The 143,468-nt window shown below is 45.3% G+C and overlaps 3 protein-coding genes, 1 long non-coding RNA gene and 1 pseudogene across 12 annotated transcripts in view; 1 reads left to right on the forward strand and 4 right to left on the reverse strand.

Moving 5' to 3' along the window:
• The first annotated feature begins 1,676 nt into the window (after window positions 1–1,676).
• Window positions 1,677–32,759, forward strand: ZBTB5 (zinc finger and BTB domain containing 5). Of its 3 annotated transcripts, none has more exons than XM_063650450.1 (2): window positions 1,677–2,197; window positions 28,318–32,759. In XM_063650450.1, exon 2 carries the CDS (start codon window positions 28,322–28,324, stop codon window positions 30,353–30,355), a length of 2,034 nt encoding a protein of 677 aa, XP_063506520.1. In that variant the 5' UTR covers window positions 1,677–2,197; window positions 28,318–28,321; the 3' UTR covers window positions 30,356–32,759. The 3 variants fall into 3 exon arrangements, with proteins under 3 accessions (XP_063506520.1, XP_054356234.1, XP_054356235.1); XM_054500259.2 differs by lacking the exon at window positions 1,677–2,197 and adding an exon at window positions 5,380–5,615; XM_054500260.2 differs by lacking the exon at window positions 1,677–2,197 and adding an exon at window positions 5,420–6,884.
• A 1,054-nt stretch (window positions 32,760–33,813) lies between these two features.
• GRHPR (glyoxylate and hydroxypyruvate reductase) lies at window positions 33,814–48,095 on the reverse strand. The gene is made up of 9 exons (XM_054500277.2): window positions 47,902–48,095; window positions 45,768–45,898; window positions 44,750–44,822; window positions 44,083–44,199; window positions 42,188–42,276; window positions 40,938–41,042; window positions 40,127–40,262; window positions 38,659–38,789; window positions 33,814–34,143 (listed from the first exon to the last, which is right to left on the reverse strand). Exons 1-9 carry the CDS (start codon window positions 47,982–47,984, stop codon window positions 34,022–34,024), a joined length of 987 nt encoding a protein of 328 aa, XP_054356252.1. The 5' UTR covers window positions 47,985–48,095; the 3' UTR covers window positions 33,814–34,021.
• LOC129043593 (mitochondrial intermembrane space import and assembly protein 40-like) lies at window positions 34,077–36,626 on the reverse strand (annotated as a pseudogene).
• A 14,797-nt stretch (window positions 48,096–62,892) lies between the features above and the next one.
• Window positions 62,893–76,352, reverse strand: LOC134737946 (uncharacterized). The gene is made up of 2 exons (XR_010123408.1): window positions 76,233–76,352; window positions 62,893–63,754 (listed from the first exon to the last, which is right to left on the reverse strand). It is a non-coding gene; the product is annotated as an uncharacterized LOC134737946 (long non-coding RNA).
• A 36,133-nt stretch (window positions 76,353–112,485) lies between these two features.
• ZCCHC7 (zinc finger CCHC-type containing 7) overlaps window positions 112,486–143,468 on the reverse strand; it is a 240,024-nt gene continuing 209,041 nt past the window's right edge. For all 7 annotated transcript variants that reach the window (XM_054500263.2, XM_054500262.2, XM_054500271.2 and 4 more), the window contains 3 exons: window positions 121,205–121,300; window positions 115,830–115,944; window positions 112,486–113,818 (listed from right to left, as the gene is read on the reverse strand). In XM_054500263.2, coding sequence (XP_054356238.1) covers window positions 113,385–113,818; window positions 115,830–115,944; window positions 121,205–121,300 — 645 coding nt within the window. In that variant the 3' untranslated portion in view covers window positions 112,486–113,384. The remainder of the gene's footprint in view (window positions 113,819–115,829; window positions 115,945–121,204; window positions 121,301–143,468) is intronic.

Raw genomic sequence — 143,468 nt, forward strand, 5'->3', positions numbered from 1 at the left:
GAGGCTGAGGCAGGAGGACTGCTTGAGGCCAGGAATTTGAGACCATCCTGGGCAACACAGTGAGACCCCATCTCTACAAAAAATAAAAACTTGCCAGGCATGATGGCACATGCCTGTAATCCCAACTACTAGGGAGGCTGAGGCAGGAGGATTGCTTGAGCCCAGAAGGTTCAGGCTGTAGTGAGTTGATCATGCCACTGTACTCCAGCTTGGGTGACAGAGTGAGACTCTATCCCTAAAAAATTTTTTTAAAAATCTATGTTATGTGTTGCAAATAGTTTTCTCTATTCTTTGTCTTTCAATTATGGAATTTTTTGCACAGTAGAAAAATGTAAATTATTGTTTAGCTTCATTTATCAGACTTACTCTCTAAAAAGGTCTACTTTACTTCAAGATTATAAAATATATTGTTTGGCCAGGTGCAGTGGCTCACGCCTGTAATCCCAACTCTTTGGGAGGCCAAGGTGGGCAGATCACCTGAGGTCAGGAGTTCAAGACTAGCCTGGTCAAAATAGCAAAACCCCATCTCTATGAAAAAACACAAAAATTATCTGGACATGGTGATGTGAGCCTGTAGTTCCAGCTCCTTGGGAGGTTGAGGCAGGAAAATTCCTTGAACCTGGGAGGTGGAGGTTGCAGTGAGCTGAGATCGTGCCACTGCCCTAGCCTGGGCGACAGAGCAAGACTCTATCTTAAAAAAAAAAAAAAAAAAAAAAAAAAATCGTTCCAGGGTTTCTTCTTTTGCTATTATAGTTTGGTTTAAAAATATTATATTTGATTAAATTGATATTAAATTTGTTGTAAAAAGTCAGGTATTACCACTTGAAGGTCCATGTTCTCTAGCATTTTGAAGAACTGGACAAAACGCACAAACAAAGCAAGGAAGTGAAAGCAGAAATTTATTTATTTATCTATTTATCGAGACGGAGTTTTGCTCTTGTTGCCCAGCCTGTAGCGCCATGGCGCGATCTCGGCTCACCGCAGCCTCCGCCTCCTGGGTTCAAGCGATTCTCCTGCCTCAGCCTCCCGAGTAGCTGGCATCACAGGTGTGTGCCACCACGCCTGGCTAATTTTTTTTTTTTTCTTTTGAAACAGAGTCTCGCACTGTCACCTAGGCTGGAGTGCAGTGGCTCGATCTCGGCTCACTGCAAGCTCCGGCTCCCAGGTTCACGCCATTCTCCTGCCTCAGCTTCCCGAGTAGGTGGGACTACAGGCGCCCGACACCACGCCCGGCTAATTTTTTTGTATTTTTAGCAGAGACGGGGTTTCACCGTGTTAGCCAGGATGGTCTCGATCTCCTGACCTCGTGATCTGCCCGCCTCGGCCTCCCAAAGTGCTGGGATTACAGGCGTGAGCCACAGCGCCCAGCTGCAGAAATTTATTTTAAACAAAAGTACACGCCACAGGGTGGAAGCAGGGTTGAACAAGCCTCAAAAGCGTGGGATACAGAATTTTCTGGAGTTTAAATACCTCTAGAGGTTTCCCATTGGCCCACCATTAGTCTGATTGGTTGCGGGAGGGGACCAGTCAGAATGAAGAGTAGGCCAGTAACCAGTCTGATTGGTTGCAGGAAGGGACCAATCAGCATGAAGAGTGGGCCCATGATAAGTCTGATTGTTTGCAGGAGAGGAGCTATCAGAGGCCCTGCCCTGCCCTGCCCTTGTCGCCCTGCCCTGCCCTGCCCTTGTCGCCCAGTCTGGAGTGCAGTGCCCTGCCCTGCTCTTGTCGCCCAGTCTGGAGTGCAGTGGCCTGCCCTGCTCTTGTCGCCCAGTCTGGAGTGCAGTGGCGTGCGATCTCGGCTCACTGCAACCTCCGCCTCCCAGGTTGAAGCTATTCTCCTGCCTCAGCCTCCTGAGTAGCTGGGATTACAGGCGCCCACCACCTCGCCCGGCTAATTTTTGTCCTTTTAGTAGAGACGGGGTTTCGCCATGTTGGCCAGGTTGCTCTCGAACTCCTGATCTCAGGGATCCGCCTGCCTCGGCCTCCCAAAGTGCTGGGATTACAGGCGTGAGCCACTATGCCCGGCCGGTATTTTCATTTTTCAACTGCCAGACAGAAAAAGGAGGGCTTGCAACTGCCACGGAGCAACTGCCACGCAGAAAAAGGCGTGGGTGAAAAGAGATTGGCCTCTGATATCCAGTCAGCAGGAGTCGGCCTGATGGTCCCCGCCTCCAGACCCTGTTATCCTGCCTCACAGGTAGATATCCAACTTATTTTTTCCATGACTGTCTTGCCTATTCTTTCAATATTATCTCCCCTTATGAATCTTAGAACTTATTTGTCTAATTTCAGGAAGTATCTTATTGATACATTTTTGGGGAAATGTATAGGTTACTTTAGGAATAATTTTGTCAGTGATTAGAAAATCTAAGCAACCTGAAATTCCAGGTTTTCCTAAATACTATTAAAGTAACAACACCTGTCTGTAAAACTAAAAATTAAGGAGACCCTCTCTTTCTTTTTTTTTTTTTTTTTTTTTTTTTTGAAACGGAGTCTCTCGCTGTCATCCAGCCTGGAGTGAAGTCGCGCAATCTCGGCTCACTGCAACCTCCGCCTCCCGGGTTCAAGCTATTCTCCTGCCTCAACCTCCTGAGAAGCTGGGATTACAGGCATGCGCCACCAAGCCCGGCTAATTTTTTGTATTTTTAGTAGAGACGGAGTTTCGCCATATTGGTCAGGCTGGTCTCGAACTCCTGACCTTTGGCAATCCACCGGCCTCGACCTCCCAAAATGCTGGAATTACAGGCGTGAGCCACCGCGCCCGGCCTAATGACACCCCCCACTCTCCTTCCCTGAATGACATTATGAATATTTGATAGTAACCTTTCACACTCAGTCATACATTCACAAACTTTTACGTGTACCTCCGCATGTAGGTATGTATGTGTATGTACGTATTTATTTATTTTTCTGAGACGGAGTCTTGCTCTGTCGCCCAGGCTGGAGTGCAATGGCGAGATCTCGGCTCACTGCAACCTCTTTCTCCCGAGTTCAAGCGATTCTCCTGCCTCAGCCTCCCGAGTAGCTGGGGTTACAGGCACCCGCCACTATGCCCAGCTAATTTTTGTACTTTTTAAATATAGATGGGGTTTCGCCATGTTGGACAGGCTGGCCTCGAACTCCTGACCTCGTGATCCACTCTCCTCGGCCTCCGAAAGTGTTGGGATTACAGGCGTGAGCCACCGCGCCTGGCCGCAGGGTTTTATTACTTTCGTTTCCTATCTATAGGAGCCTTAGTCATGAAGGAGCCATGATACATATTTATCAAATTTTTGTAATCTTCTTTGGTTACACATTTAGGTTTGTTGTCCACTCACCCCCCCTCCCCCCGCCCCTTGTACTAACAAAGGTGTGGTAAACAGCCTTGGGTTTATTATTCCACATCTTTGTATTTCGGTAGCATATATTTCTAGAAAGGAATTGCCAGCTAGAAGGGAACAAATGCATATTTTAAATTTTGATAGATACTATGAAGTGATCGTCAAACAGGGCATCAGTGACACTCCCGTCCACAATATAGCGGGTGTCCACTTCCACACACTCCTAAATTCTGAATATACAATTTTTAAAACTTTTGCCAGCCTGTAAATCTGAGGCAATCTAGGTCATGGCATTTACCGTTGAGAGACAGATACGCAAAAGAATCTCTCCTATTGCCTGGCTTACTGTCATCATTCCATATTTTCCTTATTTTACCGATCAATCTGGCAGTAAAATATGTGTGATGGCTATACTGTCAGCGAATCTTAAGGAAAAGAATTAAACATCAGACTCCACCGAGCCCTTAAAGAAATCCACGCAAACAGGTTGCTTTTTGAAATCAACACTTCCGACTAGTAACTGAAGGGATGGAATCTGCTGTAGGGGTATTCGGTGTGTTCCATTCTTAAAGCGGGGAGTTCCTTTTTTTTCCCCCAGACGAAATCTCACTCTGTTGCCTAGGCTGGAGTGCAGCGGCACGATCTCGGCTCACTGCAACCTCCGCCTCCCGGGTTCAAGCGATTCTCCTGCCTCAGCCTCCCGAGTAGTTGCCTGGGATTACAGGCGCCCGCCACCAGGCCCGGCTAATTTTTGTATTTTTAGTAGAGACAGGGTTTCACCATGTTGGCCAGGCTGGTCTTGAACTCCTGATCTCGGGCGATCTGCCGCCTCAGCCTTCCCAATTGCTGCGATTATAGGCGTGAGCCATCGCGCCCGGCTGGGAGTTCCATTTTTATGGGAACTCCTCCAAGACCCTTACCCCCACCCCCAGAAGAACCCAGCTGAGTTCGCGGGCCTGCCTTTGTCTCCAGAGCCACGCAGCGCTCCCAGAAAAGCTGCGCCGGAGAAGGCAGCTTTCTTCTGCCGTCCTCACCCGAGGAAAGGGGGCTGCTTCTCTGGCCTCAGTGTCCGATGTTCAGGGATCGGGTTCTCCCTCCGAGGGTGCACCTGGAAACCCGAGCGTCGCCCCGGGGCTCGCTCTTTTCAGACGGCGTCCCATACAAGTCCGAGACCCTTCCACGTTTGGGACATGAGTGGGAGAGCTTAGCGCTTCCTATTTTGTTTTTTGGGGGTGCAGGTGATTATAAACCTGGGCATCGAGACTACAGGCTTATTTGACCAGCAGCCGAGTGCGGGGCCAAGCGCCGGGCTCCTGGTGCGTCACCCTTTCCAGACGCGCAGCCACCCGGACTGGACGAGGGGTGGGGTCCGACCTAACTGCCATCCGATGGACAGCGTTTTTATTCGCGGTTTTTACCCTGGACTTTGGCTTAGTTCAACTGAAAGAGCTTCTTGGAATCTTATCTTTCCCAACGTCTATGAAATGGGAACTCAATCTCCAACCCCCTACGTGTGTGTGTTCAGCTAAAGGAATTCACCCCGGAGAAGAGCCCTGGGACACTAAAGGGCCGGGCACCACGAGGGTGGAAAAATCCTTCAGCACCAGCCAATGGCGGTACGGCCTGCCCTGAGGGCCCGCCTCTCGGGCGCCCTCAGACCTCACGCAGTCGTTGTTGTGATTGGCGGATTTAGGCGGAAAGCCCGCTTGCCTGAACCACAGAGGGTTTTGATTGGTTGCACCGAACAGCTGCATTTGTATAGTCCAAACCTGGAGCAGTTTAGTGATAAATCCCGCCCTAAAAGGCATTCGATAACCGTTTTACTTGTTGTAAGGCAAAGGGTGATTGGTCAGAGAGCTCACGGATTCAGTCGGTAGTAAACACAACCAGACTCCAGGGACCGTGGATTGGTCAGTTTTTCCGGGGGCTAAGTAAATTCCTCCAGGTTCCGCGCGCCGGCTGGCTGCACTCCTACCCCGGCCCCGCCCTCCCCATTGCTGATTGGTTGCAGCCCAACTGGGGGAGGAGGAATGGGGCGGAGTAGGCGCTCTTGCATTACGTCACTTCCGTTTATCCTCGGGTGCCGCCGCGGTGTTCTCAGAGTGCCGCGGCGAACTGGCTGGAGGAGCTAGGAGACTAGAGGCGGGGTGGGAGGGGGGCGGGTGGAACGGGGAGGAAGTCCCATAACGGAGACGTTGGTCTGGACGTTCCCACCTCCTCTGACACTGCCGAGTCCGATCGGAGAGGGGTCACCGCCTCCTTCAGCGAGGAGGAGGGGGGCGGAGCCCGACTCAGGTGAGGAGACCCGGTCAGCGAGTATCTGGATGGCGGGCGCGCTCACGTGGGGAAGGTTGAGCACCAGGGGCGCGCCAAGGCGTCGGGGAGCGCGCAGACGTGTACTGGTGCCCCCAGCCTACCTTGGCTGTCTTTCTGAGGGAGCATTGTTACCGTCGGAGCGAAGGGGCCAGGCGGGTTCTTCTGCGCAGGCGTCCCCGGTGTCCCGACGCAGGGCTGGTACCCCTGCGGATCCCCGGCTGGCGACGTAGGTTCCCGAATGGGGTGGGAAAAGCCTCAGGCCCAGCGGCCTGGCGGGATGAAGAGAGGATCTGCTGCCCTGCGGGATGTGGTCGGACGGCTCCCTTGCCCCCATCCTGGGTCTTCTTGAGCGACGAGGTTTCATTTCACCAGAGCAAGGCCATAGGCAGACTGCCATCGGGAGCCAGCGGCCGACCCTGGAGGGGTGGAGCCGGTGTTTTGGAATGCCCCAACTTGTTATGAGAAGACTGAAGTGTTTAATAGGCATTTATTGAATGCCCACTACTCCCAGGCTTCGTGCGAGGAGCTGTGGGGGATGCGGTGGTAAGACACTGCCGTCCCGTCTTCTCCTGTTTGGAGGACAGATTTGTATGTAAATAATAAAAGGCAGTGAATTAAGGGGAGTTGAAGGTTAGTGTTTTCCTTTCATAATGGTCATTTTTTTAAGTCAGTCAGCATTCTGACATAGTGAAGGATATTGTGGAAACTAATTTTCTGAACAGAAGGCAAATCCTAAATAATTTGGAGGAAAAATTTTAGGTGAAAGCACAGTAAAGTTGATTACTAAGTAGTATCTTCTGACTCTAGTTAACTTGAATTAATAGAAGAAACTCTTCACCTTCAAAAATTGAAGCAAAAATATTCCAAAATATGTTCTCATATTTTTCACTTGTATTAAATAGAAGACATTACGGGCTTTTCTTTAGAGGTTGAAGAGAATGCTGTGCCTTAGTCATTAAGTCATTGGTAATTTGTTGTCCTAGTATGGGCTGTTGTGCCTTAGATGTAAAAGGGTGGACAGAACTTGCTTTTCATTTGCCTAAACTCTTGTGATTTCTGTGGGGACGGTGGTTGGCAGTAAGCTAATAGTTCAGAGGGAAAAGACCAGATGGGAAGAAGACAAGGAATTTTAGAGAAAAGCCCCTAAGCCAAAGGAAACCGTTCACTCTTCCTTTTAACCCTTCTGGAAATCTCATCAAATTTGGGAAGATTGACCTGGCCACCACAGCCAGCTTGGTGACCTTACAGGTAAGACTGCTTGGGTGGGGACCTGTTCTGGGCCCTTGGGTTTTGCTGAATAAACAGACTCTTTTTTTGAAGAGTCCTGAAGTCAACCCATTTACTAGAGATTTGCCCCTTTTCCCTAAAAGTTGTGTCAAAACATAACTTTTAGTTAGCTGAGGATGCTGGCAAGCTGGATTTTGGTTAATCGATATGTCTCTAGCAGAATTCTGAAAATGGTAAGATTTGGAGGAAAGGCATCTTACAAACTTAGGAGTGAACGCTCTCAAAAGAGACTCACAAGACTGACCCCAAAGTGGAAGTAATAAAAAATCACTGGGATATCAAATAGTACTTAAAGAACTCACCATGAATTATATCGAATTGGAGACTTTAAAATATCTTGTGTTCAGTGAAATTGACAAAACCTGGTGTAGTGCTGTCAGAGAATCTTGAATCTGGCTCACATTCGTTTTGGAAATGGAAAAAAGAACCCAAGGTATTGATTCTATGTTAGCTTTCAACTTTTTTTTTAATGTAAATTAATTTTAAATACTTTCCCCCTCTGTCAGTTTTAAGCATGTGATTTTTCTTTTACTGTACGTAATATTTCTCAAATATGGATGTTGTCTAGTAGAGCCAGTTTTGTTAGTGTAGCAGGTGGGATGGAATGTAGCACTACACTATGCCTTTTGTCTAAGTGTGAAGTAAACTTCTCATCTCCTAAAAGACCAGCTGTTTCTGAGTGAACTATTGCTCTTTACGTATGTTCTCATCATTTTCACCACTAAATAGTAGCTTTTAATTTTCAAGATCCAGTTTTGGAGGTGCCTTTCATTTTATTAGTTATACATGTATTTCCTAAAAGCTTTGATTTATCTTGGCATCCCAAACAGATTAGGTTACTCTGACAATGCGAAGGGTGAGGAGAGCAGAGAAGAATTTTATTGAGTGATGGAACAGCTCTCAGAGAAGAGGGCATGCAGGGGGTGGCCCCCCACCCCGGCAGTTGGGTGGTTTCTTTCCCAGTGTGGCTGGTTCCGGGGCTTCTTAGAGACTCAGAATGGGGAGTGTGTGCTGATTGGTTTCTGAGTATGCAAAAAGTTTAAAGGCAAGGCGGGGTGTGGTGGCTCACACCTGTAATTACTGCAATTGGGGAGGCTGAGGCAGGCAGATTGCCTGAGCTCAGGAGTTCGAGACCAATCTGGCCAACATGGTGAAACCCTGTCTCTACTAAAAATACAAAAATTAACCCGGCATGGTGATGTGCGCCTGTAATCGCAGCTACTCAGGAGGCTGAGGCGGAAGAATCGCTTGAGCCTGGGAGGCAGAGGTTGTGTTGAGCTGACAGCGTGCCACTGCACGCTTGGAGTCTTGGAGTCAGAGTGAGACCCTGTCTCAAAAAAAAAAAAAAAAAAAGGTTAAAGCAAAGACACCACTCAAAGGTGGGCACAACAGTGTAGAAAACCAATTAGGAAAGGGGTAGATATATGTAAAATAGGTGAAGGGTGGGGATCAATCAGAGGAAAGCATGCCAAACGGGAACACAGGTTCTCAATCTGGTCCGTGGATTTGACTTGTAGCTTGGCTTTCAGGCTTTTAAACTGTCTTCGGCTTGGAGGTGAGGTTTCACTGGGGATGTGCCCCTGTCTGCCTAGGCATTTATCTGTCTGCTGCCTCTATCATTAGTAGTCATTGGCAGACAGTTTTCCTTCTTCTTTGAAGACAGGATACCATAAGTAAGCATTATGCCATAGCTTAATTGGCAGTTTTTTTCCTAGTGTTAAACATGAAATAATGCATTTTATAATCACAGACATCTTAGATTTAATGAAATTTGGTAAAATTAATAGACTTTTAGCTCAGGTGGCACACACCTGTAGTCCCAACTACTTGGGAGTCTGAGGCAGGAGGATCACTTGAGTTCAAACCGGCCCAGGCAACATAGTAAAATCCTTTATGGGGGCTGCCTACCCCCCATAAAGAGACTTTTGTACCCAACTAATTCATTGTAATTGTAACCAGTGAATTTTCCTAATTCGTTTTCCCGCTCTGGAAAATGTTTGTTACTGAAAAGAAGCCTATTGAGCGTGATATTTTTCCTTATATAAATGGAAATTAACAAATAAAATGTTCATTTTACAAATTTTAAAGGATGATTAAGTGATAGGTCTACTTTTTGGAAATTATACTTGGTAATCTGTTACTTTGTATGGTAACAGGTTTACAAATGCCTTTATTCCTAATTTACTTTTTTTTTTGAGACAGGGTCTCACTCTGTCACCCAGGCTTGAGTGCAATGGCGCAATCTGATCTCGGGTCACTGCAACCTCCGCCTCCTGAGTTCAAATGATTCTTGTGTCTCAGCCTCCTGAGTAGTTGGGACTACAGCTCGTGCCACCATGCCCGACTAATTTTTGTATTTTTTGGTAGAGACAGGGTTTTGCCATGTTGGCCAGGCTGGTCTTGAACTCCTGACCTCAGGTGATCCACCTGCCTTGGCCTCCCAAAGTGCATGATTACAGGCATGAGAGCCACTGCACCTGGCTGATTGCCAATTTCTTAAGTTTAAAATGTTTAGGGAGAGTTGCTCCCCTTTTTTTTCTATGCATGATATTGTTGACATGGTATAATTAATTTTTCAGCACATCTTTATTAGTCAATTATAATTTAAAATCCACTCAACCATCTTCCTCTAAAAATACAAGGCTTTCACCTTTATAGTCCTTATGGTTTAGTCTTTTTTGCAAAGAGGATTTGAGGAAGGAAGACCGGGAAAACAAAATCCAGTGTTTGGGCATTCGGTTGTGGGAGGAGCCCAGAAATGCTACAAAAATCTAAACACATTTAAGTTACTTACATTGTACTTATTTTGAATAGATGATCAGAAGCAACTCTGCGGGTCAAGTGAAGGTCACTTGCTGAGCATTATTGATTTGATAAATGATTGAGAAGTGAAGGCATATACTGCTTTGAAAGTAAACTAGGTGTAAGAAATGGATTAAGTCCATTTTCATCTTCTCTGTTGGAAAGGCACCATAATAATAGTGTCTCCAAAGCTTTGTCATAGTTTTCATCTTGATAAAAGTTTAGTTTTTTTTTTCTTTCTACTTTGTTCTGTTTTGCTTTTGAGATAGGGTCTTGCTCTGTCACCTGGGCTGGAGTGTAGTGGGATGGTCATAACTCCCTGCAGCCCCAATCTCCTGGGCTCAAGCAACCCTCCCCAACCCAGCCTCCCAAGTAGCTGGGACTACAGGCATGCACCACCATGCCCAGCTAATTTTTGTATTTTTTGTGGAGGTGGGGTTCTCCCTATGTTTCCCAGGCTGATATTAGACTCCTGGACTCAAGCATTTCTCCCACCTTGGCCTCCCAACATGTTGGGATTAGGCGTGAGCCACCATGCCCAGCACCCAGCTAATTAAAAAAAAATTTTTTTTGTAGAGAAAAGGTTTTGCTGTGTTAACCAAGCAGGTCTCAAATGAGCCTCCCGCTTCAGCCTCCCAAAGTACTGGGATTACAGGTGTGAGCCCCTGCGTCTGGCCTGATTTTTTGTGGGGGGAGTGTTCACTCCTATTGCCCAGGCTGGATCCAGTGCAATGGCGCAATCTTGGCTCACTGCAACTTCCACCTCCCGAGTTCAAGCGATTCTCCTGCCTCAGCCCCCGAGTAGCTGGGATTACAGGCATGCACCACCGTGCCCGGCTAATTTTTTATTTTTAGCAGAGACAGGGTTTCTCTATGTTGGTCAGGCTGGTTTCGAACTTCCGACCTCAGGTGATCTGCCCGCCTCAGCCTCCCAAAGTGCTGGGATTACAGGCGTGAGCCACCGTGCCTAGCTGGACTAATTTTTTTCATTAAGAAAGAAGTTTCTTGGTCAGGCCCAGCATTTTGGGAGGCCAGGGTAGGCAGATCACAAGGTCAGTAGCTTGAGACTAGCCTGGCCAATATGGTGAAACCTGGTCTCTACTAAAAATTTAAAAAAATGGTCTGGCGCAGTGGCTCACGCCTGTAATCCCAGCACTTTGGGAGGCCAAGACGGGCAGATCACGAGGTCAGGAGATCGAGACCATCCTGACTAACAAGGTGAAACCCCGCCTCTACTAAAAATACAAAAAATTAGCCAGGCGTGGTGGCGGGCGCCTGTAGTCCCAGCTACTTGGGAGGCTAAGGCAGGAGAATGAATGGCGTGAGCCTGGGAGGCAGAGCTTGCAGTTAGCCGAGATCGCACCACTGCACTCCAGCCTGGGCAACAGAGCAAGACTCATCTCAAAAAAAAAAAAAAAATTAGCTGGGCATGGTGGTACACGTCTGTAATCCCAGCTATTCGGGAGGCTGAGGCAGGAGGATTGCTTGAACTGGTGGTTGCAGTGAGCTGAGATTGTGCAACTGCACTCCAGCCTGGGTGACAGAGTGAGACTCTGCCTGAAAAAAAAAAAAAAAAAGTTTCTTGATATGTCAGGGGTAAAAGGCAATGAAAGACATGTTTAAAAGTTGTTTATGCTACACATCAGTTGGGATTGGAAAGAAAAGAAAACTTTTTTTTTTTTTTTTTGAGATGGAGTTTTGCTCTTGTTGCCCAGGCTGGAGTACAATGGTGCGATCTTGGCTCACTGCAACCTCTGCCTCCCAGGTTCAAGCGATTCTCCTGCCTCGGCCTCCCGAGTAGCTGGGATTACAGCATGCGCCACCACGCCCCACAAATTTTTTGTATTTTTAGTAGAGACGGGTTTTCTCCATGTTGGTCAGGCTGGTCTCAAACTCCTGACCTCAGGTGATCCACCTGCCTCGGCCTCCCAAAGTGCTGAGATTACAGGCTGAGAAGCAGGGGCCGGCATGCCCATGCCCTGTTTTACATTTTTTGTAAATCTCTTTATATGTAGTTTAATAGAAGACAGCTGGATTCTGTTAAATGCTTCTGCGTTCATTTTGCCGTGATACACTATTTTGATTAAAATATACCAAAAAACTCCAGCATCACACAAATATGTAGTTGGAAAGGGAGGATTATTTCAGTAGATTTTTCAGACAATTTTGGATATTCTTACTCTGATACTGTACCAAAACTCCACAAGTGGTATTTTCTTAAGTGATTAGTGCACTGTGGAATCTGAAATTATGTCAATGAACTTTTCATATTCTGTTGCATTAAAATACATTAGCTTATGTTTTGTATCTTGAATGAATTTTTACCCATACCTTGTTTTATAGCATTATTGTTACATGGCTACATGGTCATTTGGAAAATACTGATTTCAGAGTTATGCAGATCTTCCAAATGTTGACACATTTATTATACAATGTAAAAAAATCACATTTCATTAATATCACCAGTGATCTGTCAGAAGAATTTGAGCATGTGGGAAGCTGTCAGGCTCACAGTGACAGATACAAGTTTTCCAAAATACTAATTTTCACTTGAATTCTCAAACTTTTTTATTGGCAATAAGTACTAAGTTATTTTATTTAAAATAACAGGCTTGTTTCATTTTTTCATTCATTTTTAAGAAAATGGCAAATACTTCTAAATAACCATAGTTTGTCATTTGTTCTTTCAAGTAAAAATAGTGTCCCATGAGAAAAGCAATTAGTTGAGCCACCTCAAAAACTGCACAAGTGCTTTTTCTTGAGGCAACTTGTATTTCAGAATGCAGGAGGAAAACTTCAGGTATACTTCCCATTTTATCACACATATTGAAAACAGGTACTCAAGAGTCGAGACTTAATAACAAATGTAGGGAAGGGGAGGTTGGGTCGCCATTGGAGTGAGCATTTGGTTAGTAGTAGCTGTGTTCAGCACAAATGTTTGGCATTCTGACCTGATTTTTCCTGCTGCCTAGCTTAATTTCTTCCCAGCTCAATCTCACGTATCCAGCCTTCCCATCAATTCCATGATCAAACTAATAGCCTTTCAGTAAATTACTTTTATGTTTAGGATCAATTTTTGTTGCTGCAACCAATGACTCTGGCTGATGCGCTGCTTAAACTTAAGAAAAAAACCCTAAAATACTTTTTAAGAAAGTAATCTCAAAAGTGATGATAGCCTTTAGTTCAAAAGTATGTGCGTCATGGTTAACCTTTCTGATGACTTGTAATTATTAACATCAGTTATGAGCAGTCACTATCCAATACCTACCTTTCTAGCCATACTATTTTCCAGCCAAATCGAATACATTGCTTTACCCACCTCAACCCCTTCTCCACCTTTACCTCTGTCTAGGGGTTTGTCCAAATCCAACCAAGACCTAGCTGTGTTGTCAACGCCACCATGAAGCTAGAAATACCCTTTGCCTTCTCCAAACCGTTGAGAGGTTCTTTCACCTCTTAGGTGGCACTTAGTGCTTTGTACTTTGTAATATCGTTATTCATGTATATCTTATTTCCACTAAACACCTGTGACAGTTAGTACTGTCCCATACAAATCTATGCTCCACAGCGCTTAACCTTGAACAAGTAAGCACTTTAAAACATGAGATGATGCTGGCATGGTGGCTCACACTTGTAATCTCAGCACTTTGGGAGGCCAAGGTAGGAGGAATACCTGAGCCCAGGAGTTCGAGACCAGCCAGAGCAACATAGTGAGACCCGTCTCTACAAAGAATAAAAAATTAGCTGGGCATGGTGACATGTGCCTGTAGTACCAGTATTTGGGAGGCTGTGGTGGGAGAGTCACTTGAGCTAGGGAAGTGGAGGCTACAGTGAGCTGTGATTGCACTACCACACTCCAGCCTGGGTGGCAAAGCAAGACTCTGTCTCAAAAACAAAACAAAACAAAAAACATATTACATGAATGAACTTGTATACAAAAAATACACAAGTACCTTTATGGGCTGTTGAGGTCCCTTGGGCTGTATACTACCTAGCTCCAAGCTGCTGGGCCTCTTTTCCCCCTTAGTGGGTCAGCTGTCTCTTTCTGCAGCTGTCAACTTAACCTCATTTAAGCAGCCACTCCTTGCTCTCATTCTGGAGTTGCTGCTTCAGTTAGTTAGGGAACTAGAAAAACTTGAATTTTGTTTCAAACAAAAGACTGTGTGAGGGCTTGAGGGACTTTGCTATGAGAAAATCTTTCATCCATAGTCTTTGATCTTTATTTTGCATATTCTGAGACTTTTTCTTCTGGTTTTTGGCTGATTTTAGAGATAGTTATGATTCTCAGAAAAGTGATTGTTGGGTAATATACTTCATCTGTATATAGCAAAAGTTTATTCAGCAAATAATTTACTGAGTATTTTATGTCAGGCACTTTGAGCGAGAGAAAATACAGTTCCTGCCCTCAATAAGCTGTTTTAGTAGAAAAAGCATTTGAGTTTGTACTAGGAATGTAAGTAGGGCACTAATACCTTTTCTTATTCAAACTGAGTTATAGAGCTCTAGGTCAGTTCATCCCTAGGGATTTTGACCTGGAAAACAAGGTGGCAATGTGGGGAGAATTGGAGAGTTAGGTGAGATGGTCAGGGCATCCAGCTCGCCTTCCTCAGTCATGCTCATCTTTAGTCACTAGTGGAATTTTCCTGTTTTATAGAACTAATCTGTTCAGTTTCTGAGCCAACCCTGACAGAGCAGAACCAGAGATATTATGACATTAGTCATGCTGACAGGTCTGGTTTCTTGGGGTTAACCCAGGCATCATTGTGCCCACCTAGTTCCAGCCTTCCCCTGCTCCCACTTTGCTGGTCAAATTAGAACAATGGATGGATGTTCCAGTACTCCGCTCTGTCTGACTTGGAGCCCTGTCAAAATTCCTAGCCTGGGCCAGGTGGGTGGGTGGCTCACGGCTGTAATCCCAGCACTTTGGGAGGCTGAGGCAGGTGGATTGCTTGAGCCCAGGAGTTTGAAACCAGCCTGGGCAACATGGCAAAACCCCATATCTACAAAAAATACAAAAATTAGCCAGGCATGGTGACACGCACCTGTAGTCCCAGCTACCCAGGAGGCTGAGGTAGGAGGATCACCTTGAGCCTGGGAGGTCAAGGCTGCAGTGAACTGTGATCAGGCCACTGTACTCCAGCCTGGGTGAGAGAGTGCAATCCTGTCTCAAAAAAAAAAATCCTAGCCTGCACTTCCAGAGCCTGTGGTAGGAGGATTGCGTGAGCCCTGGAGTTCAAAAGCAGCCTGGGCATATTGAGACCCCATCTGTATTTAAAAAAAAAAATCCTAGCCTACTTGAGTGGGTCCTTGCTTTGTTCTGCTCTCTGACACTTGTTTTCATCTATATCGTCTCTACAAGTGGAGGAAATGTTCTGTCTAGTTATTTTTCTGCTGATGAAATGGGAGAGTTCTCTGACCCCCCTCGCAGGACGCATGACAATGATGTGGCTCATCTGTTTGGCTGCCACTACTGCTAAAACCCCTTACAGGAGGAGGAGCACAGAGACAGGCAGGGGCAGGAGCTGGGGCAAGCTCTTTTAGGCTCTGGCCCCACGGCGGCATCTAGGGGTGGGTGCCTGCAGCTCCCGAAGCCCCATTAGGCATGCTACAGTGCTCTTTTAACTTTGCCATCTGCAGATGGGTTAAGTGTTAACCAGCTCAGTGGCTTCTTGGTATTTGGGTTCTTGTCCAGCATCCAGGAAGAATCGGGTCACACATGGACTTGAAGGATGGTGTATGTTGGGATTTTATTGGATGATGGAAGTGGCTCTCAGTGGGATGGATGGGGAGCTGGAAAGGGGATGGAGTGGGAAGATGATCTTCCCCTGGAGTTTGGCTGTCCTGTGGCTGATCTCGTCTCTGACCATCCCCTGCTGAATGGCTCTTGACATTCAGATGCTCCTTCTCTTCTCTCCTTTGCCACGCTGCTCTTATGCTCCTCTGCACATTCTGTTTGTCTGCTCATCTGCCTGTGGAACCTGGGGTTTGGGGTTTATATGTGTACAGGATAGATAGCATGGCGTAGCAGGCCAAAAGGCAACATTTGGGCGCAAAAACAGGAATGCCTGTTCCCATTTAGGGCCACAGGTTTCCAGGCTTGAGGGTGGGGCCTTAGCTGGGGTACTGCCTTCTTCTACCCAGCATTTCCCTGTCTCCTGTCCATATCACTAGGGTTTTTGTTTTTGCTCAGCCCACACAGAAGTAGGATCTGCTAGGGTTTTATCTAGATTGGGCTACTGAATGTTAAGGATTCCTTAGAATGTTAATTTGCTTTCTGCAGGTGACAACTGTGTGGATCCTGCCTGGCAGACAAGCAGCAAATTACTTGATATGGTAGTAGATGATGTTTGAGTATGGGTGCAGTTTTTGTTATGAATGAAGTATATTATTGAGAAGCATGTGGGTATATCAGTATATAAATTAAATAGTTTAAAATGTGCTGGCTTGTTCTCCGAAGACACAAAGGAACTTTATTAGCCTAAGTAAAGCATTATTAGAAAAGTAAATCTATTGAGAAAAGTCATCTTTTGATTATTCATGTTAATGTAATGGACAGTAATATGAGTGTATTTTCTTAATTATATTTAGTTTTGAAATTCCTAAATATTTGTTCCTGCAGATAACAAATACTGAACTTTACACTTGCTTTGGGTCAGACACAGTTATGCATCAGTAGATTGCTTGCCACACTCTCCTCCAGCTATATTGACTCATATTGTCACATTTTGGAGCCTTTTAAAGAGACCTGAAGCCTTTTTCCTTGGTTAGAAGGCTTCAGACAGGCAGCTTTGGGTAAAACTCTTATTTACTCAGCCTGAGCTCTGTTAAGGCTTTTAGACTGGCCCTCTGACTTTGCTAGAATTACTTGAGAGTTCTGAGTAAGAATGATCTTGATTCATGATTGCCTTCCATCAGAGCAGATAATAGCAAATTTTATATCCCCCAAACGACCTGAATTTTTAAAATATTCCCTCTAGATCCAAAAAAGTTCTAAAGGTTTTGAGATAGCTGTATTATATAGGTTTTCCTGGGAGATGTAATTTGAACTTCATGTTTGACTGTGTGGCAGAGATCCAACACAAACCAGGTTAAGGTAAAAGGGGAGTTCACTGGCTCATGAAACAAGTCCTAGGGTGGTGCCAACTTTAGTCATGCCTGGATTCCAGAGTCTTGATACCTTCTGGACACTGTTTTTGCTATCACTTTCTTCTGTGTTGGCTTCATTCTCAAACAGGCAAAAATGGTCACTCTCAGTGCTGGATTTATAGCTCCCTCACAGTTTGTAATCTGGGTGAAAATAGTCTCTTTCTTGATAGTACCAGCAAAAGCCCACAGGCAGACTCCATTGGCAGAACTTGGGTCACATACCCATGTCTGAAACAATCACTGTAATCAAGGAGAGTGGGTACCAAGTTGACTGGGTCTCCCTGGATCCTCCATCTCCTGGTGAACTCAGGTGTTTGGGGCAGCTCGATTTGTACTGCATGGACTCATGGACTAAGAATGGGTGGGAAGTGATTTTCTCCAAAGACATAGATGGACCCCCTCTCCCCGAAAAGGTGGAGATAGTATTTGAATGTTGATTTGTGGGGAAATGGTAAAAAGTTTCACACTGTTCCAGTTACTTAGTGCTGTGTAACAGATCTGAAAACTTCATGGTGCTTACACCTGTAATCCCAACACTTTGGAAGGCTGAGGCAGGAGGATCCCTTGAGCACAGGAGTTCAAGACCATCCTAGCCAACATAGGGAGACCCCGTCTCTACAAAAAAAAAAAAGCTGCTTGTGGTGGTCTGTGCCTGTAGTCCCAGCTAATGGGAGGCTGAGGTGGGAGGATTGCTTGAGCTCAGGAGTTCAAGGCTGTAGTGAGCTATAACTGTGCCAGCACTCCAGCCTGGATGACAGAGCAAGACCCTGTCACTATTTAAAGAGAGAGACAGACAGACAGACATGTGGCATCTTAGAATCCAATGAAGGAATAGAGATTTCTTGTTCACCTAATGGTTATGGGACAGGGGTAGGGGATTGAGAGTGCAACATATATGATGTAAATATACAAGAATATTCCTAATAGACAGTAGCATCTGTTTATCCATATGGTTACATGTTACTTTATTCTTTAGTATCACCGGGTGTGTGTAGCAGGTACTGTGTAGCTCTGACCAGATCCCCTTGATCCCTATTACCGGTTCTGTGCACCCATCCTATAGCTACTGTGTGCTTAACAGCTTGCATCTGTGACTCTTGAGGACTACCTTTGGGTGACTGGCATCACTTTGTGCCTGGGCCCAGAGAACCAGAAGTGCCTGGCAGTTTACATTGCCCTAGGGAGGCTTTTAGTCATTGACTGAGTGACTGCAGGGCTATGAAAGACCAGCACCTTTGCCTTGAGGTGGCTCAAACTCAGAGGCATTGTTTATACTCCAGAGCACCCCTGCTAGAACACACTAAGGCTGGGATTTTGCCCCATATTATACCTTTACTTGGCTGCTGCTTCCTTCTCCTGCTCCTTACTCCCATTTTCTCCTGGGAACTTCTTGATAAATCACTTGCACTTGAATCTTTCTCTTATGATTTGCCTCTGGGGAACCCTCATTAAAACAGTATGAATTTAAGCCTCCTTTGTATTCATAGTCTTTGGAATCACTTTTGAGCTTCATATTAATGTGATATACACTGCTGTTTCCAACTAATTCTTGGGATATTGACTTTTGGGTTTTGGGGATGGCCAAAACATATATCAAAAATGATGCTAGTATTTGGTTTAACTCATGCTGCATTTGGTTTAACTCATGACCCCATTTTTACTGTGAGTTATGCTTCTGTTACTAGATATTTTAAATAGCTTATCTTAAAATTCAATCAGTGCAATTGAAACTGCCTTTGCAAAATCACAACTGAGAAAATTAATGACAGCTAAAGATATCAGACCTAACCGACCCCATCTTGCTTCTAACCTCTAAACTGTTCTTGTTCATTCCTGTGCGTAGGCCAAACTAGCCTTGGGAAGGAATTTTGTTTACAGTTTGAAGCTAAACTGTTCTTGTAAAACAAATGAAAGCCACCAGCCACTAAGTTAAAATGAGAGGGGTTGGAATTCTAAATATTACCAGCCATCATTAGGTAGGTCATAAGAGTTGCAACTTCCCCAATTACTCTTGAAGATAACATCACTATTGTGAACCTCAGATCGGCCTTTTGAGATGTCTTTTCAGGCTTTTGCATTTCTGACAACTGGATGGCCCCACCTGGACCTGCCAACCAGTTCTGTATCCCCCACCCAGGAACTGACTCAGCATAAGAGGACAGCTTCGACTCCCTAGATTTCATCCCTAAGCCAACCGATCAGCACTCCTAACTCACTGGCCCCCTACCCACCAAATTATCCTTAAAAACTCTTTTAAGGATAAAAAGCTTTTTAGGGGGTGATAATGACAGTTTTTTCTAATTGTATGTGTGTGGTTATAGTCTATTCAGGCTTTCTTTATAAATTTATCATCTTACCAAAAGTATATGTAAATTTGCTAAGTGCACGTCTGTCTTTTTTTTTTTTTTTTTTTTTTGAGACAGTCTCACTCTGTCGCCCACGCTGGAGTGCAGTGGCACTACCTTGGCTCAGTGCAATCTCCATCTCCCAGGTTCAAGCGATTGTTGTGCCTCAGCCTCCCAAATAACAGGGATTACAGGCCTGCGCCACCACACCCAGCTAATTTTTGTATTTTTGTAGAGACAGGGTTTCACCATGTTGGTCAGGCTGGTCTCAAACTCCTGGCCTCAAGTGATCCACCCACCTCGGACTCCCAAAATGCTGGGATTGTAGTCGTGAGCCACCGTGCCTAGCCAGTGAACATCATTTAATGAATCAGTAGTTCTACAAGATTTAAGACAAACACCAGGCCTTACCTTCCCTGCTTTCCATTTTCTTTTCTTTTTAAATTTTTTTTTAGAGATAGGGTCTCACTCTGTCAACCAAGCTGGAGTGTAGTGGTATGATCTCAGCTCACTGCAACCTCCACCCCTGCGGGCTCAAGCTGTCCTCCCACCTCAATCTCCTGAGTAGCTGGGACTATAGGTGTGCATCACCACACCCGGCTATTTTTTTGTATTTTTGGTAAGAGACGGGGGTCTCACCATGTTGCCCAGGTTCCTGTTTTCCATTTTCTCTTCTCCAAGACTACCATTTTCAACTCTTAGCTAATTCTTTTGGTAATTACATGTATATATTAAATACTATGTTTGGAGCTAATTTTTTTTTTTTTTTTTTTTGAGATGGAGTTTTGCTCTGTTGCCCAGGCTGGGGTGCAATGGTGCGATCTCGGCTCACTGCAACCTCCGTCTCCCAGGTTCAAGCGATTCTCCTGCCTCAGCCTCCTGAGTAGCTGGGATTACAGGTGCGTGCCACCATGCCCGGCTAATTTTTGTATTTTTAGTAGAGACGGGGTTTCACCATGCTGGCCAGGCTGGTCTTGAACTCTTGACCTCAGGTGATCTGCCGTCTTGAACTCTTGACCTCAGGTGATCTCCCAAAGTGCTGGGATTATAAGTGTGAGCCACCGCGCCTGGCAGGTGCTAATTCTTAATTTCAGTTTAGGCATTATCTATTGACATCTCCTTGGTTAAAGGTAATACTGTTCTTTATGAATTTGTTAATTTCTTCTTGTAATTCTGCCAGTTTTGCTCAATGCATATTACTCATTCTTCTATCTTCCAAATATAATTAAAATTTTTGTTAGATCAGCAATTCGCAAAGTATAGTCCAGTGACCTATATGGGCCCCCCAGACTTTTTCAAGGGGTCTGTGAGGTCAGAACTTTTTATAATGATACAAAGATTTACTTGCTTTTTTTTTTTTTTGAAGCAGCTTCGTTGTCTGGGGTAAATACCTGGGGTTTGTTGTCTCAGGCCAAGAAAATTTGGGACACAGACACATTCGAGTTTAGGAGTGGAGGTTTCATAGGCCAAAGAAAGAAACAGAGAAAGGAAAACAGCTCTCTCTCTAGTGAGACAGAGGAGCTTCTGAAAGGAAACAGCCAGCCGGTGGCAGAATTTGCCAGATTTTATAGGCAGGCTTGAAGGAGGTAGTGTCTGATTTATGTAGGGCCCACAGATTGGTTTGATCATGTGTGACGTTTATATAGCACATGGGGAAGGCTGGCCATTCCACCCTAATCTTATTATGCAAATGGGCTTTCCCCTTGGCCTGCCCCATTGTCTGCTGCTTACTGTACACATTGCTGAAAAAGAGAAGGGAAGATGAAGCCACCATTTTGAACATGATTGGCACCACTGCTGGCATCTATGTCTGCAGCTCGATTTTATAGGCTGCTCTTTGTTAGAAAAATCACTTGGGGCTGCTTTTCATTAAAAGGAAAACCTTACTGAGGGCTTCTTACCCTCACTATCTGCTTAATTTCTCTTTAATTCCCGTATCATTTTTACTCATTCTTTTTTTTTTTTGAGAGTCTCATACTATCACCCAGACTAGAGTGCAGTGGTACAGTCTTGGCTCACTGCAACCTCCACCTCCTGGGTTCAAGCAATTCTCATGTGCCTCGCCTCCCGAGTAGCTGAGACTACAGGCATGCGCCACCACGCCTGACTAATTTTTGCATTTTTAGTAGAGGTAGGGTTTCACCATGTTGGCCAAGCTGGTCGCAAACTCCTGGCCTCAAGTGATCTGCCCACCTGGACCTCCAAAAGTGCTGGGATTACAGGCGTGAGCTACTGCACCGGGCCTTTTTTTACTCATTCTTTCATGAATGTAGAGTGGAGTTTTCCAGAGGCCATGCAATGTGTGATATTACAAGCCTGAATGCAGAAGCAAATATGAGAATCCAGTTGTCTTCTCTTAATGCCAAAATATAAAACAATACACCTCTTATGTTTTTGGAAAATATTTATTTTTTAAATAACTTTTTTCTTTTTGTTATAGAGATAGAATCTCACTATGTTGCCCAGGCTGGTCTTGAACTCCTGGGCTCAACTGATCCTCCCTAGGCCTCCCAAGGTGCAAGTTTTACAGGTGTAAGCCACCGTGCCTGGCCCAGTTATTTATTAAAATGTTATGTTAACATGTAATTGTTTATTATTTATTTATTTTGAAACGGAGTCTCGCTCTGTCACCAGGCTGGAGTACAGTGGTGTGATCTTGGCTCACTGCACTCTCCGCCTTCTGGGTTCAAGCGATTCTCCTGCCTCAGCCTCCTGAGTAGCTGGGACTACAGGCACACGCCACCACGCCCAGCTAATTTTTGTATTTTTAGTAGAGTTGGGGTTTCACCATGTTGGCCAGGATGGTCTCGCTCTCTTGACCTTGTAATTTGCCTGCCTCGGCCTTCCAAAGTGCTGGGATTACAGGCGTGAGCCACCATGCCCGGCTGTAATCGTTTATTACTATTTTTAAATAAGTTGACAAATAGTTTTAAATTTTCTGTTTTAATTTCTTTAGAGTTCTTTTTTTAAGAAAATTTACCCTACTTCCTTAGCTGTCCATGGCAGAGTAATCAGGACTTAATAAATTGCTAGTTGAAGATGTTACAGTGTAACACCAACTCATCTGTCCTTCTGTTGTTTTTTTTCTTTCATTTCCAGGAAGATCACCTCTTACTCAGTAAAACTATGCATTTCCAAAGTCACATGGATTAATATGTAGAGGGGGCCCTGCTTGTCAGAGGGATGCTATGGTGGACATCTGTCATTTGCAGCTCCCCAGAATCTTTTGAGCACCCCTTCCCCCCTTCACATTTGGATAGCCTGCAAATTGTGAGTCCCACTTTCCCAAGGTGGAATCATAGTTATGATGCAGACATTAGCCTCTGTATTGCCTGAAGATGGTCTGCCAACAAGGTATAACAGGAAGTTCCAAGCATCCCTAAAGTGTTTTGAGAGGAGTGTGGAGAACTTGAGTTGGTCTCAAGGCCTATGATGGGGGATCTAGTGTAGAGCCGAGGATCTCTAGGCTGATGGGAAGTTAAAAGATTGTAGGTACTGTTTGCCTGTCTTCCAATATTACTTAAACCTTTTATTTTTGTTGGGGTTGTGTTTAGCTACCTCAGTAGCCTCTTTTCAGAGATCCCCTGGCTCTTGGAAAATTTCCTCAAAATGGTGTTTCTGGGACCACAATTTTAAAAAATTGTTTTTTTAGAGATGAGGGCTTGCCATATTGCCTAGGCTGGTCTCGAACTCCTAGGCTAAGGTAATCTTCCCATCTTGGCCTTCCAAAGTACTGGGAATTACAGATGTGAGCCACCATGCCCAGCCCCGTAATTTTTAAGTAAGCTAGTTTTCTCATATAAGTTCTGTTGCTTATTTAAAAAAAAAAAAAAAAAAAAAAAAAAAAAGAAGCATTGAGCAGAGTATTATTGTCCTTTTAAATCAGTATGCCTAGTTGAAATACTATTTATTTGTGAAGTCAGTCTTTTATGGCCCCCCTCATCTATTAAGTCAGGAAAATAATTCCCACCTGCCACTGTTGTTTTGAAGATTAGAAATAATGTAAATTAAAAGTACTTAGTATAATGACTGTCAGGTTCTCAGTAATTACTGTTATTATACCTGTAATCCCAGGCTGGCAGGAGGATTGCTTGAAGCCAGGAGTTCAAGGCTGCAGTGAGCTATGATCATGCCACTGTACTCTAGCCTGGGCAACAGGGTGAAACCCTGTCTCAAAAAAAAAAAAGCACAGTAAAAAATATATATTTTATTACCACTGCCATTACCTCTGTTACTATCACCAGTGAGACTGTTACTACAATGCTGGGTGGCACGGCTTGGCTCTGTCCCAACCCAAATCTCATCTCAAATTGAATCCCCACATGGAGGGAAAGAGGTGATTGGATCCTGGGGGTGGTTTCCCCCATGCTGTTCTCCTGAGAGTGAGTTCTCACAACATCTGGTGGTTTTATAAGTGACAGTTTCTCCTTCACACACTCACACTCTTCTGCCACCATGTGAAGAAGGTCCTTGCTTTCCCTTTGCCTTCCACCATGATTGTAAGTTTCCTGAGGCCACCTCAGCCATGCAGAACTGTGAGTCAATTAAACCTCTTTCCTTTATAAATCACCCAGTCTTGAGTATTTCTTTATAGCAGTTGAAAACAGACTAATACACTGGGTCTATTCCCCACTGTAGGAGAGAAAGCAATAACGCTGAGTGTCTGGTGTTCCTTGTTTTTGCCTGTTGGGCCCAAGCTTCCATGGTCGCTTAGAAGAGCAACTCTGAGGCTTGTACAACTTCCCACCACAATTCCCTGTTTATTTTATTCCTCGAACCAGAATGTTTCTTCCCTGTTACTGCTACAAAATAATCACCCCTCTGGAACTTGGCACTTATTCGTATATGAGTATACTTTCTAAGGCAGGGCTATAGACTTAATGAGCAGTAATTGCATTTCGTTTAATCTCCCCAAAGCCTTAAGCTCTGTGGGCCCTGAATGAGTTGGGTGGGGACCCGGGATGTGTGTGCTGCTGCCTGCCACTGCTGGCTCTCTGCTTTCTGCAGGAAAGCTTGGTAAAGCAAGAAGGGATGTGGCAGTGGCTGCATCTTTGGAGATCTGATCTCTCATACATGATAGCAAAGAGCAGACACCTCAGTGGGAAAGTATGTGTTCAGTGATCTATTTTGTTGAAAATTCATCAGAGCTCAACAAACATAGGCAAAACAATATGGCCAACACGTGTCTGCTGCTTTGAGGCATTTGCTTTTCCGATAGTTAACTTTCCAAGTATAGCTGAATAGCATAATAGTCTCAGTTGCCACAGTAGACCCTTGAGTTTTGTGGACTTAGTTTGCCATTTCAGTTATTTCCCAGGATCCTGACCAACTTTGGCCTGTAAGGCTGTACGGCTGGGACATCAGAGCAAGTGGTTGGGCCTGGGGAGCCACTTGGCACCCATGCTGCCTTCTTATGAAATGCCATGATGGGATTTGTGAATTTTGGAGATTTGCAAAGATCTCAGGTGTATCCCTGTAGAATATCACAGATCTACCTTTTTTAAATTTAATTTTATAAATATATGTGTATACATTTTTATGTATTTATTTATTTGAGACAGAGACTTGCTCTGTCGCCCAGATTGCAGTGCAGTGCATCAATCTTCGCTCTCTATAACCTCTGCCCCCTGGGCTGAAGCAATCCTCCCACCTTAGCCTCCCAAGTACACTGGGACTACATGGCGGGCACTCGCCACCATGGCTGGCTACTTTTTGTATTTTTAGTTGAGATGGGGTTTTGCCATGTTGCCTAAGGTGGTCTCGAACTCCTGAGCTCAAGCAGTCTGCCCGCCTCAGTCTCCCAAAGGGTTAGGATTACAGCCATGAGCTACCACACCCAGCCTATAGTTCCATAAGGCTTATAGGTAAAAAGAAACAAAAATAAGAACAAAACAGCAGTCCCCTGTCCCATCCTTTTCCCCATCAATTACCCACTCCTCAGAGGCAGCCACTTTCAGTTATTTCAGCTATTCCACTATTGACTTCCATATTTCTTTTTTTTTCTTTTTTTTTGACAGGGTCTCACTCTGTCTCCCAGATTAGAGTGTAGTGATGTGATCTCTGCTCACTGCAACTTCCGACTCCGGGCTCAAGTGATCTCCCTCAGCCTCCCAAGTAGCTGGGACTGCAGGCACATACCACCATGCCTGGCTAATTGTTTTTGTATTTTTAGTAAGAGATGGGGTTTTGCGCCATGTTGCCCAGGCTGGTCTTGAACTCCTGGGGGCTCAAGGGACCCACCTACCTCGGTCTCCCAAAGCGCTGGGATTACAGGCGTGAGCCACCATGCTCAACCAACTTCTGTACTTCTAAATAACGTGCCAAATTACTATTTTTTGAGATAACCTATTTCAGACTGTATTTCTAGATTAATAAGGAAAGTGAAGATTTAACTTTATTATACCTCATCTCCTCTACCCTCTCCCCCCATGCAAAGTTGCTTTCTCTCATCCTCCCAATATCTCACATTCGGTTTAGTGTACATATTTTATGACTGTGTAAATATTGTCACAAATGAACTACATATTGTGTCCTATAAGTAAACAACCTTTTTTTTTTCCTGGAGTTAATCATTGATCCATTTAAAAACTTGTTTTTTTTTTAATGACCTATTTTCACACTTGGATAGAACTGGTAAATTCTAAGCACTCCCAATCACATCAGGTTATCTATCCAGATGTTCCTTTTTTTCCACCCCCCTTGGAGACCCACTCCTTGGAGTCCTTCCTGCTCCAGTCTAACTGCTTTTGCTCTCCAGGCCTGCTGCCTAGTTGTCATCTGGAGCTTCATCATCATCCTTGGGATTCCCTTTGCCTGTCTTCTCTGGTGGGTCTCCTGTTTCCTACAATCTTAGTCGCCTCCTGAGAAAGGATAGACCTTTGGGTTCTTATCTGAAAATGCCTTAGTTTATCCTAATTGATTAATAGTTTAGCTGGGTGTGGAATTCTAAGTTGGAAATTATTTTCTTGGATAATTTTGAAGGAACTGTCATCTTCTAGCTTTTAGTGCTGCTGTGGCAAAGACGAATGCCAATTTTATTCCTGATATCAGCCTAGTGTGGGGATTTGTATCTTCATATTTTGAGTACTTGTTGGGCCTTGTTAGTCTTAATAAGCAAATTTCTTCAGTTCTCAAAATTTAAAAAATACCGTTTCTTGGCCGGGCGCAGTGGCTCATGCTTGTAATCCCAGCACTTTGGGAGGCCAGGGCGGGCAGATCACCTGAGGTCAGAAGTTCGCAACCAGCCTGACCAACATGGTAAAACCCCCGTCTCTACTAAAAATACAAAAATTAGCCGGGTGTGGTGGCGTGCACCTATAATCCCAGCTAGTCGGGAGGCTGAGGCAGGAGACTCACTTGAACCCGGGAGGCGGAGGTTGCAGTGAGCCGACATTGCGCCAGCCTGGGGGAACAGAGCGAAACTCTGTCTCAAAAACAAAACAAAACACCATTTCTTACATCATTTTCACCCTCTGTATTCTTCCTTTTCTCTTTCTGTAGTCAAGATATCGGACCTGATTAATTCCTTCTCTTATTCATTCACTTATTTTTATTTTATTTTCTGAGATAGAGCCTTGCTGTGTTGCTTAGGCTGGAGTGCAGTGGCCCAGTGACAGTTCACAGAAGGCTTGACTTCCCAGGCTCAAGTGATCCTCCCATCTTAGCCTCCCAAGTAGCTGGGACCACAGGTGCATGCCACCATGCTCGGCTAATTTTTTTTTGAGACAGGTTTCACTCTGTTACCCAGGTTGGAGCGCAGCAGTGCGATCTCTGCTCACTGCAACCTCTGCCTCCCAGGCTCAAGTGATCCTCCCCCTTCACCCTCCTGAGTAGCTGAGACCAGAGGCACATACCAGCACGCCTCAGCTAATTTTTTGTATTTTTGGTAGAGACAGGGTTTCACGTTGTTGCCCAGGCTTGTCTCAAACTCCTAAGCTCAGGCAATCCTCCCACCTCAGCCTCCAAAAGTGCTATAGGATTACAGGCATGAGCCACCACATCCTGGTGGTTTTTTTTGTTTGTTTTGTTTTGTTTTTAATTGGATAGATTTTCAGCCAGGCCTCCTGCCTTAGCCACACCTTCATTCCATTTCCCCTGGCAAGGGCAACCAGTTCCATGGCCTTTGGGAATGAGATTTATATATGTTAGGTTGTTTTATCTGCTGCCCAGTTTAGGATTTTTGCTTTTGGGGTGTGCTGAGTCAGTTAGCACTCATTTACCTCTCCCCAGCTTCCAAAATGCTATTGAAGGCCTTCTCATTCTCTTTTTCCTTGTGGGTTTACACCTTTTAAAGTTTAAACAAAAACTTTAGTGTTTTTTTTTTTTTTTTTTCTTTGAGATGAAGTCTCGCTCTGTCACCCAGGCTGGGAGTGCAGTGGCGCGATCTCAGCTCACTGCAACCTCCCCTTCCTCAGCCTCCCGAGTACCTGGGATTACAAGCATGTACCACCATGCCTGGCTAATTTTTTGTATTTTTAGTAGAGATGGTTTCACCATGTTGGTCAGGCTCGTCTTGAACTCCTGACCTCAGGTGATCTGTCCGTCTCAGCCTCCCAAAGTACTGGGATTACAGGCATGAGCCTCCATGCCTGGCTTCATGTCATTTTAGTGGGGTTTCAGGAAAGAGTAGGGGGCAAATGCGTGTGTGCAATCTGCTACCATCTATAACCGGAAATCTTCCACACTAATATTGATTTGCCCTTTTCACTTATTTAGGGTTCCTAAGACTTTGGAATTTCTTGGTATTCATTCATCATCCTTAGGGAATGCAGAACTCTAACAGACTTCTATGGGATAGATATGCCATCACTCACACACTGGTCTTTACTAACTTAGACCCTTAGTGTTATACATGGCTCATATGAAGAGTAAAGGGGAGCCTGTTGGTAGCTAGGCCCACATGTGTGCATGCCTCCTGGGCTGATGGCCGAATTGGCATTTGCTTCTTATATGACAAGCTGTTAGTGTGTGTGCCCATTATCAGAGATATCACAGGCTTCAAAGGTCCAAGCTTGGCCATCCATTCCACTCTTTTCATCATACCCTTTGTGTTCTGACTTTGAAGCTTTTCTAGGTCTTAACATTTCTTTGTTTTCCTGTAGGATCATGGATTTTCCTGGTCACTTTGAACAAATCTTCCAGCAGCTGAACTACCAGAGACTTCATGGTCAGCTCTGTGATTGTGTCATTGTAGTGGGGAATAGACACTTTAAAGCCCACCGCTCCGTGCTGGCAGCATGCAGCACGCATTTCCGAGCCCTGTTCTCAGTGGCAGAAGGAGATCAGACCATGAACATGATCCAGCTGGATAGCGAGGTGGTGACAGCAGAGGCCTTTGCTGCACTGATTGACATGATGTATACTTCCACCCTCATGCTGGGGGAGAGCAATGTTATGGATGTCTTATTGGCAGCCTCTCACCTGCATTTGAACTCTGTTGTTAAGGCATGTAAACATTACTTAACGACAAGGACGCTGCCCATGTCTCCCCCCAGTGAGCGCGTTCAGGAGCAGAGCGCCCGCATGCAGCGCTCCTTTATGCTACAGCAGCTGGGACTAAGCATCGTGAGCTCAGCCCTCAATTCCAGCCAGAATGGCGAGGAGCAGCCAGCCCCCATGAGCTCTTCCATGCGCAGTAACCTGGATCAGCGCACGCCCTTCCCCATGAGACGCCTTCATAAGCGCAAGCAGTCTGCAGAGGAGCGGGCCAGGCAGCGCCTCCGACCCTCCATGGATGAGTCTGCCATTTCAGATGTTACACCAGAGAATGGGCCTTCAGGGGTTCATTCTCGGGAGGAGTTCTTTTCACCAGATTCTCTGAAAATTGTGGATAATCCTAAAGCTGATGGAATGACTGATAACCAGGAAGACAGTGCGATCATGTTTGATCAGTCTTTTGGCACTCAAGAAGATGCCCAGGTGCCCAGCCAGTCTGATAACAGTGCTGGCAACATGGCACAGTTGTCCATGGCCTCTCGTGCAACTCAGGTTGAGACTAGTTTTGATCAGGAAGCTGCAACTGAGAAAAGTAGTTTTCAGTGTGAAAATCCTGAGGTTGGCCTTGGTGAGAAGGAGCACATGAGAGTGGTGGTTAAATCTGAACCCCTGAGCTCACCTGAGCCTCAGGATGAAGTGAGCGATGTGACCTCACAAGCAGAAGGCAGCGAGTCTGTGGAAGTGGAAGGAGTTGTGGTCAGTGCCGAGAAGATAGACCTCAGCCCTGAAAGCAGTGATCGGAGTTTTTCAGATCCCCAGTCTAGCACAGACAGGGTAGGTGATATCCATATTTTGGAAGTCACAAATAACCTAGAGCATAAGTCCACTTTTAGTATTTCGAATTTTCTTAACAAGAGCAGAGGAAATAACTTTACTGCAAATCAGAACAATGATGATAATATTCCAAACACCACTAGTGACTGCAGGCTGGAGAGTGAGGCCCCCTATCTGTTGAGTCCAGAGGCTGGGCCTGCAGGTGGGCCCTCCTCTGCCCCTGGCTCCCATGTAGAGAACCCATTTAGTGAACCTGCAGACTCCCACTTCGTCAGGCCTATGCAGGAGGTGATGGGCCTGCCGTGTGTGCAGACTTCAGGCTACCAAGGAGGAGAACAGTTTGGGATGGACTTTTCCAGGTCTGGTTTGGGCCTCCACTCCTCCTTCTCCAGGGTAATGATAGGTTCCCCAAGGGGAGGAGCCAGTAACTTTCCTTACTACCGCCGCATAGCTCCCAAAATGCCAGTTGTAACTTCCGTCAGGAGCTCACAGATCCCAGAAAACTCTACCAGTTCCCAGCTAATGATGAATGGAGCTACGTCCTCATTTGAAAATGGCCATCCTTCCCAGCCTGGCGCTCCACAGTTGACCAGGGCATCTGCAGATGTTCTGTCAAAGTGCAAGAAGGCCTTATCAGAGCACAATGTTTTGGTTGTAGAGGGAGCTCGCAAGTATGCCTGCAAAATCTGCTGCAAAACTTTTCTGACTTTGACAGATTGCAAGAAGCACATCCGTGTTCACACAGGTGAAAAGCCTTACGCCTGCCTGAAGTGTGGCAAGAGGTTTAGTCAGTCCAGCCACCTGTATAAGCACTCAAAGACTACCTGCCTGCGCTGGCAGAGCAGCAATCTTCCCAGCACTTTGCTCTAGCTGTTTGTCCTTACAAGACAACGCTGAGGCCAGTTGTCGGACTGAATTTCTTTTGGTAAGCAGTTAATGACTTTGGGTTCGAGGCTTCCAGCTGCCCAGTGGCTCTTAAACAGTTTAGCAACTAATAACCGGAGAACTAACATGTAGTATTTGTGCTGCTGCATTTCTGAGTGAAGTGCACGTCTTGGGAAAGGGATGCAATCCCTGAAACCAGGTGCTTCCTTAGGGTTGAGTAATGCAGTCAGAAAGTAGTTTGTAATTGATGTTAAAAGTGGCACATTTAAAAATTTAAAAATTGAAGTGCAAAAAAAATTTTTTAGCAATTTTTGTAAAACTGTGTAGCATTTAAATTTCCTATACCTTCTGATGGGAATATTATATCCCTGTATAGTGATGCAAAATGCACTTATGTGTAACCAGTGGTGATTTGGTGCCTGTCTTAAAGGAAAGCCTTTGAGGACACACCTGTCTGCCACAAATGCTTTAAAGTGTATCATGAGCTAGTCCTAGGCCTCAGAAAGTACTGTATTTTTTATTTTTACCTGATTTGCAGTCATAAACACTGCACTTTGGTGCTGACACTGGGTCCAGAGTGAGCATTCTCTTGGACTATTAGATAGATGTATATACTTTTGAATACATCACTGTTGGATAGATGTTTTAACAGTTTTTTCTGGTTTAAAAACCAAATTGTAAATGGAGTATGTACTTGTAGAGAGTGACAAGGTATTGTTTCCCTATGTGCTGTTTGAGCAGTATTTTAACCAACTTGTATTACAGATGTTACAGTTCCATGTTAGGAAGTCAGAAAAGAGCTTGTGTTTGTCTTTGTTCTGATGATGTGGAGTCATGTTTTGTGGGGTCTTCCATGGCACATTTACCTGTTGCTCCGTCCAGATGTTGAGGGCCAGTCTAGGCTGACACATCCTACCCGAGGACAAGCCTGTTCTCCATTTCTTCACTCTCCCTTCCCCATATAGCAGCTCTCCCAGGTTTAGATTACCGTTTTCGATGACAGATTAACCAAAAATGTCCCACACGGGTTTTATTACTGTTATATACTATACTTTAACAGTACAGACCCTAAATTTTATTTGTTGTTCCCCCAATCTGATACCAAATGTTTAAAATTGTTTGAAATCCAAACGTGGTAGTGTTCATGGGTAAATATTTTCTAGGCTATGTAAGAGTTAGCAGCCCATAGCATAGAAGTAATCAAGTAGCATCTGAGACTGTTGGAGGTACTCGGGTCACTGCCCAGGGCCTCTCTGGGCCCTACAGCCTCACTTCCCCAGCCTCACCTTGCTGTCCTCTGACACTGTGCCATCGGGGCTGTTAGTGGCACCTGTATGAGGCCAAGTGTGCGTCCAGGGGAACGGCACAGGTTAATGCGTCTCCCTAGAACTCATGAAGTCAGTTTAATTCATGCATGAACATGAGTTCATTTTATGTTTTATATAGCTTTCTTAGACATACCAAACCATCATGCATAAATCAGATAAATTACTCGGTTTTTGTGTTTAGAAAGCTAAGTACGTGTAGCTGGAAACAAAAATGAGCATTTTCTTTCCTGTTAATCTAGAGTGTGCAGTTACACATGTGTGGATAATTTCATGTTCCAGGGGGGCCTGGCATCTCCCATGGACTGATTCCCAGGAAGGAAAGCCCAAAGGGAAACCCACGATTCCTTTCGAGTAGATGTGGGAAAGAGCCCATTGGAGGATATGAGGTCCTGTGAAATTCAGTTGTGTGTGTGGCTCCTTGTTAGCAGTCATGTTGACATGGTGTTAGGAGGCTCCCCATCCACCCTTTACATGATGTAGGGACCAGTGTCTTGTGAGATTAACCTTGGGACACAGTGGGTTAGCCTGGAGAAAACGAGAGGCCCCGCCTGGACCCAGGGAGAGGAGCCAGGGCACAGGCAGAGCGGTGCAGCCCTCCTTCCCTTCCATTTGGAGGAGGTGGTGCCAGGAGCCTGCCCGCTTACCTCTGCTGAAGCATAAGTGGACTTTGCTTTTGGGGCTTATCTCTGATACATGCTGGAGTCCTGCCTCTCCACTGCTAGATGGAACCTGGAATCTCTCATCTACCTCTTAGTCGGTCAGTTTCTACATGTGAGAAGCAAGCTTGTGGGCCAGTGTCTTTGTACATGCTGTAGCACTTAAAAAATAATTCCAGGGTTCCCTGGAAAACCAGTCCCAGGGTTCCTATGATCTGTAGTTTCTACCTGGATTATAACTGGTTTTGGGTACCTGAATTTTGATTGGTTAGCCTTAATTATAGTCTGGCGTGATCATGTAGAATCTTTTCTGGTGAACAGATGATAAAGTTCTATCAAGGCATCCATGTCAGTGGTGCTATGCTGGTTACAACTTGAGATTTTTGAAATAAAAAATTTGTCATATTCATGCCTCTAAATATGTGTTCTTTTTCTTTACGTTATTAAGGCTGAAACCAAAGAGCGTAATATCTCTTTGCCAGCCCTTCTTTGACTAGTACTTTGTTTTAAACCAAACCTTCTATTAACAGTTAATTGGTCGTTCCCCTCAAATCATTCCCTTCTGCCTTCCCCCGCCTTCCTTTTCTGTCTTTGAGCTACGCACATGCATGAGATTTTGCTTTTCAGTCTACCCAGTTGCTCTTTGAGGGCCTGCGTAATCTTGTGCTGCTCCCTGGACCTGCCTCCCAAGTTGGAAACTCCATCTGCCAGTTTGGCTTGGCTGCTGGGAAGAGCTGGAAGCTGATTCCTTGAGCACAGAGCAAGGCATTGGCAATGGCAGTGCTGTGGCCTGACCTTGGAGAGAAGTGGGTAAGGTGGTTTAAAAAAATCCACCTGGGGGCAGGGAGGGGCTGGGGGGACAGAATGGGCAAAGGGAACAATATGTGTAGGTGCTGAAACTAATTTTAAAATTAAACCCACCTACCTCTAATCGTTCTGACCAAAATACGAGTGTTAACGTCCTTACCTAGTTCTCATTTCTTCCAGTTAACTCCTTTTCTGGAAGTGCTCTTTAATTTTCCTGATGGTCTAGGTATCAAGATTCAAGTGCCATGGTCACAACTGGGTTCTGCTTGTCCCATCCTTGGTGAGGGACAAGTGAAGGAATCTGGGCAGAGAAGATGAGGAGTAAGGTGGTTTAGACATGTTCCAATAAGGAAAATGCCCAGGGCTGAGGGCTGGGGTGGGAAGCAGAGCCAGGCCGATCATTGGATGCTGTGACTTTGAAACATGCTCTTTGTATTTTTTAAGTTAAGTTTTTTTTGAAACGGTGTCTTGCTACATTGCCCAGGTTAAGCGTAGTGGCGATTTAAACAGTGATCATAGCACACTGCAGCCTTGAACTGGCCTCAAAGGAACCTTCCCGCTCAGCCTCCTGAGTTGCTGGGACTACAGGGGTACGTCACCGCACCCAGCCATATCCACTTGTTAGCTTCCCCATTTACAGGCCAAGACGGTCTCTCAGAGAATTATTTAATAATAGAATTACCATACGTTTGGCTCAAGTGTGTCCAACACCAATGTGACAAGTACATATATCAGAATCACTGTTTCCTCACAGAATCACACTTTCCCTTGGCTCTGCCTGTGGATCCAAATCAAGCCTGGGTGCGTCTGACAATACCAGGGCACGGTTTGCTTCCTGGCCCTCCATCTCTACTGTTTGGCTACAGCTTGAGTTCACTAGGCATCGGCTCCCCTCTCAGGCCAGCCAGCAAGTTGTTAGCTGCCAATAAGGACATGGTGTTGCGGGTTCTGTGGGTGGCACTGCCAATGTGGGGCAGGATCACTGGAAAGGAGAGAGAGAGAAAGAGGGAGATAAGAAGGGTGGTTCAGCAGCCTTCAACTGGGCTGTTTTCATGGCTTGGGTTTGCCCGTAACAAGAATAAAGAGAGACTACCTCATGGTTCCATGCTTTGCCTTCTTTCCCACCGTCACTAAGCTTGACACTCCCCCAGAGCTGAGGTTCAGATAACAGAGTGAAGGGCCTCCAGGTTACTAAAACCCAGTCACAATGTGATGAAAGATTTGTATTCTAGGGCTGGGCGCAGTGGCTCACGCCTGTAAATCCCAGCACTTTGGGAGGCCAAGGCAGGCAGATCACTTGAGCTCAGGAGCTTGAGACCAGCCTGGGCAACATGGCAAAACCCCATCTCTACAAAAAATAAAAAAATTTAGCCAGGCGTAGTGGCCCACACCTATAGTCCCCGCTACTTGGGAGGTTGAGGCAGGAGGATTGTTTGGGCCTGGGAGGCAGAGGTTGCAATAAGCTGAGATTGCACCATTGCACTCTAGCCTGGATGACAGAGGAAGACTGTCTCAAACAAAAAAATGGTGAACGCATAGGAGTTTAGCACTGGCCACCTGTACCATGTGCCCTTGAAAATGATGCTACATGACCACAAGGTTTCTGATCTACAGAAATAACTCCAAAATGAAATGCTGAACAGCACAGTTATCTCTGATCCCACCCCAGAGCAAGTGAACTTACTTGCCTCCAAAGAACTGTCAGCTGGGTGCAGTGGCATATTCCTGTAGTCCCAGCTACTCCGGAGGCTGAGATGCAAGGGTAGCTTGAGCCCAAGAGTTCGAGGCCAGCCTGGACCACATAGTGAGACATCATCTTTACCAAATAAACCCCATAAAACTGCTTTTGGGTTTTTTCCAGGTAGAAATCATGTTTCCTTTTAATTGAGTACATTTTATTCTTTAAATTTTATCATTATTGTAATAGGGTCTTTGTTGCCCAGGCTGGTCTTGAACTCCTGGCCTCAAGTGATTCTCCTGTCTTGGCCTCCCAAAGGGCTGCGATTACAGGTGTGAGCCACTGCCCCCAGCCATAATTCAGTACTTAATTCACAGAGTTTCTTCTCCTCTCTGGTAACGATTAGGTCCCCTCCTCTCAAGAACACTGCATCTGATCAAACTGAGAGCCAGAATGAACATGGACCCCAAACCAGAGCTTTCAGAATAACAATGAACAGCAAAAACCAGCCTTTCCCTACACTTAGGAAGGGACTGTGACTGGCAGGGTCCAAATTTTCACCATCCAAATAGAAAACCCAGAGCTGAATGCCAACATGGAAACCAAAATATGTCAGGAATGAAGTACAGTACCCCTTTACATACTCAAGGTCAGGATGGGTTTGGAGAAATTTGCATCTGACTATTTGGCCTCTTCTAGTAGAGAAGAGTTTTTGAGACAGGGTCTTGCTTTGTTGCCCAGGCTGGAGTGCCATGGCACAATCAGCTTACTACAGCCTCAACCTCCTAGGCTCAAGCGATCCTCCCACCTCAGCCTCCTGAGCAGCTAGGACTAGAGGTGCATACCACTACACATGGCTAATTTTTTATTTTTTATAGGGATGGGGTTTCACTATGTTGCCCAGGCTAGATTCGAACTCTTGATCTCAGGTGATCCTCCCACCTTCGCCTCCTGAAGTGCTGGGATTACAGGCGTGAGCCACCCTAATCAGCCCCACCCCAACATTTCAGACATATAATGAATCAGAATAAATCCGTTCACTCACAAGAAACATTCCTGGATAATGGTTTTTGGTTGCTGAGATTGAATAGCACATTATTTCAAAGTGGCAAAATTCAGGGCCATCTAGGAGAATTCAAAAGTGGTGGCTACATTTGCCGACAGGTTTACACAGGACACATATAAACAACCCCCATTTTTTTCAGCCTATATGTCAAGAGGCCAAGACCCCTGATCATCAAAATATGTTATTTTGTACATTACAGTTTACAGGACAACAGAGGGAAAGATACTTTGTTGGAGGGTGACTAAATGGCATTTTGCAAAAGGTCCCTGTCACTCTGAAGGGGTGGAAGGACTGGAGTCCTCTGGCCTTCATTAACTTGACCCCTCCCCCTCTTTGGTTGCAGTGGCCTCAGTGGGAGCTGCCACTTCTACATGTTCTGCGGGCTTTTCCTCTACCTCTTCCTCACCTTCTTGGGGACAAAGATCCGGGTATTTCTGCATGCATTCCTGCATGGCCCCAATTGGTCTACACAGTCTGATCCCTTGACATTCTCCATACTATAGTGGAAGCAGGAAAAGTCCAGCTTGAATTGTTTCCCACAGGGGCCGCTGGCCATTCCCCCAAGGCACAGGCAGTTCCAGTTAATGTCTCCATTTGGCAGCCTCAATCCATGCTCCCCCCATAGGGATCACTGGGGTCATCAGCTGTGTTGCTTGGAGCTGCATGGTCTTTTTTCATCACAAGTGATTGGATCCTTCCCTTCCTGCCGGTACTAGGACATGGCTGCAGCCCAGTGCTTAGATTTTATAGAAGCAGCAGTGGCGACTGCAGCTTCATGCCCTGACTGCCCTCTCCTCAGACCAAGAACTGCCTTTTGAAGCAGTCCGGGGACCCTGAGCTGAATTCCAGGACCTGGGGTGGGCGAGAGCCCTGACATCACACCCAGTGCTCCTTGCAGGCTGGGGTGGGGGGAGGGACGGGAGAGTTTCCAAGGGCTGCAATAATGGGAGCATTCACGGGAAGGCAGCTAAAGACCTTTTGTTTAGGTTTCCATTCCAGAATCCAAATTAAGGGCAGAGACTGGCCCAGACAACCTAAGGCCCTGATCACTCTGTCAGTCTGGAGGTATAAACTCCACCAGCTACCTGAACAGATCTTAATATAAAGAATCATTAACTACGCATCAAGTTGTTAACTCACTGAGCAGGTGACAAAAACCCAAACAAACCACAAAGTGTGGTCCCAGGACCAGCAGCATCAGTGGCATCTGGGAGCCGTGAGGAGCACACTCTCTCAGACCCCACCCCAGACCTGATGAAATAGAAACTCTCGGGATGGGGCTAGCAACCTGTGTTTGATCAATCACTCCTCCAGGTGATTCTGACGAACACAAAAGTATGAGAATTGGCCGGACACTCATGCCTGTAATCCCAGCACTTTGGGAGGCTGAGGCAGTTGGATCATCTGAGGTCAGGAATTCGAGACCAGCCTGGCCAACATGGACAAACCCCATCTCTACTAAAAATACAAAAATTGGTTGGGCCTGGTGGTGCACGCCTGTAATCCCAGCTACTCGGGAAGCTGAGGCAGGAGAATCGCTTGAACCCAGGAGGCAGGGGTTGCAGTGAGTTCAGATTGCACCACTGCACCCCAGCCTGGGTGACAGAGCGAGACTCTGTCTCAAAAAAAAAAAAAAAAAAAATTATGAGAACCACTGCACTATGGTAGCACAGAGGTAGCAACTGCCAGAGGCACTTCTGGTGCTGCAACTCAGACTTCTGTGGCATGGGCACTGACTGGCTGTTGCTCTTGTCTCTGAGCAGGGCTCAATGGGGCTGGTTCACCAAGTGTTGGAAAAACTGCAAACTGGATTCCGCAGCCACTATGGGAAGGAACTGTTGCTGCTAGATGAAGAAGTGCTGCTGCCATTCCCCCAAAGACAGGAAGGGAGGGCAGGAGGGAGCAGGCCCTTCCACACCCACACTGACAGGGCCTGCCAGTGCAGCTGGTACAGCAGAAATGGGGTGTGCAGAGGCCTGGCCCCAGCCCCACAAAGCAGAAGAGAGAAGGGGGCTTTGTTGTGAAACAACAGCTTGAAAAACTGGCACGAGTTATAAATATTGGCATTGTCATTACACTTTTAATTTTTCACACCTAAACTGGTAATAGCAATTTATAGTAACAGGTTTTACACATGAGTCACTGTGGTATAACACATGTAGACATGTAGTCAGCCCACTTTGTTGTTGTTGTTGTTGTTGTTTTTGAGATGGAGTCTCACTCTGCCGCCCAGGCTGAAGTGCAGTGGCACAATCTCGGCTCACTGCAACCTGTGCCTCCTGGGTTCAAGCGATTCTTCTGCCTCAGCCTCCCAAACAGCTGGGACTATAGGCATGCACCACCATACCCAGCTAATTTTTGTATTTTTAGTAGAGATGGGGTTTCACCATATTGGCCAGGTTGGTCTCGAACTCCTGACCTCGTGATCCACCCACCTCAGCCTCCCAAAGTGCTGGGATTACAGGCATGAGCCACCACGCCCGGCCCACTCTTTTTTTTTCTTTTTTTTAAACAAATCCACTCACCTACATTCTGTTCCTTTAGGGACAGAGACCCAGCAGAGCATGCGCAAGAGGACTGCTCCTGTCATACACCCATGTCACTAACAACATAAAACATTTATGGTCCCTGGTGTGTCCCTTTGGGTTCAGCACCTGCTCACACTAGCTCCACACCCGGCCCCTCGGGACCCCCTCAAAAACACTGGTCCTGCAGGGCAGCAGGGAGTTTGCATCAGAAAGTGCAGTTCTTACCACAGTTCTTCAGGGTCAGGAGAGGGTGGTTTGTAGGCAGTGGTTCTGGGCTCGTCACATCCAGTCCAGCAGCTGCAATCTTACCACTGGCCAAGGCCTGGTACAGGTCGTCCTGGTTTACGACGTCGCCCCTGGGAATGACAGTGGTGACATGGGTACCCCGAAGATCCCTCCTCCCAGGCCACCTTTGAGGCAGAACCACCTACAGAATGAATTTTTCCACTCAACTGGAACTTGGCACTGACTTTTAAAGCAGTTAAGTCTTAGGTATACTTACAGTATGTCTGTAAGTCTTATATACTCAGAGAACTCCAGCCCTGCCTCCTTCTAGCTGTGTGACCTTGGGCAAGTGTCTCAAATTATCTACTCTGTGAGATAAGGAGAATACCCCCTAACTCCCAGGCATGTTGGGAGGATTAAAGCTTTCTTACATGCTCTACTGCATGAACAGGGCCCAGAAGGGCATCTGTGTTAGGCCCCATCCAAGTGTTTCTGATCTGGTTGACCCCCAGACCCCCACTGAGAAGCACCACAGTGTGCTATCAGGTACCTGTCTAAACCAGGGCAGAGGAATGAGCACACCCCTAACCACATCCATCAAAGGGAGCGACGACTGAAGGCAAGAAGTCATCTTCTAGAGACTGTATATTGTGCACTAAGTAATACTTGTGCACTAATGAGTAATACAGGGTCCTGGGCTGTCCTGGGTACACGCAGGCACCCAGTACACGGCAGCTGTGACTGCTGCCAGCCAGCAGTGCGAGCCCTGTGGTCCTGCATGTTTCACTCTTCCATTCCCAGGTCACCTGTTTTGTAGCTAAACGTTGGTAATTACAGGTACTTTTGGGGTGGATGAGTCCTCGGGATGACCTCACCCAATCCCCCTTCCCCTAAACTGATGTAAACTGGCTTAAGGGGCACCAGCTAGGAAGGGCTTGGAGTGGCAGAGAAGGAAGGTCTGACCCCCATACATGCCCAGTGGCCTGAAGGCACCCCTAGGGACAGTGTGAGGAGCTACAACCACGTGAGTTTTAGGGTCTGTCTGCCCAGGAGCATAATGTTCAAAGTATCACTGAACCACAGCCAGCCAAAGCCAGGCTCAGCAGTGTGGGAGGCGGCCTCCAGAGGGCCCTTCAGATCCCGAAGTCCAGCCCTTTGTGGTGGAGGACAATGGGCCTGCCGAGGCTCCCTGGGAACACTCCCTGAAGCCACACTGCTGTGTGCCAGGCCCTGCCGGGCGGGGGCCACTGCTGAGAAGCAGACAGGCCAGGCCCACTCCAATGGCTCTTCTTCCCTGTGCGAAGCTCTCGTGTATTCCCACGAATTTCTGAGTTGGTTGTCTGGTTTATGGAAACCAGCAAGCTCAGCCTGGGGTCTCATCAACAACCCACAGGGAAGAAAATCTCCAGATGGCAGCAGTGGGGACGGCTCCTCTCCAGGCTTGCTGGGTAAGGTGGCCCTAGGATACCTGCTGATGTTGATGAACACAGCTGTTTCCTTCATCTTCTGGAAGAAGTCCTTGTTGCAGAGTCCCTCAGTTGCAGGCGTTAAGGAGCAGGCCACGACGATGAAATCAGACTGGGCAGCCAGCTCAGGGGTAGACACTGAGGGAGGGCAGGACTCCATCAGGCACTGAGTCCCAGGCTAGGGACAACCAGATGGTGGGAGATCAGCCCCTTGCTCCCGACTCCCTAACAGAAACTCCCAAGATGCTTCCTGAAGGCCGAGTCTCTACCTGGACAACTCTCATGGGTGCACAAAGTCAAATCACACACAGTGGGATCTGGACCACTCTGGCTTTAACTACCTTCAGGGCCCAAAGTGCCCAGGGGCGTGGGGAATGCTTGAGATCCAGCCTGCCTTCTGCTCACCAGGCTGTGGACCCGCCAGGGGCTGCATCTGCCTGGACTAAGGGGCGCACACAAAGGCTAGGGTAGTGCTTGCCAGTTTATGAAGGAAAAGACAGTGAAAGTGCCCAGCCCTTCCTCACACCCACCACCATCCCCACTGCTCGGCCCACAATGGGGAATGGTAACAAAGGACTCTGAAAGACGGAGCCCTGGACTGCTCTGCTGGCACGGAGAGGACCTGGGTAAGTCCCTGTGCCCCCTGAGTGGGCCTGTGTCCAGGGGCAGGTAGATTAAACATCTACCAGACACAGCAGCCCCTGGACATGCCTGGAGCTCCTGCCCTCTGCCTGAAAATGCCACCACTGAGAGAAAATGCAGCCTCTCAACTGGGCACAGATAAGCTCCTGTGGAAATCAAGGCTTCACTTACCAAACTCTGCCTGGAATTCCGCTGCTTCCTCAGGCCTGGGCTGGCGCCCTGTGTACAGAAATCTCTGGACACCAAATGGTTTCAGACGCCGAGCAATGGCCTGGCCTAAAGCAAGGAGAGTTCATGTCTCGTCCCCAGTCCTGCAAAGGGTAGGGGCACCACCCAGCATCTCCGGAACAGCGGCCCTCAGGGTAGATCCTTTTCATCAGCACAGCCCGAGTTGCCTGCTCCTGTCTCCTCCAAAGTGGGTGGGGGGCTGGCTGCCCCACTGTAACTAGCCCCCAGCCAGCCCACACTGCCCCAGGGATCTGGAGACAGCACCTCAGCTCCCCTGAGGCTGTCACTGGCTGATGCTGTCCTCACATGGTCCAAGCCATCTGGAAAGCCATTCAGGTTTTTCCTAACCTCTGAGAACTGGAGAGAGTTTTCACAAAGGAGACGCCTGGTCAAGCAGTCCCCTCTGCTTCTGTGAATGCAGTCTCAGACCCCATTTGACTTTTTGGTGGCACTGCCAAACTGCCAGCTTCACCCCAAACTTACAATTTTCATGTAAGCTGCTGCTGAGACAGATTTGTACAGTTGGATTTTCAGGCTCAGAACATGCCCCAAAGCTGCTGGTTCCTCCAAGCAACTCTCTAGTGAAAGGCCGGGCTGTTTGTTGGCTAGACAGGTTCTCCACACTCTCTACCCTCACCCGCACCCCCGCACCAGGCAGGATGACAGAGAACCACCAACAGATACCTGCTTGGCTAGGCCCAAGCCCTTCTGCCAGGCTTCTCCAAATAAGGGCCACTGGAAGAAAAGTGGCTCTGCCTCATCTGCAGAACTGCAGATCAACTCTGCCCACTGAGCCCTCTGGCCCCTGAGTTAGGGCTTCGTGAGTCACATACCTTCCAGAACGCAAGCCGGAGGTGTTGGGGGAATGGGCTCTCTCACGGCAACCACTCCTAACGGCCCCAACACAACATTTGTAGTCTTCATCTGTTCTTTATGGAGCTGGAATCATGAAGCCCCCTGACCCTTAGGCAACTTGCTTTTATCACCTGGTGAGTTCTTAAGGAATCCTGCTTTGGTTTATTTATGTATTTGCCTGTGTTTTACAAAGCTGTATCCCTCACTAGAGATATGTCTGCTGCAAGCAAAGTGCCCTGACAGCATGTGGGTCTTCTCAGCCTTCAGACACGTGATGCCAGGGATGCAAACCAAGCTGTGAGAGCTGGGGCGGGCAAGCGGGCAGGTGGGAGCCTCACCTATGCGCCCCAGCCCGATGATGCCGACAGTGCTCTGCGTGAGTCCATAGCCACACAGCCAGAGGGGCTTCCACGAGGTCCAGCCACCACTGGGGGAGAGAGAGGAGCCGCTGAGAACCCAGCACCTCTGACTGTGGTCCAAGGTATAAACCCACCCTCCGGGTCAGGGACTGAGAGTGGGATGAGGCACCGCCACTCAGCACTGCAGATGAGCAGCAGAAATGACTCCACCTTTAAAGCTACCAGGGACACAGAACTTGAGGGTGGGAAGGGGCCTTACTGGCTCTCATCCTATTTTGCAGATGGGAAAACAAACCGGAAAGGGTGACCTGCCTGAGGTCACACAACCAGGGGAGAGTTGAGAGCAACAGGCTGCAAACTCAGGATTTACGATTCCAAAACAAGTTCTCTTGGCACTTTAGGGCAGCAACAAAGAGTACAGCCACAGGGCCCACCCTGCTGCCCTGGGCAAGAGACGGAGCCTGCCCTGAGCCACCTCCAGTAGATGTGCTGACTCCCCAGACAGGACGGTGAGCAGGACTCAGCACTGTCTACTCTGCTCCATGCCCCGTGCCGGGGCCCACGCTGCTGACCACGCACTGTGAGAGCCTGCGTTTGCACGCCTCCCAGCTGGACTCAGGCCAGTCCCTCCATCTGCAAGTGGAATGCTTCCCCCAACTTTTTTTTTTTTTTTTTTTTTTTTTTTGAGACAGGGTCTTGCTCTGTCACCCAGATTGGAGCACAGTGACATGATCTCGGTTCACTGCAGCCTCTGCCTCCCAGGTTGAAGCAATCCTCCCACCTCAGCCTCCCGAGTAGTTGGGACTACAGGCATGTAACACCACGCCTGCCTAATTTTTGTATTTTTTGTAGAGACAGACTTTTGCCATGTTGCCCAAGCTATTCTCCAACTCCTGAGGCTCAAACAATCTGCCTGTCTCGGCCTCCCAAAGTGCTGGGATTACAGGTGTGAGCCCCCGCGCCCGGCCAACTCTAACTCTTGATATACAGGTCGAAATCCCTCATCTGAAACCTTCAGGCTAGATTTTAAAATTGTTTGGCCTTTAGAAAGGCAGCATGGTGCATGTGGTAGATTCCACACATCACCCTCTGCAGTGTCTGGGCAGCACCCTGTTTTAAAAGTGTTACATCTGCAGCAAAACTTAGGAAAGTCACATTAAATGGGAGAAATAAAAGCCTTAAACAGTCTCCTGTTAGTATGAAAGAACTTTCAGCTGTCTGAGCTTTTTAGATTTTGGGATCTGAGGGATGGTGGACCTGCAGCTTTCAGGACTCAAGCGGACGCCCACCTGCTACTTATTCTGTGAAGCCCTCCCTGATCCACACTCTCTCTGCCAGCCCTCACCCACCAGCAGAACTTGTTTGTCCTCCCTCATCCTCTTCTCTCACCACTTCCCTTTCTGCCTTTATTGCAGCTCTGCTTTGTGCTTTATTTTAGCTGAGTCCTTACTCAATGGGGCACACCTGGGGTCAGGGACTATGCATGGGCTGGACTGGCACAGTGATCAGGATCCAGTGCTGAGCAGAGCCAACGTTCCTGCCAGGCGTTCACTTATGTTTTTTTTTTTTTTTTTTTGAGACGGGGTCTCACACCATCACCTGGGCTGGAGTGCAATGGTGTGATCTCAGCTCACTGCAACCTCTGTCTCCTGGGTTCACATGATTCTCCTGCCTCAGCCTCCCAAGTAGTTGGGATTACAGGGACCCCCCACCACACCCGGCTAATTTTTTTTTTGTATTTTTACTAGAGACGGGGTTTCACTATGTTGGCCAGACTGGTCTTGAACTCCTAACCTCATGATCCGCTCACCTTGGCCTCCCAAAGTGCTGGGATTACAGGCGTGAGCCACCGCGCCTGGTCTGCGTTCACTTACTTCTTCACTTCCTCGATGGCCTCTGGCAACCGACGGCAGGTGGTAAGTAGCAGGGAGACTGCGAGTTCGGCGGTGGTATCTGTCAGGACATCTGGGGTGTAGCCAACTCGGATCCCACTACGAATCAAACATCTGGTGGTAACATCAGCCTCAACCACATTTACCAATGTCTCCTGCTGGGACATTTCTTTTCCATGGAGTTACTTTGCTCCCTCTTTGATCTGCCTGCCAGGAAGCTCAGAACTATACATGAGCACTCAAAACGGGCAGTCCTCATTCCTATTTAGATTATCTCCCACTTTGGAAGGATATGAAGATGGAAGATCAGGGTTCAGGGACTGAACAAGTAACTTAACCTTTCTGAATTTCCTCATCTGAAACGGAAAGAATAATACCTGCCTTTGCTACTTCAAGGTATTGCTGTGGGGATCAAAAAAGATAATGAATGTGAAAGGTGCCACCTACACAGAAGTTACCCACTGTTTCTGCCCGCTGGGGTTTATTGTAACTGACCTGTGCACATGTGGACAGATTCTATCATCAGCCACCTCACATTCTCCCCGAATGGCTGAGGGATATGAAGTAAAAACAAACCAACAGCTCTTCTTTCTTTCTCTTATAGCCACCCCTCTCTCTAGGCCCCCTCCAGATCCCAAGCTGCAGTTACCGCTTCTTGATTTCATCCAAAGCCAAGTGGTCGAAGCCCGCAGACATGGTGCTGATGACTTTGAGATTGGCCCCTGTTGTGTAGAAAGTGCATTGTTAGTATCTTTCCTCGAGGAACTCAAAGCCACAGCACTGGGGACTATCATGGGGACACCGCTTATTATTGTTTTCTTAGAATAAGAGGCTGACATCTCTGTTCTTCAGTTAAAACTCTGAATAATTCCCTTTGACAGCCTCAGACACTGCAGCTCAGGGAGGTTAAGTGGCCTGGCTCAGTCACAGGCAGAGCCGGGTTCACCTCAGGGCCTCTGCCACCAAGGCCCCGCTCTTACCCACTGGACTGTCCACCCAGCGAGGCCTCGGGTCTTCTTCAGCCACGCTGGGGCCTCCCCCATGGACACCTCCAAGAGTGCCAAGAAGGTGGCTGGGACGTGACCCTCTCTACCCTCTCCTGCAAGCAGGACACCAGAAAGCTTCCGGGCCAAGGCCAGGGCATGGGGTGGCTCAGCACTGACTCACAAGGGTCCTTCCCATCTGGCAGCCTCTGCGTCTGAACCTTTTCTCAAAACTGTCACAACAGCCTCACAGGGGGAGGTTTACCCTTCCACGGGCTGAGACCCGTGGCTGCAGTTGCGGAAAGACATCCTGCTGGGGCTTGGCACTGAGCTAGGTCCTCCCTCATACTATGCACACGCCCAGAAGGGGCAGGGTCTTGCTGGAGGTCACAGAGCAAGGCTGTGGCAGGGCTGGAGAACCCAGGGCCTTGGATGCACTTCCCCACACCCGCAGTCTCCATACCGCGGTCTTTGCCTTCCCAGGGCCCGCCGCCAAGGGGTTCACAGCAGGAGGGAGGGGCAGTGCCTGTGCCAGAGCAAGCTATCTGCCCGCTCGGGCCTGGTATTGCAGGAAACGCCCTCAGAACCCAGACAGCACTGCAGAGCAGCCCAGGAGCCAGCAGCACAGGCTGGGGGCCCACAGGGCCAAGCCACCCTCGAGTCCGCCGCCCACCCAGTGTGCACCTGCGGCATCCAGGATCCTCTTGTCCACGCAGTCGGAGAGGAGGCAGAGCAGGCCGTGGGCCCCCGCCACACCTCGCTCTAGCTCCTTGGCGGGGATGGGCTCATCCGAGTCCCACTGCTCCACCTCACAGCTGCGGGGAAAGGGAGGCCCTCAGAAGAAGCAGGAGCTGCACACCTGTCCCCGCCCCTTCCAGCTGGGAATCCTGGCCTCTGATGACCCTGGCCTCAGGCTGCTCCGGGCTGAGGGGAGGCAGGGTCAGGCAGGTGTGGTCTCAGAACTGTCCCGAGACAGCAGGTGACAGGTGAAGGGCTGAGGGGCCCCCGAGCAGAGCCTAAGCTGCAAGTGGGGAGGCATGGGGACGGCTCTCAGGTCAGCACAGAGAAGAGATTTCCCACATTCACAGGGGCTGGGTGGCCAACTGCAGGGAAGGCCTGTGGGGGGGCAGGGTGTGCCTCAGGTGCGGGGCCTGGACTCCATGCCCTGTTGCATCTCTTCCTGTCCGTGGAGTCCATGAAATAGAAAACTCTCATAGTTGGACTGGGCCAGGAAAGATAAGGTCAAGGACACCCAACGCTTCCACGGCAGCTCACAGGAACCGGATATTTGTCCCAGTGATGCACGGTGCCTCCTGGCCCTTGCCACGGAATTCAGTACAGCCAGCACGTGTGGAGCCTCTATGTGGCAGGACACAGGAGCTACTCGCACCTCCTGACCGAGCCTGGGGCACTGACCACCTTTCATCCACCTCCCCATGAGCAGGGCACAGTGTGAGCTACTGTTACCATGGGCGCGGTTGCTGCCTTCCACCTTCTCCTGCTCAGTACAATTGGGTCCTTGGCAAAGGTTTTGTTGCAGTGAACAAAATTTGAAAATCTCATATGCCCCTAGAACTGGCTGCTGAGGCTGGGTTGCATCCTCTTCCTATCTTAACATTGGAAACGCAAACCTGATCAAATGCAGTGATCAGATAGCAGTCAGACACTTCTGAGTACAAGCCCCAGCTCCTCCACCTGGGAGCTGCGTGGCTTTGGGAAGAAACTTAACCCTAAATCCAGCCTCCAGTTTTTAATCTGTGCAATGGGAATTATAATACTGACTTCACAGTGCTGCCAGGATTAAAAGTTTATGTATATTAAGCACCTGGCAAGGTTGGCCCACAAAAAGGGTTCCATTTAGCAAGGGTGGGCCAGGTGCAGTGGTTCATGCCTGTAATCCCAGCACTTTGGGAGGCTGAGGTGGGAGGATCCCTTCGTACAGGAGTTCAAGACCAGCCTGGGCAACACAGTGAGACCCTCATCTCTGCAAAAAATAAAAAATTAGCCAGGCATGGTGGTGCATGCCTGTAGTAGTCCCAGCTACTTGGGAGGCTGAGGTGGAAGTATCTCTTGAGTCCAGGAGGTTGAGGCTGCAGTGAGGTATAATTGTGCCACTGCACTCCAGCCTGGGTGAGAGTGAGACCCTGTCTTAACAATTAATTTAAAGGGTCCTCAGGCCGGTCATGGTGACTCGCACCTGTAATCCCAACACTTTGGGAGGCTGAGGCAGGAGGATCTCTTGAGCCCAGGAATTTGAGACCAGCCCGAGCAACAACAGAGTGAGACCCCCGTCTCTACAAAAAAAAAAAAAGATCAGAAAATTAGCCGGTGGTGACTGTTTGCGCCTGTAGTCCCAGCTACTCGGGAAGCTCAGGTGGGAGAACTGATTGGGCCCAAGAAGTCGAGGCTGCAGTGAGCCACAATCGATCGAGCCACTGCACTCCAGCCTGTGCAGCAGACTGAGACTGTCTCAAAAAAAAATAAAGATAAGTAAATATAAAGAAAAAGAGTCATCAAAGGCCCCTGCCAAACGTCCAAGGGGCCTGGTCAGTGACCGCCATGTCCCTGACCCCACGTGCCCTGTGGGAGCGTGGAGAATTAGCCTGGACCTTGCCTCGGGGGCAATCTCCCCTCTCCAAAGCCGGAACTGCAGGTCCCAGCGTCGTCTTAAGAGGAGAACTGGGCCCCAGAGAACTTTCTCCGAGCCTCCTCAAAACTCCAAGCCTGCCCCAGCCGGCCACAAGGCCCAAACGCCCCGCCCGGCTCTCCGGTCCCTGGGACCGCCCTGCCCCTCCCCCAAGGGGCGCGAGGCTCTTACTCTGCCGCCCGGGCGAGCGCGACCCTGCCCTCGGCGGGTATCCTGCGGGTGACGAACACCTTCATGAGTCGCACCGGTCTCATCCGCCGTGCAGCCGCCGACCCGGACCTGGCAGGACAGAAGCTGACCCGCGAATGTAGCTGGGCCGGGGCGGGACCACGCTGGAGTGGGCGGGACAGACGTCGCGCGCGGCGTGCGCGGGGGGTGTGGCTTCGCGTGAGGGAGGGCGGGGTTGCGGCTGGGCGGTGACAGTGCGTGCTCGGGGAGTGACAGTGACCCTACACAGTGTCCTTGTGTGTGGGGGGGGTGTGCGCCTCGTGCCACTGGGGAATCAGGGCCCCGGGAGAGAGGGGGCAGTATCCTGTCCAAGGCCTCATGGGAGCCCTGCTTTCTGTACACGCTCAGGGTCCTGTTTCCACAGGCTCAGGCCTTAAGAGACTGAAAGCCCCCACTTTCTGTCTCTTGGGTTGGCCCAGGGTAGAAACCCAGGTTCCAGGCTGTGAGGAAGTCCAGGACACACAGAGAGGTCATGTGTAGGTGTTCAGGCCAACAGCACAGCCGGGGGTCCAGCTGACAGCCAGCGTCAATGACCAGAGGTATGAGTGAGGAAGCCTTCGGGTGACTCCAGGCCAGCTCCCACCTGACTACAGCTACAACCGCACGAAAGAGCCTTTAGGAGAATCACTGGCTGAGCCCAGTCAACCCCAGAACCATAAGAGATGATAATGCACTGACTGCTGTTGCTCTAAGCCGTTCAATTTTGGAGTAATTCTTTATGTAGCAATAAATAAGTGATACGCTATGTGTGCGAAAGCCAGAAGCCATAAGAGTACAACTAATTCTCTATTAAAAAATTAACCGTACCATCCTGAATGCATCTGATCTTGGAAACTAAGCCGGGTTAGGGCTTGCACGGGAGACTGCCTGGAAATACCAGGTGCCTGGAAATACCAGGCTTATGTTTATCCAAAAAATAAAAAATTAAAAAAAAAATTAACAAAATCATAAGACAACAAACCGGGAAAAATAACATATACTTGCAACTCATTTTATAGATAAGGGGTTAATTTCCTTATTGCACAAATAGTTCCTAAGACAAAGATGCCCAGCTTATCTGAATAAGCAAAGGATATCAATGGACAGTTTATAGAAAAGGAAATGGCTTTTAAATGTATGGCTGGGCGCGGTGGCTCATGCCTGTAATCCCAGCACTTTGGGAGGCCGAGGCAGGCGGATCACTTGAGGTCAGGAGTTTGAGACCAGCCTGGACAACATGGTGAAACTCTGTCTCTACTGAAAATACAAACATTAGGTGGGCGTGGTAGCACATGCCTGTAATTCCAGCTACTCAGGAGGCTGAGGCAGGAGAATTGCTCGTGAGTCCAGGAGATGGAGGTTGCAGTGAGCTGAGATCCCATCACTACACTCCAGCCTGGGTGACAGAGTGAGACGCTGTCTAAAACAAACAAACAAAAAAAAGATGAAAAGTGCTCAACTTGACTCACAAAAGAACTGCATATTAAAATTACAGCAAGATACCAATGTAAAAAATAATACATTGGGTAAACAGGTGCTTTCATATGTTGCTGGTAGGAGTGTAAATCAGCAACTTCAATAAAAAAGTTTGGCAGTAGCTATCAAAATTTAGACTGCACATCTTTTTTGACCCAGAAATTTTGCTTTTAGGAATTTACCTTACAGACATATTCACACATGTGCAAAATGCCATCTGCCAAAGGCTCTTCATTTTGGCATTGTTGAAATAGTAAAATATGGGAAACAACCTAAAGGTCCATCCATAGGGGACTGTTCATTATGTATGCTTCATTCCTACAGTGAAATACCCTGCATCAATCAAAAGAGTGAGGCAGCCCTGTGCGTACCAATGTGGAATGATCTCCAAGGTGTACTGTCCAGTGAGAAAACAGGGTGATGCAAAGTGCATATGTTACCATTTATAGGAGAAAGTATATGCCCATTCTTTTTTTTTTTTTTTTTTTTTTTTTTGAGACAGGATCTCAGTCTGTTATCTAGGCTGGAGTGCAATGGTGCGATCTTGGCTCACTGCAACCTCCACCTTCTGTGCTCCAATGATCCTCCCACCTCAGCCTCCTGGCAGCTGGAACCACGGGCTCTTGCCACCACAGCCAGCTAATTTTTTGTATTTTTTGTAGAGACAAGGTTTCACTATGTTGACTGGGCTTGTCTCGAACTCCTGGGCTCAAAGCAATCCACTTCCAAAGTTCTGGGATTACAGGCGTGAGCCACGACACCTGGCCACCTATTTCTGTGTGTTAAATATCCCTGGAAAGATGTACAAGAAACACCTTTCTTGTTTCTTTGGGAACAGGCCGGGTGCAGTGGCGCATGGTTTGTAATTCCAGCACTTTGGGAGGCTGAGTCAGGAGCATTGCTTGAGCCCAGGAGTTTGAGACAAGCCTGGGCAACATAGCGAGACCCTGTCTCTACATTAAAAAAAAATTTTTTTTAATTACCCAGGCATAGTGGTGTGCACCTGTAGTCCCAGTTACTTGGGAAACTGAAGTAGGAAGATTGCTTGAGCCTGGGAGGTTGGGGCTGCAGTGAACTGTGATTGTGCCATGGCACTCCAGCCTGGGCAACAGAGTGAGACCCTGTCTCTAACAAAAAAAAAAAAAAAAAGAAAAAAGAAGAAACTGGGGACAGTGGCTGCCTCTGGGGAGAAGACCTGGTGAAGTGGGACAGAGTAAGAGAGACACAATTTTCACCCTTTGGGAATTTGCATCTTGTGCATTTATTATCTACTCTCAAAATAAAGAAAACATTCATTTAAAAATAGCACTTGGCCAGGCGCAGTGGCTCATGCCTGTAATCCCAGTACTTTGGGAGGCTGAGGCAGGTGGATCACCTGAGCTTAGGCGTTCCAGACCAGCCTGGCCAACATGGTGAAGCCCCATCTCTACTAAAAATACAAAAAAATTGGCCAGGCTTGGTGGCAGGTGCCCATAATCCAAACTACTCAGGAGGCTGAGGCAGGATAATTGCTTGAACCCAGGGGACGGAGGTTGCAGTGAGCCAAGATCACATCACTTTACTCCAGCCTGGGCTACAGAGTGAGACTCTGTCTCAAAAGAAAACAAAAAATAAACAAACAAAAAAACTCTGTCTCAAAAATAAATAAATAAAATAAAATAAATAAAAATAGCATTTGGCCAGGTTTGGTGGCTGATTCCTGTAATCCCAGCACTTTGGGAGGCTAAAGCAGGATGACTGCTTGAGGTCAGGAGTTCAGGCTCCCCCGCCCCATCTTTACAGAAAAATTTAAAAATTAGCTGGTTGTGGTGGCTGAGTCCCAGAAGGCTGAGGCAGGAGGACTACTTCAGCCCAGGAGTTCAAGGTTACAGTAAGCTATGATTGCACCACTGCACTCCAGCCTGGGCAACAGAGTGAGACTCTGTCTCAATAATAATAATAATAGTCTCCAAAACACTTCTTTTCTTGCTGTCATTTTGAGTCCTTGCACACTAAATATCAATTCCCCTGCCTTAGCTCTGGCCTTGCCCGTTCACGGCTCAGGTGTCTCCCAGGCTGCGCTTCTACGCTGATGACTCGAGTGAGCAGCTCCAGCCCCCATCACCCAGCTTCAGAGCCATAGCCGCCTCTCTCCTGCCTCCTCCACCTGAGCATCCTCAGGTATCTGGAACTCAACACCTGCCAAACCCAATTCATCCACCTTCTCCCCAATACCTCACCTGACACCTGCACCTCTCCCACATATCCATCAAAGGGACAGCCACCCCAAGCCAATACCTAGAAGTCACCCCTCACTCATATATTTCACCCCTCCCACTCCCACAGGCTTGTACTGTGGTTGAGAGCTTGGGTCTGGAGCCAGGGTGCTGGGTGTGAATCCAAGCTCGGCCTCTTGGTAATGGTGTGACTTAAGCAAATGACTTCATCGTTCTTGCCTTCAGCTTCCTGTCTGTAGACTGGGGAGAGCAACACATGCACCCCACACATGGTGAAACATGGAAGCCTTAGTGAGTGACCATGTCCAGTGCTCAGGGCAGTGTCTGGAACTTACTAAGAGCTCCCGAAATGCCAGCTACTTATTATGATGACTGGTTTTACCCAGTGAAGCCCAGGTCAGGCCTCCTCTGCTTAGCAGATCCCTCTTCCTGTGCCCTCAGCTGGCTCTGTTCCTACCACCCAGTAGCACTTATTGAGCCCCAGCTGTGTGCATTGCTTTGGGGGAGGGGACCCATTAACCTTCCGTGTCCCCTCCTGGCCCCGGTGGACAGGTTTCTCCCATACCCAGTGCCCTTGTTTGTACTTGCGTGTGGGAGGAGCTGGGCTCAGGATTAACAGAGAACACTCACTGGTTAACAGAGGCCGAAGGGCCTGGCCTGGGGACAGGAAAACACCTCCTTTTATCAATGTTTGATGTGTTTCAGAAATGTTCCCTGGCCTGGGAACACAGATAATGGTCTGAGGGTAAGACACTTATTCATGTGTTACTTAAGAGAGGGAAGTAGCAGGGTGGAGCTGTGGCCGGGATCCAGGTGGCCCAGGGACTTGCTGTGTGATCTTCAGCAGGTGATGTCACCTCTCTGTGAATATCATACCAGTTCCCTCATTTGGGCCCTCATGGGGCAGAATGTATTCAGATCAAATCAGGGGAGAAGAGCTCACTCTGTTGTCCACTGGGCCTCCCAGGCCTAGGAGCAGGTAACTGAACAGCCCTGGAACAGAAGTGAGGCCAGCGGAACCGAGGGGCAGGCCTGGGCCCCTCCGCTTGTCCTAAGCTGGCTTCGGCTTCTGTGTCTCTGACCAACGGCCAAACCAGGGTTGGTTTCCTTGAATGGATTCGTATTTGTGAAGTACCCATATATGTGTGTTGTGCTGTTGTAAGCACTATATATATCCTCTCAACAAGCCAGGAGGCAGGTGCTATTATTATCCCCATGTTACAGATGAGGAAACTGAGGCACACAGAAGTTTTTAATAATGTCTTGTTAGTGGCAGAGTAGAGTTTAAACCCACTGGCTCCAGAGCCTGGGCCCCTCACTTCTCTCCCCCATAGCTTCAGTGCCTGAGGAATGTCTAGCGTGGCCCAGGGCCCATGCAAATGCTGCCTTGTGTGACAATCGCAGTAACCCTCAAGGGTAAGTGTTACACCCATTGTGTGGCTGAAGAAACTGAAGCTTAGGAAGATGATCTAACCTCACCAAGGTCAAACAGCTTATAAGCAGGGGGGAGCCAGGATGCAGACGCAGGTCGCTCTGACCGCAAACCCTGGGGCTGCCGTGACCTCACATGGTCCCATGCGCTTCCTCCAGCCAGTCAGCAGATGACCCAGGCCCGGGTGCCTCATAATATTGGGCGTTTCATATAGGGAACTGCACCAAGTATTGAAGAGGTCATTTCTGGATTGAGACTGCCCCTGTCCAGGCTCCTGAGAGTACACACATCAGACCAGTCTCAGACACCAGTCTGTGTGACCAAAGGCGCTTGCCTGGAACAGTGTGGCCAGCGTGGAACAGACCTAGCATGGATGGTCAGGACACCCAGGCCCTGGGAATGGGAGTGGTCCCTGACTGCATCCCCCAGCCCATTCTGACAGCCCGTCCACACGGACACAGACACCTTAACACACTCAAAAAGGACTCTCCTCGGGATGACCTTCACTCCCACCCCCAAATCCTAAGATACACCTGCCAGTCCCCCAGCCTCTGGGGCAGTGGGTGTCATCCTTGGCCGCATCACCCTCCAAACAAGTCTCAGGGCTGGATGGCATTATCGTCTCTTCTGGTTCCAGGGTTGACTGGGCTCAGCCAGTGGTTCTCGTTCAGGCTCTTTTGTGCGGTTGTAGCTGTAGTCAGATAGGAGTTGGCCTGGAGTCATCCGAAGACCTCCTCACCCATACATCTGGTCATTGATGCTGGCTGTCAGCTGAGCCCCTGGCCGTGCTGTTGGCCTGAACACCTACACATGACCTCTCAGTGTGTCCTGGACTTCCTCACAGCCTGGAACCTGGGTTTCAATCCTGGGCCAACGCAAGAGACAGAAAAAGTGGGGGCTTTCAGTCTCTTAAGGCCTGAGCCTGTGGAAACAGGACCCTGAGCATGTAGAGAAAGCAGGGCTCCCATGATGCCTTGAACGAGATACTGCCCCTCTCCCCCAGGGCCCTGATTCTTCATTCATAAAGTGTGAGGAAGATGTACTAGAGCAGGGACTAGCCAACTTTTTCTTCAAAGGGCCAGGGTGTCAATATTTTAACCTTGTGGCCCATACTGTCTTTGTTGCTGCTCCTTAATGTCACCATTCTGGCACAAGAGTAGCCACGGACAATACATAAACAAAGGGTGCAGCCGGGTTCCAATAAAACTTTATGTATGGCCATTAAAATTTGAATTCGCATGGCTTTTATTTATCACAAAATATTCTTTGGGTTTTTTTTTTTTTTTTTTTTCTGAGCAAGACCCATTCTTAGCATGGGATTCATACGAAAATAGGTGGCCAGATTTGGCTTGTGGGTGTCATTTGTCCCTAAGCCTCTGGACTTGGGCAGAGCTTCTCACTTTAACTTGAAAAGGAATTACTTGGGGATCTTGTTAAAATGCAGATTCTGATTCAGTGCATTCGGCAGAGGCCAGAGAACCTGCATTTCCTTTGAGTTCCCGGGTGATGCTGCTGCTGCTGCTGGTCTGCAGACCACACTTTGAGAATCATCCAGCTCAGCCAGTCTCTCAGGTTCAAAGTGTGGCTCTGCACTGAAAGAATGCTCAGTCAGAAGCCTGGACACACTCAGGGGCCTGAAATTTTTTTTTTCCCTTCCCTTCCCTTCCCTTCCCTTTCCTTTCTTTTTTCTTTTTTTTTTCTTTCGACAGGGGTGTCACTCTGTCACCCAGGCAGGAGTGCTGTGGTGAAATCTCAGCTCACTGCAACCTCTGCCGCCCAGTCTCAAGGGATCCTCCCACCTCAGCCTCCCAAATAGCTGGGATTACCAGCGCACACCACCACACCTGGCTAATTTTTGTATTTTTTGTAGAGATGGGGTTTCACCATGTTGGCCAGGCTAGTCTCGAACTCCTGGCCTCAAGAGATTCCGGGCCAGCATTTTCTGTGTAACCTTCATCTCTGTCCCATGTTTTTCCTGCTTTATTTATTTCCTTGTTTTTTGTGTCTCCCGCCAGTCCAGCCTCCCCCAGCTAGAACACAAGCTCCTTGAGAGTCGGGCCTTGTTGCTGGGTTGCCTCACAGTCTGGCACCATGCAGGTGCTCAGTCAATATTCGTTAAATAAACGAATGAGTGAGGCAGGGGGTGCCTGGTTGGCCTCCCTTATCGCCCATCCCCACGGGGACTTCGTCATTCTATCACCACCTAGTGGGCACTTTTGTGTACTGCGAGGTGGGGGAGAAAAATGCCCATGTTTGAGTCTGATCCAGGCCGAAAGTAGAGAGATGTGGGCAGAGAGATGCCCCCTCTGGTGCCCCTGTATCCGTGTTTTTGTCTGCTTGCACAGAGCTCCTCGGAGAGCCTTCCTGGAGAAGGCAGCATTTGAGCTGAGCAATGAAGACAATATGCTTTGGAATGGTAGAAATGCGAGAGGGAGAAAAGGCATTTCTGGCAGAACAAACGGTGAGCAAAGGCCTGGAGGCTGGAGCGCGTCGGCATCGCCAAAGGGAGGAGAAGCAGCAGCAGCTGAGATGGGCAGTGGAAGGTGAGGTCAGATCAGGGCGTAAGGAGGCGGAGAGCCGCCCCAAGGGAAGGGAACTTGCGCCGAGAGTGAGTGATCCGTGCCAGGCACTCCACACACGAGTTCGTTTAATCCCCACAAAGGCCAGTGAAGTTGATTTTAGGACCCCCAATTTACAGACGAAGAAACTGAGGCTCAGGTCAGTGGAGGGACTTGCCCACGGTCACACAGCCGGTAAGGAGCAGAACTGGGTTTGAATAGAGATCATCTGACCGACTCTCTCCTCTCTGAGGGGGCCCTGCCTCTGGTCTGTGCTTGGTGAGGGGTGGCGCAGGGCACATGCTGGAAGCCCGTTATACAGATACGGAAACTGAAGCCCAGACAGGGAGAACATTTTCTGATGACGCACAGCAAGCAAGGCCCAGTGTGGCTTTCACCCCGGCCCTGCCTGGGCTTTTGTCTGATGGCTGGAAGCTGATGCTCCCATACAAGGGACATGAGCAGCTGGCCACAGAGGGTAGCAGAGAGCCCAGTCGGGACCCCTTGGCCAGCCCAGACCCCTGGGAAATGTGCTCAGGCTTCGGCTCCCAGTGAGGTGTGGCCCTGGGGGCAGGGTAAGTGTGCAGAGCTGCAGGCTGGGGGGGCCAGGCCTCCCTGAGGAAGGAAGGGAGGCATAGCAGGACCTGCCCCCAGGCTGTCCAGAGGCCCGCCTCCCCAGGGCAGTGGGGGTGGGGAAGAAGGCCACCCAGTTCTCCCAGCTCATCAGCAGACCTGGGTTGCCCCCAGACTCAGCCTGCTGCAGCCTTGTACCCCACACACGAAGCCACTTGCCCCTTTCTCAGCCCCTCAGTCTGCTCTTCTGGGGAGCAGAGGGCCCCAGCCTGGAAGATTCAGAGGGGCGACGGAGCCATCCCTACTCAGACAGGATCAGGCTTCAAACTATGTGATGTTCACCCCACAACAAGCCTTCAAGTGGGCACTGTTAGGATTCTCACTTTCAAGTCAAGACAACTGCGGTTCAGAGAGCCTCAAGTCCTTCTGCCTGAAGGACCTGCCCAAGGTCACCACGCTTGAGCTGGACTCAAATCCAGGTGAAGGTAACTGCTGTGGTTTGAACGTCCTCTCCAAAACTCATGTTGAAATTTAATTGCGGCTGGGCATGGTGGCACATGCCTGTAATCTCAGCTACTCAGGAGGCCGAGGCAGGAGAATCGCTTGAACCCAGGAGGCAGAGGTTGCAGTGAGCCAAAATGGTGCCACTGCACTCCAGGCTGGGTGATAAGAATGAAAGTCCATCTCAAAAAATAAAAATAAAATAAAATAAAATTTAATTGCTATTGTGACAGTGTTGAGAAATGGGTCCTTTGGGGTGATTGGGTCATGAGGTGCTCTGCCCTCATGAAGAGATTAATGCAGTTATTGTAGGAGTGGGTTACTTATGGCAAGAGTGAGCTTCTGATAAAAGGATAAGTTTGGCCCCATTTCCCTCTCTGTCTTGTGTGCATGCTGGCCATATGATGCCTTTTGCCGCAGGTTGACTGTCTCCAGATGCTGGCACTATTTTTCTAGACTTCCCATCCTCCAGAACCATGAGCCAAATACAGTTATTTTCTGTATAAGTTACCCAGTCTGCGGTATTCTGTGATAGCAGGGAAAATAGATTAAGATTAAGACAGTAACACTGAAGCATGTGACCACAATCCTGATGGCTGCCCTGTCCTGACGTGCCCGCCAACCCCAGTGGCTCCTTCAGCTACATCTGCTTATTCATCCATAGCCTCAAGGCATCACGATTGCAGGCCTCTGGCTTTGTGCTAATGTGGCGCCCACATACATACCCCACTTCTCCCTCGGACCCTCTCCTTTTACCTTCCCAGCTTCAAGCCTGGGAGTGACACAGGGCAAGGACAGGGTAGGGTCTAAGCCTTTTCATGGTTCCAGTGCCCAGCTTGGGTCCCCACAGGGTGAACACTCTATAGACATATTCTGTGTAAGTGAGTACATCCCTGTAAATGGGGATACCATTCCCAGTTTTTAAGTGGGAAAGCTGAGGGTTAACAGGGGACAGTGTCCTGCCCGGGTCGCCACCAAGTTCAAGGCAGAGCAGCGCCCTGTCCAGGCTTCTTGGCATCCAGCCTCAGGTTTCCTCTCTGGGGTGATGCAGCCTAACAAAGCTCCCTCAGCAGCTGGCACTACCTGAAGTCCTGCACGTGAATCAGAAAGCTAGCACCTTGGGCCGCTTTTCTGCCAGGCATTGGCCGATCGCGCAGATGCCCAGCTGGCCCCTCTGGCACGCAAACACCTGGAATGTGCATTGGTTGGAGACCGCCAGGAAAAGATTACCGTGGTCAGATTTCTAGGGCTCCCTGGGAAGGAGTGCATTCTTTCTGTTGGGGATTTTTTTACCAGAGCAGTTTCCTTAATCCTTCTCAGGGCATAGCTGGGATTTAGTAATGAGTTGTAACAGCCAGAATGGTTGATTCTCTGAGCCGGGACCCAGCTGTTCGTTCTTGAACAAGCTGGGCTCCTCTTTTCCAGAGGTCCTGGCTCAGCTACCGCAGGGTGAGGTTGGGAGCAGGAATCCAGAACCAGCGTCACACCACCGCTCACAGGGGCAGAGCCTGTGCCCTCATTGTACAGATGGAGCCACGGAGGCCCAGAGAGGCTGTGAGGTGGGGTGGAGTCAAGAGACAAGGTGGGCGGAACAACTTTGTGTGCTAAGACTCAACTGTGGGTGGAGCCAAGGGGAGGGGCTACCTCCCAGGACCGAGGATACCAGGAACAGCGCCTGCCAGGTGTCTTGCGACCTCAGGGCAGGACTGGTCTCACTGGGAAGCTTCCCCCCAGGAGACGAGCTCTGCGTTGCATTCTGTTTTATAGGGGTACAGTCAAGGAGGATCCGTCCAAGCTGAGAAACAGCAGGAGTGACCCCTGGAAGCTGTGTCTTGGGTCGGGTCCCCAGAAGCAGGCTCTCTGCTGAGGATTTGTGAGCGAGTGATTGATTGAGGAAGTGCCCCCAGAATAAACCAGGAAAGGAATAGGAAGCAGGAGAGAGGAGGGAAGGAAGACCAACAGTGCCATGTCTGGCCAAGTCCAGCAGGCAGTTGCTTCATTGCGATCCCAAGGGCTGCTCTGGAATGTAAGTTACATCTCAGGGTTATTGAAACCCCAGGCAAGGAAGCTGGGCTTCCATACTCCCCACACCCCATGAATTAGCATCATCCAAGGAGATCTGGGCAGAGTGCAGCTTCCTGGAGGAGGAGGCATGGGCCTTGCTGTGTGACGACCCAGCGGGGTGTGCAGGTTCTGAGGAAAAAGGGTTTGAGCAGAACCTGAGGGAGGAGCTCAGGCATGCTGCTTGAAGGCCAAGGTTGTCCTGGATAAGAACCAAGGTCCCAGCCCTGATTTAGGACAGGCCAAGGAGGAGCAAGGGGATGGAGGCAGGGGATGGCTCCCTGCAGGCCCAGGTGAAGTTCGTGCTACCATTTCAGCAAAAGTCACATAAACCACCTCAGGAAATCCCTCTGTCATCTGCCGCTGTTTGGGGCCAAAAGTGAATTTTGTGAAAGGGAGAACTGCCTCATTCTGCCAAAGCCGTTCAGAAGTGAGTCACTAGCCCAGAACAGGCCCCATATAGCTGCGCCAGCTCAGACCCCATCTAGCTGCACCTGCAGGAGCTCAGGCCCGAGGTGGACATCGGGCCTGGGCCCCAGGGCAGAGCCATGACCAACAAGGGGCAGACCAGGGAGCTACCCCCACCCTTCAGTGGGCCCCACTTCCCTTCCCTCCTCCCCTCCCTGAAGGCCCCACCCAGACCTCTTGGCCTCCGGCCTTGCCTCCTCCAACCTGATCTCCTGGGGTTGCTCAAGGGTCTCCTCTAAAAAGCAAATCTGGTCTTGTCTTTCCCCTGCCTGCCACATTCCGTGGCTCCTCATTGCTCTCAGGAGAAAGACCAAAGTCCCTGTGTGCTCCCAAGCCCTCTCCTGATGATGCAGAGGCATAGCTCATAGCGACTGAGAGCTGCTCACTTCAGGCAGAAGCCAGGCATCCTGGTAGCCCCTGAGAGCCGCCCAGCTGGCCAGGAGGAGCTGCCCCAGACCTGCTCCCAGGCCTCCCTTTCCCTGTAATTCATATATAGAAAGCATCTAAATCAGGAGCCAACCCTCCACCAGAGGGAGCGGCGCCCTGGAGGTGGAAGTGCAGCTTTTCTTAGTCATTACATTTGGTTTTGTTTTGGGGGAAAAAACCAAAATGAAACATTTAAGGTCTTATTTTCACAATCACCTGTGGAATGAGGAGGCTTCCAGATGGTATTTGGTGACAGCACCAGGAACCTTGTGGTCCTGTGAGGGCATTCAGGGGTAGGGAGTCTAACTCATCACCAAATCCTCATGGCTCCAACTTTAAACACACCCAGAAGCCGATCTCGTCCCCCAGCCCAGCTCTGCCAACTGCACCTGGTCCAAGCTGAGGCCCCTCTGCCCCACCCTCCTGGTGCCCCACTGTTTCCGCCCTGGGCCTGCTCCAGTCTCTTCTCGCGGGCAGCCAGAGCCAAGCCTCTGCTCCAGTAAGGGATCTCTCCAAAGGCTCATGTCTCCCTCCGGGTAAGGCCAGGGTCCTAATCACGGCCCACAGAGGCCAACACCACCGCCTCTGACCTCCCTCCCTCTGTCTCCAGCTTTCCTGGGATCCCCTCTGCCTAGCACTCAGACCTCCTGCATCAGCTGTTCCCCCTGCCTGGAACATTCTCCACTCCCCCCAGGTCCACAGGGTCTGAGCTTCATGTCCTACAGATCTCGCTCAAAAGGTGGCCCTTCACTGGCTTCCCTGATGGCACCACTTCCTGCCCACCGGTCCTTCTCTCCCTCCCTCACTCTGCCTCATCTAGCCCTGGACACTCCACCAATCTGATACATCTTTATTTCTCTGTTTATTGTCTAGTTTCCCTCGATGCCCGCCAGGATGTAAGCTCTGAGATCAGGGACTTTGTTTCATTCACTGCCATAATTCCAGTACCAAGAACAATGCCTGGCACCTCCTAGTAGGTGCTCAATAAATATTTATTGAATGAATGAATGATTGAATTATGTCTGTCATTAACAGAGGGAAGTCTGGGCAACATAGTGAGAACCCATCTCTACCAAAACTAAATAATTAGCCAGGTGTGGTGGTGCACGCCTGTAATCCCAGCTACTCCAGAGGCTGATACAGGAGGATTGCTTGGTCCCAGGAGGTAGAGGCCGCAGTGAGCCATGATCACACCGCTGCACTCCAGGCTAGGCAACAGAGAGAGATATAGTCTCAAAAAAAAAAAAAAAAAAGAAAGAAAGAAAAGAAAATACATAGGGGTGGGCAGATTTCCCCCAAGACGCTCTAAAGATGCTCTCTCTAGGTGCAGGAGTCAGTCTGAAGTTACCTCCTGGGGGAAGTCTTCTGTCCAGTTTTTAAATGGAAGTTCTAGCTGCAGGCAGCAAGTCTCATCACTGAATAGAACCGGTTTTCATTTGGTGCAAACACTACCTCCTCCAGGAAGCCCTCCCAGGACCCTTCCCAGCCCCTAGTGAAAGTGCCTCCCTCCTGCTAGCCTGCCACTTTCTCCCTTGTGGTCCATTCTGGATGTCAGTGCTGGGCCAGTGAGCATACCCAGCGGGCGCCTGAGTCATACCCGGAGTGCACCTGGAGAGCCCCTTTCTGCTCACACTTTACAGGGCCCCATGCTGGCCTCAGCCACGCCCATCTTCTCATTTAAGCCTTACAACAACCCTCCGAGGTAGTCATCACCATCCCCATCTTACAGATAAGGAAACTGCGGTCAGAGGCCACAGAGGTGACTTACCCGAGCCCCACACCTGGTGTCACAGTGGAGTGGAGCCTGGCTCCTTGGCCCTAAGTTCAGCCCCCATCACAGCTGCCGCATTCACAGTCAGTGCTCAACACGTGTTCATGTGTTTGGAGGATGAACCAAACCCGGGTTCTCGGGGCTCCCCGACCAGCATGAGGACTGTGTAACCACAGCATGGATGGGCGGGCCGCTTGGCAATGGCCAGGCTCGTGCTCTACTGAGCCCCTGGAGGTCGCGACTCCCCTGCTGCTCTGTGCAGAGAAAGAAAAGGCAGTCACCTCTCTCTTCCCTCACTGGAAGGTGAGGCCCAGGGGGTCCGGCCTGTGGGATGTGAAGAAGCCACACATTGGTGCCCATCACCTGGTCCGCAGCCTCTCCTTAGGGCAGAGTCGAGGCCCAGAAGGTTGAAAGAGCTGGAAGCTGGGAACAGAGCCCCCACTAGTGCCTTTGGCTCTTATCAGTCAGTCCAATTTTTGTTCTCTGACTCCCCCTGCTACATACCAAATGGTCCTCTCTCTCTCCACCTCTCTGGGATCTGCACCTCAGTTTCCTTGTCTGTAATATGGGGGTAACTGAGCCCCCATATTGAAAGGACCCAAGGATAAATGAGATAACACAAGTGCTTGGCATAGGGCCTGGAAGAAAGAAAGTAAATTCCTTTTTTTTTTTTTTTTTCGCTCTGTCGCCCAGGCTGGAGTGCAGTGGTGTGATCTTAGCTTACTACAACCTCCGCCTCCCGGGTTCAAGCGATTCTCCTGCCTCAGCCTCTGGAGTAGCTGGGATTACAGGTGCGTGCCACCATGCCTGGCTAATTTTTGTATTTTTAGTAGAGACAGGGTTTCACCATGTTAGACCAGGCTGGTCTCGAACTCCTCAGGTGATCCACCTGCCTCAGCCTCCGAAAGTGCTGGGATTATAGGCACTGTAATCCGCGGTGAGCCACCACGCCCGGCCCAAAAGAAAGTAAATTCTTAATAAGCAGAACATGTAATTATTAGCTAGCACATATATTACTTTGCCTCCTTCTTCCCCACTCTTACAAATGGATCTCAAGGCCTGGAGCTACAAACTTGGTTGTTAGACATCCTATTTGTTTAGGATGAAAAACAAAATAAAATAATAGTGCCCAATGCTGGAGAATGCCGTGCAGAAATAGTACAGTGTCAGCTGGGCATGGTGGCTCATGCCTGTAATCCCAGCACTTTGGGAGGCCAAGGTGGGTGGATCACCTGAAGTCGGGAGTTTGAGACCAGCCTGGGCAATATGGCGAAACTCCACCTCTACTAAAAATATAAAAATTAGCTGGGTGTGGAGGCACATGCCTGTAGTCCAAGTTACTTGGGAGGCTGAGGTGGGAGGATTGCTTGACCCAGGAGGTTGAGGCTGCAGTAGGCTGTGATCATGCCACTGCACTCCAGCCTAAGCAACAAAAGAGACCCTGTCTCAAAATATAAAATAAATAAAATAAAGCACAGTGTAATAGCATTTTATGAGCATTTTAAATATTCGAGGTATTTTATCAAATGTTAAATACTAATAAATTCTCATTTTTGTCTCAGCTCTCCTGCTTTTAAAATGTATGCCAAAAAATAAGTCATTTCGAAGCTGTCCAGTTAAGTGAGCTGTAAACTGGATTTACAATATTGCCAAGTAAGGCATTTCCTCAAACTGGCAAACTAATATAAATGTCTCCCCCTGTCTTTTGTCAGGTGTAGTCTTTCCTTCTTCTTCTTTTTTCTTTTTTCTTTTCAGACCTGGTGAGCAGGAAGTACAGGATCGTTTTGAATTCAGCAGATTTTGAATAATGCCAGATCAGGAGTGGATCTCTGGGATAAGATGCAATGGTCCCACACACTTATATGTCACCTCTTTGGTCCACTCTTTGGGAAGAGTCCACTCTTTGGGAAACAGCAATTTGACGGAACATGTCAAGAGCTTGTGAAAATAAGTAATTCACATTCGACCTGTTACCCAGAAAAAAACCGGGGTTCATTCACCTGGTGACTCTCAAACGGCTCTCCACGAGAACGCAGGTTTGGATCAGTAGGAGTTTTATGACTCGCCACAGGTAAGAAGAGCCCTGGGACGATTCTCCAAAGCAGTGCCTCCCTGACGGAAAGTGACAGGAGGGTTTTATGCAGTGATGGAGGAGACGAGGGGCCCCACTGCTGCAGACACAGGCATCATCGTGCCAGCCCACAGGTTGCGTGTGATGGTGATGAAGGTGTAGCTCCTCCTGAGGTGGAGCTCATGGTCAGCGTGGTCATGAGGAATGTGTCCTCAGGTTCATCTAGAACAGGGGTGTCCAATCTTTTGGCTTCCCTGGCCCACACTGGAAGAAGAAGAATTGTCTTGAGCTACACATAAAATACACTAACTGTATCTAATGAGCTAAAAAAAATCGCAAAAAAAAATCTCATCATGTTCAAAGAAGGTTTATGAATTTGTGTTGGGTCACATTCAAAGCCGTCCTGGGCCGCCAGTTGGACAAGCTTGATCTAGAAGTTGCCTGGGTCTGTCAGGAGCTGGTGCCAGCAACTAGGTGACCACATTCAACACGCGGTTTGGGAAAAAACAAGCTGCAAAGCAGGAGGCTGTCAAACAGGCTTATTGCTCCAGTTGACTAAATGCCTATAGTCCCTGGAGACCCTCCCTGTCTGCTTACAAACCTGTTGGAATTTTATTTGGAGCCTTAAAGGAAATGTGACTGTGGGATCTGAGTCATATAACAGGCAGCCACAACCTCTGTTTCTCTGATTATAGATCAACTTTTTCCATACCTACATTCTTTTGTAAAATGTTGTAAAAGACTAAAGGGCACTGGAGGAAAGACCCCTTTTTCCTAATTACTGACTCTCCTTGTAGGTTAACTTCCTTCTTTCCTCTCTTGCACCTGACTCCGACCAGATAGCACAAAAGGCTCTGTGACAATCAATTTACTCAAGATAGAGTGTTGGCTATACCTTTCCTGAAAAAGAACAAACTGCAACCAATCAGATTGCTGTAATTCATAAACCAGCCTCGTATAGAAAAGGCTGCTAAACTTTAGTAATCCTGCTAAACTTCTTTGTTTCTACCTATGCAAGTAAAATCTTAACTTCTCCATTTCAGAGCATTGATTCCATTCCTCTGGAGTCTGTGTTTCCCGGACAGTCATCCTTAAACTTTGCACTTGCATTAACTCTTTTTTTTTTTTTTTTTGAGATGGAGTCTTGCTCTGTTGCCCAGGCTGGAATGCAGTTGTGCAATCTCAGCTCGCTGCAACCTCCACCTCCCAGGTTCAACCAATTCTCCTGCCTCAGCCTCTTGAATAGCTGGAATTACAGGCACATGCCACCAGGCCTGGCTAATTTTTGTATTTTTAGTAGAGACAAAGTTTCACCATGTTGGCTGGGCTGGGCTCGAACTCCTGACTTCAGATGATCCACCCCCCTCGGCTTCCCAAAGTGTTGGGATTACAGGCATAAGCCACTGCACCTAGCCGCATGAACTCTTTAGAACAGGATTCTGATCCTTTTGATTATCAGGTTGAAAAGCCATAGAAACAATTTATATACTTTAATCAATTATTTCCTCTGGGATTTATCCCAGAGGAAATAATTTTTTTAAAGCAAACCAAAAATATAAGTGTTGGGGTACAGAAAACGATTCCCCAAAATGTGGCACTTGGGCATGCTGAGTGCTTTTGAAAACTGAAAGGCCTCAGAAATAAGCCTCAGCATCAAGGCCTCTCTAACCTTGTCTTGTTCTCTCCCTCTCACCCCTCAAGTCCTTGGAGGGACTCTCTGGAATTTCCTTATCTGACCTAGAAAGTGTCTTGCCAAAAGAAACACATTTGCCTTCTATCCCTCTGTTACCCCATTATCCACTGCAGAAAAGAAGCCGGAAGAAAAGAAGTCAGAAGTCCAACCACAACTGGATGGAATTTTCCACAAGATAATGTCTGCCTCTCAGACTCATTCCATTTACAAGTTAATTTCTATCTCCCCGATCCATTCATTCTCCTTAATAATCATTTACTGCTCCTCAAAAGAATGCTCTATATTCCCCATCTCCTCGCTCCCCTAGGAAAAAGAGTACATAAGCTTCTGTACCCCATTGGGGGATTGGGGTAATCACACTGTAATTCTCTCCCATGAATGTTAATAAATGTGTATGCTTTTTCTCCTACTAATCTGCCTTTTGTCAGGTGATTTTCAGTGTACCTTCAGAGGGAAAAGGGGAAGTTTTCCCTTCACCCATATGCAGGCATGTAAAGATGTTCACTGCAGTGCTGTTTATAGCAGAGAAAATGGCAAACACAATCAAACAATAGGGGGATGGTTAAGAAAAAATGCAAAATTGCAGTTAGACTGGTCTCTACCCGCAGGGAGGTTTTTTTTCACCCTTTTTGATTCTCACAGCAGCCCTATGATGTAGACAAAACCGGGTTCATATTTATTCTCCCCATTATTCATGGGGGTGGGGGCCAGGATGCAGACTGAGTTGTGAGAAATTCTGGGCAGAGCTTCCAACAGGGAATCAGATTCTGAACTGGGACAGCTCCCAGGTGTCCTAAAGCGGAACCCAGAGCTGACTCACAGCAGCGTGTGTCTGACAGGGGGATCCAGCGGCAAGTCCCCACTCTTGGATGAAGATGAAACCACCTTTGCGAAAATTATGACAGAGGCCGGGCGTGGTGGCTCACACCTGTAATCCCAGCACTTTGGGAAGCCAAGGCAGGTGGATCACCTGAGGTCCGGAGTTCGAGACCAGCCTGGCCAATATGGTGAAACCCCGTCTCTACTAAAAATATGAACAAATTAGCTGGGCGTGGTGGCAGGTGTCTGTAATCCCAGCTACTTGGGAAGCTGAGGCAGGAGAATCTCTTGAACCTGGGAGGCAGAGGTTGCAGTGAGCCAAGATTGCACCACTGCACTCCAGCCTGGGCAACAAGAGCAAAGCTCTATCTCAAAAAAAAAATATATATATATATGACAGAGAAAGAGATCTGACCTAACCAACTCCATCTTGCCTTTAACCTCCAACCTGCCCTGTTCATTCCTGGGCATAGGCTGAACTTAGTTTATAGTTTAACTTTAAAACAAAGATGCTAACAGCCCTTTCCCTAAACAAACCCCTTCCTGCCTGGGGACCAGACTGTCTTTGTAAGACTAACAAGCTAGCCATAAGATTAGAAATTATGGTTTAGGAGTCAGGCAGCTGGCTACAAGATTCTGAACCTTCCCAGTTGCTCCTAGGGATAACATTGCGATTGTAAAACCTAAGATTGGCACTTGAGGTATTTCTCAGACCCTGCACTGCTGGTGCACTCTGATGCACAAACTGGTGCCACCCAGGCCTGTAATCTGGCTCAACCAGCTCTGCGATCCCACCCAGGAACAGAAGACAGCAAGAATCCACTTCAGGCCAGGTGCGGTGGTTCACACCTGTAATCCCAGCACTTTGGGAGGCTGAGGTGGGCGGATCATTTGAGGTTAGGAGTTCGACATCAGCCTGGCCAACATGGTGAAACCCCATCTCTACTAAAAATACAAAAATTAGCCAGGCATGGTAGCGCATGTCTGTAATCCCAGCTACTTGGGAGGCTGAGGCAGGAGAATTGCTTGAACCCGGGAGGCAGAGGCTGCAGTGAGCCGAGAACGCGCCACCACACTCTAGCCAGGGTGACAGAGGGAGACTCTATCTCCAAAAAAAAAAAAAAAAAAAATCTACTTCAACCCCCATATGATTTCATCTTCAATCTGACCAATACGCACTCCCCACTCCCTGGTCCCAGACCTGCTGAATTATCCTTAAAAGACCCATTTTTGAATTTTTGAGGGGCTGATTTAGGTAATAATAAATTCCAGTCTCCTGTTTAGCCAGCTCTACACGTATTAAACTCTTTCTATTGCAATTCCCCTGTCTTGATAAATCGGCTCTACCTGGGCAACGGGCTAGAACTCGTTGGGCTGTTACTAAGACAGTGTAAGATCAAGCTTCATTCTGGCCCACTCTCCCCATCTCACCCAGAAGAGGTGGCCTCCTAGGCTGCCCCTTCCTCTCTTGATCTGACTGGGATTTCCCCCCGGTTAGGGAGCTCTGGAAGAACCCCCAGTCCCAGGCCCCACCTGGCTCTGAGCTGGACTTACAGGAAGCCCCCTGTGCACCCCTGTCCCATGAGGTCATGTGGAAAAACCCTGGGAAACTCTAACACCTGCTGCAGGTGTTGGCTGTTCCTTTTTTTTTTTTTTTCAAGCTGTAGAATTTCTCTACCATGCAAAACTTGTCGATAATAATATAACAAACATTTCCATCTCTATTTCCCTACTTAGGAAATAAATCTTACAGGGACACTGGAATACTTTTGGGTGCCTCTTCCTGATCCTGTTCCCCACCTCTGTCACCAGGGGTAACCCAAACCTGAACTGCGTGTTTATCCATAAATGATAAGTGGTATTGCTTTGCATGGTTTTACACTTTCAGTAGCAGTTTCTGTCTTTTATTCATTCATAAATTCACAAACATATACTTATTGAGAACCTACTGTATGTGAGGCACCATCCTAAGCCCTGGGAACATCCGTAAACAACAGAGAGGATCACTGCTCTCATGGGACACACATTCTGGTGGGGTGAGCCAAACCATAAACAAAAGGTATGAAACTGAGATACATTATTAATATGTTAGAACGTGAGAAGTACAGACGGAAAAAATAAGGGAAGCTGGAGAGGCAGGGGTGGAATATTGCAATTTTAAGTGGGATTGCAATTTTTTTTCCCTTTTTTCTTCTTTGAGATGGGGTCTTGCTCTGTCCCGCAGGCTAGAGTACAGTGGTGCAATCATAGCTTGCTGCAGCCTCAAATTCCTCAGGCTCAAGCAACCCTCCCATCTCAGCCTCCTGAGTGGCCAGGACTACAGGTGTACACCACCAAGCCTAGTTAATTTTTTTTTTTTTTTTAGACGGAGTCTTGCTCTGTTGCCCAGGCTGGAATGCAGTGGCGTAATCTCCACTCACTGCAAGCTCCGCCTCCTGGGTTCATGCCATTCTCCTGCCTCAGCCTCCCGAGTAGCTGGGACTATAGGCGCCTGCCACCATGCCCAGCTAATTTTTTTGTATTTTTTTTTGGTAGAGATGGGGTTTCACTGTGTTAGGCAGGATGGTCTCGATCTCCTGACCTTGTGATCTGCCCACCTTGGCCTCCCAAAGTGCTGGGATTACAGGCGTGAGCCACCGCGCCCGGCCAATTTTTTTTTTTTTTTTTTTTTTAAGTAGAGACAAGGTCTCACGATGTTGCTCAGGCTGGTCTTGAACTCCTGAGCTCAAGTGATCCTCTTGCCTCAGCCTTCCAAAGTGCTGGGATTACAGGCGTGAGCCACCATGGCTGGCTAGACTGCACCCTTGTATGTCTTGTGTATTTACTCAATATTGTATATGTTTTGTATAACTGTGCCATCTTTATTCATTCCCCTGTCAATAAGTATTTATTATAACTTTTTCTTTTATTTGTCCTTATAGACAACATTGCCATAAGCATTCTTGTAAATGTCTGTTTTTTTTTGTTTTTTTTTAAAAGTCAGGGTCTTGTTCTGTCACCCAGGCTGGAATACAGCAGCACGATCATAGTTACTGGGCTCAAGTGATCCTCCCACCCCAGCCTCCTGAGTGCCAAGACTACAGGTGCATGCCTCTATGCCTGGCTCATTTAAAATTTTTTTTTTGTAAAAACAGTGTCTTGTTATGTTGCCCAGGCTGGTCTCAAACTTCTTACCTCAAGTGATCGTTCTGCCTCGGCCTCCCAAAGCACTGGGATTACAGGCATCAATATCTTTTTGTGCACGCATGGGGGAGATGTTCTAGGGCATGTATCCTAATATAGAATTGTTGAGTCCAGAGTATCTTCAACCTAGCTTAGCTAGATGGTACCAATGGCTTCTGCAAAAATAAATAAAATAAAATAAAAAATTAGCCAGGCATAGTGGCACACACCTGCTGGGTCAATAGGCATAAGTGTTTTCAAAAAAAAAAATTAAAAAATTAGCCAGGAATGGCGGCACACACCTGTATTCCTAACTACCTGGGGGGCTGAGGTGGGAGAATCACTTGAGCCTAGGGGTTCGAGGCTGCAATGAGCTAGGATCACACCATTGCACTCTAGCCCGGGCGACGGAGTGAGACTCTGTCCTAAAAAAAAGAAAGAAGAAAGTAATTTTAAAAATATTTTATTTTCAAAAACCCAGAAGTGAAGAACGCAAGTATCTGGCATGAAGAAAATATCCTACAAGTTTGCAGAGAAAAAGTGGATTTCATACAAAGGATCATGGATCCGAATGGCACTGGATTCTTTAACAGCATCAGTGGGAACCAGAACATGATGGAGGAATATGTTCAAAATTCTGAAAGAAAGAGTTTGTAGTTAAATTAGTGATGAAAATTAGTAAACCAAGCCAATGGTAAAAACAAGACAATTGGGCCGGGCAGAGTGGCTCGCACCTGTAATTCCAGCACTCTGGGAGGCTGAGGCGGTGGATCACCTGAGGTCAGGAGTTTGAGACCAGTGTGGCCAACATGGCGAAACCCCGTCTCTAATGAAAGTACAAAAATTAGCTGGGCTTGGTGGCACGTGCCTGTAGTCCCAGCTACTCAGGAGGCTGAGATAGGAGAATCACTTGAACTCGGGAGGTGGAGGCTTCAGTGAGCCAAGACTGTGCCATTAAACTCCTGTCTGGGGGACAGAGAGAGATTCTGTCTCAAAAAAAAAAAAAAAAAAAAAAAAAAAAAAAAAAAAGGCAGGACAATTATTAACTCTAAAAATCTTGAAAATAGATTTGCAGTCAGAATAAAGCAAATAACGAATATTGATCTGATCAGAATGACGAATAACTATATTGGGAGGCTGTGGGGGGTGGGAATACATGTATTAATATGTGTTTGGTTCCAGGGTGGGGGGTATCGTGAGTGGGTGGTTGACGAGAGCCAAACTCTCCACTTCCATAATGACAAATCACTATATAATGTATAAACCTGAAAAATCAAGAAGTAGCAATATAAGCATGGTATTTAGAGAAAATACAGTAAATACTTAAAGGATTGAAATAGTATCTCTGAGGCTGTGTGCGGTGGCTCATGCTTGTAATCCCAACAGTTTGGGAGGCCAAGGCAGGAGGACTGCTTGAACCTAGGAGTTCCAGACCAGCTTGGGCAACACAGGGAGACCCCTGTCTACGATAAATGATAAAAGTTAGCTGGGCATGGTGGCACATGCCTGTGGTTCCTGCTACTCAGGAGGCTGAGAAGGGAAAATCACTTGTGCCCTGGAGGTCGAGGCTGCAGTGAGCTGAGATCATGCCACTGTACTCCAGCCTGGGAGACAGAGTGAGACCCTGTCTCAAAAAAGAAAAAAAAAAAAAAGTATCTCTGAGACTGAAAAAGCAGAGCAGGTCCATGACTGCGGGAGCGGCTTCAGGGAATTGCTGATTTTTGTAACAAATCTTGTAGAATTTTTTGACCTTTGAAATCATGTGCATGTATAACTTTGATACAAATTAAAGTTAAATTTAAAAGCTCCCCTGAGATTAGCAGCCTTGTGCATGTGTCTTTTAGATCTCTTCATTTGTTTCCTCAGGATAAATTCCAGAGGTGGGACTGCTGGGTCAACAGGCGTAAGTGTTTTCAAGACCATATCACCCACAGTGGTAAACAGGGCACCCATCTTTCCCTTTCCAGAGGGTTAATAGCCTTTACTTGCCAGTCTTTGCAAACATCATTATCAATTTTCACATCTCTGCCAATCTGATAGTAAAACATGGTATTACATGGTAGTTTTAATTTGTGCTTCTTTGACTACTAAATAGTTTTACATAGTTAACATATTTAACCATTTTTAGTTCTTCTTTTATTAATTTCCTGTTACTGTTCTTTGTCCATTTTGTTCACCTTTTTCACTCTTGATTTGTAAGGGCTCTTTAAATAGCAAGCTGCTCATTCTCTATCACGCATTGCAAATATTTCCCCCACAGTGGGCCCCTTCTCCTTTCAATGTTCTTTTTTGATATAAGGGATTTTTTTGTTTTTATATAGTTAAGTCTATCATTTATGTTTTTGGCCTCGGGGTTATGCCCGGAAAGCCCTGGCTCATCCGTGGGCTTTTTACAAGCACAGCATCTCCTACAACTTCACCTACTATTTCTATTGAGTATTTCATCAATTCCAAGTTTTTCAAATTTTAATCTCTGAAACTGGGATGGTGTTCAGGTAGTAGTCATTGCCTGCTGCAAATCAGGATGTGCAGAAAACATCAGTGATTTGTCAACAAAAGTCCCAGAGACGACAGTGGGGTATTCTGCAAGAAATGCTGCAACATCACCTGTTCCTTCTTCCTGCTGGGCATGGAAGGAGGTAACATTTCTCAGCCTCTCTCGCAGTTAGGAGTGGCTGTGTGACCAGGTTCTAGCCACTGGACTATGGGTGGAGGTGATACAGGTGCCTTCCCCGGTTGGCCCGTAAAACCTCCTACAAGATCCTCCACTGTCTTTCTTCCTGTTTGCCGTCAGAGGAGCTGGCAGTGGCTCTGGGGGATGGCAGAAGCAGTGGAGGTCCCTGAATGGCCACATGGGAGGCAGCTGGCTAACCAGGGATTCTCACTGCTCTTTGTGTAAATAAGTGATATACTTCCATTGTGTTCAGCCATTGAGGTTTGGAGTTATGTTCCTCACAGCAGCTAACATTGCTGATACCTAACCGACACCCTTGTCTTCATTCTGACCCGAATCCAAACTCCTCTAGACTGGGTTTAGTGTTTATCATTAGTATGATGTTGATTCTTGATTTTAGATAGATATACTTTATCTTGTGCTCTTTTAAAAATCAAGTCTTAGTATTGGAGTTATACAAAGTGTGCAAAATTAATTAGAAAATTTTTAACTTTTTTCTAAGCTCTGGGAAAGGTTGCATAGCATAGAAATTAACTGTTGGGTGAAACTGACGAAATTCATCCTAAGAACTGTCTGTGTCCTTTTGTAAGAGCACTGCTTTAACAAGATTTACTTTTTTTGAGACAGAGTCTTGCTCTGTCGCCCAAGCTGGAGTGTAGTGGTACCATCTCAGCTCACAGCAACCTCTGCCCCCTGGGTTCAAGCAATTCTTATGCCTCAGCCTCTTGAGTAGCTGGGACTGCAGGTACTCACCACCATGCCTGGCTAATTTTTTTTTTTATTTTTTTTTTAGTAGAGATGGGGTTTCACTATGTTGGCCAGGCTGGTCTTGAACTCCTGACCTCAAGTGATTAGCCCGCCTTGGCCTCCCAAATTCCTGGGATTACAGGCATGAGCCACCATGCCCGGCCTACTTTCTTTTTCTTTTCAAACTAACTTTTGTTATAGACTAAATTGTGTTTCCCCAAAATTCACAGGTTGAAGCCCTAAACCCCAATGTGACTGTATATGGAAACAGGGTCTTTAAGGAGGTAATTAAGGTAAAATGAGGTCACAAGGGTGGGGCCCTCATGCAATATGACTGGTGTCCTTAAAAGAAGAAAGACACCAGGGATGCATGTGCACAGGGCAAAGGCCTTGGGAAGACATAGCAAGAAGGCGGCTGTCGGCAAGCCAAGGAGAGAGGCCTCAGGAGAACTAAGCCTGCAAGCATCTTGAACTTGGACTTCCAGCCTCCAGAACTGTGAGAAAATAAATTTCTATTGTTTAAGCCACCCAGTCCAGTCTGTGGTATTTTGTTATGGTAGCCCTAGCAGGACAACTTTTATTTTATTCGTTTTTCATTAAAAAAAGAAAATAGAAAAAGAAAGCCATCCGTAATTCTACTACTCAGGAATAACCATTGGTCAAATTGTGGTAAATATCCTTGCAAGTACCCACTGACATTTACATATTTACTCATGTAAGTGGGAGCCATTCTCTATATATACCAATTTGCAACCTGCTTTTTACAAAATTTAATTAATTATTATTTTTTAGAGACAAGGTCTTATTCTGTCACCCAGGCTGGAGTGCAGTAGTGCGATCACGGCTCACTGCAGCTTAGGACTTCTGGGCTAAGTGATCCTCCTGCCTCAGTCTCCAGAGTAGCTGGGACCATAGACATGTGCCATTATACTTGACTAATTTTTAAATTTTTTGTAGATATCAAGTCTTGCTATGTTGCCCAGGCTGATCTCGAACTCCTGGCCTCAAGTGACCCTCCCACTTTGGCCTCTCAAAGTGCTGGGATTACAGGTGTGTGCTACCATACCTGGCTATGCAATCTGCTTTTTTTTTTTTTTAGAGACAGAGTCTCGCTCTGTCACCCAGGCTAGAGTGCGGTGGCACAATCTCGGCTCACTGCAACTTCCACCTCCGGGATTCAAGTGATTCTCCTGCCTCAGCCTCCCAAGTAGCTGGGATTACAGGCGTGTACCACGATGCCCAGCTAATTTTTTTGTATCTTTAGTAGAGACAGGGTTTCACCATGTTGGCCAGGCTGGTCTTGAACTCCTGACCTTGTGATCCACCCCCCTTGGCCTCCCAAAGTGCTGGGATTACAGGCGTGAGCCACCGCACCCGGCCACAATCGGCTTTTTATACTTAATATCATAAATACTTCCCACGTGGCCAGGTGCGGTGGCTCACGCCTGTAATCCCAGCACTTTGGGAGGCCAAGGCAGGTGGATTACCTGAGGTCAGGAATTTGCGACCAGCCTGGCCAACATGGTGAAATCCCATCTCTACTAAAAATACAAAAAATTAGCAGTGAGCGGTGGCGAGTGCCTGTAATCCCAGCTACTTGGGAGGCTGAGGCAGGAGAATCTCTTGAACCCGGGAGGCGGAGGTTGCAGTGAACCGAGATCGTGCCATTGCACTCCAGCCTGGGCAACAAGAGCAAAATTTCATCTCAAAAAAAAAAAAAAAAAAGGTTAAGATGGTAGATTTTTTGTTATGTGTATTTTACCACAATTAGAAAAAAATGCTCTGAGGTTTTGTAGTTACCGGGCTGGGGCACCACCTAGAGAATGGTGCCCACTGGGCATGGAGGGCATAGAGCCCTGACTCCAGAATTCCTGGTGTGCCCCCAGCTGCCCTGAGGTGTCCTGGCCCATGCCTTCTCTTTGGGCCTCACCTGTCAAATGCTAAACAGATCCATGGAATGGAAGATGTCCACGCTTCCTCCTGGCCCTGATGAGCTAAGATGAGAATTAGAACAAAAGCGGGTGCTTTTAAAAAAGTAGACAGAGAATTAAAAATACAATCAAAAATCACACTCACTATTCAAAGATTAAAAACATTCTTTAGAAACTAGGCTTATTGGACGACATATTTCCTGCATCGTGTGGGAGGGGAGGGGGCCGGGTCACCGGCGCTCTCCACAGGGGGCAAGCAGGTGAAATGATTATGAAATATGTCAAGAAAATGGTCCTTTTTCCTCGCCAGCAGATAAGGAAAGGTAATTTGGTCTGTCAGTCGCGCACACAGAAGACGTCATGGTCAACTGCATTAATACTGAATACTTTGTCCAGAGTCACAGAGCTCAAAGAAATTACAGAATCTTTCTCCTGTGAATTCTGGCACCACTCTCAGCAGGCCTTTTCCCACCTGAATTCACAAGCGAGATTAATAATAAAAGGCAGGGCCGACGGTGGGACCAGAGCTGCTTTTCCTGGGACCCCCTCCTCCAGCCCACCGGTTCAGCCTCATCTCTTGCCACACCCTTCCCAGTCCGGATTCAGCCCAACTCAATCCCAGCTGTCCTGCTCTCTCCTCTTCCTATGGGCTCCTCTCCCATAGACGCCAGTCAAAGCCCACCTGCCCAAGCCACCTCCTCTGGGACATCTCCCTCCAGTCCCGATCACCTCCCCTCTGACTGACGCTCTCTCTGCCCCCACATGCTCACACTTCTTTTTGCAGTTGTTGTGAGGATTGTGTGTCCCTATCTCCCTTCCCCAAACACCCCAGACCTCTCTAGAGGACAGACTTGCCCAGCTGGCCTCTCCCACAGTGTCCAGCCCAGGGTCTGGCACTTAGCAGTGGAAGGGGTGAGTTCACGAGGCGTCTACAAGCTTTCTCTCTTCTCATCTAATAAAGGGGTATCTGTGGTAGATTCTTTCTTTTCTGTATTTTTTGACCTGGCAGGGGTGAAGATGTGTGGTTGGGGTTGGGAGTAGACATTGGGATGCTCTCTAAACCCGTTGTTAAGCTGTTAAATTGCAAGAAACCATCTTCCTCTCCACCATCCATTCCCACCCTATTCCCACAGGGTGAACAAGAAGCGCCCACTCAGAGCCCTTATTCCAAAGGTGGAAAAACCTCTTCCCTTTGCTGCTTTTGGGGACTCGTCAGTCTCTGGAACAATTAAACCTCTTTCAATGCAGTCATATTCCCTCGTGTAATAAGTACTGCATTATTTTTAGACTGTTTTACCCAATTAATTTTATTATCAGTTAATTATGTATTACCATCTTAAGAAAATGAATATTTGCCCAGTTGCTTAAGCTAAATCATTAAATATGCATGTATTCCTTTCTTTAAATGCACATCTGTTATCTTTTACAGATGCAGAAGACGTGTTTGGAGCCATCTGTGCCTCTGAAACAGACCCCCATACAAAAGTGCTGTCTTGGCCCTACGAGACGGCTCATGTGGGGCTGGGAGGCACCTGGGAAGTGAGGCCCACAAACACGTCAGAGATCTCGGCCTCAGGGTAAGTGGGAGGGCCACTGTCCTAAGCACCAGCTTGGCAGAATCTGGGGTGAGGGGAGGTGGGTACAGCCCAGAGCCAAATGCATGAAGGTGCATGAATATGGAGCAGCCCCTGGAGGGTAATAGTTTAAGAAACAAACCTCGAGGCTGGGCGCAGTGGCTCACATCTGTAATCCACAGATTTGGGGGCCAAGGTGGGAGGATCATTTGAGGCCAGAAGTTTGAGACCAAGCTGGGCAACATAGTGAGACCCTGTCTCTGCAAAACAAAACAAAACAAACAAAATTTAGCCAGGCCTGATGGCGCACACCTGTAGTCCAATTTACTCAGGAGGCTGAGGTAGGAGGATCCCTTGAGCCCAGGAGGTAGAGGCTGCAGTGAGCCAAGATTGTGCCACTGTATACTGCACTCCAGCTTGGGCAACAGAGTGAGATCCTATCTCAATAAAAAAAGAAAAGAAACAAATCTTGATCGAGGTGGGCATGGTGGCTTACATGTGTAACCCCAGCACTTTGGGAGGCCAAAGTGGGAGGATCTCTTGAGCCCAGGAGTTCAAGACCAGCCTGGGCAATATAGTGAGACCCCCATCTCTAATTTAAAAAAATTGGCCAGGCATAGTGGCACACAACTGTAGTGCCAGCCACTTGGAAGGCTGAGGTGGGAGGATCTCCTGAGCTCAGGAGATTGAGGCTGCAGTGACCTATGATTGTGCCACTGCACTCTGGACTCAGCAACAGAGTGAGACCCTGTCTCAAACAAAATAACACAAAAAAGAAACTCCTCCTGCTGCCTCTGGGTGATTGGGCGCAAAGCTCCCCAGAGGTCAGCATGTCCGGTCCCTGTGGGACCCAGACTCACTGTGTGTGACCTGGGGCCAGTCGGCAGACTTAAGCAGCCTCAGTTCCCTGGCCTGCCAAAATATTGAGATTACAGGCATGAGCCACAGTGCCCAGCTGAGAATTTTCTTTTCTTTTCTTTCTTTTTATTTTTGAGACAGGGTCTCTGTCTGTTGCCCAGGCTGGAGTGCAGTGATGTGGTCATGGCTCACTGCAACCTGGATGTCCCGGGCTCAAGCGATCTTCTCACCTCAGCCTCTCGAGTAGCTGGGGCCACAGGTGCGTGCCACCATGACCAACTAATTGTTTTATTTTATTTTTTATTTTTAGTAGAGACAGGGTCTCCATATGTTGCCAGTATGGTCTCAAATTCCTGAGCTCAGGTGATCCTCCCACACCGGCCTCCCAAAGTGTTGGGATTACAGGTGTGAGCTACCCACTCAGGTGAGAATTTTCTTAATAACAAATTAGATGAGACATCCCAATTGTTTGTTGTAGTGAGATTTGATTATAATTCACTCAATAAGCACTCACTAAGCACTTCCTTGGTTGGGTACTGGGGAAACAGTGATACATCAGATTTAATCTCTATCCCAAGGATCTCCCACTCTGATGGGGAGATAAGCATGTGTGTAAGAATATAAATTGAATATTCTATTTATATTCTTATATTCAATTTATATTCTCATAAATACATAGAGGGACTTGAGCCACAGTGTATATTTTTACAAGATTCCTGGAAGCATAGAGTAGGGAGTGACTGGTTCTGCATAGGGAAATCAAGGAAGGCTTCTGAGAGGAGGTGATGACTGAACAATTTACTTCATTCATCTGAAAAGACTGAGTACTGTGTAAGTGAAGCGGTGTCACTGTATATGGCAGCCCTGTTGAGTGGGCCTTAAAGGACTCTTGGTTGCAAGTAAGAGATACCTAACTCATTGTAGCTTAGGCAACCAAGGAATTCATTGGCTCCTTAAGTGTGGAAATCTGGGGGGAAGCAGGCATACCTGGATGCAGGGGCTCAAGCAGCGTTGTCAGTTCTCTCTCTCTCTCTCCCCCCGCCCCTGCCCCCCTCATCTCTTGCCTCTCTGCTTTGCTTTCTTCTATGAGTTAGGAAAGATGGTGGTGGGCAGACAGATAGAGAACCTTCCAGCAAGACAGCTCTATCCAGGGGAGTCCTCCTTTCACCCAGGGACTAAAGTAACAATCCCAAAAAATAATGCTTATTGGCTTCTTGAGTCACACGCCTGCCTCTGAACCAATCACGTGCTGAGGGGTGGGGCAGAGTGATCCTCAGAGGGCCTGGGTTGGAGGAAGAAGCCACCAGGATTGACAGCCTCATGCTGTGGGAGGAGTGGTTCTCCCAAGGACACTTGCAAACAAAATCATACATCCACTACAAAGAGCGGGAAAGACCTCTCCAGGCGACTCGGAAGCAGGTCTGTAACCCAAACATTGCCAAAAATGCTACTGCCAGGGTCTCTGCCATGCAGGATGCCATTATGACCAGTGGCCCCTAAGCTACTGGGCAACCCTGCCCATGTCCAGCTGTGAGGACTGTTGACCTCTGAACTCAGCTGGGGAAGAGAAAAGAGGCACCCCCTTCCCACCTCTTCTCTAGGCTGTTACAGCTCAAAGGGTGCTTGGAGTCCACCCATTTGTTCCATGGAGCTCTTTAAAAATAACAGCAACTTTCTTTTGAAACCTCCTTTGCTTGGCCACAAACCATGGGAATTAAATTTGTGTAGTGCATTTAACAGACAACGAACATTGAGCAATGTCACAAATACATGTTGGGATTACAAGACAAGACACCGAACAGAGACCAGCCATCATCCTCAGCCTTGTTATGATAGCTGACTCATGTGCTGCCCGTGCCTGGATTCCCGAATCTGACATCGCCCTTGTAGGTGCCGGATGGGCAGCCTCTCACGCCGTGCCCCCTGCTCCTAGCACGACACCATTTCTAAAAGGTGGATCACCGCTGAGCAGTTAGAATGATATGGAACTGCTTTGTGTTTTTCTTATGCATTTAAAAATACTTTCAGGCCAGGCGCGGTTGCTCACGCCTGTAATCCTAACACTTTGGGAGGCCAAGGCAGAAGGATCGTTTGGGCCAAGTAGTTCAAGACTGGGCAACATGGTGAAACCCCATCTCTACAAATACAGAAAGAATAAAAAAAATTAGCCAGGTATAGTAGTGCTTGCCTATAGCCCCAGCTACTTGGAAGGCTGAGGTGGAAGGATCGCTTGAGCCCAGGGAGGTCAAGGCTGCAGTGAGCCATGATTGCACCACTGCACTCCAGCCTGGGTGACAGAGCGAGACCCTGTCTCAAAATAAACAGGCCAGGCGCGAGGGCTCTCACCTGTAATCCCAGCACTTTGGGAGGCCAAGGTGAGAGAATCACTTGAGGTCAGAAATTCAGGACCAGCCTGGTTAACACGGTGCAACCCCATCTCCACTAAAAATACAAAAAATTAGCCAGGTGTGGTGGCACGTGCCTGTAATCCCAGTTACTTGGGAGGCTGAGGCATGAGAATCGCTTGAACCTGAGAGGCAGAGGTTGCAGTGAGCTGAGATCTCACTACTGCACTCCATCCTGGGCGACAGAGCAAGACTGTGTCTCAATCAATCAATAAAAATGCTTTCAAGAAGGCGGTCACTGGCATCTTTTTGGCTTTTAGTCCAGAGTGACATCATTTGAGAAAGACTGTTCTAGTCCAACCCTGCAGTTTTATAGATGGAGAAACTGAAGCCCAGAGACGGAAAGTGACACTGAAAGTGATTTCCATAGCTGGACTCAGAGTTGGTCTGAGACTCCTGGTCTGACACCTTTGAATTCGGTCAGGTGAGGAACTCGGGAAGGTCTGCAGGTGGCGCTGCTTCTAAAGGGCCTTTGGGACACTTGGGCTCAATTTTCTCACTTAACCTTGGGTTTCTGATTCAGAGTGGGAAACACTGCTTTTCCTGATCTCAAAGGTGAAGGTTCCACCAAAGTTGTTCACACAAGTATTATAAGAGAAAAATTTTAAACAAATTAAAATGTGGTACATCCTACTTAATGGTAATCTATGAAATGTACATCTATGAAAAATTGTATTGCTACCAAAAATGGCAGATATGAAAATTAGGGATTATGGTAGATTAAGAGCAGTGATTGACACTATGATTACTGGCTTCCATGTATGCATGCCCTTGACCCTGAAATTTGTAGTCCCTCCCACTCTGACTCTGGGCCGGTCTTGTGACTTGCTTTGACCAGTAGAATGTGATGGAGGGTGAGACATTGTGTGGCCTGGTCACCCCAGTTGCCCAGGCCATGACCAGTCAGCCAAGATATGTGAACAATGCCAGCTTAGACCAACGAGGGGACCCAGCAACTGATCACAGATGCATAAACAAGACTAGCTGAGCCAGGCCCACACCAGTAGAACTGTTCCCCTGACCATAGACTCTTGGGCAATAATAAATCTTCTATTTTTTTTTAATTTTTAATTAATTAATTAATTTTTTGAGATGGAGACTGCTCTGTTGCCCAGGCTGGAGTGCAGTGGCTTGATCTCAGCTCACTGCAACCTCTGCCTCCCAGGTTCAAGCGATTCTCCTGCCTCAGCCTCCTGAGTAGCTGGGATTACAGGCATGTGCCACCATGCCCGGCTGATTTTTTTGTATTTTTAATAGAGACAGGGTTTCACCATGTTGTCCGGGCTGGACTCGAACTCCTGACCTCAAGTGATCTGCCAGCCTCGGCCTCCCAAAGTGCTGGGATTACAGGCATGAACCATCGCACCTGGCCAAATCTTGTTATTTTAACCCGTTGAATGTTGAGTGTTAGATTGTTATGTAGCAATAGCTGATGGATATGGAGGTACTATTGAGCCTGAAGAGCGAAGCATGTGGAGACAGCAGGGCAGACGTGTCCATGAACAGCATGACCTCCACCATGCGCCACGGAGAGGAGCTGCACAGCAGTAGCCCGTGCCCCTCATACCAGGGAAAATTCTGGAGGGAAACATACCGAATAGCTCAGGGATGGTATTAAGGGATGAATGGGTAATTATGTTTTTCCTTTTTCTCTTTTCCAAATTTCCTGTGATATTCTTTTTTTTTTTGTCTGTTTTTTGGTTTGAGGCTTTTTTTTTTTTTTCTTTGAGACAGGGTCTCACTCTGTCGCCCAGGTTGGAGTGCAGTAGCGTGATCATGGCTCATCATAGCTTCGATTTCCTGGGCTCAAGTGATCCTCTAGCCTCAGCCTCCTGAGTAGCTGGGACTGCAGGTGCCTGCTACCATGCCCGGCTAATTTTTGTATTTTTAGTAGAGATGGGGTTTTGCCGTGTTGGCCAGGATGGTCTCGAACTCCTGACCTCAAGTGATTCACCCACCTCAGCCTCCCAAAGTGCTGGGATTACAAGCGTGAGCCTCCGCACCCGCCCTTGGAAATAATCACTTCTAACCTGTGAGTTTCTAAATGGGCAGAGTGAGGATGAGAGTCCACATTTGGTGGCAAAGCCAGAACTAGAACTTACTTCTCCTGAGTTGGGTCTAATATTCCTCCTAGCGGATGCTAAGCCTTTCCAGCAAGGTTGAGGCTCTGGGCTGGGACTAGGGTGAGGCATGCTGCCATCAAGGTGACAAGTTTCAAGAGGCACTTGCTCCCAGGGCCCAGCCTGCACTCAGCCAGGAGAGCTGGTGCCTCCCAGCCTGCTGTGGGCAGAGCCCGTGAGTGAGTTTTGTGTGGCTGCCGGTGCTGCTGGAAGTACACTGTCCCAGTGTGAGAAGCACGGGGTGAAAATATGTGGACTCAGCACCTGGCACAGCTGCCTTAGGAGGCGTTGAGGAGTCGAAGAGCTGTGCAGAGTGGTCACCACTCGTTTTCCACTAAAGTGTGATTTTGTCTTATTTTCTTTCTTTTTTTTGAGTCGCAGTTTCGCTCTGTCCCCCAGGCTGGAGTGCAATGGCCTAATCTCGGCTCACTGCAACCTCTGCCTCCAGGGTTCAAGCGATTCTCCTGCCTCAGCCTCCCAAGCAGCTGGGACTACAGGCATGCGTCACCATGCCTGGCTAATTTTTGCATTTTTAGTAGAGATGGAGTTTCACCATGTTGGCCAGGCTGGGCTCGAACTCCTGACCTCATGATCCGCCCGCCTTGGCCTCCCAAAGTGCTGGGATTACAGGCGTGAGCCACTGCATCTGTCTGTCTTATTTTCTTTGTTGTTGGTGGTGATGTCCCCTCTCCCACCACCACCATCCCATGGGGAGGATTTAATAAAGGTAGAGATGTCTCAGGACAGTAAAATCAGGAACCTTCAGAAATGGTGAAGAGATGCAGTCTTAATCCCTTCAAGAACTGAGGTTAGGGCTGGGCATGGTGACTCACACCTGTAATCCCAGCACTTTGGGAAGCTGAGGCAGAAAGATCATTGAGGTCAGGAGTTCGAGACCAGCCTGGCCAACACAGTGAAACCCTGTCTCTACTAAAAATACAAAAATTAGCTGGGTGTGGTGGTGTGCACCTGTAATCCCAGCTACTCTGGAGGCTGAGGCAGGAGAAAGGTGGAGGCTGCAGTGAGCTGAGATCCCGCCACTGCACTCCTGGACAGCAGAGTGAGACTGTGTCTCAAAAACAAACAAACAAAAAAAAGAAATGAAGTTAGACACTTTTAAAGATTTTTGAATATCAAAGCAACTTTTGGTCTGATCTGGTAAACTGACTGAGCAAAGCGACAACTTTAAATCTGTGTCACCTCTTCAAGCGTGTCAAGTGCCTTCAGAGTTTCCTAGGAGAGTACTCCTGGTCACAGATTACTTTCTCCTGTTGGTAGGGGGATGCTCTGAGGAGAGGAGAGGGGCAGGAAGGCTGGGGGAAGTTGAGGGCCCCGCTGGAGAGGAGTGTGGGCAGGGGGGCCTGGGTTTCCTTCCAAGTGCCAGGTGAGCTTGCTCCTGACTCTGAGACCCCATTCCCGTCCCCCCCGGTGGGGTTCCTCAAGAGAAAATGCCACTGCATTTCTGTGAAGTGGGCAGTCGGGGCCCTGGGCACTGGAATGGGTGACGTGCCCAGAGCAGAGGGCTCAGTGGGGCTCCTGAGTTGGCATCAAGACTCAACATAGGCCGGGCATGGGGGCTCACACCTGTAATCCCAGCATTTTGGGAGGCCAAGGTGGGCAGATTGCCTGAATGCAGGAATTCAAGATCAGCATGGACAACATAGTGAGACCCCGTCTCTACGAAAAAAACCATAGCTGGGTGTGGTGGCACTCAACTGTGGTCTCAGCTACTCAGGAGGCTGAGGTGGGAGGATTGCTTGAGTCCAGGCGTTCGAGGCTGCTGTGAGCTGTGATCGCACCACTGCACTCTAGCCTGGGCAACAGAGCTAGACCTTGCCTCAAAAAAAAAAAAAGAAAAAAAAGACTCAGCAGGGCTGTCCCCAGGGCAAAGCCAAGGGCCAGTGAGGACGTCATGGGAATGCAGCATGATGGAAGAGAACATTTTCTCTCAGAGCTGCTCGAGAAACATAGTGCAGCCACTGTGGGAAACCAGATGGCAGTTCCTCAAAAAATTAAATGTAGAACTGCCATAATGTCCAGTAGCTCCGCCTCTGCATACCCAAAATAATTGAAAGCAGTAGCCAGCATGGCTCATTCCTGTAATCCCAGCATTTTTGGGAGGCTGAGGTGGGAGGATCACTTAAAGCCAGGAGTTCGAGACAAGCCTGGGCAACATAGCAAGACCCTGTCTCTACAAGAAATAAAAAGATTAGCTGGGTGTGGTGGTGCCCACCTGTAGTCCTAGCTATTCAGGAAGCTGAGGTGGGAAGATTGCTTGAGCCCAGGAGATTGAAGCTGCAGTGAGCTATGATCGCACCTTCTCCAACCTGGGTGACAGAGCAAGACCCTATAAAAAAAAAAACAACAAAAAAACAAAAAACAAAAACAAAAAAACGAAAGCAGGTTTTTTTTTTTTTTTTTTTTTTTTTTTTTTTTTTTTAATACAGAGTCTCACTCTGTCGCCCAGGCTGGCATGCAGTGGCATGATCTTGGCTTACTGCAGCCTCTGCCTCCTGGATTCAAGCAATTTTCCTGCCTCAGCCTCCTGAGTAGCTGGGATTACAGGCGCCCGCCACCATGCCCAGCTAATTTTTGTATTTTTAGTAGAGATGGGGTTTCACCATGTTGGCCAGGCTGGTCTCAAACTCCTGACCTCAAGTGATCTGCCCGCCTCAGCCTCCCAGAGTGATGGGATTACAGGCACGAGCCACATGCCCTGCTGAAAGCAGGTCTTACATAGGCGCTTGTACACCAGTGTTCACAGCAGCATCACTCACAATAGCCACAAGGTGGAAGCCACCCAACTATCCATCCACGGCCAGATAAATGGATAAGCAAAATGTGGTGTGTACAAGCAATGGACTATTATTCAGCCTTAAAGAAAAATGGGAATCCGGACATATGCTGTCACAGGGATGAACCCTGAGGACATTATGTTAAGTGAAATAAGCCAGACACAAGGAAAAAAAAATACTGTGTGATTCCACTCATATGAGATGCTTACAGCAGTCCAATTCATAGAGACAGAAATGGGACTGGTGGTTGCCAGGGGTTCAGGGGAGAGGAGGAATGAGGGAATATTGTTTAATGGGTAAAGAGTATCAGTTTGGGAAAAAAGTTCTGGAAATGGATGGTGCTGATAGTTGTACAACAATGTGAATGTGCTTAATGCCACTGAACTGTACACTTAAAAATGATTAAAGTGGTAAAATGTAGGTTATGTATATTTTACCACAGAAAAAAAAAAAGCTTTCAACAGTGACTTGGGCTGCCTTGGGAAGTAGTGACCTGTCCATTAGTGGAGGTGTGAAAGTGAGGCTTGGACACTTGCTGGACGATGGAGAGGGATGCGAGGATGAGGGAGAAGAGCGGAGAGGGTCAACCTGTGATTTGGGTCAGGATGGGGATAACAAGAGTGGTTGGCATTTTTTGAGCTCTTATTTGTGTGCTGTGCCCTGAGCTAAACAATTCACGTAGATGGTCTCTTTTTCCCCTGGAGCCACTGAGGCAGGGTCTGTGTTATCCCACAGACTGACAAGGCCACAGCCCTGGTGGGCATCAGTCATTGCCACCTGCCCAGATCCCCTTCCAAGAAGGACGTGCTGCCCAGCAACTGGGCAGGCGGTCAGCATATGGCCTTAAGTGACCAGCCCTGTAGGACAGCCTCAGCTGCCGAGATCACCCAGCTCGAGGTCACACCCTTCCCAGGGCAGCCCACATCCAGCCACGGATCTGCATGGGGGGTAGGAAGGCCCGGCCGTCTCGGCATGAAACTCCACATTCAGAACTTTTTTTTTTTTTTTTTTTTTTTGAGATAAGGCCTTGCCCTGTCGCCTAGGCTGGAGTGCAGTGGTGCAATCTTGGCTCACTACAACCTCTGCCTCCCGGGTTCAAGTGATTCTTCCACCTCAGCCTCCCGAGTAGCTGGGATTACAGGTGCACACCACCATGCCGGGCTAATTTTTGTATTTTTTGGTAGAGGCGGAGTTTCACCATGTCGGCCAGGCTGGTCTCGAACTCCTGACCTCAAGTGATCTGCCTGCCTTGGCCTCCCAAAGTATTGGGATTATTACAGGCATCAGCCACCACACCCAGCCCACATTCAGAACTTTTGAAACGACATTCGGGCTTCCAGGTGTCCCCTGAGGTTGGCCCCATTGTTGCTCAGCCCGCGTGGCAGCTAGACTTTCCCATTTGCTCACTCCTGCCTCTACACACCTTGCCCAGGTGCTGATGCCAAGAGTCCTCTTCCATAAACATCCATGTCAGGGGCTCGGGAGCCTCACCTGCAGCGTTTGTTTAGGCCACTCCTCTGAGTGACAGTGGAGCTGGGGCCAGGGAAGAGGGCCTGACCTGTCTTGGACAGAGAGAAGTTCTGCTAACCCTCAAGAGGGCCAGTCAGGGCTTCTTGGGTGACCCCAGTCCCCAGTACTCAGCCAGTCTGAGGACCCAGAGCCTTGGAGACCAGGGGCGAGTGTGCCTCGCGCTTCTATTATCCCCATTGCACCTGCCTAATAGCAGAACCACACCACAATGACACTGGAGCTAAATTCTAATAGCTAGCCCCACCCGTTAATGGCCTCTTATACATTTAAATTGGGTGTGATCCTTTGGGAACTGTAATGTTATTCATGGAGATTGTGTCGCCTAATTTGAATACAGAAAACTGTACTTAAGAGATACGGCAGCTCAGATGGTTTCTTCTTTCCCTCCTCCTGCCCAGCTTCTCAGTTCGGCTTGGCTGAGGGTACACTGTGTGCCAGAGAAGCATAAGGGCCGCTGCCACCATTGAGTAGAGAGAAGAATGCAGAACAGCAGGGCATGGTGGCTCACACCTGTTATCCCAGCACCGTGGGAGGCCCAGGTGAGGATCGCTTGAGGCCAGGAGGTCAAGACCAGCCTGGACAACATAGTGGGACCCTGTCTCAAAAAAAAGGAAGGAAGGGAGGGAAGGAGGAAGGAAGGAAGGAAGGAAGGAAGGAAGGAAGGAAGGGAGGAAGGAAGGAAGGAAGGAAAAAATGCAGTGTGGAAGTCAATTGAAACCACCAAAAGTCAGAATTCCACTCTGTGTGACTTGAGCAAATTACTTAGCCTCTCTGAGCTTCGGTTTTCTTGTCTGTAAGTGACAAGAGTTTTAGTTCTCCTGCTGTGGGAGGACTGCCTGTCAGTGAATACACAGAGAGCACACAGCACGGGGTACTCAAGTATCAAATATTTGAAGTATTGGCTGCAAACATTCACAAGAGTTATTTGTTTGGACCACCTCGATCCTCATGTTTTTCAATGTAAGTAACAATAGAAAGATTGGCAGGCAGGTTGTTTTTCGTTTTTTTTGTGTGTGTTTTTGAGACAGGGTCTGCTCCAGAATATACCAGCAGCCTTGAACAAGCTGGATTGGTGGGGAGGGGGTTTGCCCAGATGTGCAACAGTAGGGAAGGCTGTGGAGGAAAGTAAGGAACTCCAGCTGTCTGCGGAGAATGTGACATTGCCATAAGACCAGGAGAGTGGCGGGGCCCCTGTGAGGCTCCAGAACTCAGTCAGCGCCTGCTCCCTCTTCCTGGTGGAGGAGAATCCCTGCCCCGACAACACACAAAGCATACAGGAAGTGGGGCTTTTCCCTACAGAAAACCTGGCTTCAGACCTAGGTAGCTCTGGATAACCAGGACAGAATCACATCTGAGCTGGAACTGTCCCCATCTAACCCCACTGCTCCCCACACAGAGGGGACACTGAGGCCCAGAGGGGGATGACTTGTCCAGGGACACACAGCTGGCCCAGAACTCGGGTCCCGGCCTCTCTCTTGGGCCCTTCTCTGACCAGCTGCCTTTTCCACTTCCTTGCAGCTGTCAGGAGGTGCCTCCTTCTTTGTCCAGAAAGAAGAAGAGTGGCTGCATGGCCCGGGGGCTGTCAAAGGGCAAACCAGGTCAATGGTCCCACCCGGCCCACAGCGTCAGAGGTCCCCCAAGAACGACTTGGCTGAGGTGTCCCTCCAGGGATGGGGATTGGGCCCCTCCATCCTCGTGGCAAGCATGCTAATAGGCCTCCTCCTATCACTGCCTCCTGTTTCCTGGATGGGATAAACTGTTTGGCCTTTGGACAAGATTATTTTTGCACCAAACAGGATTGTTATCACTTAATTGAAAATAATTATCCAATGCAAATTGAGTTCAACTTATCTAGCTGGAAATAAAGAAGTGAGTATTTTGGGTGGTTTCACTGCTGCAAAGGCAGGTATTTTAAGCAAATGAAAGTAACAAGATGCAAGCTGTGTTTTCTGCAGGAGGCCCTGGGAAATCTGAGGGCCTTTCTTGAGTTGGCCCCTATAGCTGGGAAGTCTGGCTCACCCCCTTGTCCACATCAGGGGTTGTTCTAATGAGTCTATACTGGAGGAGAAGCTCTGACAGAGCCGGAGGCCATGGGGGTGGCTGACTGTGGCAGGGGTGCCTATAATCCCACACGGTGGTTCCGTCCCTGTGGAGCTTATCTCGTCAGACACAGGCCCTGGCCTCCTCCAGAAACAAGAAAGGGTAGGGGGAAGGAGAGAGTGCTCTTAATGTAGGTCTACTGTGGGCGGCCACGTCTCCTCCTCTGTGTCCTTTACCACAGGCACTGTGCCCTTCAACCATCCAGGAACCTGAGCCAAACCAAGTTCTCTGAGGCTCTCTCTGTCTTGCCCACTCACTCGACTGGCCACCAACTCCATTTGCTTACTGAAGTATTTCTTGGCTTTGTTAATTTCTTTCCACGCCCACTGTATCAGTTGCCCATTGCTGCAGCAATACTGCGTAACAAACAGCCCCAGAATCTCAGTGGTCTGCAACAACAGGCATTCCTTCTCAGGACCTGCAGCTCTACTGACCTTGGCTGGGCTCACTCAGGGGTTGGCAAGCTGGTGGGCATCTCTGCCGTACATGTCCCTCATCCTCCTAGGGTCCATGGGCAAGCTGGACAGGTTCTTCTCATGGTGATGGCAGATGCATGAGAGGGAAAGTAGAAATATGTGAGGTCTCTTACCATCAGCTCTCAGACCTGGTATCAGGACTCGTCTGCCCCATTTCATTGATCAAAGTAAGTCACAAGACCAAGCCCAAAGTCTCATATAGCCAGAGTGTGGGTGCAGGGAGGTGGAAGAACTGGGGCTAAAATTCACACCTACTACTGCCACCACTGACCTTCCTGGGACCTCCAGTCCTGACGTCCCCACTGGAGTCCTCACCTCTGGTCTCAAACTCTCTGATCTATTCTCCATAGAATAGTTAGTTTGCTCCTTCTAAAATGCAGACCTGAGCATATTACCTTTCAGCTTAAAAATCCCTACAATCCTTCTTTCATCTGGGGGTCTTATTCCTGTTTTCTGAGAATAATTGAAATTCAATTGTAAAATTTCTCTTTTTAGCAATACCCTAAGGAGCCTATGAAAGATGCCAACAGTACAGTTATCATGGTGGCCCCTCGAATTGAGTGGCTCTGGTTCTCCTTGTTTCTAGGGGCAGCCCTGGCTGTGCGTGCTCACACACGACAATGCACGGGAGATCTGCAGCCCGGACAGGAGCCAGAGCACCTGGGAAGGACATGAGGCAAATGCTCAAGAATGCGAGAACAGCAGGCCCCAGTGGTGGGAGAGGCACCCTTTGAGCACTGTTACATGGGAAGGCCATGGCACGGTGCCAGGCTCATGGCAGGGACTTTATTCTCTTCCAAACTCCAACCATGAATCCACCCGGGTGTAAACCTTCCACAGTAAGCCAATTGTGCCTACTGAAGCTCTGTAGACAAGTGCTGCTCAAAATGTCACCTGCAGAGCTGTGCTGCTCTGCAAACACTTGGTTAGATGTCCATGAAGAGGAATAAGAAGCTCGCACTGGAACGTACATTACTGTCACTCAGCAGGCTATTTAGTCCCGCTGACTTTTTCCATAGCAAGACTTTCTCAATAAAGGAAGCAGGGCACCGATTTACTCTCTGGAGCAAAAGCTGCTTAACTCATGGTAACAAAGTTTGTGGCCCAGCTACTTTCAGGCTGCTTCTGGGGACACTAACCTGAGGTGTCCAAGCATCTCTGAGTGGTACCCAGGGAAAATTATGAAGGCATTAGGCAAAAGCTAGTAGTTTAAAAAATCATACATGTTATAATAATAAAAAATGAGAGGTTACCTCAATATAAAAAGTGATAATTGGTTAAATAAGTTATATATGTCCTCTTAATGTAGTTGACAGCACTTATAAAATAAGAGATTGGGGACTTTATAATGGGATGAAGAAAGGCTTAGGATATGACAGGAAGTTACAACAGAAGCATGATATAAAATGGTGTGAGCAGCCCCTGTGAACACGTAGAGAAGATATATGGTGCTCACACTCACATACTTGGAAGGAAATGCACAAAAATACAAATAGGGGATTTGTTAGGGTGACGTAACGATTAAGTTTTCTTTTTTTTTTTTATTTGAGACAGTGTCTCCTCTGTTGCCCAGGCTGGGGTGCAATGGCGCCATCTCAGCTCACTGCAACCTCTGCCTCCCAGGTTCAAGCGATTCTCCTGCCTCAGCCACCTGAGTGGCTGAGACTACAGGCGCCCGCCACCACGCCCAGCTAATTTTTTTCACATTTTTAGTAGAAATGGGGTTTCACCATGTTGGCCAGGCTGGTCTTGAATTCTTGACCTTAGGTCATCCACCTGCCTCGGCCTCCCAAAGTGCTGGGATTATGGCCATGAGCCACCTTGCCCAGGCTATTTTTCATACTTTTGGGACACAGTTCTGTTACTTTATAATGAAAACAATTGTACGCCTAGTAATAAAATATTTCCACCATCCATCCAGTTGGTACCCTGTATTTCAGTGTTTCATTAGATTCCCACATTTATACATTAAACAATCATTAATTCAGACACACAAATTCAGGGTTTATGATCACTCATACCCCTTCTTCCCTCCCTTCTTCTCTTTCTCCCTCCCTCCCCCCTTCCCTGCCTCCCTTTATCCTTTCCTTCTCTCCCTCCTTTCCTTCCTCCCTTCCTTCCTCCCTTCCTTCTCTCCCTTCCTCCTTCCTTCCTTCTTCGTTCAGTAAACCTTTAGGGAGCACTCCCTAAGTGCCGGTCCAGGCACTGCAGGGCAGCAGTGAGAAGCCATCACTCCCGGGCCTCACTGGAGGCAGCTGGGGCTCATCCTTGCACTCTCTGTAATTCATCTCACAAACATCTGCCCACTTTGCTCTGTGCCCCAGCCTAGAGGACAGAGGCAGGTTCCCACTGTCCAGCAAGAGAGAAGACAGATGCATATCCAGGACACTTTTCTTCTTCAGAAATATTGGCTAAGAGCTTAAAAACTTAATACATTCCTGTAACAAATTCAAACACTGCTTCGTATGAAAGCAAAACCAACTTGCCAGAGATAAGCAAGAGGAACAGTTTGGTGTGTATTCTTCCAGATTTCTTTCTATGAATATGCAAACACATATTTCTTTACATAAACATTTATAAATTTATATTATGTAATATAGAATATATCATTTATATATTTATATTATGTAATATAGAATATATAAATATAGGCCGGGTGTGGTGGCTCACGCCTGTAATCCCAGCACTTTGGGAGGCTGAGGCAAGTGGATCGCTTGAGGTCAGGAGTTCAAGACCAGCCTGGGCAACATGGTGAAACCCCGCCTCTACTAAAAATACAAAAAATTAGCCAGGCGTGGTGGCCAACACCTGTAATCCTAGCTACTCAAGAGCTGAGGCACGAGAATCGCTTGAACCAAGGAGACAGAGGTTGCAGTGAGCCGAGAGTGTGCCACTGTACTCCAGCCTGGGTGACAGAGAAAGACTCTGTCTCAAAAAAAAAAAAAAAAAAGAATATATAAATATAAATTTATTTATATGCTCTCTCTCTACATATGTATACACACATACATTCCCAAACATCTATATATGTGTCTATATAAATCACGCAGTTTTATTTTCATTTTTAAATAAAGTTCTGCAACTTTAGTGTTTGTTGTTCTGAAGCAAAGCATACAAATGTGTGAAGTGCTGGGGGCCACAGAGGACAGTGCTGGTGCCAGTGCCGGGATGAGGTGGCCCTGAGGGTGGGTTGACTGTGGCATCCTTACTGTACCCCTCGCTGGGACGGCATGGTCTCCCCCAAGGCTTCACTGAGGAGGCGCTGCAGCCGGCTGCTGACCATGACAGGATTTGGCCGGGCAGAGACGGGAGAAAGGGGTACCGGGGGAAGACACGGCAGAGTGAAGGCCTCGGGTGGGAGAGGCGGCCGTGCCCTCGGTGGTGCATCCTGCACGTGGAAAGCCTCCCCGGATGGTGGACGGGCCAGTGGTGCCCAGACTCATGGCTTGATTCATGCACATCCCTTTCTCCTGCCTTCCTTTGGAGGCCCCACGCAGTGGCCCGAAGCGTGCCCCCCAACAGCATCCGGAACCAGCCACATTGTGGGGAGAGAAATAATCATTGGGGTCCCGATTCATCATGGAAACAAATGCTGTACTTGAACACTAAGGAGAGAGTTGCATTTGCAGAGCCTGTGTTGTTTATGCCGTGAGAAATGACTTCATAGGCTGAAGGGTGGGGCTGGATGGGGCTGGATGGGGCTGGCCGGGTCTCAGTGTCCTCTGCCTATTCATTGTCTAGGGGGCAAGCCAGCCACACGTCCACTTCCACATTGACAACTGGTTTCAGAAGGTGAGACGTCTTTACATGTGGGAATTTACCTAATGCTAATCTGGATAATTAAGAAAAACCCAGCCAAAATACCCCGAAAAGATTCAGAAGAAACTACTGCTGATCTTCGTAAACACAATGGCACATTTCTGTACCTTATTCAGATGGCACTCCCAAAATAACTGGTTCAGGGGCCTTCCGGGTGGCCGGTGGCAGGGGGCAGGTGCCTTATGAGGTCCTGGTCCTGACAGCCCAGGCTCGGGCACAGACTAAGCTGCAGACACCCTCAAACGCTTGCATGCTTGGTCCATGGAAATTTAGCCACAATCCCTTCCCTTATGACTCTCTTCCCTTCTCTGGGTCTCAGTGTTGCCCTTTGTAAAATGAGGTGAGGGTCGGGGGGCAAGAAAAGGCCATTACAAAATAAATCATAAAGTAAGGAAAAGAATCACCAAGAATCCTTTCCAATCTGATCTTACTTAAAAGCAAAAAACACACTCTAGTCCCAGCTACTTGCGGGGCTGTAGGGGGAGGATTGCTTGAGCTCAGGAGCTCAAAGCCAGCCTGGGCAACATAGCAAGACCCCATTTCTTCCTTTCCTTCCTTTCTCTCTTCCTCTCTCTCTTTCTTTCTTTCTTTTCTTTTCTTTTCTCTTCTCTTCTCTTTTCTTCTTTTCTTTTCTTTTCCTTTCTTTTTTTGACAGAGTTTCACTCTTATCACCCAGGCTGAAGTGCAGTGGTGTGATCTCAGCTCACTGCAACCTCCGCCTCCTGGGTTCAAGCAATTCTCCTGTCTCGGGCTCCCGAGTAGCTGGGATTACAGGCACCTGCCACCATGCCCGGCTAATTTTTTGTATTTTTAGTAGAGACAGGGTTTTGCCATGTTGGGTATGCTGGTCTCGAACTCCTGACCTCAGGTGATCTGCCCACCGCAGCCTCCCAAAGTGCTGGGATTATACACGTGAGCCACCGCACCCAGCCTCAAGGCTCCATTTCTAAACACATGCACTCACAAAACAAAACGAAACAAAACCCAAGGGGAAACCAGATCAGCTAAGAACCCCTAAGCTGCCCTAGGTTCCAAGCCTCAACTCATGACCTTGTCCTGATATCCCCTCACCCTATCCCAGGACACTGTGTCTACCTACCTATGTATTTTACCTTCTCTCCTACACAAACACACACACACACACACACAGAGTCCTGAGCTCTCCAGCTTGTGCCTTGGTTTACCCATCAATATTCTCACATACAGTGACTTGGGACCTTAACCACATCATCTAGACTGTGGTACATCATATCTTCTCCCTTGTGCCCCAAGCTGGCATGGCTACCTGACCCCGCTTTGAGATCATCGACAGCACAGACCACCCTTGGTCAGCCACGCTGGGATCATTCCTGGAATCAGACAACTTCATCTGCAGTTGGGTGTCCCTGTCTCTGTCCTATCCGTCTCCTTTCCCACCACAACCACGCTCCGACCCTGATCAGTGCTCTCAGCCTGGATGACTCCTCCACTGGCCTGTCTATGAGCCTTTGAACAAGCCTGTCTGAGATGCTTTACCCCCCATTCATTCTGCTTTCATCTAAGAGCCACTTCCTTAGGGGAAGCCTGCCTAGATTCCACTCTTCCAACCCAAGTCAGAACTGAGCTGCCTGCCCCACCCCTAACCAGTCCCACAGACCCTGTACCAGCCCCAGCTGAATGCCATGGCCATCTGTGTACATACTAACTTCCAGCTGTTTTACACGGCCTTTTAAAACACTTTAAAAAAACTGACAATAACCTACATAAAGTACAGTTACAACTCAATACATTTTTCTATATTTATACATCCTTGTATGGGTTTAGGATACAGATGGGTAGGTCAAGGCACCAACTGTGAAGCTAAAGACTCTCTGTGGGTGTCCCCATATGTGTTGGGGAGGTGGGACTACCTATAGGTAACCTAGACACTGGGGGCAAAGAAAGTAGACACATACTCAGTGTCCTGGTGTGGGGTTAGGAGGTCTCAGGACGAGGGTCTTGATCTCCTAGATGAAGATACAGAACATTTTCAGCACCCCAGAAGGTTGCCTTGCACCCCGTTCTGGTCTCCCCAAGGGAACTGCTATCCTGACTACTAACAGCACAGATTTAGTTTTGGCTGTTTTGAATTTTAGGGAAATGGAATCTTTTTGTCTGACTTCTTTTCCCTGTAGCTCAATGTTTGTAAGATACCTCCATGTTGTTGCAGGTGGTGTGGGATTCTGTTTTGTAAATACATCAGAACTTACCTACCCATCCGCTTATTGAAGGGCATTTTCAATGCATTTTTGCATAGGTGAGAGATCATGCTGAAAGTGCAACTTTAAAAATCTTTTTTTTTTTTTTGAGACGAACTCTCTCATTCTGTTGCCCATGCTGGAGTGCAGTGGTGTGATCTTGGCTCACTGCAATCTCCACCTCCTGGGTTCAAGCGATGCTCCCATCTCAGCCTCCTGAGTACCTGAGATTACAGGCGCACAGCACCACTCCCGGCTAATTTTTGTGTTTTTAATAGAGATGGGGTTCCACCATGTTGGTCAGGCTGGTCTCGAACTCCTGACCTCAGGTGATCTGCCCGCCTCAGTCTCCCAAAGTGCTGGGATTACAGGCGTGAGCCACTGCGCCAGGCCTTCTATTGAGATTTTTTTAAGTCGGCTGGGCAAGGCAGCTCATGCCTGTAATCCCAGCACTTTGGGAGGCTGAGGTGGGTGGATCACCTTAGGTCAGGGGTTCAACACCAGCCTGGCCAAATGGTGAAACCCCGTCTATACTAAAAAAAAAAAATTAGCTGGGCATGGTGGCACATGCCTGTAATCCCAGCTAAGGCACGAGAATGACTTGAACCAGAAGACAGAGGTTGCAGTGAGCCAAGATTGTGCCACTGCACTCCAGCCTGGATGATGGGAGTGAGACTGTCTCAAAAAAAAAAAAAAAAAAAAAGCCTTGTTAGAAGACAAGGGAAGAGGCTAAAAAAATCTTGATAACTTAATGGCTTCTTCATGCTCTATTGAACTGACTGCTATCATTTACTTCTCCATTCTCTCATTGTCAAACATTTCCACTATCCATAATTATCAGGAATATTCTGTGAACATCTTACTGGATCAGTATTTAAGGGGATTCTCATTAGTTGTTAGGGAAGAGTCTGAGAAGTGGCCGAAGAAGTAACCTTGTGAGAAGACTCTTTAGACAGAAGACCAAAGTGCTGAAATGAAGCTTGCATTGGTTTGCGAGGGCTGCTACACCAAAATAACACGGAGTGACGTCATCCACAGATGTCTAAGACCAAAGCATCGGCAGGGTTGGGTTCCGCTGAGGCCTCCTCCTTGGCTTGCAGGTGGTTGCCCTCTGGCTGCCTCTTCATGTGGTCCCTGTGCACCCCTGGGTCTCTTGTGTGTTCCGGTCTCCTCTTCTTATGTATTAAGAACACCTGTCAGATTGGACTGAGGCTCTCCATAGTGACCTCACGTTAACTTAATCACCCCTCTATAGGGCCAGCTACAAATACAGTCACATTCTGGGGTACTGGGATTTAGTACTTCAACATATGAATTTTGGGGGAACATTATTTAGCCCATAACAGAACTCCTTCCTCAGAGGTTGGAAATGTCCCTTGGTGTCACCAGGCTTGGGTGTAGCCCTCTCGGTTCCTTCCAAAGCTGAGCTGTATTTTGGTGTGAAGACCTCTCTCTTTCAGCTTCACCCCTGTTTTCCTTTATCAGTTTCTCATCACTTCACTGTCAATCAATCTAGAAACTCTTAACCTTGGATGCACATTGGAATCACGTGAGTGCTTAAGAGATAATTGTGGTGTCTGTGTCCCCATCCAACAGATTCCAACGCCATTGGTCTGGGGGTGCAGGCTGGGCACAGGAGACTTTAAATCTCAGGTGGGCCGGGCGAGGTGGCTCACGCCTGTAATCCCAGCACTTTGGAAGGCCGAGGTGTGTGGATCACGAGGTCAGGAGATCGAGACCATCCTGGCTAACACAGTGAAATACTGTCTCCACTAAAAATACAAAAAACTAGCCAGGAGTGGTGGCAGGCACCTGTAGTCCCAGCTACTTGGGAGGCTGAGGCAGGAGAATGGCATGAACCTGGAAGGCGGAGCTTGCAGTGAGCCGAGATCCTGCCACTGCACTCCAACCTGGGTGACAGAGAGACTCCGTCTCAAAAAAAAAAAAAAAAACAAAAAAAAAACTCCTCAGGTGGTTCCAGTGGTTCCGAAGCGAACACTTCCAGTCTTTGATCTCTCTGTTCCTTGCCTTTTGTAAAGCATGAGACAGGGCACAGTGGCTGTTTAATTACTGTCTTCCAATATTCATTAAAGCTTCATATTCCAAAGCCTGTTTTTAACTCCTCTAAACAAGTTCATTTTAAAGCTTGGTGGTAATTTGGCTCTTTTGTTAAAATTAAGTCCTTAAAGTAAAAATTAAAAGACAAAATGGAAAACCACTGGGCATAGAAAATCCACTCTGGGTTTAATAGAACGTCTTAAGTTGTGGACTAGAGTGAGACTCTTGCTGCTCAGTGCGGGCGGCGGGGGAGCTTGCTATACATTGTGCTCCTTGAGGCTTAGGTTCTGTGGAAGCTTTTACAAGAAGAGGATAAAAGCTAATTTTCATGAGAGCCCTGCTTCTGTGGTGGGGTGATTAGGAAACTATTGTGTAGAGTTTGGGCTCCTCCAAGTTAGCGCCCCAATTCTCAATGTTTGAAACAAAGCTTTAGAATATTCTCCCCATGGGTGAATCTTACAGACTCACTGAGCTAAGGAAGTCAGAGACAAGAGTACCTATTAGATGATTCCATTTATATGAAGCTCAAGAATAGGTGAGGCACTCCTGTGTCCTTGCACACGCTGCTCCTTCTGCTTGAGATGACCTTCCCAATCTTGCTCACCTGGAAAGTTGACTGTCCTTCATATCACAGCAGAAAAGCTGTTTCTCTACCTCCAGGATGGCCTCAGTCACACCCTTCACTTGTCACTATTCATTTTGTTTTTTGAGACAAGGTCTTGCTCTTTCACCCAGGCTAGAGTGCAGTGGCATGAGTATGGCTCACTGTAGCCCTGACCTTCCAGGCTCAAGATATCCTCCCACCTCAGCCTCTTGAGTAGCTGGGACTACAGGTATGGGCTACCATGCGCGCTTTTTTGTTTGTTTTTTAATAGATGGGGTCTATGTTGCCCTGGCTGATCTCCAACTCCTGGGCTCAAGTATCCTCCCACCTTGGCCTCTCAAAGTGCTGGGATTACAGACGTGAACCACTGTGCCCAGCCTACTGTTTGTTTATGTGTGTGTGTTTGCTATTAGGCACTGTGGTGCTTTCTTGGGGGAGCTACTGTCTCTGTATTTGCAGTGTCTGGCACAGTGCCAGGCACTGAGTAGGGCCCAAAACACGAGATTTGTCACTGAATTGTGTTTATTCCTTTTTTTCTTTTATTTAAAAAAACTGAGACGGGGGTTTCACTATGTTGCCCAGGCTGGTCTTGAACTCCGGGGTTCAAACAATCCTCCCACCTCAGCCTTCCAAAGTGCTGGGATTATAGTCATGAGCCATTATGTCTGGCCAGAATTGTGTTGGTTTAGAGTGGGAAATGGAGAGCTGTGAAAAGACATTCTTCTGTTACAGCCATTCATTTGTTCATAATGATACTAAGCAGGATGGAGAAACATGTGATTCAAATGCCTCTTTGGGAAATACTCCCTTGTTTGGGATCTGCAGGCACAGGTATGGACAGTCCCCAACTCCAGAGCAGACAGTAGAATGGCTCTATAAAACAGAGGGATGAGAATTTGGGACCGAGGTGGGGCAGTGCTGGAACAATGGAGGGAATTGAGGGGGAGAGGACAGAGAGAGTGGGTAGGGGGAGCTGCAAGGACAGTGGGAAGCTATGCCCAGTGTCATGTAACCTGTCCTCGTAGCCCCCAAATCTTCATTGAAACTCCTGAATCCTGTAAAACATTTGATGGGAGTGTATTTGTGTGTGTGCAAGTGTGAGCAAGCGTGTGCATGTGTTATTGTGTATGTGGCAGCATGGGTGGTGCAAGTGTGCATATGTGCACGTGTACATACTTGCGTGTGTATGAGTGTGAATATCGAGTGTCTGTGAGTACAGAACTGAGAGGAGTTCTGTGCTTCCTGCCTGGACTGTCTCAGGAGTGAAGCTGAGGCAGCATGCGGGCGTCATGAGGAAGTAAGCCTTGGTATCTCAGAAATCACACACCAGAGGGCTGGTGTCAAACCTCTGAGGGGCCAGGAGCTTCCAGCTGAACTGAGTTACACATTTCTGGAGCGCCCCTTCGGGAGAGCAGGTCCTGGCTGACAGGCAGGGCCTACCCACGTTGAGAAGCCTGAGTCTCCAAGGGAACGGTGTTCAGGACTGATTAGCAACATCTCTCCCGGGATTTGACAGGAGGTTTGCCCTTCCTGGCCTCTAATGGGTGTCAAGCAAAACGCTGGGCTTTGGGGATACAGAGATGAATCAGATACCCGCCCTCGAGGAGCTCCCAGGCTTCTGTGGGAGGCTGAGAATGTAAAGAGACAATGACAAGCCAGTAGCTAAGGGCTAGGATAAGGTGGTACTCAGAGGCTGGGGGGTGGAGTTGAGAGACACAGTAACGGTGCCTGCAGCAGAAGGGAAGGGAGTTTCCCCGTGGAATTTCTGACGGAGTTTGGGGAAACAGTAGAAGGAGGGCATTTCCAGCAGGGCCCACAGCATGAGTAAATCTTCACAGAATAAAAAGGTAGGGGTGCCTTGGGGGTAGATCAAAAGGAGGCGTGGCAGGAGATGAGCAGGACAGGAAATCCGGGGTGATTGGGAATGGCCCTGAGTGCTGTCCCTAGGAGGGTAGTCCCTAACGGGGTCACCTTGGCCAGGTTTGCCCATTCTCATCCTGGCAGGCCCTTGTGAGGGCAGACACCCTACAGGTGCAGCTCAGGCATCTCAGGACACACCCACAGCTGGAGGGAGACTTTCTCTGCCCCTGTGCTACTGCTGTGTTTGGAGCTGGAAGACCCAGTTCAGACTCTGCGGGACCCTGAGCCCTGTCTGAGCCCTGGTGTTGTGTATGTTGTGAGCCGCTGCAGGTGCAGGACAAAAGGCCACAGATAATTTGCATGGGATGGAGAACACATTTGCAGTTTCCTCCTCTCACAAATTGGAAATTTCACTTTCACAGCCTTTCTTTCCTCATCACAACCACACCGGTTTCTTCATAGCACCACAAGAGTCTGTTGTCACAGAGAAACCCCAGCTTTCCTCTGTGGTGTTTCTGCCTCACTGGCCTCTAGGGCTCCAAAAAGTTCAACACCCAACCATAGATGTCCCCTCCTTCAGGTCTCCTCCAAACCCTGCTCCCACGCCCTGGTCCCCCACCTTGTGGAAAGAGTCTCACACTGGGGTCGGGCCTGGGCACTAGTCCTGGCTCTGCCCCCAACTCAGTATGGGATATGAGGCTCTCTGGGCCTCAGTTTCCCCATAGGTACCAAGAGCATTCTAGACTTCATTATCTCTGAAAGTCCTCCAGACAACAGTGACTTTCTGATCTTGAGAGTTTCTTTCTCCTGGGAATTCCAAGATAATCTATAGCACGTGCTGGGGGCTTGGCCCCTGGTGCCCTAGGAACTTGCTTCCTTCAGGCATCTTTTCTATTTGCTCTGCTACTGCTCCCTGCTCCCTTCCCAGTTTTCTCCTGTCTTCAGGTCTGGTTCCTGCATCTCAGAGTTCATTTGCTCCCTGGCCCCTCGTAACTCCATGGGAGGTGTTATTTTAGAGGTGCTCAGTCCATGGTGCTAAAGGAGGGGATGGGAGTCGGCTTCCTGGCCCAGGAGGGAGGCCTCTTCTCTGTCCAGCCCCTCACTCCCATGCCACAGCCCAGCTCATGCTATGCCCTGAGATTCTTGCAAATAGCTGAAGGTGCCTGGAAGTAACAAGGCTGTTGAAGCTCAATATTTAAACACATTTTTCACTCCCTCCTAACTTGATGAAGTTTGCAAATTGTTTTCTGTTGACAAAGTGTGGCAGAGAGAGTGTGAGGGGGTTGAGAGTGTGAGGGCACCAAGGCCTGGGTCTGGCCATTATTCTGACTTGATGTATGACCACCACAAGCCTTTTCTCAGTTCTTGCCTCAATTTCCCATCAGTGAAGTGAGGAGAGGAGGCGAAGTCGGGTGGGCTAGAGTGGACTAGACAGTCCTTTGGCCCTTTGCAGCTCTGACACCCACCAGAACTTCAAAAATCCTGCCATGGCCGACTCCCTTGCAAGATGTTGCTGTGTGCACAGCCTGGCTTGCTGATGGGAAGGGAGGGCTCGTGAAAAGACAAGAACCCTCTGGAGCATATAGGCAGGCTTCCACAGCCAGGTCTGCGGTGGGAAATCCAGAGTGACCCAGGAGGCCAAAGTTAATTGAGGAGATAAAACAAGAAAACTCCCCTGAGCAGCGAAGTGCAGGAAGGTTGTCAATGCAAATCAGCAGGAAGCGATGGTTAGTTGGGTGCAGGCACAGGAGACAGGTGGCTGGCGACCCATGACTTCTCCAGGATGATGGTGGGTCCTGCAGGCCCCCTGAGACTTGGTGTGGAAGATGAGGCAGGGTTGTGAAAGGAGGCTGAGGCGGAGGCGACTTTGACAAGCTCTCCTCCCAGAAAGATTAACCAGGGTAGGCTGGCAGGCAAGAGGGCGCCGGTGGAGGAAGAGTGAGTGGGGCCTGCAGATGGCTTCCATCTCAGGGAGGTTCCCCGTTCTGCTCCAATCTCCGCAGGCTCCCTGGTGGTAGAGGAGGGGTGGGGAGAGGAGCAAGGACTTTTCTGAAGGATGCAGTTAATTGTGAGGGACATTTCTAGTATCTGGGGTTATCAGAATTCATACAGGCTCGGAGGGAGGCTCTTCTCAGCCCCTGGTCCATGCTGGCCGGATGTTTGGATCTCCTTCACAGCACCACGTTAAGTGGCTCAGCTTTTTGTTGCTCGCCTCCGGGGACCAAGAGCTGTGTGTGTCCCAGGCAGCCTGTCCCACTGGTGGAAACTCCAGTCTGGAAGTGTTTCTTTGCACCAAGCCAAAGTCTGTGTCTCTACCTGTGGGCCTGACCTGACGTCAGTCCTCTCTTTCCTCCCCAAAATAGAGTGGTTTGCATCAGCATTCGGCACAATCTACCCATAGATATTCAGTTTGGTTATGTCTATGGTAAATTTTATGTAAAAAGCAGGAATAAATAACATAAAACTATAAGGCACAAGAGTTACCTGGTAGGCCTGGCACCGGGTTCTAGGAATTCTAATTTGGCCAAGCTTCTGTGTCAGTGTGCCAGTCTGTGTCTCAATTTCCATATTCAAGATAAAGACCACTGTGATGCCTAATTCTATATGTCAACTTGGCTAGGTTATGATGCCCAGTTGTTTGGTCAAATGCTAGTCTAGATGATGCTGGGAAGGTATTTTGTAGATGTGATTTATCAGCTGACTTGAAATAAAGGAGACTGACCTTGATAATGTGGGTGGGCCTCATTCAATCAGATGAAGGCCTTAGGAGCAAAAGCTGAAGTTTCCCAAAGAAGGAATTCTGCCTTAAGACAGAAATCCTGCCTGAGCTGCCTGCCCTACAGATCTTAGACTGGCTAGCCTACACAACTGTGCAAGCTTGAATAAATCTCTACTATTGGTTCTGTTTCTCGAGAGAACCCTGACTGATGTAACCACCTACCATGTCTGTTCATGTCTTTTAATTCCTTGGAAAGAAAAGCAATTTATGAGTACTAATATTACAAAAGTGCTAATTGCTAATTTGTGCAGTGCTGTGTTAATCTAAAACACATCTCCACACAAGTGACTCATCTCCCCTAGTCAAAATCTTCGATGGTTCTCCACTGCCACTACTGCCATTGTGTCAGTTGCCTTTTTTTTTTTTTTTTGAGATGGAGTCTCGCTCTGTCACCCAGACTGGAGTGCAGTGGTGCGACCTCGGCTCACTGCAAGCTCTGCCTCCCAGGTTCACACCATTCTCCTGCCTCGGCCTCCCGAGTAGCTTGGACTACAGGTGTCCACCACCACGCCTGGCTAATTTTTTTGTATTTTCAGTAGAGATGGGGTTTCACCGTGGTAGTCAGGACAGTCTTGATCTCCTGACCTCGTGATCCGCCCACCTCGGCCTCCCAAAGTGCTGGGATTACAGGTGTGAGCCACCGCACCCGGCCTGTGCCAGCTGCTTTTTACAAAGCATTATGCAAGCAGTTAATGACTAATATATACATGTCTAATATATATACATCTAATGCAGAACTTTTTTTTTTTTTTAAATGGTCTCCTTCTGTTGCCCAGGCTGGAGTACAGTGATGTAATCACAGCTCACCACAGCCTTGTTGTCCTGGGCTCAAGCGATCCTCCCACCTCAGCCTCCTAAGCAGCTAGGACCACAGGTGCATGCCACGACTTCCAGCTAAGTTTTAGAATTTTTGTAGAGATTGAGGTCTTGCCATGTTGCCCAGGCTCGTCTCAAACTCCTGGCTCAGGTGATTCTCCCACCTTAGCATCCCAAAGTGCCGGAATCATAGCCATTATCTGGAACCAGAAGACTACCAGAAGAAGGGCTGAGCCCAACACAAAGAGCTGGAGAGATGGGTGAAGAGGGCTATGCACTGTGCCTGGCCTCACTTTAATTCTTGCAAGAGACAGAGATATTATCTTCATTTTATAGATGAGGAAAATGAAACCACACTCTTTAGCTTGAAATTCAGAGCCTTCAGTGATCTTGTTCATTTACCTCCCTCTATTACCCTCATGTGAACTACAGTCAAGGGAAATTATACTAGACCTTCTTACTTAAGTGTGTCCTAGGTTATCCTACATCCAAGGCTGTTGCTTATATTTGTCTTCCTCCTGAGATGCATTTCCTCTTATCCTAATTATTAGTCTTCTTTATGCTTCAAGAGCTAATTCCAATGCCATCTCCTCTGTGAAGTTTTCCTGGGTCTCCACCACCAGTGACACTAGAAGTGACCTCTCTCCACACACATAGTCCCACATGAATGCCTCTTTGTAACTTAAGTTACACTGGTCTGTTTCAGGGCTTCTCTTTCCTATCTTAAAATGGAAGCTCTCTGAGGGTAGGAAACAAGTCTGAGAGATTATGACAGATGACAACACTGAAACCCATGCAGTTTCTTTCTAAAGCAGTGAATTTTGATTCAAAACACAAATACGCCTCCTAGACTAAACCTTTTTTTTTTTTTTTTTTTTTTTTTTTTGAGACAGGTTCTCACTCTGGTGCCCAGGCTGCAGTCAGTGGCGCGATCCTGGCTCACTGCAACCTCTGCCTCCCGAGCTCAAACGATCCTCCTGCTTCAGCCTCCTGAGTGGCTGAGACTACAGGTGTGTGCCGCTACAACAGGCTAATTTTTTTTTTTTTTTTTTTTTTTTGGTAGAGACACGTTGGCCAGGCTGGTCTCAAACTCCTGGGCTCAAGTGATCCACCTGCCTTGGCCTCCCAAAGTGCTGGGATAACAGGTGTGAGTCACTGTACCTGGCCTAAACTTCTCTAAGAAAGTGTATCTATGATTTTTTGAAAGACCAGGGTTGTTTTTCTCTGGCATTATTTTGGTGGACTTTTCTCTGGTCTTATCTTCCATTTGAATGACAGGCCGTCTATTGATAATTTAGAAAGCTTACATCTTGTTTCATCTGCCTGAGATTTGACAGAGCATAAGGGCAAGCAACACCAGCAAGCTCTGTAACCCCCAAAGCCTATAATGCAAGCCCCACATTCACTTCCCTCCTCTCCACCCTTGAAGCCACATTTCCAAAGGAGCCACTGCAAACCTTTCCATTTGGAAGTGCAGTCTCCCAGTCCAGTTGACTAAGTTGTCCAGTTAGTTTTGGTTGTCCCCATTTCGGTAACATCATGCAGAGGACAGTGCTGGGGACCAGTGAGTTAAATCCATTTACTTAAGTCTAACTGTGTTAGGCCTCATGCTGGGCCCTGTGAGAAAGAATAAAGATGACATGGCCTTTATCCTTTCTATCAACAGATATTTGAGCCCTTACACACCAGGAGCCATACTCTTTGGAGCACTTAACTCACCTGTACAGTGTCTATCTTCTCTGAAGGCTTAGAAGCCCCAGGAGGGCACAGATAACACCTGTCTAGTTCACTGCTGTTACCTCAAGTTCAGAAAGTGCCTGGCACATAACAGGTATTCCATAAATATCTGTAGTGGAACTGAAGAGGTTTCCATCTGCCTCACCAACTAGAGAAAAAGCCACAGCTCCTTAAGGGCAGAAAGTCCTAGATGTCAGCACAGGACCTGGCTCAGGTCAGATGCTCAACAAGTGTTTACTGAGTTAGCTGAATGGCCCCATGTTCTGTGGAGGAGGTCCAGCATGGGTCACCCCAACCAGCACACAGGTTGTGGTGTGAACTCTGGGTTCTTCATGGGTTCTCATTTGCCTCTGGCTTTTGCTGGGGACTGTGGGCTTTTGCTGTAGTATGTGACTCCCTTTCCTTACTTGTGACTTAAGAGATTAAACTATTAATGGTGTGGAAGCTAAAAACAGACCCGTCTCCAGGAGGTTGCCACAGAATAGTTTTTTTTTTTTTGAGACCAGGTCTCACTGTCACCCAGGCTGGAGTGCAGTGGTGTAATCATAGCTCACTGCAGGGGCTCAGGCAATCCTCCCATCTTGGCCTCCCAAGTAGTTGGGAATATAGGTGTGCAACACCGCATCTGGCTAATTTTTTAAATTTTTTTGTAGAGATGGGGTCTCACCATGTTGCCCAGGCTGGTCTCAAATTCTTGAGCTCAAGTAATCCTCCCACCTCAGCCTCCCAGTGTCAGGATCATAGACATGAGCCACCATGCCTGGCCTTATTTCTTATTTCTAATTTAATTTATTTTTTTGTAGAGACAAGGTCTCCCTATGTTGCCCAGGCTGGTCTTGAACTCCTGGGCTCAAGTGATCCTCCTGCCTCGGCCTCCCAAAGTGTTGGGATTACAGGCGTGAGCCACTGTGCCTGGCCAGAACAGCCACTTCTAAGCACTTAAGGCTAAGTGTATGCTCACAAAGGGATGGTGAGGGGATAAAACTGATTTTCCCATCAAAACAGCATCAAATTGAGGGATATGTTCATTATCAAGAGCACGATACCTAAAAATGATCACAACCAACCATCATGGCCTGCTTATATAGTCTCTAGACTGTGCACAAGCCACATCTACATGACTGTTTGGGAAGAGAGTGGCTCATGGGGCCACATGGAATCAGAAGACTACCAGAAGAAGGGCTTAGCCCAACACGAAGAGCTGGAGAGATGGGTGAAAAGGGCTATGCACACAGCAAGGAGATTCTCAGAAGCTGGGTCATGGGAAGGCAACCAGGGTGATGCTTACAGCAAGGGCTCACCTTGCTTACCTGGATACAATGGGGCAGAGCTGGGGAGGCTGGGGACTTGCTGTGTGGCTGTTAGACTGAGGGGTGCCCACAGGGAGGCAGTGCTGCACACTGGCCATCAAGGATTATTCTTGAGTGATGCCAAGGGCTACCAACTACCATTAGAACCACAGAATACCAGAGTTGGGAGGTAATGAGAACCCGTCCAGGCGAATCCTACCATTTCCAACTTTATAATGAGAAAACAACGGCCCAGATACGAGGTCTCAAGTTGTTAGAGCTTCGGGCCCTCTGAGAAAGCAACGGCCCAGATAGGAGGTCTCAAGTTGTTAGAGCTTCGGGCCCTCTCAAAATGGCATGATTCCTTATGAGAGCATCTGATTAGTAACATGTGTACACTGTTCTATGTAAGACTGAGCTATGTTTGGTAGACATACTTGGGGGGCATATGTGGACATTTATAAGGATTATTCACTAGTGTGTGCAGGACTGAACTCCTTGAAGAACGTAACTCTGGGCAGGAAGGACATGAATCTGGTTTTCCCACAGGAAATCCTTTCTTCACATGTGTACTCATTGTCTCCCCTCACTTGGGCAGCCACAGGGCACTTCCAGAGAGGCTCCAACCTCCCCTGGCTGCCTAACACCATCCTAGTGGCCAAGAGGCTCTCCTTTTCTATTACCTTTGGGGGTCCTTCCAAGTCTCCCTATGCCCCACACACCTATTCCATTGTTCTTGGAAAAAGCTTCTCCATCAAGGAGGAGGAGACTATCTCCTCACCCTGCTCACCTGTCTCCATTGGCTTGTCCCTCTGGATCCATCCCTTCCCACTTCCTTGATGTGAGTGGGAAGGGATTTCCCAGCATCCCTCTCTCTCTATTTCTCCAGCATCCCTCTATTTCTCCAGCATCCCTCTCTCTTTCGGCAGCTTCCTGTCAATGTCAGCCTCACTCCAGCCAGTGTTCTGTACTGTCAGCCTTTCATAGGCAAGGGTTTAAAGAGACAGACACCCTCCTCTTCGTAGCTGCTCATTCCCTCCTCAATGCACTGCAATCTAGTTTCTTGGCTCACCGCTATCCTGGAACTCCTTTGGCAAAGGTCTGCCACTAAATCTGATAGGTGTTTTCCAGTTCATGCTTTTGTCCAACACACATTTCACAAACTGAAGTATAAGGATATATGTAAGATGAGAAATTATCACTAATTTAAAAAAGTCTTGAGGAAGGTATAAATCAGAATGGAAAGTCGAACAGAGGAAAAAAAGAACATATGGAAGACCAAATCCCCCAATAAAAGCTTGGAATAAAAACAAAAGTGCAACTAGGCAAAGCAATTCTTATAGTTTTTGAGGTAGGAGTGGGTTGAATAATGTTCCTCCAAAAGATATGTCCAAATCTTAATCCCTGGTACCTGTGAATGTGACCTTATTTGGAAATAGGGTCTTTAGAGAGTAATTAAGGATCTTGGGATAAAATTGCCCTAGATAATTTTAGTGTGGGCCAGAAAGCCAAGACACAAGGAGACACAGAAGAGAACCCTATGTGAAGACAGAGGCAGAAACTGGACTTATACAAGCCAAGGAACGCCAAGGATTGCCCAGGCCCACCAAAAGGTAGGAGAGGCACGGAAGGAATTATCTCAGCACATCAAGAAGAAACCAACTCTGCCGACACCTTGATTTTGAACTTCTGGCCTCCAGAACTGTGAGAACAAATTTCTGTTGTTTCAGGCCACCACTTTATGGTATTTTGGGACAGTAGCTCCAGGCAACGAATACAGAGTGCATCCTTGCTGTTTCACAGCTCCACGCCTCACACACATGGTTCACGCTCTTCCCCTTTTGTTAAGCTGCAACACTTTTCTTCTGTTATAATGACCCATCGGGAGGTCCTGCCCAGTCTCCTCTCTCTCTGGCGGGACCAATCATGCTTCTTTGGTGTTACCATCATACCCATATCTCTCACTGCACTCCTCACCTCTAAGACAAAATACTGGTTTTCGTGTTTGTCTCTTGCTTGTTAGCCCTTGAGGCTTGAGATTTCTCCAAAGCAAACACAGGCTAGTATTCTTTCTTTGTGTCAGGTAGTATTCAAGCAAGAATACTACCTGACGCAAAGAAAGTCCATAGCCTATGTTTGCTGAATAAATCATTCAGATGACAACAGAAACACCAAAGAGGGAAGGATTAATATTGTCTGGGAGTGGTCATAAAAGTTGAAGAGGGTATTTTGGGTAGAGGCAATAGCACAGGTAAAGGCATGGAGGAGAAGCATGACCTATTCAGGAATTAGTCATTCATGTGGTGGGACTGGAAGGGTGAAGGGGATAGAGGAGAAAGAAGGGCGAAGAACTGCAGAAGATGAAGCATGAAAGGCTTTGAATTTTAGGCCAGAAGTTAGACTTCAGCTTGTAGACAGTAGTTTCCAAATGTTGTGCATGTAGTTATCACCAGCATGCCTCTTAGATAAAGGTCCTACTCACAGGCTTAAGAGGTCAGTGACCTCTCCCTGCAAGGCCTCTGCAGGTGGATACTTGCCTTATGATCAAGTCTTCTTCTTGGCCCCATATGGACAAAGGAGGAAGTAAAACTGAAGATGGCCTATGGACTACTGAGCCTAACTCACCCAGTTTAATAAGAACAGTCCCAATTCAGTGAAAAAATATTAAAATGTTTCCAATAGATTACCTATGTGAAACTAGACTTTGTCATATGTGCACACCTGCAAAACGATCACAAGATAATAAACATACAGTTGGTCTTTGGTATCCTAGGGTTCTACATCCATGGATTCAACCAACTGCAGATCAAAAATATTTTAGTCAGGGAGCGGTGACTTATGCCTGTAATCCCAGCACTTTGGGAGACCAAGATGGGTGAACTGCTTGGGCCCAGGAGTTTGAGACCAGCCTGGTCAACATGGTGAAACCCTGTCTCTACTGAAAATACAAAAAATTAGCCGGGTGTGGTGGCGCACACCTGTAGTCCCAGCTACTCGGGAGCTGGGACCACAGGCGTGTGCCACCACACCCGGCTAATTTTAGTTTTTGGAGAGACAAGATCTCACTAATTTGACAGGCTAGTCTCAAGCTCCTGGACTCAAGCAAATCTTCCCATCTTGGCCTCCCAAAGTGCTGGAATTACAGGGGTGAGCCACTGTGCCTGGCCAATCTTTTTTTTTTTTTTACTTTTAGTAGCGATGAGATCTTGCTGTGCTGCCAGACTGGTGTCCAGCTCTTGAGCTCAAGTATTCTCCTGCCTCAGCCTCCCAAATGTTGGGATTACAGGCGTGAGCCACCGTGCCCAGCCCCAAGTATCTTTTTGTAGGAAGAACTGTTCTGAGATTATGGCTGTAGCAAATGACATTGGTGTTTCATTCATACCTCCATCCGTCAGGGGGCTGCCTAAACCCAATTTACCTGGCTTAAACAATGACTAATTAAAAAAAAAAAAAAGATACACACACTACAGCTCCATTGCCCCTTACTAGGGCAACTTTGAGGTGTGGCCTACACTCTTTCTAGCGTTCCCTGTGAGTCTGAAAGTTCCTCTTTGTGAGACATGACTTGATAAACATCCAGCTTTGCTTCCTTCTCTTCTTTTCCCTGTCTCACTTCCCTCCCCACTCCTTTACTGGGTTTTCATGGAATCATTTCCCAGGAAATAATTTTAAGAAGTAACTTAGGCCGGGCACGGTGGCTCACGCCTATAATCCCCAGCACTTTGGGAGGCCGAGGTGGGTGGATCACGAGGTCAGGAGTTCGAGACCAGCCTGGCCAACATAGTGAAATGCCGTCTGTACTAAAAATAGAAAAATTGGCTGGGCGTGGTGGCACATCCCTGTAGTCCCAGTTACTTGTGAGGCTGAGGCAGAAGAATTGCTTGAACTTGGGAGGTGGAGTTGCAGTGAGCTGAGACCATGCCATTGCACTCCAGCCTGGGTGACAGAGTGAGACTCCGTCTCAAAAAAAAAAAAAAAAGTAACATATATTAAACGAACAGAAAAACTTTTGGCTCAAATCACACACCAATCAGCTTTATCCTGTGATTCACTGCATGGCAATGTGTAATAAATCACCAAAACATTGGTACTTCTTTGAAATGGAAAGTCCAACTGTGAGATCTAAGGGCCTATGTTGGATTTGGTGAGGGCTCCTACAGCCTAATGACATTCTGACCCAATTAAGTGTTCCATCTGATTAGTCTCCAACTCTTTCCTCCCCTCACTAGCTGAATCCCTTTGTTCTCACACCACAGTTGTATATTTTTCTTGCCACGGCTCACGCCATAGCCTGGCACTCTAGTGTTTGTTTCCATGATTCCTAAACTATTAACTTCCCTCAGCTGGCTGAGTCTCCAGTGGTGGCCCGGATCCTCCACAAAGTGGTCCAGACTGTAGACCTTTATGCCATGGAACTAGTGTTCCTTATTTCACATGAATGGCCATGTCCGACCAATCTCTCAAACACTGGCAATATGATGAAATGCAAAGCCTTGTAAGACAAGGGCACATCCTGTTAGATGTGGAAGGCAACGTGAACTCTCTCTCAAGTGAACAGAATTCCATCTGAGAAATAGTTGGGGTTTCAACTAGGGTTTCTGAACCTCAGCGCTATTGACATTTTGGGCCAGATTCATTGTGGGAAGCTAGTCTGTGCATTGTAGGATATTTAGCAACATCTCTGGCTTCTACTTATTAGATGCCAGCAGCATCCTCCTTTTGTTGAGAAAGCGAAGCATGATAAGACCAGGGGATCAGGACAGCTATAAATAAATGAAAGGCTCCCTTATTTTGTATGTAATTTTTTGTTGGCAGAAGAATTTTCAGTTGTTTCCTATGAGAAGCTTCTCTCCACATCTTTTAAAAACAGATTTTCCCTATATTGCTAATCCTGTCTCTCCTTACACAAACCAACCCACATCAATCTTTTCACTGCAGCACTAATGAATAATGTTTCTTTGCTGCCCATCAGTGGCAAAGAGAAAAGGGAATGGCAATATTCCATGTGATTGTGGGAATGGGGAGATGAATACTCACAAACGCCAGGGACATATAAATGATGGGGGAAGAATCTGACTTGGGAATATAATTTGGCATCATGTATTAAAACTTTTATGAAATATATGCATGCTCTCTGACCTTAAATTCCATTTTATCACAATTGAATAAATGGAGAAGGTATTATGTAGAAGAATTTTTCAAAAATAATAAAAATTAGAAACAAAATGTTCAACAGGGAGCTGATTAAATCATGGCACAGCCATATAATAGAACATCATGCAAAAGTGCAGACATGTATTTGTTCCCAATGTAAGTGAAAAACAGGTTACAAAACAATGTATACATAGGTATAGAAAAGTCTGAAAAAAAGACACTAATAATTTTAACTACATTTTTGTGTGAAAGAATCACATATGATTTGTTTTTAACATTTTTCCCCCTTAAAATGATTACATAATCTTTGTATAACAGAAAAATAACGAGCCACTAATAAGTACTGCAAATAGCAAGGTCCATGAAAGCAAGACTTTCCATGGAGAAAATGGGAGACTGGTTTCCCTTGCTCTATTTTGAGAACGCCAAACACAAACCAAGGTAGAACCCAAGACAGGAGCCACTCAAGCTGCTTCAAATCAAAGTTGGGCCAGAGGTAAGATGTTTAGAATCTTCTTAATCCTACCAACTATACAGATCTTTACTGTTTTGGACATTGGCTTTTCTTCTCTTGTATTTATCCATGTAAAGTCTTATTTGATTAATGGTTGAATCTATACATATTTTAAACTCCTCATTGCTGTATGAAGAGTCTATATGTTAATAAACTGACTGACTGATTCACCTTAACTGAACATTTGGTGTAACAGCTGGGGGCAAGGGAAATGAAGAGGAAATGAAGCGAAGACTCCTCCATGTTTCTGTTCTTCTCTTACCAAGAAATGAAGACTGTATCTTCATACCCACAGGTGAAGTAGCTCAGCATCCTTTCCTATCTGCATGTAAATACATGGACCCAATGGGTAAATTATACCCTAGAACAAAATGTTTGTCTGTTAGTTTTGGGAAAAAATAAGATAATGTGCAGAGACAAACAGAAAAAAAAGCGCTTCCTTTCTCTCCTTCTCCAAACAATCTGCTATGTAGGAAAGAACCTAAAGAACGGCAATCCTATTTCTGCCCTGAAAGGAGATGCCTTAGGATCAGAAGGGGTACTTGTTTTACCATATGAGTAATAAGCCATGTTTGCCTCAAGTCCTACTGGAGAATAATGCCAATTATCTCAAGGTTTTCCACTTCCATGACACTTTTTTTATGGCTGCCACATTTAGCAAGTTGTTAAAAAAAACCCTGGTTGCTTACTTTAGGGTGAAAACAACTCTAGCTATGCATCAACATATAATAAAGTTAGCTGAAATCTATGCAGCAACAGGCAAAGTGGTAGACTAAACTCTGTGATCCTACAATTTGCACTAGCGCTGATTTGAGAGGACAGAATTCTTCCTTCTTCTCAGAAAGATGAGAGATGATTCTGCCAGAAATAGAGGAATCTGCATACTTCCCAAAGAGTAAAATACAAATTTAAGAACCTGACATTATAAAATTGTCCTATTTAATTGATTTCATACCATTTTATTCTGGCAGAGAGCTTGCACTTGGGCAAAAATGGCATTTTTGATTCCAGTCTATAAGGATTTTATAACTTTATCCAGCTGCCCAACACAACTATGCCAAGGCCGGGAGTGATGGCTCACGCCTGTAATCCCAGCACTTTGGGAGGCCAAGGAAAGAGGATCACTTGAGCTCAGGAGTTTGAGACCAGCCTGGACAACACAGTGAGACCTTGTCTCTACAACAAACAAACAAACAAACAAACTAAACATAACTATGCTCTGTCACTCAAACTCTCATTGTCTTTTTACATAATAAACACATGTATTTACTCTCTTTCAGATATTTTATTTTTCTTAGTCTGACATTAGGCTATGAGAAGTACAAAAGATCCACAAGTACAAAAAAATCTGTAGAGCTTTGCGGTAGTTGAAAAAAATGCAAGAGAACAAAACAATTTTTTGAGTAATATTCATCTCTGCAGATCTGAGTGACAGTCCGCTTGAAAAACTGCTGTAAAAGTGGTAAAAAATGATTTCATTGTGATTATGTTAAAATTTTTGATGTCTCTTTTACTTGTTTAGGAAATCTGTCTTCTGACATTTATACTGGATAGTTCTTTTCCTGTATTTTGCTGAAGCTCAATTCCCTGCCTCTTCAGGGCTTCAATGATGACACTTTTGTTTTTACAGTCAGCTAGTGATGTTTTGTCCAAAGGAAGATTCTGACAACAGCTTCAGCAGCAAGAAAATCTGGATATAGGTTTATAGTTATTGTCCTTTCCAAAGTAAAAAAAAAAAAAAAAAAAAGTTGAAAAATATTGATGACTTTTTCTTAGTGTTAATTTCTCTTCCTGCAAGGATTTAATTTCATACTCATGTTGAGGATGAATTACCTTTGATGCAGTTTTTTTTTCCAAAGTATTTTTAAAAAGCTTTCTTGAAAAGATGAATTCTTCTACCTATCCCTAGGATTCTGAGTAAAGATGACATATTGGAATAGGAGAAGTCCAGGTTTATCTTTGTACTTTCTTACCTAATATCCTGTTGGACATAGAGAATTGAGATCTCCATGGATATTCAGTAACTCTAGGAATGGCTGAAATTAAAAAAACAAAACCAAAAACTCACTTTATTTAATCATAGATAATAAACACAATGCCAGAAGGTTATAGACACAAAGGCCAAATGAACAATGAAAAGCCACATCAGAGGCTGCCTGACGGCTTAAGACTTTTTTTTTCTCTGCTTAATAAGAAATAAGTTATCATTGTCATCATCTTCCAAGCACCTCTCCTTTTTCTTCTGCTTGCCCCTCTTGCCCTCCTTGGGAGACTTGTCTTCTCTTGACGTGTGGTAATGTGATGAACGGTGAAAGGGCTTAGAAGGCTTCTGGGTTTTAAAACTGCCAGGAGAAGAGCAGGTTTTGGGGCCCCTGGGAAAATCCTCATCCACTTCACGATGTCTGTCAGCCTTCCTGTGCTTCTCCCAGTTTCTATTCTTGTTCTTCATTTCTTTTTGTGTTTCTTTATTTTCTTGAGGCCACCTGTTGCTTTTCCACGAGGTACGGCCCTTCCTTATATCATGGTGGGGGTTCTCATTTGCTGCTTTTATATAAGGTAGCTTGGATGGCTCTGGGATAACCCCATTTTTCTTGAGTACTGAAAAATATAAAAGTATTTTTGCATATTCAGCAGCTAAACAGTCCATGCTGAGCTTTCCTAAGTGTAAATAACTTAACAGACAGGGAAGCTAGACATTTAAACATGTTAACAATATGACATCACTCACTAAAAATTAAATAGTTGTAGCTCTAAGTTTCTGATTGCTAAAAATGAAACACATTCAGAAATCCAATGATAGTTAATTACCCTTTTCAACAGTTTAACAAGGTTAAGCAATGGAGATAAGGACCAGTAAGAACAGTAATCATCTTAGCTTTGTGAAGAAAAGTCATGTCTGACCAATACAAGTTTCCCCAATGATGAAGAGTCAGCCTTTGAAAATAAGGCAAAGCAAGATTTATAAAATGGCCTTTTGATGGTCTCATATGACATTTCAACTACCCTCTAAAGATAAGGCCTGGCCACAGTACTTTTAGGTGGATGCCAAACTGCCCAAGAGATTATTCCTCCAGGGTAGAGATCACTGGCTTTGAGGAGTGTGTGTGAGTGCATGTGTGTGCAGGTATCTTAGAGGTTTTAGTGATAAAACTGATGTTATGTTTTGTCAGAGCTTGATACACTTAATATGAATCTCTGATAGTGATTCTGATACAGGTAGGTGGGAGATGAGGTTACAGTGAGAGATGAAAACTAGCAGTCAATAGAATCTTTAAAGATTAAAAAAGTGGCCAATAAAAACTTTTAGCACAGACTTTTATTATAAAAATTTCAAGGGATCATAGTGAACACCTCAAAGTGGATTTATGCTACAGATGTCGATACAACTAGCTAAAAAAAAAAACCAAAATGGTTTTTCTAATTATAAAAGTTATAACTGCTCATTATAGAAAACTTGGAAAAAACAGATAAGTATAAAGAACATAAAAAACAGAAAGCACATATAATCCTTTAATCTAGAGATGACACTGTCATGCAATTCTTTTTAATCTCTAATTTGGTTGCCTAATCATAATCTACAACTACTATAACTTCTCCATACAGCTGACCCTTGCACAATGAGTTTTAACTACATGGGTCCACTTAAATGTGGATTTTTTCAACCAAATGAGGATTGAAAATACACCATTCCACAGATTAGAAACTTGTGTATATGAACGGCTACTTTTTCCTATACTCAGGTTCTGCAGAGTCAACTATGGGACATAAGTATGTGCAGATTTTGGTAAATGAGGAGGCTCCTGGAACCAATATCCAGGGATAGCTGTAGATGACATACATTTTATATTAAATGTGTAAAATATGCAGGAGCTGGGAGAGTAATAACTCTATTTTCCTCAGAATTAGTACCTTCATTTTGGAAAGGTCCTGAACTAAGAATCCAGAAGAGAAAAAGGCCAAAAGAGTCAGAAAATAAGGTATAGAACAAACTAAAAAAATACAGAACTGTTTCATTTTTAAAGCAAGAAAGATAACTTGGAAAACCACCTTGAAGTGAATAACAAGAAAGAACAGAGGTAGAGAAAACTTGAATGATAAGATATTAATTTGGTGATAAAGAACAATGTTTGCAACAGTAAGTACAGAAACCATAGAGGTGGTTGTGAACTTGGAGCTCTGCTTGCAGCGGTGGCCTATAACAAATGACTTCTTCAGGGAAGCTCCAGGAATAACTTAGCAGGAAAGCCTTTCTTTCCATAAAAAAAAAACTGGAGAAATACAAATGGAAAAAAAATAACTACCTGTCAAACAGAAAAATCTCAAAAGAGCCTTTAAAAACTCTGCCTACATAGATGGATAGCAATATTTTCTGGACATTTCCTAAAATGATCACTGTAAAAAAATGTTTACTGTGAGGAGATTGCAACATGGGATTATTTCTGAAGTGGGTGCTTGGTTTCTGGAGATCATGAAAGTTCCAGTTTCTTTGGTAATTATTAAAAATACTTTCTATGCTAACCAATGACCCCCAAAGCAGGCAAAGACAGTACAAACAAAGAAATTTAGAAACTACTGCAAACGTGATCTAACAAGAAGTCTAGCAACATACCTTTTATTTTTTGTTTTAGTCTCTTTTCTCTCTCCTGAATTTCATATTTGTCATCATAGTAGCAGATGAATGGAGATACTGGAGACGGGTCATACACTTCTCTTTCTGGACATTCCTACAAATTGCATTTAAAATTATGATGTCACATGGTCACACTGTTCAAAAACCTTTTTGCAAGATTCTGGAGCATGTTAATTAGAAATGAGCCCCATATCACTGGTACCTTATGTGGTGGCTGTAGGATATGGTCCTTGCTGGGGTGTTGGGAGGGTCACCCAGCCCTAAACCCCACTGCGTTATGATATTCTTTCAAGCTTGAGTTTTCTTCCCTTACTTCTTTACCTATGAAACCCTTCGTATCTTTTTTTCAGCCTTTTCTGCCTAACTCCTTTTACAGTCTGAGGTAGCAGCCTTGCCGCTCTGTTAGTGGGTTTGTTATTCGGCCTCATGTTAGTATTACTCCTTTGCTTGTCCATCACTTTCAACAGCCTTCTATCAAGTTCTTTTCCATCTCTTCTTCCTATCCCCAAAATGTGGATATAAGTTCTAAGTCCTTTGCTCTTTTTTTCTAGATACAAATGGTTTGCAAGCTTATTTTAACTCAACATTCACTGCTTATAGGGGTAGTGATTCTTAACGGTGGGGGGTAGGTTGGTGGTAGGTTATGCCTAGTTTAAAATTGTTCCTAGGTAATTGTGAGACACCCCAAAAGAAGTTTCTTGCTTCCCCCACCCAAGTTGAAATCCCTACTCTTACTCATTTTCCCAGGACAGCTTCCTACTTGCATGACTCTGGCCTCTACACAGCTAGTATTTCCCAAATCCACAGCCTTTGGCCTGAACCACTCACCACATAGCAGGCTTTTGTTTATCATCATCTGTGACACAGATCCATTCAGCATGATTGAAATCTTTTCTTTTGGAACTTTCCCCTTTCTCCCTCTGCCATCTTGCCTAAAAGTTACTTTAAAATGTTGTTTCTTAGCTAAGTAATGAAAAACAATTAGAATATATTTTAAAGAGTAGGTGAAAAATCCACATAAAATTAAGCCAAGTCTGAACTAGCCAAGCTAGTAGCCAAACATTTATGTACTTAATTTGTACAGTTAAAAAATTATAAATCATTCTAAACACACAATTAAGTATAAAAAATAATTAAAAACCTATATTCACCCTTATATAAAACCATAACATTTTACCTTAGTTGCCTGTTTCTCCCCCAAGAATAAAGTATTACTGATATAACTGAAATCCTCCGTGTAAGTCCTTCCCATTTTGCACTCATCTCCTTCCCTTTCCAGAAGTTACCACTGTCATCAAGTTGAAGTCGGCCATTCTCATGTGTTTTTGTACACTTACTGACGAATATTCCAATGAGCAGTGATGTAAGTTTTAAGTTTCAGACTTCATAATTTTTATTTGTTTTTTGTAGAGGCAAGGTCTCATATGTTACCCAGGCTGGTCTCAAACTGGCAGCCTCAAGGGGTCCTTCCAACTTGTCATCCCAAAGTGTTGAGATGACAGGCGTGAGCCACAGTGCCTGGCTTTATTCAATTTCTTTAATGGTATTGGTTCAGTTGATTTGTTCTTCTTGAGTCAGTTTGGTTAATTTATATATATATTTTAGAGTTATTTGCATTTTCAGATTTAACTTTATGAAGTAGTCTTATAATTTAAAAACATTTATATAGTATCTTAAGTTACTCACTTTCCACTCATTGTTTATTAGTACCTTTTCTTTTTCTTTTAGTAGTTTTTCCAGAAGTTTCTCTTTTGTTTGAAAAGTTTTCAAATAATCAGCTTTTGGTTTTGTTGATGCTGTTCACTTTTCTATTTCAATAAGTTCGGTTCTAATCTTTATCATTTCCATCCTTCTGCTATCTTTAGATTTATCTGTTGTGACTATCTGGATTATTTAGATTTTTTTTTTTTTGTCGGGGGGAGGGTCCTAGAGGTTATATGGCAAATTTACATGGTAACATAAAGAAACGCTTTTGGCAGGGCATGGTGGCTCATGCCTGTAATCCCAGCACTTTGGGAGGCCGAGGCGGGTGGATCACCTGAGGTCAGGAGTTCGAGACCAGCTGGCCAACATGGTGAAACCCCAGCTCTACTAAAAATACAAAAAAAAAAAAAAAAAAAAAAAAAAAAAATAGCCAGGCGTGGTGGCACATGCCTATAATCCCAGCTACTTGGGAGGCTGAAGTAGGAATAGCTTGAACCTAGGAGGTGGAGGTTGCAGTGAGCCAAGACTGTGCCACTGCACTCCAGCCTAGGCAACAAGGGCGAAACTCTGTCTCAAAAAAAAAAAAAAAAAAAGAGCAAATTGTGATTATGCAAAGGTAACAGAGGTCTTGATACACTCAACTAATACTCATTTCAGCAGAATCTTTAACTCTCCCAGCCCCTGCTCCCCGTTTCACACCCTCCTGGAGTAATCTTTGTACAGTGACTGCTGTTGTCCTTGCTTCCCCAGCTAGAGAGTGAGTGAAATTAGGGAAGGGCAATGTCATATTCACCTTAGATCTAGTCTTTCACATGAGGAATCCATTCAATAATAGTATCTGTAAGGCTGGATTTCTGACATTGAAAGGGAGAGGGTTCACAGACATCTTTAACCACCTGCATAGTTCCCTATTTGGGTCTTGTATGGTCTAGACTGATGTGACTACACAGAGCTATATAATACTACAAATGTTTTCCAAAGCTAAATGCAAATTATATTTTGATTATCCACATCGCTGGTCCCCTCCATTAGCACAGACAATTGATAGTTGGCTATATAATTTATCTACTATTCTGGATTAGCCACACCAATGATCTTCTTCATTAGTGTAAATAATCTAGAGTTCCTCATCTATGGCAGTCATGAGGCTGCCAAATTTGCTTTATTGTAAATTAAAAATTATCTAAATCTAGATTTTAGGGATAAATTCCACATGCTTTTAATATATTTCCTATCTGCCTTAACAGAAGTGACTAGTAAGCATCCAACTATAATTGTTTTTGTTTAATTGAACAAACATAAATGCTAAAATTATACCCCTCTGCTTTACAGAGGTAAGCAAGCAAAAATTGTACATCTATGTGATTTGTGTGGTAATGGAAAGCTTATGTGAATATGTTCCCTAAAAGACGTTGACAACATCTGAATGTTTAGTAACGAGGAATGGACAGAGCAGTAAAAGATCTAGAGATGATAATTCTGTAAAAGAAGTCTTCTTGGCTGGGCATGGTAGCTCACTTCTGTAATCTCAACACTTCGGGAGGCCAAGGAGGGAGGATTGCTTGAGGCCAGGAGTTTGAGACCAGCCTGGGCATCATAGTGAGACCTTGTCTCTACAAAAAATAAACAAAATTAGCTGGACACAGTGGTGTGTGCCTGTAATCCCAGCTACTCGAGAGGCTGAGGTGGGAGGATCACTTGAGCCTGGGAGGTCGAAGCTGCAGTGAGCTGAGATAGTGCCCACTGCACTCTGAACCCTGTCTCAAAAAATGTCTTCTCTACTTGGTGCTGAGAGATTTCCTGTACAACTTCTCTGCTTTGGAGATAAAGAAATGGGACCAAAGAGAAAAAATGGGTTGTTTACGTCACATGGTTGAGTCAGTAGCAGAGCAAAAACTGCAACTGAGGCTCAGAGCCTCATCCTGGCTTTCATAAGCTATGTCTCACCCCCACGGTTGCTGCTGCCCCAATATGGAAGATAAACTTTATCTGTTTATGGATTCTGTTCAGCACTTTCCTTCTCCAGTTGCCCTACAATGTAGGTCTCCAGCTCCCAAGATCTACACCAGTCATGTGTCATAGTTGGAATTCAAGTGGTAACCTGCAATACCACTCACCCCATCCTATTGCTCATACTTCTCATTCTGAGGACTCCCAACACTGCATGCTTTCTGCCTCCTGACACCAGATCTGGTTTGATATTAGTTTATCTTGGTTTCTAGGCTACTAGAAGCCTACCTGGAGACTGGGAATAATACATTCGTTTTTAAGAATTTTCTACTTTCTGTGCCACTGCCTTTCCTCCACTGCCTCAAGATTCCCAGAAGTATGGGCTCTGAGCCTATTCTTATTACATCCTTTCTCTGAAATGAGCTGCTGCTGCTTCATACTTAATGTGGCATCTGCCTAGTAGCCTCATGCCCAGCTCTCAGCAAGAAGCTTCTTCTGCTTTGACACCTCAGCATCTAGAACACACGTAGTTTGGCCTTTTCAGCTGGGGTTAGGGAATATGTTGGCTGGATAGGGAATCTGGGCATTTGTGGGGTAGGTGAGCAAGTCAATGATGCAGCATCTGTTTTTTCACCACTGAATGCCAGGGTTTACATGTATGTGATGTAGACTTAACTGAACATTGTACCAGGGAAAACTGGAGAACTATGTAGAAAATCTAAAATCGGGCTGGGCACAGTGGCTCACGCCTGTAATCCCAACACTTTCGGAGGCCGAGGCGGGTGGATCATCTGAGGCCAGCAGTTCGAGACCAGCCTGGCTAACATGGTGGAACCTCGTTTCTACTAAAAAAAATACAAAAAATTAGCTGGGCATGGTGGCATGCGCCTATAATCCCAGCCACTCGGGAGGCTGAGGCAGAAGAATTGCTTGAACCCAGGAGGTGGAAGTTGCAGTGAGCCGAGATCGCGCCATTGCACTCCAGCTTGGGCAACAAGAGCGAAACTCTGTCTCAAAAACAAAAACAAAAACAAACAAACAAAAAAACACAACGAAAATCTAAAATCGGCCAGGTGTGGTAGCTCACGCCTGTAATCCCAGCACTTTGGGAGGCCAAGGCAGGTGGATCACCCGAGGTCAGGAGTTCAAGACCAGCCTGACCAATATGGTAAAACCCCGTCTCTACTAACAATACAAAAATTAGCTGGGCGTGGTGGCAGGCGCCTGTATTCCCAGCTACTTGGGAGGCTGAGGCAGAAGAATCGCTTGAACCCGGGAGAAGGAGGTTGCAGTGAGCTGAGATCGCACCACTGCACTCCAGCCTGGGAAACAGCAAGACTCCGTCTCAAAAAAAAAAGAAAATCTAAAATCATGCTATGGCTGTGTCAAAGCAATTGTGTTTGTAAGAACTCATGAGAGCTGCTATCATACTGTCGACTATTATATTTGTTTGATTTTATGAACTATATTAGTTTTATCCCAACTTGTTCATGTACATGTAACATAATTAGAGGAATATGCTCTGATAGCTTGTTACTCTAGCAGGGAGGGGAGGGGTAAACCAGTTGAAAATATATTAAGTCCTACTTTAATGTTTATTAAAAAGTAAGTAAGTAGAGTTACATTCTTTTTGAGTTCATCTTTCAGAAAACACTCCCTGACAACAGAATGCTTCATGTCCAAATGTCGCTCAAACTTACGTGTCCATAATGGCCTTTTTGCGCGCAGTGATAGCAATATGCTAAGGCTGATGGTCTTGAAGGGGTCTTCGGCTTTTTGGGTGGTCCAGGTTTGGTCTGCAACATGAATATTTGTGAGGGTTTGTTGATATTAGAAGAAAATTAAAACCTCATTCTTTCCAAAAGAGCTTTATATAGGTAAGGGATTCCTTAGAAGTTTCTTAGAGTTTCGTATGGAGACCTGTATTCAGGCGATTCCATATATTAAAGTATATAACATGGTAAGAACAATTCTTTTACTCTTAATGTCAATGTGTGCCTTCCTCTCCTTCTTCCCTCCTCATTCAATTTGGCATTGTGCCAAGTATTGTGTTCGGTATCCAACACAGCATAACGGGCCAGCAGAACATGAGAGGCATATACATAATCACAAAACAATGTCAATACAGTGACAGTAGTATGTACAAGGCATTAATGGAGTGGTGAGGGGGACTCCCCCACCAGCGGATGGGGTTAAAGAAGGGTCAGAGAAAGTTTCCCTGCAGGTGTAAAACTTAAATTTACTCTCAAATTAGGTGTAAATCAAATGGAGAATCTTAGGCAGAGGGAACAGAATGAACAACGACATGGAACTAAAAAAGAGCATACATGCTACCAAAATATGACATACATAGCCAGGTGTAAATGGAAGACAAGGCTGGAGAAAGCAGGGCACAAGAATGGAGGGCCTTGTAAGTCAAGTAAAGGAGCATGAGCTTTATCCAGTTTTAAGTGTCGAAGTTAGGATAGTTGTAGTTTGGGCCAGGCATGGTGGCTCACACCTGTAATCCCAGCACTTTGGGAGGCCGAGGTGGGCGGATCACAAGGTCAGGAGTTCAAGACCAGCCTGGCCAGCATGGTGAAACCCCGTCTCTAATAAAAATACAAAAATTAGCTGGGCATGGTGGTGTGCGCCTGTAGTCCCAGCTACTTCAGAGGCTGAGGCAGGAGAATCGCTTGAACCTGGGAGTCGGAGGTTGCAGTGAGCCAAGATCGCACCAATGCACTCCAGCCTGAGCGGCAAAAGCGAGACTCCGTGTCAAAAAAAAAAAAAAAAAAAAAAGAAAGAAAGAAAACTGGTATCACTTGGTCATTGAAAAGATGTGGGGAATGAGGGAAAGGAAAAATCAGGATGCCTCCAGATTTTGAACATGGGTGAACAAGGATTGATTCAGAAAAAGTAGAAAAAGAAAAGAGGAGCAAGTTTAGAGGGAAAGTTGATGAAGACTGTCTTGGATATGGAGTATCTACGTAAGGATCTCCAGGAGGCAGTTTCTATGTAGAGACAGAAGAGTCTGAGCTGAAGAGCAGATCTGAAAGTAATCAGCATAAGAGTGAAGGCTGAAATCACTAGAGTGGACAGGATCACCATGGACAGTGTAAGAGTGGCTGTGGGCTGAGGAAGGAACCCTGAAGACATCAATGTTTAAGGGGTGGGCAGAGGAGCCTGTGAAATGGACATAGAAGGGAAGGTTAAAGGATGCAGAGACATAGGAGAATACAGTAACAGACTTTAGAGAGTTTTTTCAAGAAGGATGAACTGATCTACAATGTTAAATATAGCAGAGAGGCCTAGTGAGATTAGGACTGAGAAACATCCATTTGAAGTGGCAACTGCTCACAGATAACCTTACTGTGAAAATTTTGAGATATTCTAGAAAGAGTACAAGGCAGCAGGATGAACAATAAAGTAATGCATACAAAGGTGGTAAAACTACAAAAAGAGCAAAGAAATCATTACTCATAAAAGCCAGGATCTGTGAACTTAACCCGGAATTTTTTTTTCTTTAAAGCCAGGTTACTTCCAGTGAGGAGAAACAGCACACAGGATATTGGCATAGCTGCAATTTTCTGTTACTTCAACATGGCAATAGTTAACTTGTGTGTGTATTACATAACAGATTTATTCTTTTGCATATGTATTTTACATACTTTTCAGTATGTATATTAGGTTGGTGCAAAGGTAACTGTAATTGCAGTTTCTGCCATTTAATAAGCAAGAACCTCAATCACCTTTGCACTAACCTATTATTTCAGAATAAAAAATGTTTTAAAAAATTGAATGGAAGTTGTAGGAGAGAGAAGTTATATATTGAGAAGCATGAAGGGGCAGAATAAGATGAAGCAGTACCCAGGAAGGGGATCTGGTGGAATCTGTTTATAGAATGGGAAAGACTTGAACATCTGGGAAAGATAATGGAGATGGAGAAGTTGAAACCAGAGGAGGAAAGGAGATGATGGACACAGACCTCTGAGGAGGTGGTGGCTGTAAACAGGGGGAGAAAAACCTAACCCCTGCACACCCCCACGTTTTGTGGAGACTGGAAGAAAAGTTAAGGATCGGCTTAAACGCGGATCACTTTATTTCTTATGTTGTTTAGTGAGAGTCTTTAACAAACAGTGCTAGTCTGCCAACTAATTTTTTTTTTTTTTTTTGGACACGGTCTTCCCCTGTTACCCAAGCTGGAGTTCAGAGGCACAATCATGGCTCACTGCAGCCTCGACCTCCCGGGCTCAAGCGATCCTCCCAGTTCAGCCTCCCAGGTAGCTGAGACCACAGGGGTGCACCACTACGCCTGGCTACTTTAATTTTCATATTATTGTTTTTTAAATTTTTGGTAGAGACAGGGTCTCACTATGTTGCCCAGACTGGTCTGGAACTCCTGGGGTCAAGTGATCCTTTCACCTTGGCCTCCTAAAGTGCTGAGACTGCAGGCATGAGCCACCATGGCCAGCCCTAATTTTGTTTTTTCTTTGAGACAGCATCTCGCTCTGTCGCTCAGGCTGGAGTGCAGCAGCACAATCTCAGCTCACCGCAACTCCACCTCCTGGGCTCAAGCAGTCCTTGGGTTTCAGCCTCCTGAGTAGCTGGGACCACAGGTGCTTGCCACCACGCCCAGCTAATTTTTGTATTTTTAGTAGAGATGGGGTTTTGCCATGTTGCCTAGGCTGGTCTCAAACTCCTGGGCTCAAGTGAATTGCTTGCCTTGGCCTCCCAAAGTACTGAGATTACAGCCAATGTGCCCAGGCCCCCTAATTTTGTTTTTAATGTTGCAAACAGGTGTTTTGTAAAGGTTTTATTTCCTTGATATAGGAAAATAATAAATAGGTTATAAAAATCTTCTTCAGGTCAGGCACAGTGGCTCATGCCTATAATCCCAGCACTTCGGGAGGCCGAGGTGGGTGGATCACCTGACGTCAGGAGTTTGAGATCAGCCTGACCAACATAGAGAAACCTCATTTCTACTAAAAATACAAAAATTAGCTGGGCGTGGTGATGCATGCCTGTAATCCCAGCTACTTGGGAGGCTGAGGCAGGAGAATCGCTTGAACCTGGGAGGCGGAGGTTGCAGTGAGCAGAGATCGTGCCATTGCACTCTAGCCTGGGCAACAAGAGCGAAACTCTGTCACAAAAAACAAAACCCAAACCCAAACCCAAACCAAACCAAAGCAAAACAAAAAAAAATACTTCAAACAACTTTACTTTCAGCTCTTATTCCCTAAAATGAAAAACTGTAGCAAAACAATAACCTCAATAATCTTTTCTACTGAAAGCTACACAAAATGGAATTTACGACCTCAGGTATTATCAATTGGGATATAATAAAAATAACAAGTGTTTTATATTCTGCAATTAAAAATGGGGTTCATAAATTAAGACTAGCTAAAAGTCATTAAACAGAGTTTGTTTTTTTTTTTTTTTTGAGATGGAGTCTTGCTCTGTCACTCAGGCTGCAGCACAGTGGCACAATCTCGGCTCACTGCAACCTCGGCCTCCTGGGTTCAAGCGGTCCTCCTGCCTCAGCCTTCAGAGTAGCTGGGATTACAGGCACATGCCAGCATGCCTGGCTAATTTTTGTATTTTTAGTAGAGATGAGGTTTTGCCATGTTGGTCAGGCTGGTCTTGAACTCCTGCTTCAGGTGATCCGCCTGCCTCAGCCTCCCCAAATGCTGGGATTGCAGGCATGAGCCACCACACCCAGCCTAAACAGAGTTTTAACAGGTACGCATGTAAGCCGTGTATCCCTTATTGCAGTGGTTCACAAATTTCTTCAGCTAGAACACTGTGAAGACATGAAATTATTAAGCAGAAATGATTTTTCACCCACAAAGATAGCTATATTATTTGACGTGACATCAAATTGCAGCCACAAGCATACATGGCTTAAGAGAAATAAAAACAAAAGAGATGATGTCATAGATATGAAGGCAGAATGGATGTTTCAAGGAAGAAACCGTTAAAAGCTACTGATGGGTTATATAAGATGAAGACTATGAAATCCACTGGACTTAGCAAATAGGAAGTTGTTGGCAAGTGGAGAAACTATTGTGAGTAGTTTCTTTTGAGGGGTAGAGGTACAAGCCGGATTGTAATGGATTTATTATAAGTAGAAAGCTGCTGAAGAACAGAACATAGATCACTTTTCCAAGAAACTAGGCTGTGTATGCAAGAAGGGAAGGGGACAAGTAGAGCAGAATATAAGTCGAAGGATGCCTCCATCAGTGAGATTTACCAGAGTGCTGGGCCCATGGCATGAGTGTATGCATGCATTCCTTCATTAATTTGTTCAAAAAATAATTATTGAGGGCCTAATACATGCCAGACATTGTTCTAAGATCAGGTAACTGAGAAGTGAGCAAGATAAAAGTCATTGCTCACGTCTCTAGTGGTGGAAGATAAACAGAGCCAATAATACACAAACATACAAAATATTAGCAAAAAATAGTATGCAAACAATTACAATAGTTATATGAATGAGAATCACTAGTGATGACTTAGATTGACTTTTTGGGGGAAGCCTCAACTAGGATGGTCCTTTCTTATAACAAGAAAAGCCATGTATGTGATGTCTGGGAAACACCACTCTTGGCGTAAGGCATGAGGAACGAGTAGTACAAAGTCCTATGGTAGGAACAAACTTACCATATTTGAGGATTTGAAAAAAATACCTGGAAATTTGGAAGTGGAGTAGGTGAAGGAAGAGTGAAACAGGAGGTTCTAGAGGACAGGGAGGGACCAGATCACCTAGGGCTTTATAAATCAGGGTGAAGAATATGGGATTTGTTTTAAGTGGCATGGGATGCCCATGATGGGTTTGAAGCTAATGGTAGGTGATCAATAACTAGCTGGTAGCTGTCAGCAGGGATTGTGATGATAAAAAGGATCATCCACTCTCCAAATAATAAATGCTCTCTGATAAGGTCTATGTTCACAAATATTTCTATTTATGTTTGTGCAAATATAAGACATAACTTATCTTTTAATTTAAGTTTTTTAGGAGATGGGGGTCTTGCTATGCTGCTGAGCTGGTCTCGAACTCCTGGGCTCAAGCAATCCTCCTGACTTGGCCTCCAAAAGCACTAGGATTACAGAAGTGAACCACTGTGCCCAGCTGGTTTTACATTTTTTAATGGCTAAAATAATAATAATCACCACAGAATAGTTTGCAACACATGAAAATTATGTGAAATTCAAATTGCAGTGTCTATAAAGTTTTATTGGAACACAGACACACATATTAGTTTACAAATTTTCTATGGTTGATTTCATGCTATAAGGATAGAGTTATAACAGAGACCAAATGGCCTGCCAGGCTAAAATATTTACTACCTGGCTCTTTATATAAAAAGTTTGCTGACCCCTGACCTAGAACATAGGAAGTGCTCAACAAACAAAATAGGTGGTGAACGAGTAGGTATTAAAGACTTCAACAGAGAGTGGAAATAAGTTATGCACCAATAAAGGTGGCGAAAGTAGATACAAACACTGAAAATCTCTGCTACTAACTGAGCACACGAGAAAAAGTTTCATGGAATTTTTCCGAATTTAGTTACTTTATTGCCTAAATTTGAGGAAATAACAGGTAGTTCTCATGTATTTATCCCTTAGTAGGAATTTTTCATTCAAAAGTTATTGAGTTCCTACTTTGTACAACACATTGTAATAGACACTGGGAGGAATACGGAGATAACAGATGAAAGAGCAAATATAGTAAAGATTTTAAAAGATGAAAGCACTAGGGAGGAGGCCTACAAAATGGAATTAAGTGTGCATCAAATACATATTTTCCACTAAAAAACTGCATCAGCACAATTTCTTCTGAGATGCTGTTAGGCCACAGCATGAAAGAACAAATCATATGTCTTGCTGCTATAGAACAAATCCTAAATGAGTTATTTAGATTTTAAAGAATTAAATATTTTACAATCAGTAACATGCACATGGCACACAATTCAAAAGACACTAAGAGGTGTGGTGAGAAGTCTGTCTCCCACTTCTGTTCTCACTCAGTTCCCCTTTCCTCAACGGCAATTACTGTTACGAGATTCTCGTGTTCACAGAGACAGTACAGGCATATACAAGTGTATGGCTATGCGCATGTACTGTATATGTACACACACATAATACAAAGATATATGTTTGGCTTATTCAAAGAAAAAGCATGGAAGAAAAGTATTTTAAGGACTGGGGGCAATCAAGGGCAAAATTGGCAAACTCTTCCTAAGACCCAGATGCTCTGATAAAATTTAGTTATCCAATGCATTTTGGGATTATGTTCTAATGTGGGCTCCACTATTTACTGGCTATGTGACCTTAGTCAAGTTATTTACATGGTCTTTCCTTCATTTCACTCATCTGTAAAACGGGGATAATAACAGTTAGAGTGCTCCCTCATTAACAATGCTGTGAGGCATAAATGAAACATACTCATCTTACATAACAACCTATCAGTAAAACCTGACCAGGTGACCACCTCCTCTTGCAACAGATTCTTCACTTAGCTTCCCAGACAACATGCTCTCCTAGTTTTCTTCCACCTCACAGGCTATTTCTTCTGCAGTCTCCTTTGTTGGTTTCTATTCATCTCTCTGTCCAATTACACTGCAGTGCCCCAGGGCTCAGCCCTTAGACTGCTTTTCTTCTCTATTTAATCTGCTCTCATCTAATAGTATAGATTTACAATAACTTTTACCCTTGCCATTCTAAAATTCTATCTTCAGCCTTGATCTCTGTTAACTCTACACTCACGTATCTCTACTAGAATGTCTAACAGGCACCTCAAATTTAGTTAGTTAAAGTCAAATCCTGTTCTTCCCCCACCCCAAATATGTTCCTCCCAAAATCTTTCCCATCTCATCAGCAACTTTGTCCTTCCAGTTACTTAGGCCAAAAATGAACAACCTTAACTTGTCTCTTGCTTATACCTCATACCCAGCCCATCAGCAAAGCTTGTTGGCTCTGCAAATACATCCACCTCTTTCCACTCTACCAGTACTGTCCTGGTCCAATTACTCAACTCTCATTTGGATGATTACAAGAACATCATAACTGGTCTCTCTGCTTCCATCCCTGCCCTCTACAGCCTACTCTAAACAAAAGATGATCCTTATAGCATGCAAATCAGAACATATCACTCTTCAGCTCAAAACTCTCTAACAGCTTCTCATCTCAGAGAAAAAGCCAAAAACTTTACAATAGCCTGTAATTTGCATCCTCCCACCTCTCTAACCTCATCTCCTACTACCTTCCCTCACAGCAAGCCTGTCATGCTAGCCTTTTCACTGTTCTCTGAATACCCCAGACAAACTTCCACCTCAGCGCTTTGCACCAGCTACTTGATCTGCCTGCATCACTCTTCTCCCAGATTTAACATGGTACACTCCATCACTTCCTTCAAGCCTTGGCTCAAATGTCATCTCAGTAAGGCCTTCCTGACCACCCTATTTAAAATGGCTAGCTCCCTCCAATCTGTACTCCCTATCCTGCTGTACTGCCATTTTATTTTAAAAAGACCAACCAACCAACCAACCAAACCAACAAAACTCTCCATGGCACTTATCATATCTGACAGACTATATATTTTACTACCTGTCCACTCCCAACCCCACCCCCAGGCTAGGAGAAAGTAAGTTCTGTGAGGGCAGGGATTTTTGTCTGTTTTTGTTCACTGCTGTACTTCAGCTCCTGGAACAGGGCCAGGCATATAGTAGTAGTCCAGTAAATATTAATGAATGAATAATGAGGTAATGCATAAGTAAAGCACATGGCCTTTGGTAAGCATCCAATACAATTTAGCTATTGTTAATAAAAATTTGCATACTTCGGGAAACTATTAATTTTTTATGTCATTAAAGGAAAACCTATCAAATCATGCTTAAATATATTAAAAAGCTTGAATAAATTAATAATACAGCTTCCTTATAGTCTCCCCTACTTCACACTGAGAATGTGGTATATACTTTGACAAAATCAGGAAGGAATTAGTAATGCAAAGTGAATAGGAACTCAGTCTGACAGTACCAGGGACAAAGAGATCCTTCTTAATCGAGATTTTGAAAGCATGTTTCATGTTGACACTTCTTATTTTATTTTAAAGGAATCTCAAATTTAGCCCCTGAAAGAAATGTAAACATGTGGATGTTCATTCATCTGAATAATGTCACTAGTTAAAAACTTCCATTATTACTAATAAAAACAGCAACAGTATATTGTGCTATGAAATTCTAAACTGTTTCACAATAATTAATTAGTAAATGACATGACAAACGCTATCTACATACTCTCATTTTAATAAACTATCATGTACTAGGGCTTAATAGGAATGAAATCAGCCTAGATCTTACCTAATTAGAGAACATTTCTGTATTAGAATACAGTACTGAAAACTCAATAGTGGTTTCCAGTGGACAAGTTTTCATACTATGATCTAACAAAAATCTCTAAGCTATTGTGTTAGAAATATAAATTTGTGACTCAATACTTATGCCTTGGAGCATGTCTTTATTTTTAATTAACAGTAAAGGTCCAATTTAAAGCAGAATGTGTCAACTGATTAGCTCTAAGTTCAGTGTTCTGTCATACGTGCCTGTACTGCTGACAAAAAGTTAAATGCAAGGCAATGAATGGAGTTTTTGTGAACTTTTTTAAGTCAAAAAATTTATCTAAAGACTTTGACCCAATGGATACCAAATTAATTACTTATAAAAGCAGGTCTTTTGTATTTCTTTTTTTTTTGGTTGCAGACATTTAAATAATCTATATTTGTAGGGTGATATCTTGGAGATTACTTTACTATCAATATATAGAAGTAATAACCTGGTAGATAGCATTACCTATGAAAGGTCCACCCCATCTGCTATTCTTGCTGAAAGCTTTTCATGCACCAGTAAACTCAGTAAATATCAGAAGATAAAGCATAAGCCTACCACGCCACGGATTTACTCCTAATGTCTCCTCAAAGTGCAGCCCAATGCAACGATTACAAATGATTTTCTTCTAATGTCATTTTACATAACCTTTTTTCTGCATGAGTAGTTAGTGTGGAATGAATGAATGAATGCCATTAAAACAGTTAATCATTATCTGGGACACTGGCCTTACTCCCTTCACTACTAGGAATCTCCATGACAAAGGCCAAGAGATCAAAATGCTAGAGCTGCCTCAGTGTCCTATTTCTAACAGTAATTTTTTATGCAAATGAACCTGCTGGGCATCTCCCTCTGTGACCTTCAGCTGCCCTTATCTAAACTGACTTTGATCCAATGAGGGCTTGCATCTAGCTGAAGCTCATTACTATATACGATATATAATCAATTTCACTAATTAAAGGGTATTTTCTATTCTGTGAATGCAAAATGGATTTATTTTTATGATCACACATATGCTTAAAGACTACACTATGTGTTTCTATTTATTAATCCAGTTTGCTGTATGACATATATTAAAAAGCAAATATATTAAATACCTGAGGTAAATGCATTCATAACCAAATGTAACACTGAGAAAAGTAGAGCTTGGCTCCAATCTTACTGACTAAATCACATGTGCCTAGGCACCTCTTCAATCAATATGATTTTCATGTTTGAGAACAACCTTATTCTTTCATATTTCCAAATCAATTTATTCTTCCTATAAACTCACAAACAGGACAAACTTTATCCCAATACTCATGTATCTAAAAAACCTAACCCAAGTAATCAAACAGGACTTCTCAAGAAAATGTTACCCCAAACCAAAAGCTTGTCATCATATTCAAAGTCTATTAGTTGAGGTGATCTAACAGCATCATTTTGGAATTTGAGCAGAACAAAAGTTTAAATTTAAAATATACCTTTCTACTTCAAGATGTTGCTTTCTTTTCTTTTTTCTTTTTCTTTTTTTTTTTTTTTGAGACAGAGTCTCGCTTGGGGTGGAGTGCAAGTGGTGCGATCTTGGCTTACTGCAACCTCCACCTCCTGGGTTCAAGCAATTCTCCTGCCCCAGCCTCCTGAGTAGCTGGGACTACAGGTGCCCACCACCATGCCTGGCTAATTTTTGTATTTTTAATAGAGATGGGGTTTCACCATGTTGGCCAGGCTGGTCCCGAACTCCAGACCTCAAGTGATACACCCATCTTGGCCTCCCAAAGTGTTGGGATTACAGGCGTAAGCCACCGCACCCAGCCAAGATATTGCTTTCCACTGGCTACTCTAGAGATCAGATATACTTTTCTAAATTTTTGTTTCATTTTATAAAGAGTAGTCAGGGAAAGAAGAATGGATACTTTCCCTTTCCTTTGGGATTGTTTAAAATACGAACACCAACAGAATTATAATTAATATATATCCAAGGGGTAGGAGTGGGTCTGGAATATCTGGGGCCTAAAGGAATCAAATAAAGAAACCTAAAAGTTAGGCAAACTGTTTTATAGTGAACTGAACCAAAGCGGAGGCTGTGAGACAACAAAGATGATGCTGTGTTACAAAAAAGCCAAAAACTGTTCCCTTTCCTCCCTTTAAGGTGTTTTTCTGAGGTGGATCCTCACACCTGGGACCTGAACTCTAGGCCTACTTCAACTGTGGTTTTGGACAAAGTCTTCCATTTGTACACTGTTCTGGCAAATATTGACAGTATTACTTCCCTTTCAGGAATACTAGGAGGAATTTTCTCCAAGCTAATGGCTTTAGAATTATTTTTAAAGAGTGCTGTTTTTAAAGCTTTTATTTTTGCTTAGTGAAAAAACAGAATTCCCCTGTATTCTATAGTGGACATTGCTACTAATTTTCCTCATATGTTAAAAATGGCATTAAAAGTACCATGTGTACCATATATACATAATATTTTTATGTGTTAAAAAAGCATGTCATGTACCCAACAGACTCCCAATCCATTGGGTAATTCCTTAATTAGGCAGATTTTTGAAACATGTATTATGTACACAACAGACCGGAACGTCTCCTTTGGAGCATTTTCTAGTCTATCGGGTGATTACATCATTAAGCCACACATGCTACGTAGAAAAAATCCTTATGAAAATTCATGAAAAAATGTACAGCACATCATTAGCATGCAACAGACGTGTATGCTTTTGATATTTTCTCTGTTTAAAAAAAAAAAAACAAAAAACAACTACATGAAGTAATTAGTTCAGGTCGTGAAAACATGGGAAAGGTACCCAGACACTGGTAAAAATAGTGAAAATAAAAATAGTAAAAAAATGCATCTCTCATGGTTTACCTGAGAGTAATTTGCCTTACTGGAAAAAAGATTCTTAAAGAGTGTTCATTTGAACTGCAGAATAACGTGTGTTGCTTTAGTTATTTGATATTTCCTGTATCTCTGTAACTTCCTCCCTACTTCTCTTCTGGATACACTGAAATTTTATAAATCAATGGGTTGAAAAGCTGCGAATGACCAATCACTCAAGGCCTTGCACTACTTTATGTTTGTATACTTATGTCTTCATTTTATGTAGTCAAGAGTATAACGGATTACATCATTGTATCTTTTTCAGTAAATCGAAACTACATTAAAGTAATGTAAATAGATATAAATTGTTGGTATAACTTCCAATAGTGAAAGGGTTATATATTCACAACATTAACCACTATGCAAAATCTAAAATATATCTGAAGACTAAAAAGAAGCATGAGTTTTATAAAAATGAGCTATTAAGCTTATTAATTTATAACCTTTCTTTTTGTAAATGGGACACTCCCCCTGTCAAAACAACTCCAACAACAAAAAGAAAACCTCAGTAAGTAGAGAACAATGAACATACGCAACACAGTAAGGATCAGAGTAATTCACTTCCTGAATGCTCCAAATCTTCGTGGCTTAAAAAGCATCCCAATTTTCTCTAAAGGTAGTAGCATTTATTCATTGGGCCATAGCTAATTTTACATGGAATGCGAAAATGTTAGTTTAAGTTTAATATACCACCCTATTTAAATATTTCCAATGTAGCTCTCAAACTGCAGAGCTATCCCTCCGTCTATAAACTGCAGAGCTATCCCTCCATCTATTTTAATTTTAAAGTAAGTTAGCAAAGGCTTCCTCTTAATCCCCAGAGACTACCTACATAGTGACACAAACGCACAAATTTATGACAGCAACATAAATGCTCTTCTGAAGTAATATGCAACATTAAGTGAAAATCGTTTCCTGGAAAGATATTGTAGGTATCTATATTTTATTTGCCATCTTAAACATATCTGAGTCTTTATGGCCTTATTTTAAAAATGTATTTCCTTTTTATATTTCCTGGTGCAAATGGACTGCATAAATAAGCAATGTGCTATGAGGCTTCAGACCAGCCGATAAAACCTTTCAATTTTCATGCCAGCTTCTTCTTTTGTAATTCAAATCCGCCTGGAAACTGGCAGCTCTGAAAACTGAAACAAGCACTGCCACAAATACCTTGTAATGCTATCGACCTTGTCTGCCCATGCAGTGAGAAAGGGGGATGCGTATGTGTCTGCAGCCATCCAGATAACACAACTCATTTTTTTTGGGGGGGTGGGTGGGTGGGGTGGGGTGGGGATAACAGAAGCCAGCCCCAGACTGTGCACCAAAAGCAGTCATTACCAGGCGAGCTGGAGAATAAGTCTCTTCAAAATACACAGTGCATTTAAAAACCATATATGAGGCTGAACCACTGCTGTCATTACCAATTTTAATTTAGCTCCTTCAGTTTGCCAGCCAGATAAACTCTTTAGTGCTGTTTTTTAATCTATTTGCCACATTTTATGTTTAAGATTATAGTAACATGGACAGAAGAAGGAATCACTTTTAGGGGAAATAAAGAAATAGATCCCCTTATCGGCACCCATCAGAAAGTTCATTAATCAGCCAGGCTTTGTGCCCTCTAAATTGAAAGGTTAAATAATCCTCTCAGGAATATTTCTCGGCCCCTCCGCCAATTGTCCGGAGAGGAGCTGCCATTCATAGCATGCGGGATCGGTGACAGGGTATCTTACCACTGTTTGGACCCCAAACAATGATGGACAAATGGCTTGGCTTACAAAGAAACCATTTAGTACATGGATGGAGAAGGACCACAAGCTTTGATGCAGGATGGAGGGATGAAGGTACGGAGACAGGATGTAGGGGGAAGGGACAGAAAAGAACACATAAATGTGTAAATCCATGGACATTTTATCTGAATGTTTATTGGGCTAGACTATAAAACACAGAAATCACACTAATATACATCTTCCAACCATACAAAATGCTTAACATATTCAAATCTGCTACTATATTTTGCATGTGATTGTACATGAACCTCAATAAAAAAATTACAGTAGGACCACAGCTCTATTATCTTTATTAGCTAATACACAGGGGATCCAAATAAACCCCAAGATTTTCATTTTTACCATAACTCCACATGACTTACAACACATGGCCCTCCTACTACCTGCCATCCCAACTCTGCTTATTCCACTGTAATACTCTTAACCATCGGTCACAAAGGCAGGGAATTCCACAGCTGCAAGGACCTGTTAGAAGGGGGAAGTAATGTTCTTTTGCTTTTACAATACGTTCCATCTGAGCCTTTGCTTGTCTTAAAACAAGGAACAAACATGAAATAGGAATGCTCTTTGAAAGAATACAAACTGCACGTACTGATAAAGTGCTTAAGTTTGAGTTGCCTTTTTCGCTGGACCTATCTGAGAATACAGCTGGAAGTCTGCAGAACTGACCCAGCTCTTATACCACTATATTTTGCTATGAAATCAGGCTGGTTTTTGGTGTTAATCATGTGAAGGCATAAAGTAGTCTTACCTGAAGTGCAAAAAACTGATATGCTATTTTGTTTCATTTCTTATCTGATTAACATAAGCCCTCTACCCCTAGCAGAAAGTATCCTAATTGGGGTATGTTTACATTTGGGTAAATTTTTCAATTTCGTATTATTCTCATCATTTGTATAGAGAGCAAATATTTATATAATTTATTTGCTTATGATAGAGAACTATATTCAGATGGTACTGAAGTTATCACTTAAGACTCACACATTTATTAATATATATTTTCAAAGTGATATTGCATTTTTATGATACACATTTTATATAGTTATTTTCATTAGGAAAGGAAGTAGCCTAAATGGAAAAGAATAAGACAAGTATAAATAATTAGAAAATGAAAACTGAGGTAAATAATTTTGTCAACAAAAGATTCTCTTCAATAAATATAAGAAGGAAACATTGTTAGGAGACAGAGTAAAGAGGTCCGTAGGAATCTCCTAATGTTGGGCAGAAGACATTATAATAATCTGAGTTTGGGACGTCAGTCCAGAGGCCATCTCTACAGGTGTGAGATGCCTTTGGGTTTGCTGTAGTACAGTCTGCATAGTGTTTAACATGCTCTGTCTGTCAGGTATTGTATTTTATATTTATCATCTCATCGTATACTTACAAAAATCCTACAAGGCATTATCCCCATTTTTCAGACAAAGAAACTGAGGACTTCAGAAGTTAAATATTTTAACTATGTTTGCACATTTGGTATATGAGGAAAGACTCAGACTCTGAACCACAGTCCAATCCCAAAGCTGGCATTCTTTTCTCTATTATGATAAAAAAAACGCTACCTAGTAATTTCCTCAGAAATTTGCTTGCCCTTCTGGCCCAACTGTATAGCACAGTTTTCTAAGGCCTGGTAAAAACAGGGAGGAAATGTACAACTGTAAACAAAGGAAATGTGAGAGATCCAAGAAAACAAAATTGATATTGTATAAACAAAGTTAAGACACAACCCAAAACTTAGTTCTCTTAACTGAACAAAAATGTGGGGTAATCCACAAATCAATGTAAAGAAACATATTTATGTAAAATGGACGTATTACAAAATTATAAAGATGATCTTATAATTTACCCAATGGATTCAGTTCTACATGATTATGGAAAAATGGAATGAAAATTATCTAGTAGCTTTATTACCAGTTGATACACACATGTGCATTCCTTTTACAAAGCTAATAAAAATTTCTAAACACTCACTTTAAATAACTCTTGTTTTGAAATGTGTGCTATCTATGTACTGGTGTACCAATTAAGGTGAAGTTCTAATTTAATCCCAAAGATATTAAACATATTTTTTTGTTAAATGCTTTCTAAAGAGGTAACATATTTCTTCACTTGTTTTCGGTATTTCTTAAACACCAGAGTTGTTGGTCTTGGAGGATCATTGCACCAACTCAAAATAGCTAGAAGAAAATACTTATAAATGTACCAAAAAACCCACACATAACACCCTTGAATTTCTGATATATAGGGATCAAATGACTAAAAAATTTTAAGTCTAAAATCTGACTGATTTTAACAATAATTCATTAACTTCCAGTCACTGAAAAGACTGTGCTTTTGAAACCTAAAACTTAAGTTTATCACCACAGCTTATAACAGAAAATATAACACTAGTTCAGAGAGACTGTTCATGTTAACAAGTCAAGGAGTCTTTTTAGGAGTCTTTTCCTGCAGATTATTCAAATGATCGATCCAAACCCTTAAAGGTTATGGTTGATCATGATTGTGAGTAACTAATTGATTCCTAAATACTTCAGACCTTTAGGAATTACTGTAATCTACCATGTCACTCACATGCAAGACTACCAAAATGAATGTCTAATACAAGTATCAATGCTCTAGTATATTTTATCTACATTTACTGTTGGACTGAAATGTCCAGAAAAGACTATGACAAGTTTGATCACTTGGAATATAATTAATAAATGGCATGAAATACCTGTTCAAAGCACACATGCGAAATAATCACTTGAATATGCTGAAGTTATCTATATAATACTTCTATACTCTTTATGTGTACGTAACATGACAAAGAATTGGCATCACTCAAGATTTTAAAACTATTAATTTATTATATACTTACTGTACAATGGTAAACTGTACTAATTTTGGAAAATCTAAGACTATTTGTTTATATTTATATTCATTTTTATTGTAATAGGGTCACTCTTTCAAAGTGCAGAGTTGCAAGTAAAAAGAAACGTAGTTTTGCCCCTGAGCAAGGATGACACGTAAATTCATGAAGTGTTCCATATTTTGATTTTTTTAAAGAAAGAAATGTAGTTTTCTTTGAGATTATATGAATACTGTGGGTTTTAAAAAAGATTTTTAAAGTGTGTTATATATGCTGAAATAAGAAGCACTTAGAAGTGAAATTTAATTACCACAGTATTTAATAATCAAGAATAAATTGTCCCTATAATGACTAACTATAATTCCTAAGTAATGCTGAACACACATAGGGAAGAGAGGAAAGGGTAATAAAAAAAAAGTCCAAATGTGATGCTCCATTTGTCATCCTCAGGACAAACATTTGTTAACAGATAAGAAAACAGACGACCACAACAAGTACTTCTTTCCATTTTTAAAACAGAAGTACAACTTTAAGGCCATGTGAGAAATATTTAAGTCCTAAATATACTGGTCTTTGCCCCCAGCCACTAGGGGCAGGAATAAAAAGCACAGGGACTTTTTCCGTCAAATAAAGAAAGGAAGTCACTATTTATAGTAGAACTTCAGATTCAATTATTTGATTATTGAACAACATCTAATATCTAAAAATATGAGCCAAATTCATGATGACTAGTGAGTAGGTCATTAAAGATATTTAGAAGATGGCAAAAGCACAGCTGCTTCTATGCCAAAACATTTATGATAAATCTTTTCTAAATTGTGTGAAGGCTGCATACTTCTCATTGCTTCATTATCTGAAACACTTAAATCTACATTAGGATTACCATCATAAAGTACTTGGTATTATCTAAATATATTAATGCAAGGAAAAAACTATGCAAAATATGCCATATTGATTTCCCATTTAAACCAAATTAGTATTTGCATTAAAATACTGAAAATCAAGTAACTTCAGAATTGAAGGAGTGAACACTTCAGTATTTCTTTGTAAAGAAGAAAATACTAAGGTTCTCACAAGTGCTCCAATAAATAAAAATTACACCCAAATCTAAATGATCTTATTCTATCTCCATTCACAAATAAATATGCATACATACAATTTCCAAATATCTGAGGAAATGTTATGTGAGGAAAAATAACATATGCATTTATAATTTACAACATTCATTTTTCCCCCTTTCCTTTACAGTAGCTTTAGAAAATTGCTTTTTGATGATTTAGCAAATTGTATTTATTTTTAAAAGAATCTCATTTATTGAGATTGATAATTCCAGGTTTCAATTGCTTTGAAATTGCATTTTCCAATGCTAAGTTCTGGCAAAATGTGCTTCCACATGCCAGTGAAATAAAGATTAAAAAAAAAAAAATCAGTTGACTTACTCTGTAAATGTAGTAATTATCGTTCCTACTAAACTCAAAATATGAGAAGACTGAAGTAAAAATTATGATGATAATTTTAACAGCAAATTCTTTAAGAACAAGACAAGTATTTAAATAACATAAAACTATTCACATGAATTTTGCATTTGAAAAATCTTTATAAATTTTGCATTTGAAAAATCTTTAAAAATTTTAGTCATTCTCCAAATGTATTTTCTATCTCTGTTATCAGAGATGGACTATTACAAGTCATCAATGCTTATTCAAAAAAAAAATCTTGTTATTCAAACACCAAGTAACTCAAAAGATAAACCAGTCTGATTTATTTTATAGTACTATAATGGAAAGATGGCCCTGAAGCACTACAAAAGAGTCATGTGCCTTCTGAATGATCAGAGCACAATCACGTTCACCTCGGTAGTATTTTAGTACTAAGGGCATTTTAAATGAAAACTAAACCTCTGACAATTTGACAGAGATGTAATGTCTCAATGGCAACACCTGGTCAATCAAAACATTAAAACAGCAATACCAGATACAGAGGAAAAAAACTATAATTTATACAAGAGTATTTCTAGTTCTTGAGGAAGTGGGCAAAGTAAGTTGAACTACCAAAACAAAAGCTTCCAAAATGAACTTATAATGTATTAGTTTATGAAAACCTATGTGCTAGGCCTCAAAAATGGTACCAATAAAAATGGTGTTTAGATAACTCCAAAATCTCATTTTGGAGTTATTTAGCATTTTATAAGACAGTATGTAACCAGTTATATTTTCTTAAACACACCAAAGCGCACACAGAGAAGAACAGACTATCTACTGTGTGGATGGGGTTATTATGGTTTTTACAGATCTGCTTATGTAGCCAAGGACCTCTCAGAAAGATATTTAGGAATCCCAACATATATCCAATTAACCAGGAAAAGAAAAGATTCTGGCTGACTTTTTGAATCTCTTCATTTCACATTTTAAGTTATTTTAAAAGAAAAACATTCCATATTAGCATTAGGCAATTAGAAAGTTATCCTATCTTACATCACAATCTCAGGATAAAGGCTTTTGCGTAACTATAGTCTCAGAACCAAATTCACCTTCTTATTCCTTCCTTCTGGACTGTAAAACATAGTTCTAGAGTTAAATCCGAATCTGTTGACATTTAGGGGTACCCACTCTGTAGTATGGCACAGAATGCTTTAGAGAATAATATTCTCACTCAGTATAAAACTCCAAACTGTGAAAACATAAAAAATACATTTCTAAATGGGTATTTCCAGGTAAGGACAGAAAACTAAGTGGCAAAATGAAATGTAATATTGTTACTTATGGTTTATAAGATATACCCTGACAAACTGTGGCCATAAGCCTTTCCTAGGCCAGAAAGGAAGGCAAGCACACTCATTTCTCTACTCTTCTCCATTTCCCGGATAACAAATATTCTATTTTTTGAAGTGTGAATTCTAGGCATTCAAAACATTATATATAAAAAAAAAATTAAGGCTTAATTCTTCTAAAACAGTTACATTTGCTTCCTGCTTAAATCTTCAGTTAAAATAAAAGGCAGTAGGGTTGAAATACATTTTAACAATGCACACAAAGAAATCAAATGCAAAATTAAACATAAAAGATGCATTGTCCTTTTCGATTCTTAACACATACAGCCCTCAAATAGCAAACTCCTGGTTACTTTTTAAAGTAAGTAGATTAAAAACAAGATTAACCAAATGTCCAACTCATGTCAAATCATAGCCTCTACTAGTTAAAAATTCTGTTGGTTGTAAAACTCTGTTGGTGGCCATATTGGCCTAGGATTTTTAATATAAATGAGAGTAGAAATGACAGGGGGTGGGGGAAGGGACATTCTTTCTTGAATAAAGGGGGAAAATTTTATCTAGAATGAGTTATTTGAAAGATGAAAAAGAACATTAAAAGTCAGGCTCTACAAAAATCTGAAAATGTAGCAGAAATGAAAATACAAGAAGTTATATTTTAGCTATATTATTAAACATTTAAAAACATTCTAAACATTTTTGAAGGAGGTAAAAATATTAACTATTTGAGGAAATTATGTACTTGTTAAGTAAAAACAATATTTTTTTCTTTTTTTCATGGTCTCCAAATTGATAAAGACATTAAATTATATAATTTTAGAATCATTAAAACATAGAAAGATGGTGTCACCAGATGGTTGTTATAATATGGATGTTTGTATATGTAGTCTTTTTAGTTTTATTAGCATGAACTCTTTAGAATGATGGTCTTTAGCTTTTATTAATGTAGTCGAGTCTAGCTGATTAAAAAGCTATTATATTCATATACAGGTTGTTGAAGATATTTCATTTTATTTTTCTTGAAATTGTTGAAAATAGTGAACACTTCTATAACTTTTTTCTTAGTTCTGAAAGTGTTTTAAGGAATTTTTTATTTAGAATATTTCAAAAGTCCACTCGTAACAACTACACCACCTTTCTTACGTGTTTGAGAAACAATATTCTGTTTAACCTATAGACTTTTTTGGTTTTTAAAGAAAATGACTCCTGGATAAACACTAATTTACTGTTAAAATTTAAGTCGTTCTGTAAATGACCCTCTGTTTTTTATCTGTTGGGAGGCAGATAAAAGCAACTGTAAAGCTCCCAAATATAAACATCTCCAAACTGGATACTAATCACCTTTCCCATCATTTGGGGTAAGAAATATGACAATTTTGGTTAGAAAAAGTAATTAATCAATGCTTAAGTGTAGAAAGCTCCAGAGTTTTAAGCAGACTGGTTTAAATGAATAAGTAGTAACAATTCTAACCGAGCCTTCATTACTTGGTCATTGCGCTGATTGACTCAACATTCATGTGTGAGGGCTACTAGGAGTCAATAGATGGCAGTCCATCGCCTAGTAAAAGAGCTGAAGATGACTAAAATCATCATGCATCTTGTTTTTATTCAAGACTGAATATTGCTTCATTGCATACATTTGGATATTGTCCATATGCTGATAATTTAAATAATTACTAAACTATTTTATTTTAGAGACACTGATATATGCACAAGTTCATAAACATGCTAGTTTTATATTTATACTTGCATAGTAAACTCATTATTAATTTCAACTTGATAATTTATAAACTGTGATGGCAACTTCAATATTATTTTAAAAAATTAACCAGGATTCCAGATTGGAACAAACAAAGTTTTCAAATTGAATTTGTTATACCTATAAATAGAATATATTGTAATTTCTTAAAAAGTAAATTTATTTTGTATTATTTTTTCCTAATGATTCTTTTTAAAATTTATGTTTCTGAACAGCTAAAATATTAAGCAAATCTTCAAATATTTCTGTTACATTGAAACAAATTTTTACCCTTTAACTATAGGTATATAAACGAACACAGGTGTAAATAATCAAAAGAGCAACTTTAAAATCATACTTCCTACACTTCAAGATTGGAATTGTTTAAATTAGGGTAAAAGCTAAAATAAATGCAATGTCAAATCTATAAGGATATTACTTTATACAGTTACAAAGAGTAGCTCTGTGATCTTGAAAAGTATAACATATAATTAGATTCTAATTAAGTTTAGGCTGTAATGATTTCACTATACTACGTAAGGATAAAAAAACTGCTACATAAGCACAAACTTAATGTATTCAGATGAATTACATCTGTAATATATATGTGTAACATACATAGGTATGTATATATTTTTGGGTATAACACTTAAGTTTTTAACAAATCCTAATTTGAGATTTGAGGAATAGTTGAGGAGTTACAGCTTTCTACTGAAAATCTTTAAAAAAATTAAATGGTAATCACAAAATGTGAAAACAAACCACCTTATATAATTTATGGCCTCTTGGGCCTGTGACAGACAGACAGGTAGTTTGAGTCTACTTGTTGGTTTACTTTTTATTTCTCTAAGGAGAATGATAAGAAGAAAGTCATGTTTTGAAAGAACTTTGCCCTTTGTATTTTTACAACCTGTCTTTGTGTAAACAAAACTTTTAACTATGCTAAACCTTAAGAAACAATGTTTAACAACTTTTAATTAATATATATTATGTTATATAACTGCAATAATTAAAAGAATAATGGTCTGTTGCTTAGCACAACATATTTAATACAGTAAAAGAAGTGAGTAATAGGGCTATGGTGAATTATTGAAATGATTTAAGCTGAACATTAAAAGTAAACTAACTTCATAATATTGAGCACCAGTCAATTAGATTCTCTAGCAAACTGTATTTTCTGTTTCTACTTAGCCTAAAATCACAATAAAAGGAAACTAGGAATTGAATAACTTGAATGGTATTAAGCAGATATTTATACATTTTGAATAAGTCAAGGACTTAAGGATATGACAGTTGAATTATTCTGTATGAAATATACACTAAGCTTTTTCTAGGTTCATTGAAAAATATCAGTAACTGTTTTAGTAAAAGCAACTGAAGATACTGTGGACTGAATGCTTGTGGACTGTGGATAATACAACATTTTAAAGACACTGGATTATTACTCTTTAAGGCTCCCAGTATACTTTTTCCCTTTAGTTTAATGAATATAGTCTGGAAGACTAAGAGATACCATGATGTAATCATTAAATGATGTGAGTAATAAAAAAATCAAATTCTTTTAAGAACAGGAAGATAGGGTAGGGGGCAGTGGAAA

Source organism: Pongo pygmaeus, chromosome 13 (genome assembly GCF_028885625.2).
Source record: "Pongo pygmaeus isolate AG05252 chromosome 13, NHGRI_mPonPyg2-v2.0_pri, whole genome shotgun sequence".
NCBI classification, from domain to species: Eukaryota; Metazoa; Chordata; class Mammalia; order Primates; family Hominidae; genus Pongo; species Pongo pygmaeus.

Excerpts from the sequence above, each read along its gene's own strand:
- ZBTB5 (XM_063650450.1), top strand. The coding sequence starts at position 28,322 with ATGGATTTTCCTGGTCACTTTGAACAAATCTTCCAGCAGCTGAACTAC.
- GRHPR (XM_054500277.2), bottom strand. The coding sequence starts at position 47,984 with ATGAGACCGGTGCGACTCATGAAGGTGTTCGTCACCCGCAGGATACCC. Across the intron at positions 44,200-44,749 it reads TTGGATGAAATCAAGAAGCG|TGGGATCCGAGTTGGCTACA; the intron begins GTAACTGCAGCT and ends TTTGATTCGTAG. Across the intron at positions 34,144-38,658 it reads CCTGACCCTGAAGAACTGTG|TGATCCTGCCCCACATTGGC; the intron begins GTAAGAACTGCA and ends TCTCCTTTCCAG.